Source organism: Capricornis sumatraensis, chromosome 13 (genome assembly GCF_032405125.1).
Source record: "Capricornis sumatraensis isolate serow.1 chromosome 13, serow.2, whole genome shotgun sequence".
Taxonomy (NCBI): Eukaryota; Metazoa; Chordata; class Mammalia; order Artiodactyla; family Bovidae; genus Capricornis; species Capricornis sumatraensis.
The window spans coordinates 61,682,795-61,804,690 of NC_091081.1; the positions used below are offsets into that span (position 1 = coordinate 61,682,795).

The following is a 121,896-nucleotide window of genomic DNA, read 5'->3' on the forward strand; positions in this document are numbered from 1 at the left end:
GTAAACCTTTGCAAGGCTCAAGGCTCAATGCCTGGAGATTGGGAGGGCACAGGCCACCCAAAAAGATCAGCTGAAAATTGAGAAAACCAGGCAGTTAGAATGATATGCTTCCAATTACTGAGGGTCAAATTGAATCCATAGTCTCACAAAAGAGTCACAAAGTCAACCTAAGGAAATAGGAACAAAATTAATCTAGTTTTTAAAAATCTGAAGGGAATATGCAAATATTAAAATAGATATATTGGAACACTGAAATTATTGACAATTTTTTTCCCAATTGCCCTTAATATTGTTATGTTTTGTTTACAATTAAACTGATTCCTTCACCTGAAAAGGGGGAGAGGGGTGTTGTTATAAAAAGCAGAACCCAGGAAGAATCCAGAGCAGAGAAAGCTACAGAATTGCTGGGGAGGGCGAAGGGCAGCAGTATCAACAGAAATACAATCTCAGCCTCCTTGGATCTAATGCTGTATCTGGTTGGAAATTCTGCAGATGCGATTCAAAGGAAATAGACCCTGACCCAAATCCTAATCCCGGGACCCAGTTTGTTAAACTCTGGTTAGAAAGGAATTTGCCAGGCACCTGTTAAAGACATTTTCAGCCCCCAGAGAAAAGCACTCACATTGTTAAGCACACAACCTGGATTTGCAAGACAGACTTGATTTCGGAGATTCTATTCTCTTGTTGTCATGAGAACACACTTATTTTGTCAGATCATATGTCCTGATTTTCAGCTCAGGAAAATGTGGTTACCATAGATACCTGTTTTTAAAATGGGATGAGGATTGAGTGCATAGGAAAATCCCATGGATGCTACACCAGCACACCAGTAATAAAGAGAAAGAGTAATTATAAAACAACCCTCAGCAGATAAATCTGTGTCCATTCCACATCTCCTAGCTCGGTAGGTTCAAGGTTGGGAAGTGTGGTGTGCAGGGGCATATCAGGCTAAACTAGAAAAACCCAGATAGATGAACAGAGTCTAATGGGAGCTGTGGGCTCCAGCCTCCCAAACAAATATTTTTCCAGTGGGTGTGAATAATGCAGGTAGTTCCTCTGTCCTGATGCCCTTGGGACTGAAAATGTCCTCTCTTTTTCTTTTCCCAATTCACAATGAGGATTTTCTGAGTGCCATCTCAGGCTTCGATCTGATTCTCTTTTTAAGTAATTCATATTTAAAGTGAAACAAGGATTTAATATCCACCCCTCACCCACCTTCTTCCCCACTCCCATCAAAATCTGCCTTTCAAAATGAAGGTGCTAAATCAAATGAATCTCCAATTGGTGAAACCTATAGGAATATGGGCTTCCCTGCTGTTTCCAAGTGTAAAGAATCTGCCTGCAAGGAGGGAGGCCTGGGTCAATCCCTGGGTCAAAAAGATCCCCTGGAGAAGGAAATGGCAACCCATTCCAGTATTCTTGCCTCAGAAATCCCATGGACAGAGATGCCTGGAGGGTTGTAGTCCATGGGGTCACAAAGAGTCAGACCCAACTGAGTGACTAACACTTTCACTTTCATAGAAAGAAAAGGAGATAGGAATTCCCTGGCAGTCAAGTCATTAGGACTCGTCAGTCTCACTGCCTGGGGCCCAGGTTCAATCCCTGGTTGGGGAATTAAGATTTTGTAAGCATTTAAAAACAAAAAAAGCTAGAAAGATGAAGAAAAAGAGGCTTTCTTTAATCCTTATTAACTCTGAGGCCATCATTTCTCCCCTCCCCCACCTGTACCCCTTCAGGAGGACAATGTCCCCGCAAAGTCAAGCTCTACATCACTTAGTAGAAGAGGGTGAATGTGAACGTGTTAGTCGCTCAGTCGTGTCCAACTCTTTGCAGTCCCATGGACTGTAGCCTACCAAGCTCCTCTGTCCATGGGATTCTCCAGGCAAGAATACTGGAGTGGGTCGTCATTTCCTTCTCCAGGGGCTCTTCCCAACCCAGGGATCAAACCTGGGTTTCCCGCATTGCAGGCAGATTCTTTACCATCTGAGTCAGTTTGCACAAATACAGTGGAACCTGTGGGACAGCCTCGAATTTAATCATGCAGAAGCTTTGCTTCATGAGAAAAACTGCCTCATGGTGTCTATTCAGACTTCAAAATCACTCTCCTATATCCTATGAGAGGTCTTTATATCTAATGAGTAGAAATATAGAGATGCAACTCCAGAATAATTTCAGGAAAAAAATGAGCTGAAGTTTTAAGTACTGGATTTTTGAGTGTGGGATTTGTAACTTTTTAATACTTAGGGTAAACCTGGTAAATATTCACACCTTAAACTTCAGAATAGTATAACAATATTGCAGGCTATCTTTTTAGACATATAATATCTAATATCTCTTAAGATGCAAGATATTCAAAATTAGATATGGAGGCAGTCTAGAATAGCAAGCAAGAATATTCTAAAATGAAATCTTAATTGTCTGGCTCCTTACATAACCTTATCAAAATGTACACAGTAAGTCGCTAGCTTAACTTTTTGCTCCTTAGAGTCAGTTTATCTAACATCATCTTATAATATTTAAATCATATTTCACATCTAATAAGAGAATGCAGACACATATACTAACATTTAGAATCAGCATATCCTTTTCTCATCTCCAGAGCATCCTCAAAAGCTAAATATCGGCTGTTTGTCCAATAAAAAAAAATCCAGTCAAGTCTTATAATTTGCATGCCTATAAACATACAGGGATAGTTGTCAGAAGATTTCATTATGCTGAAAAACCTTGCCTCTCCGCATACCACAGAAGTCCCCTTCTCCCAATACCAACATTTCAAGGGAAATACAATAAAACCTAAATATATCCAAGTTTGTGATGAATCCAATAATTCCAACCTAGACTGGAAATTACCTTTGCTTTAATAAATCATGCTTAATTTGGAAAGCACATTAACAGTGAGACGTGATTAGAAAGTTTAAGCTAAAATAATTAAGAGAACAGACATGCTGACAAAGAAGTCTCATATCAACCCATCTTATCTCATCATTCAAGCAGAACTTTTATGCAGGTAAAAATCTGTTTTGAAGATGAATGAACTTTTATTATCTACACCTGGTTGCTTAATATAATTGAAAGTAAGACAAAAATGTGAAACAATAATCCTGAAGAAATATCTTCAGGGTAAATGTATGAATGAACTCTTCAGATGGTCTGAATCAACAATGTGTGGCTTCCTGGTGTCACTTTCCCTTCCCCCCCCTCAGCCACCTTCCTTAGTTCTAGCTCATTTCTTTTTTAACTTTTTTCCTTATATGTCTTTATCCTTCTTCAAATGAAAGTGAAAGTGGCTCAGTCATGTCGACTCTTTGCAACCCCATGGACTATACAGTCCAGGAGTTCTCTAGGCCAGAATACTAGAGCAGGTAGCCTTTCCCTTCTCCAGAGGACCTTCCCAACCCAAGGATCAAACTCCGGTCTCCCACATTAAAGGCAGATTCTTTACCAGCTGAGCCACAAGGGAAGCCCAAGAATACTGGAGTGGGTAGCCTATCGCTTCTCCAGGGGATCTTCTTCAAATAGTAAAAGCCAACATTTATTGAGTGTTTGCTATGTGCCAGGAACTTTCTAAGCATTTCACAGGTGTTATTTCATTGTCCTAACAACTCTATGGGTTTGGTACCCTTCTTAACTCCTCTTTACAAATGCAAAAACGGAGGCATAGAGAGATTAAATGCCAAGCCTAAGGTGACTTACCTTATGCTCCTAGGCTGAGGGCAGGGACCACATCTTTCAGGCCTCCATACCCCTGGAGCCAAGTACATCATGAGCCCAATCGTGTGTGAGGGAAGAAGAAGTGGTCTGACTGCCCTACTGGTGATGACGTTGACCTTGCCTGTTCCAGGTTTCATGACCTACATCGTGGAGCCCCTCTTCCGGGAATGGGCCCACTTCACGGGACACAGCGCCCTGTCTGAGAGCATGCTGAGCCATCTCGCGCACAACAAAGCCCAGTGGAAGAGCCTGTTGCCCAAACAGCACAGAAGCAGTGGTGATGGCAGCCCGGACCACAGAGGCCCAGGGACTGAGGATGAGGAGCAGACTGTGACGGAAGGCGACACCCCGTAGGGCCCACCAAGGCCTGCACCATGCTCTGCACGCTGAGATTGACAGCCTCCTTGCGCAGAGGCCTCTGGGAGGGCGGATGCTTCGGGGGGCTCTTGCCGATCAAGCCGGCCCCTCTCTGGACATCATCCGGGAGCTCTTCAGAGTCCACCCTCCTCCCACTCACCTGCCTCCCTCCTTTTCCCACGTGTACAGAAGCCATCCGTCACCTCAGCATTAGCTGCCGAAATGAGCAACTCTGTTCCACGACGAGGGAGCCGATTCCAGGGACCGGCTTGGCCCTGGAGGAGAAGACTGGGGAGTAAGAAAGAGGTGCTCTTGCCACGGCCCTTCTGGCCCTGGGTCACACTGTGACGGGTGGCATTCCTGAGTCCAGAGCATTTTAGCCTTGGCCATCGGACTGCTGATCTGCATGACACAAACACCAGCATATTTGGAACTCCAAGGATATTGGTCTTAAGTGCAAGAGCACAAACGAGAGTGTTAGAGAAAGTACCTTCTATTTTAATAATAATTATTATTATAAAATAATAATAAATCTTTTTAACTTTTCTATTTTGTGCACTAGACAACGGATCTAAAACTCTGGACAAAGATTATTCAACGTGATAATCACGTACCCAAACGTGAACAGGGGGTTCATTGTTTTGTTACGGACTCCATGCCACTTTGGGTCAGAGATTTGGCATCTTCTCAATTTAAGAAACCACGTTTCCTATCCTATGCGAGGGGAAGGGGCTGTACAGTTCATTCCTTTGCACCATTAGTCAATCTGTCTTTTATCAATAACTCAGATTCAGTGACATGTTTCTTTTCACACCTGTACATCTTCTGTAAATATCAAGCGCTACTGATTCCCATGCCAAAATACATGAGTATTATGGGATTGCTACCTGTATAAACAATGGCACTGTGAACAGAATACTGTTAGTTTTAATACAAGAGAATGCATTTGTAAATATGGTATAGAGTTTATTAATATACTATTGTTTGCAGATAAAGGCCTTAACTTTAAACACCTTTTCATCTTCTGAAAGCTCCCCAGCTGAAATCCTCACAGATGTCCTTCTGAACTGCCTGCCCATGTCCATCTTGATGCCTTCCAGCTAAGGTCACAAACCAAAACTGAATAAAGTCTTTGAGGAAATAATCTGGAAACTTCACATGCATTCCGCTTGAGACCATAGTGTCTAATCTATGGCACCAAGCATGGTTTCCTCAGATGAACAAGACCCTTCAGCAAGCCTGAAGTCACTTTCAGCACAGCGATGTTGCACTCTGTTTTAACAAGCCAGCTGATTAGCGTGTGTTTCTACAGCTCCCGTCATGGTGTGTCAGCCTCACGGGACACATGGCAGGTCTCACCAACCTTCCATAACCCTGTCAGCTAACCATCAGGGACTTCCCTGCTCCCCTATAACCCCGTCATCTGTTCTGGCTGTAGTACCAAAGCACGTTTGGTTTATGGTTGGCATGAATTTCTCTGGTGTTAATAGTAACTGGATTTTTCTTTTTCTTTCATTTCATATGAACTACCCAACTGTTTAGCAGACATTAACATCATTTAAGGAAAGAAAATATTTCCATTGTCTGGTAGAGTTTACCTTCCTCCCAGGTTACTGTGGTTAATTACGACTCTACTAGCAGAGTCACCTTGGTATTTTGTTGCCATTTTTTCTGCAGACACTTGCCTGGAAAGTCAATTTGTTACAGCATTCTTCTCTAGTCAGCTAAACTCCACTCACTGAACCTTTTCTTTAGAAGTTCCAGCATAACTAATGTTACATGAAAATTGGCAATGCCCCCTTTCTTTTTATCTTCAACTGTGTGGTAGTGGGGAGAATAATATGATTGTTTCTGCTACTATCAAGCTGTTTCACAAGCTGATAGAACCTCAGCTAACTCTCATTTCCTAAGTGCAACTCTTTTTCTCCTCCTAACATACAGATGAAATGTGAGAAACTTGACTGGGTTGTATTAAGTTCCTGCAGAAAGACCGAGGCTTGCAGAGTTAAGGTTTAGGGTGAACTGGAAAGTTGGTTGTAGTTTCATTAAAGTAGGAGAGATGGTCAGAAGGTCCTAAAGAAAGTGTGAAAACCTCATGAAATGGGTGGATAATAAGTTGAAATTATTGATATGGGTAAGAAGGGAAGTTGTGAAAAATTAACACTAACTTTGGGTTTGTTTTTTGGGTTTGTTTTTTGCTTGTAATAACTATGAACTGACATGATTCTTTATGGCTTTAATACTCTGAAGCTCTTAGCTTGGTGAGTCCTCAAAAGAGAACTCATTGAATGTATTTCTGCTTCCAAATTCGCTTATTTTGGGTTGGTGATGCAGAGGACTTTTGAGTAGTCTATTTCTAATTTTCATGAGATCAAATCAAAGAAAGCAATTACTGGGGAAGACACAGGAAAGGTAAGGAAGAAGACACTGTTTTAGCTAATGGAGCCTCTCCTTTGAGTTTGGGAAATGAACCTTGTTTAAACAATATTTATATCATAATTTAAATAAATAAGACTGGAGGCATTTTTCACAGTTTCAAATCTATAGGACACAAGTATTTTAGGTCTTAAAGAAGAACTCACAGAGAAAACTACCAAATATCTAACAGTTAAGCCTATGAAGCAGCTACTAGTACAATAAAAATCTGAAGCAAAATGAGATGTGATGCATAAACTAGTTACATTTGTCTCCTTCCTTCAACCATATGAGTTCCTAGATCCATTTTTTTGTTTAAAAAAAAATGTGAAAACGTTTGTTTTCTTTTTTCCTGCCTACTGGTGGCTGTCTTGCAATATTTCAATAGAAGGAGTCCAATTACTAGTTAAGACACAGCTGTTGGATCATCTGGGGACTTTATCTTCACATTTTTTTTTCCTCTTAGTCCCTGGATCGTCACTTGCTGACTTCCCAAGTTTAATTCCTTCAATGCTTGAGAAGAAAGGAATCAAAGGGTTCAGGTAAAGTTAAAATCAAAAGAGAGAATAGATATCACTGCCAGGCCTGATGGACAAAGCCTGCTTTTCCTTTTGAAAGCACCCGCAAACAGTCAGACCCTTTTTCCTGAAACACTGACCTCCCCATCACTCCCTGATAGGCCGAGTGAACATCCTGCTCTGTTTCTACCTGTCTAAGGCTTCCCGCAATGGGACGTGGATCATGTCCTGCAACACTGTCACCAGATAGTGCTTCCTACAAACCACAGACTTGTCTTATAAACTTTTCTCATATTGAATCAGATCTGCTCACTGATTTGAACATTGGTTATGAGCTTGTATCTCACTATATTTCTTATGCTTTGTTCTTATATGCAAACCCTTAAAATTGTGTTGTTTGTGTACACACGTGAAGTTTGGAAAACAAACAAACAAACACCTTGTGAGTTTTTGCTCAAAATGTGGCCTAAATATTCATTGGCATGTCTAGGTAAACAATGAAAAATAAAGATAATTTCTTAAAAATATCACAATATGAAAAATACTCTGATTTTCACCAGGTAGCATGTTATCAGCCAACCAGTCACATTCAAGGTCAAGGTCAAGAACACTGCTAATTGGCAACTTGCCAACTAGGGGGAAAAGGCCATCATTCAATTCTGCCTTTTCTCTGAGTCCTGATAGTTTTCTGATCCACATTTGTCAAATTCATATATGAATGAGAATAATGTGCAATGTTTTAGGTTGTGGAACCATAGCAGACTTACTGGTGAAAAATATAGTCTTGTGTTTCAGGATTGGAAGCCACCAAGAACAACAGAACAGTTCAGGCAGGACAACTGAGTGTCTAAATCTATCTGGAAATAGAGCAGGAATGAAAAAAAAAAAAAAACCACAAAAACTATCCACGTTTCCCAGAAACAGTGTTGTATCTTTATTTATCCCTCTCATATCTATTTTGTTAAGATTTGTATTCAGAATCTCACTGATTCTTTAATGCTTCCCCATGTCTGAATGTAATGTCACTTTTTTCATTTGCCAACACTCAGGGTCATCCAACTCAAAATCAAAAGTAAGATCACCGTGGTTTTCCAAGTAAAGGTCAGACATAACTTTCAAATGTACCCAGGAACCTAGCAGAAACATTATCAAATAGACCAAGCCTATACGAGCAACTGAATTTAATTCAACAAACATTGATTGAGGATCTACTATGTGCCAGAGGTTGGGCTAGACACTTGGGATATAAAAAGACCCAATCTGGGACTTCCCTGGTGGTCCAGTAGTTAAGACACCAGGCTTCCACTGCAGGGGGCATGGGTTTGATCCCTGGTCGGGAAACTAAGATCCCACATGCCACGCAGTGAAGACAAAAAAAAGAAAGAAAGAAAGAAAGAAAAAAAACCCAATCCTTTCAGGAGCATTCAGACTCGTGTCAAAGATTTGCATTACCAGTGAACTCTCCTGAGATTTTGTGCAAACATCCGTGAGGTCTCAGCTTCTAGAGAACAACATAAGATCATGCAGATGAGCTTGGAAGGCAAAAAGTGGTCCCAATCTTGATTCTCTCACTAACCTCTTCTGTGACTTCAGGCAAGTTACTCTCTACAAAATTATTTCCAGAAAATAATGGTTTTGTTATGGTCCAGGAAGATTCCAAATGCGGCAGGGCAGCTAAGCCCATGCATCACAACGACTGAAGCCCACACGTCTAAAGCCTGTGCTCCACAATAAGAGAAGCCACTGCAATGAGAAGCCTGTGCACAGCAACGAAGAGGAGTTCCCACTTATCTCAGCTAGGGAAAGCTCATGTGCAGCAGCAAAGACTCAGTGCAGCCAAAAATAAACTAATTTTTTTAAACCTTTAAAAAAATAAAAGGGATTGCATACAAAAAGCACCCAGCACTCTGTCTGGTACATGGTAGGCTTTTAATACAAGTTCTCTCCTCTGAAATTATCAGACACTTCACAAATAGCCATTTATACATGGGTAAGAATGTGGATAGCATATGGGGAATAATGTAGTAAAGAATGCTAGTGCTCTTACACTGGGAAGTTAGACTCACTCCTGTATTTTTTTATCTGTTTATTGGCAAAATTGTTATAAAAAAAAAAAAAAAGACTCTATCTGATGAAACCTCTTGCCTTAGCTACAGCCTGCTTTTCTGTTTAGTCCTCTATATTCAAGAATAGAAGTTAATGTATCTTTTGTTAGCAGTTTCATCAGAAATTTCTGAGAAAGAAACAGCTCCAAAGAACAAAAATGAGAGTCATTTATATATATTACATCGATGCCACTCAAGTCCCGCATCCAGCTGGTGATGGCTCTGGTCCTCTGTGTCAGTCCCTGAAAGTTTGCATAGGCTTTGCAGGAGCAGCCATGGACTGGTGCCTCCAGGCACACTTGGTTCACTCACTCACACCCCTCCAAACATGTTCTCAGCTAAAGCTTACTGTCTGTCCCAGAGCAGAGGCATTTCCTAATAACATGTCGAAGAAGGGAGAAGGCTCCGTCCTGCCTCCATAGGAATGTAATGGACAAACATCAGAATAATGACTAAACAAGGAGCTTTTAGCTATGAACCAGTATATGATGGTCTTTTTTTTCAGAGAGATTATTAGAAAAAAATTTTTAAGTTTTAGCTGATATGGTTTGACAATGCATGATTCCCTTGCTTAGTCATCTAAGGAATGGTGTGTATCTTTGATTTAATTCCCTGAAATACTTTAAATTCTAATATTGCAAGTGCTGATTTAATCTCCAGTAATTTTTTCCTTTTAAGGAGGTGGTCCAATGGAGTTTCAAAAGTGTGGGCTTTGGAGGCAAACCAGAATTCAAACTCCTTGATCACTTACTATTTAACCCCAGGCAGACGGCTTCATGTCTCCGTGCCGCCATTTCCTCCTGTGTAAAATGGAAGTACCACCTTCCTCCCAGGGCAGCGTGAGGTCAAACTGAGAAGACATACATAAACATATAGCACGATTTCTAGCAGAAAGAGGACACTCAACAGATAGAAATTCTTACATCGTTTAAAGAACAAAAATTTACAAAGTGAGAGCTGGAGTATGACTTTCGATTTCTCTGCTTGTACTTTCTTGTGCCAAAGAAATCACAGGTCCGTTAATAGACATTGAGCCTGATTATATTTACAGGTGACCGGTTTGATTATAAAATAATGCTTATAATATGGACAAAATGTTGTAAAAAATGACTATAGAAGAAGACAGTGTCCTTAGGGTACTAATGATAGAAGACCAGGGACATTTAAGTAAGTGTTAGTTGCTAAGTCGTGTCCAACTCTTTGCGACCTTGTGGACTGTAGCCTGTCAGGCTCCTCTGTCCATGGGATCCTCCAGGCAAGAATACTGGAGTGGGTTGCCATTTCCTTCTCCAGGGGAATCTTCCTGACCCAGGGATGGAATTAGGGTCTCCTGCATTGTAGGTAGATTCTTTACTGTCTGAACCACTGGAAAGTAGACCTATCTTTTCTGTATGTAAATTAAAATGTTCCTCAGCCTAGCCAGAGAGCACCAATCTATCAAGGCTTTCCTAGAGGTAGTGATAATACAACCCCAGTTATTTAGTTAACAAACAAAACTTGATATCCCTTCAAGTTTTCATGAATTCCATTCATACCCTATAAATTCTATCCACAGACATTTCCAGTGACCCTTCCGCCCTGTAATATTAGATCCTTTCTGGCCACTGACAGCAAATGTGGAGAATCCAGGGGAGTCTTTGTAAATAGATGATCCTAAAATAGATTCTGTTCTCCCAAATTATGCTTGACAATGCATATGCTAAAATGTGTTTATTAAGTATTCCTGGGGGCGGGCGTTGGGAGTGGCTTCTGGGGCTTCCCTGGCAGTCCAGTGGTTAAGATACCAGGCTTCCACTGCAGGGGGCACTGGTTCAATCCCTGCTCAGGAAATAAGAGCTCATAAGGGCTTCCCTGGTGGTTCAGATGGTAAAAAATCTGCTACAAGGCAGAAGACTCCGGGTTTGATCCCTGAATGGGGAAGATCCTTTGGAGAAGGGAATGGCTACCCATTCTTGCCTGGAGAACACGACTGAGTAACTAACACACAAGCTGAGCCAAGTGGTCAAAATTTTAAAAATTCTTAAATGGCTTCATAGCCAAAGAAGTTTGAGAAGCAATGAATTAAACAACCAAGTTCCTCTCCTGTATGCTTCTCAGAACCTCCCATATACTAAGGCACAGCTCCATGATGACAATATAAATGATACTGTTCAGATCTAATTTTGGTCTCATATCATCAAGGATTCCTTGATCATATCAACCCAGAATGATCTCCCCATTTATCATTTAGTTTTGTTAGTGATTATTAGTTATGTATTATTATTGATATGTGTATGTCTTTTCTGTCCAACTTGAGATATAATATAACATTGTGGTTAACTTATCTGAGCTTGTGGCTTGAATTTACCACTTACTAGGTGTCTGACAACAAAGGCCCAACAAAGTTTCGTCTATTCAAAGCTGTGGTTTTTCCAGTGGTCATGTATGGCTGTGAGAGTTGGATCATAAACAAAGCTGAGCACCGAAGAATTGATGCTTTTGAACTGTGGTGTTGGAGAAGACTCTTGAGAGTCCCTTGGACCGCAAGGAGAGCAAACCAGTCAATCCTAAAGGAGATCAGTCCTGAATGTTCATTGCAAGGACAGATGCTGAAGCCGAAACTCTAATACTTTGGCTACCTGATTCGAAGAACTGACTCATTTGAAAAGACCCTGATGCTGGGAAAGATTGAAGGCAGGAGGAGACAGAGGATGAGATGTTTGGATGGCGTCACTGGCTCGATGGACACGAGTTTGAGCAGACTCCAGAGTTGGTGATGCACAGGGAAGGCTGGTGTGCTGCAGTCCATGGAGTTGCAAAGAGTCGAACACGACTGAGCGACTGAACTGACTGAGATGTCTGACCTCAGGCAAGTTTCTAAACTTTTTGTGCCTCGGTTTCTTCATTGGTAAAATAATGATTAAAAAAGTATTACCGATTTCATAGAGCTTTTGAAGATGGAAAGAGTTCATACATATAAAGCACTTGAAAGCAGGGCACACAGAAAGCACTTGCTAAATATTAGCAAGAACCAACATGTCCCTCACCCCTTCACCCATAAGCTCCTTGATAACAGGAGTAGCTATCCTTTCTAGTATATTCTCCAAAGTATAGTACAGAAAGCACAAAACAAATACTTCTTAAATGAAAGAACATAATTTTGATTAATAACTTGAAAATCATATCAGAACAATAATGTTACCATTTAAATCTGAACAAACATGTTCCAACTGGAACAATAAATGTCCTATAATTTGAATACTGATGTTGCTTTTCAGTTTTGCTGAATTTCTATCCGGTAGACTTACATTGCCTGTAAGTCTAAATAAGAAAAAGATTTAGGAAGACATGTTTTCTCCTCCCAGTTTATGAGCCTACTCTTTTGAGTGGTGACAGCAAAGATAATTCCCCTGAAAAAGTTGATGCTCAAAGATTTCTAGTTTTTTTCTTTCATCCAAATAGAAGAGAAACCTACAGGGCCACTAAATTGCTTCCTTTGCAGAGCTAATAAAAGTTGCCTGTTGTAACAGACAATCCAAGAAAAGGCAGACATAAATCCCAACACTCATCTTTAAAAAGGAACACGGGAGCAGAAGATGAATCTCCTATTTTATCTTTGTTTCAAGCACTTGCAACGCCATATTACCAACTCCTGCTTTCTCTTCCCGGGAAGCAATTACATGTGCACTTTTTTAAGTTGTCAGCAAAGTAAAGCCTAAGGGATCAAAATGAAGGGTCATTTCTTAGGGTTATTTATCCCTTCCCACTTCCCGCTGTTATATTTTTGTTTGGACCTTTCTAAGCAAAGAGTCAGACTTGACATATCAATGGACTTTCATCCACACTTGAAGAAAAATAACTTACAAATGAAAATAAAATGCCAAGTGTCATATATTAGCATAAGTGAGAAATGTGTTCTAGAATTACAGATGACTTTTCAAGTGTTAACCTGACTGATTTGGGGAAGAACAAACAGTTCAGATGTATCTTTCAATCCCTGGGTTATGTAACATGCTGTGAAATAGTTCTTAGATGCTTCTACTAACTTTCTTTTTTCCTTTTCTTTTTTTAAATTGGAGTATAATTGCTTTAGGCTTCCCAGGTGTCTCATTGGTAAAGAATCCACCTGCCTATGCAGGAGACACAGGAGATGTGGGTTCGATCCTTGGGTCAGAAAGACCCAAGGAGAAGAAAATGGAAACTTACTCCAGTATTCTTGTCTGGGAAATCCAAGGACAGAGGAGCCTGGCACACAGACAACTGAGCACACACACGCACGTAATTGCTTCCCAGTGTTGTGTTAGTTTCTGCTGCACTACAAAGTGAGTCAGCTATATGTATACATATGTCCCCTCCCTCTTGGACCTTCCACCCCAAAGCCCTCGTCCCACCCACCTAACTCATCACAGACCACCGAGTTGAGCTTTCTTTGCTTTATATCAGGTTCCTGCCAGCTATTTTACACACAGTAGTGTATATATGTCAATCCTAACCTCCCAGTTTGTCCCATCCTCCTCTTACCACTTGTAGAAAGTGATCTCTGATGGGGAACACGTGTACACCCATGGTAGATTCATGTTGATGTATGGCAAAACCAATACAATATTGTAAAGTAATTAGCCTCCAATTAAAATAAATAAATTTAAATTTTAAAAAATAATTAAAAAATAAAACACAAAAAAAGAAAGTGATCTCTGAGGCTTAATTTTGTTTCAGAAACAGTAATAATAGAGCCTATTTTGTAACTTTGGAGTGAGGCTTAGAACCAATATACTCGCAGTGCTTTGTACAGTATTTTGAATAGTATTGACACTTAATAGTTGTGTCCAACTCTTGGCGACCAGTCCATGGGATTTTCTGGGCAAGAATACTAGAGCGGGTTGCCATTTCCTTCTCCAGGCAATCTTCCCAACCCAGGGGTCGAACTTGGGTCTCCTGCATCACAGGCTGATTCTTTTTTTTTTAATATAAATTTATTTATTTTAATTGGAGGTTAATTACTTTACAATATTGTATTGGTTTTGCCATACATCAGTATGAATCTGCCACAGGTATACACGTGTTCCCCATCCTGAACCCCCCTCCCTCCTCCCTCCCCATACCATCCCTCTGGGTCATCCCAGTGCACCAGCCCCAAACATCCTGTATCCTGCATCAAACCTGGACTGGCCATTCATTTCATATATGATATTATACATGTTTCAGTGCCATTCTCCCAAATCATCCCACCTTCTCCCTCTCCCAGAGTCCAAAAGCCTGTTCTATACATCTGTGTCTCTTTTGCTGTCTTGCATACAGGGTTATCAATTCCCTGGTTCTAAATTCCACCTGCAGCTTAATTCCAGGAAAATAAATGACCCAATCAAAAAATGGGCCAAAGAACTAAATAGACATTTCTCCACAGGTGGATTCTTTACCACTGAGCCACCAGGAAAGCCCCCTTTTAAATTCTTCTTCTAACTCAAATGAGGCAGGAGGAGACAGGAGGCCAGGAGGAGAAGTGGTGAGGGAAGTGAGCTTGTATTGTTTTCCTTTAACATTCGAAGTAAAATAAGCTTTTAAGGAAGAATAACCAGGCTGAAACCAAGGTACTCCTCCCCTGCTGTGTCAGTGTCCTGAGGCTGCTCTAACAGGTCACCACAAACTGAGTGGCTTCACACCACAAAACTCTATTCTCTCCCAGATACGGAGGCTGAAGTCTGAAACCAAGGTGCCACCAGAGCCACGCTCCCTCCAAAGGCTCCAGGGAAGAAGCATTTCTTGCCTCTTCTAGTGTCTAGGAGTTTCCAGGTGTTCCTTGGGAAACCAGTCATGGGATCAGGATCCACGCAAATTTAGTCTGACCCCATGTTAACGAGTTACATCTACAAGAATTATTTCCAAGGAAAGTCACATTCTTGTGGACAAGAATACTGCGAGGATGGGAGTTCTATTCAGTTCAGTACAGCCTGACACTGTGCACCAATGCACTCTGTGCATTACCTCCCATGGCATCAGCCCCATCACTCACACACACACACACACAGTAGAGACACATCTTCCGGATTCCCCCTGAGTGAGGCTACTGGGACAGAATGCTTTAGGTTTGAGATAGGGTTGTTTTGCATATTTGGAGGGAAAATCTTGGAGAAAAATCTTACAGGAAGGAAGATCGAAAGCACATCTTTGTGTCTTTCTTCTATCTTCTTCACTTACTAATTCAGATCAGTCTCAGAAGAAAAAAAAATATTCTTGAAAATCTCTCTGGCATCTGCCATCTGGAGATGACAATGTGTGTCTTATTCCACATTTCAGCTTCTTCACTTTCTCATCATCACTAATGTTCCAGACACTCCAATCCATTTATTCACTAGTATTTTGGAAGCAAAGCAACAGATCCAGGGGGGTTGGCCACAGGGGTGAGGAGGTTCAGGATGTGGAGGAGAAGGTTAGTGTAGATGAAGAACAAAAAGGACCTGGTGGCAGATGAGTTCTCAACTTCATGCTGTAGTCGTGACCTGCAGAATGAAGGCAGGACTTGGGGTGAGAAGCCCAGGGCCTCTCCGGTAACTGAAACAGAGACTGTGGAACATCAAATGATGGCAGAGACAAGGAGGCGGGGCTGCTACATGGCAGGAACTCCAGGAAAAACAGTTTCAGCGTTTTGGATATCTTGGTGAATGTAGAGGACTACTGGTCTAGAAGTGGCAGTAAGATGTAAGAGGACACCAATCCTATTTCCCAGTCCTGACATGAAGGACAGTTGGTGATAAATGGCCTCCATTTGGGAGGCATCTTGAAAGCAGGGTCTTGCCAGGGGGCGGGGGCGGGGAGGCGGGAGCAGTTTTCTCTTGAAGCATGAAGAATGGAGGAATGTCAGTTGCGGAGCTAGGGGGTGTAACTGTGTGTCTATCCTGTTCCAGAAGCTCCAGAGAACGTGACACAGGGGTCAGAAAGGAGGACTCTAGTGAAAGGTTAGATCAGAATAACATGGAGTATGAGGCTATAGAAGAAGACAATGAATGGACGAAGCATTATTCTTAGTGGTAAACCAGGTGGGGGATGGTGGGTTACGCTGGGCGTTTGATTGCCCAGAAAACTAGTCCCAACATTCCCTCTGTGGCTAGAAGGAGACGTTCAGGGATTTACAAAGTTCTCCTAGATCCACTTTCAAGCCACAGGGAAAAGAGGAACCCTGAGCTCTTGAAAGAAGTGACTTATGGCTTGGATTGACTGTGATGGGCCCAAGGAGGGCCCAGTAACTGGACATCAGTAACTTGCACTGGCCCCTAGAGAGTGGTTAGGGGCTCTCAACCCAGACAGCCTTGGCTGGGAGGAGTGGTGGGAGTAGGCTCTTTGAGAAGCAGCAATACCCAGAAGAATTCAGCATACACCAGCTCAGCTTCTCCTTTGGGGACTCCAAGTCCAGCAATACTACTGTTCTAGATTCTGTGTGCAGTCTAGAGGCAGAGATACGGCCTGTAGCTAACACTGTTTAAGTGTCCTTTGTACTGTGTCTGCAGAGGTCAACTGTGAGCCCAGGCAGCTAGCTGTAACAGGAAGGCTCATCAAATATACCAGTTTTATGGATGAAATGGAGATATAATAAGTCTGAAAAATGGAAAGAAATTTACCCCTGACCAACCAAATGGGCCACTCTTTAATCATGGGGAACATTATGTAACAAACAGCAAAGACTAAAAATGGATACTAAAAGGTAAATGATTTTTTATAACTATTTCTAATTACACATTGGAAATGCAAGCAATCTCTTTGTAAAGTATAAATCAAACAACATCCAGAATTTAATCTCAATTCTAACTCAGTTCATGGAGAAAAAGAGGCCCAGAAATCAGCAAGAAAAAAAGACTTTACTCAAGCCCTCTTTTATCTAATCAGATTTGGCTCTCAAAAAGCAACGGAGAACACGGACAGAAAGAGATCACTTAGACACCGTTGTGTAGTGATTTCTTATTAACATTGAAGTTAAGAAAGAGACCATTCTTAGAATTTGAGAACTTGCTAGAAAATAAAATATCTCTTTTTCCCTGAAACTGACCTTGCTGCCCAGAAGCCTCCAAGCCTTCCTGGAATTTTTATTTAGAATTCCAGAGAGTTCAGTAGAGATTTATAAAGGTAACCCCATCTTCTGCTAACATGATGTGCAGAGGCCCTCTTCCTCCTAGAATTACAGGATCTATAATCCAATATTCTTTAGAAATGAAGAGGTTATATGGCAATTCTACTATCAACAAGCACCAATTTCAACTGGAACGTAATTTTGAAATCAAGACCCAAGTCAGGAAACATTACACTGAAACACGATGTATTTAAGTTATACTAGGACATTGGTTAGTCCAAGAAAGCATTGGTAGAAAAATAGAAGATGGCTTGGTTTAAGTGGTCACTACAACTTCTCAGAGACTCACCCAAAGAATGCAATATTTGGGATGTTACTCCCCTCTTCCCCTCAAACTTCCACCTCTACTATGATTAACCATCAGTTGTCTGCTAAGCCACTGATTTCTAGTGGTGATCAGTGGAGAAACAGCATAGAAGAGTGGTTACAGGAAGATGGCCTGAACTAGAATTCTGGCTCGGCCACTTAGTAGCTGTTTATCCCTTGGAGGGTTTCTCAGTCTCTTTGTGTCCCTGTTACATCAATGAGGTAATAATAGCACCGCTCATGGGGTTCTTAAAGGATCAAATGAGTTGGAACAGTGTGGCCACATAGTAGCAGCTTAATAAGTTTTTAAATTGCTAAATGGTCATATGAACAGGAAACATGAAAACACACTCTCCTGACTTTTCTCACCTTGCTCAGAATTCAAGGAGGGTTACTCTAGGCAATATTGTCCGTATATATTTGTAGCTGTTGCAAGATTGCTGTCATAACTTTGGAGGTCATGTTCCCAGACACAGTGCTCCCTGAAACTGTCTCATTCACCAGTTCAAGCCCAGAATATATCCACACTTCTGGCAGATAATAGGTCCTCCAAGAATGATTGTTCAACAAAATTAACCTTAGATGAAATAGTTATAGAAGACTTAAGGCTATCAAAAGGAGAGAGAATGCAAAAAAAGGAAATATCCAGGAGCAGCCAAATCAAAGAGTGGGCAGAATGGCCTGTAAACCAACACTTGGAAAGTGGAACTCCAGTTCATCTTTCCAATATCTTCTACCCAATCATGGTCCCTCCACCATCATTTGTCCATGCTGGTAACGAATAATAACTAAGCTGCCTAAAATAGAGGCATGGAAGTTACTAGGGGGCTTCTCTGGCAGTCTACTGATAAAGACTCCATGCTCGGCACTAGGGGTAAAGAACCTGCCTGCCAGTGCAAAAGACGTAAGGGATATGGGTTCAATCCCTAGGTCGGGAAGATTCCCTGGAGGACATGGCATGGCATGGCAACCCACTCCAATATTCTTGCCTGGAGATTCCCATAGACTGAGGAGCCTGGCAAGCTACAGTCTACAGGGTCAAAAAGAGTCATACACAACTGAAGCAACTTAGCATGCACACACTTTTCCACTACAAGGGGTGCAGTTTGGTCCCTGGCTGGGGATCTAAGATCTCAGATGCTGAGCAGCATAGCCAAAAGATTTTTTTTTTTTTTAAGTTACTAGGAATAAATGAGACAAACTTCCAACATCTTCATGAGATGGAAGCAAAAGCACATTTGGAAGAGTCCCAAACAAGGCAGACAGCAACTGCTAAGGGGAACGACGCTCTCTCTGTCTTAATGAGGACTCTCTGCTTTCATTGGCAGAGGTACTCTTCACAAAGCTCCAGGAAGAATTCCTTCATCTATTCTCCAGTTCTAGCCTCGTGCTCTTCCCTGATTTCTTCTCCACTTCCTAAAATTTTCCTGTGTGTGGTCATATTTCAGACCTTTTAAAATTGAAGTGTAGTTGATTTACAATGTTTTCTTAGTTTCAGGTGTATTCTAATTTGTTTAAATGCCTTTTTTTCATCTTAAGAACTTTGCATCTCAATACTGCAAGTATTCATTTCCCAATCATGTAGAAAATACATAAAGGCAGAATAACCATCAGAGGCTTGTACAACTTATGGAAAAGAAAATGACAAAGAATTACTTCCTAAACCAGATTCAATGGGACTCCAGAGGTTGTTCACCATCTTGGGTTAAATAAACTATGTTGACTTAGGGAATCATAAGAGCTTATCAAAACATAATCAGAAATAACAATTTAGGCATAGGAAGAGTAGAAAACTTACCTTTTCCTCATCCAGGAAACTGAGATCTTTTTCTCTTCTTATATCTATTTTATGATAGCTGGCACAGATCAGTTAAGGTTGCAGTAAAACTAGAATCTCATTATTTAAAAACTGCTTCAGGGGGACTTCCCTGGCAGTCCAGTGATTAAGACTTTGCCTTCCAATACAGGGGTGAGGGTTCGATCTCTGGTTGGAGAGCTAAGACCCCACGTGCCTCATGGCCGAAAAAAAAACAAAACATAAAAAAAAATGAAACAGTATTATAACAAATTCAATAAAGACTTTAATAATGGTCCACATCAAAAGGAAAACAACTTTAAAAACAAAACCAAAACCTCTTCAGGGACCTCCCCGGTGGTCCAGTGGTTAAGACTGGACTCCATGCTCCCAGTGCAGGGGGCCTGGGTTCAGTCCTGGTCAGGGAACTAGATCCTGCATGCTACAACTAAGAGTGCATATGCCACAACTGAGATCCAAGGCAGCCAGGGGAAAAAAAAAAAAAACAACCTCCCCAAAAGATCCTAAAGCTCTGTCTACACTTTTCATGAACTTAAAAATCACTGTAGTCCAACTGCTATCTTAAAGGTGCTCATGAAACTTCTCATCTTTCCAAATTCAGATGGCATAGTTATTCTTATCTCACATGTCATTATTATTTGCAACTCACTATTTCTTCCTTTGAACACTTTTTTTTGCATCATGTTCTCTTGATTTCGCTCCCTGTGTCTACTAACCATTCCTTTGTAGAGTGACCGTCCCTATTTGTTCAGGAGTCTCCTAACTTTAAGGGGCTTCCCTGATAGCTCAGTTGGTAAAGAATGTGGGAGACCCTGGTTTGATTCCTGGGTCAGGGAGATCCTGGAGGTCCTGGAGAAGGGAAAGGCTACCCACTCCAGTATTCTGGGCTGGAGAATTCCATGGACTGTATAGTCCATGGGATCACAAGAGTTGGACACTTTCACTTTCTCCTAGTTTTAGCACTGAAAATGCCACATATCAAAAAGCCCCTCACACCAGAGCAAACTGGGATGGTTGATCAGCCCAGTCTTAAGTCTCCTTTGAAGTCTTCAAGTCTTCCACTCACTACTAAAATACCAGTGTCCCAAGGGTGCCATCCTTGGCCTTCTGACCCTTTCACCTATAAAGCCTCACTGGTGACCTCATTCAACTCAAGGCTTTAAAAACTATTGATACATTTGGATGGTGGTTACAAAATCCATACCTCCTCCAAACCCAAACTGCCAATATAGCCTAATGTATCAAAACAGAACACATCTTCTCCATAAAGTTGGCTTCTTATTTGCCATCTTGGTAAATGACCAAGGTGTCCATCTACCTAGTCATCCAAAGCAAAACAAATCTGGAAGCCTCTGATAATTCCTCTTTCTCTCTCACCCCTACTGATTTTACCTTCTAGATATTTATCCCCTGTCCTTCTCCTTTTCCCATATACAGCTTTTGTTCAGGCTTCCTAATTCCCCATCTGAAATATTACAATCCAGTCTGTCAATACAATAGTCTTTCTAAAATACTAAGCTAACTAACCTTTTTGCAGTCATTTAATGGTCTCCCCTGTGACTTTTCAAAGAAAAATCCAACTCTTTTTTTTTTTTAATATTTATGTTTTTGGCTGTGCCAGGTCTTAGCTGCAGCATGTGGGATCTAGTTCCTGACCAGGGATTAAAACCCAGGCCCTCTCCATTTGGAGAATGGAGTTTAGCCACTGAGCCACCAGGGAAGTCCCAAAATCTCAACTCTTTAGAACACTGAGGTCTTCATACTGTGAACTCTGCTAATCTCTACAGTCTTCTCACAATTACTGTCCCATTCTCCCTCTTGCCTCCCCCTCACACAGCCTTGAGTGACGCTTGCTGGTTTCTGAAGACAGCGTGTCATTTCTCACCTATGAGCCCTCCCACCTACATTTTCCTCCAGTAGGAATGCTCATTCTCCACCTCACCCTTTTTGGACCAACTGAAACAATTCTGTTTGATTGGCTGCCCTCCATCAGCCAACTATCGCACCCTCTACCATAGCTCTTACAATTCAATATTCTCACCATTGGCAATGTGTTTGTTTCACTGACTGGACTTTGAGCAATTTAGGAATATAGTCTCCATGTTATTTGCTGTTATAAAACCCAACACCTAAAACAACTGTGCTCAATAAAAGTTTATCAATGAATAAGCAAATGATTTAATACCCAGAAACAAGATGACCTGCCTTTAATGGCTTCATGAGCTTTATTCCTTTAATTCGGTGCTTCCATATTTGCCCACATTTCAGAAGTCAAAGAACTTTCTGGAATTATAAGAAGGAGACCAAGTTTCCCACCAATGAGAAATGGTAAGTGCCAGAACTTAGTTGAAAATACCTATGAATTTATAAATGGGTTATGAGGATTTTTACAAGAGCTTAGTCAGTAAATAGTAAAACAATAAAGCAATCACTGTATGACTGTGTGTGCTTACTCACTCAGTCGTGTCTTACTCTTTGCGACCCCATGGCCTATAGTCCACCAGGCTCCTCTGTCCATGGGATTCTCCGGGCAAGAATACTGGAGTGGGTAGCCATTCCCTTCTCCAGGGGAGCTTCCCGACCCGGGATCGAATCCGGGTATCCTGCATTGTGGGTAGATTCTTTACCATCTGAGCCACAAGGGAAGCCCCATATGATAGTAGGGCCTGCCAAAAAGCCACAACAAGCCCAACTTGAAAGTCTAACCATGTTCAAAGGGCAATGGTCTCACTGGAGTGCGCAAGACATTGTATGATTATACTTAGGGCACCCGGCTACACTTTCTAGTTTTGTCTCTCTCTCTCTCTCTCTGCCTTTTCACCTCTCAGGCCTCTCCCAGTTGTCAGATACCCTGAAAACTAGTTTTGCCCACTGTCTGTTAATTCTGGTCGTGGCTGTGATGCAGTCTTTAGTTCTATTTGGGAAGCTCAGCTCTGCAAACTCTCCCTCCACCTGGAAACTTCTGTAGATTCTATATGTGTGTGTGCACACTAAATCGCTTCAGTCGTGTCTGACTCTTTGCGACGCTATGGACTATAGCCCGCAAGTCTCCTCTGTCCATGGGATTCTCCGGGCAAGAGTACTAGCATGGGTTGCCCTGCCTTCCTCCAGGGGGTCTTCCCAACCCAGGGATCAAACCCACATCTCCTGCATTGGCAGACGGACTCTTTAACACTACCACTACCTGGCAAGTCTTACTACCAACTGGGCCTAGTGTTCATGATTATATGATAGTGCATTATCTCTTTTACAAAATGTGTTTCATAAATACAGATTTTCCTCACAGAGAATTTCTTGTATATTTTCTCTGCTTTGCTGCCCTCTGGTCTGTTTTGGATTCTCAGATTGGTAGCTTGACTAAACCTTATCCCATGGCCACCCTCCTTCTATCAACTGCTGAGAGCTCCAAGTAATGAAGCCTTATAGCAGATGAAGCATTCCAATTTCCCCTTGTCAGTTCTTACGTTCCTATGGTAACAGAAATATCTTGATTTCTTTCTCTTTGTTTTATCTTTTAGGAGGTTTGGGGGTGAATCACAATCAACATGAGTTCACTCTTTTTCCTTTAACAGGGCATCTTATTGATTTAAGCTTTGCTCCAGAAAAATAGAGATTAAGAGCTGGTAGGGATTGGGAGGCAGGCCTGGCAAGGACCCCTGTATAAGAAGATGGGGTCAGGAAGGGCAGTGTGATGGATGGAGAGCCCTGGAGAAGACTGGCCATCTTGGTCCCAGTTGTCTATTGGGGTATGCAGGGAGTGGCAGGGTGATCAACACCTCCTGCTTCACCCAGATCTGTCTTCATTTCAAAATGGAAAGTCACACATTCTGGGAATCCCCTCAGTGTCAAGAAGACCGAGATGATTCATAGCTACCTTTTCTGTTTACTTGAGCCTTTTGAAATTGCCTTCTTGGAGGAAGTGGAGTCGAAAAGGGGGTAGAATGACATATAATTATTATGGTTCTACCTCATACTGCAGAGCTTCCCTGGTGGCTCAGGGGTAAAGAATCCGCCTAAAATGCCAGAGACGCAGGTTCGATCCCCTGTGTTGCGAAGATCCCCTGGAGAAGGAAGTGGCAGCCCACTCCAGTGTTCTTGCCTAGGAAATCCCATGGACAGAGGAGCCTGGCGGGCTATAGTCCATAGAGTCGCAAGAGTTGGACACGACTTAGCAACTAAACAACAGCATCACCTCATGCTTCATATTGCAATTTGTAGGACAAATACAACTGTGACCATGAGAATACTTGGTAAACAGTAGAGAGCTTATAAATAGAATCATCATCATTATTATTACAAATGACCCTTTATTGTCCTTCCCTTGTGGCTCAGCTGGTAAAGAATCTGCCCTCAATGCAGGAAACCTGGGTTCAGTCCCTGGGTTGGGAAGATTCCCTAGAGAAGGGCAAGGCTACCCACTCCAGTATTCTGGCCAAGAGAATTCCATGGACTGTATAGTCCATGGGGTCACAAAGAGTTGGACACAACTGAGCAACTTTCACTCACTTCACATTGTCAATAGCAAAGTAGACACAGGGTTAGAGTGACCGAAGTCCTCACTCAGCTTGGAACTCTGGTTTTGTAATATTTTTTAAACTTCCAAGGAAACGACTACTCTTTTAAATTCTCTCATGTAAAATCCTGCCCGGGATTAATAATCCTTCTGACATCTACCAAAGAGTCAGATAGCAAACCAACAAAACCAAACAGCTTTGACATCTAGTTTGCTCTTAGGACAAGAACACATTTCTAGAATCATAATTTAGGTACATATCACAATGGAAATAAATAAACACATTCAGCAAAAGACTAGTGAAACCAGAAACCAACCACAGAAATGACCCTACTGAAGTCACTGGGAAATATTTGGGGGACATAGAAAGAAATGAGGCCATATTAGCTTGGTGCCCACTCAGAAATACTTGTGTAATTAATTGGGTGGGAAATGTAATGATATGCTTCAGTCCCATTCACACCTCGGAGACAGGCAGAAACATGGAGGACAGAGCTCCATTCCTTAAAAGAACACGGGAGGAGTAAGAAACGAAGGCACTACAGAAAGGACACAATCTGTCTTCGGGGCCAGACATGAGCTCAGACGGCGAGAGCAATTTAGAGCTATTGAAACAGGCCCCTTTGGCCAAAAGCAGCTCTGTGAACCTTCTCTGACTTTACAGAACACTCACAGGCAATCTGTAACAAGTACACAGCCTCTAGGAAACCTGAGTGCTTCAAACACCCACACTGATTTTACAAAAATGACATAAACAAAAATTACCAACAGAAGCCCAGGCCCCGGGGGATTATTGCCAGCCACACCGTAATGAGAAGGTAACCTACACACCCACCGTCTCTATGTGGAGAAAAGGACTGACCCTGCTCCTGGGCCTTGTTTTGGCTATTTGAATTACATTTACGTGGACTGATGTGTTAATTTGCAAATAATGCCTTTGTTCCCTTTGCAACACTGAAAATTGTCATCACCTTTAGGAAGAGCAACTTTTCTCAACCTCTGACAGAGCAGCAAACTGTTTCATACACACGCAGCCTTCAGCGAACTTTGGGAGTTGGTACTGCTGCCAAAACCCTTTCAGAACATGGAAAATGAGGTCAAGAGCCAGGCCAATGAGTCACTGAGTGGGGACACCTGCTCCTCCCTCTCCACCACTTGTATGCCTGTGGCAGTACCCTGGCAAGGCCCCTGTAACTGGATCTGGGCTAAGGACTGTCCAGAGAGTGAGGCAGACAATTGCAATCACCCTATGCCCCAACCTCACACGGGCACATGCACGCAAACACACACCACCAGAAGTGTCCACACTGCTGGGGTCTAACTAGGAGGCAGAGAAGGACTTCACCTGGGAGCTAGGACACAGCATCAGCCCAACGGATTGACAGCTAATCCAGTGGCAAGTTATACAGAGAAGCAGAGTGAGAATTCATCACAAAATTGACCCTCACTGAAATCCAGTGACCTGCGTGTGTTTGTGTGTGATCAGTCACTTTAGTCATTAGTTAGTTCTTAGTTCAGTCGCTCAGTTGTGTCCAACTCTTTGTGACCCATGAATCGCAGCACGCCAGGCCTCCCTGTCCATCACCATCTCCTGGAGTTCACTCAGACTCACGTCCATCGAGTCTGTGATGCCATCCAGCCATCTCATCCTCTGTCGTCCCCTTCTCCTCCTGCACCCAATCCCTCCCAGCATCAGAGTATTTTTCAATGAGTCAACTCTTTGCCTGAGGTGGCCAAAGTAATCATATCTGATGGAATTCCAGTTGAGCTATTTCAGATCCTAAAAGATGATGCTGTGAAAGTGCTGCACTCAATATGCCAGCAAATTTGGAAAACTCAGCGGTGGCCACAGGACTGGAAAAGGTCAGTTTTCATTCCAATCCCAAAGAAAGGCATTGCCAAAGAATGCTCAAACTACCACACAATTGCACTCATCTCACATGCTAGTAAAGTAATGCTCAAAATTCTTTAAGCCAGGCTTCAACAATACGTGAACCATGAACTTCCAGACGTTCAAGCTGGTTTTAGAAAAGGCAGAGGAACCAGAGATCAAATTGCCAACATCCGCTGGATCATGGAAAAAGCAAGAGAGTTCCAGAAAAAACATCTATTTCTGCTTTATTGACTATGCCAAAGCCTTTAACTGTGTGGGTCATGATAAATTGTGGAAAATTCTGAAAGAGATGGGAATACCAGACCACCTGACTTGCCTCTTGAGAAATCTGTATGCAGGTCAAGAAGCAACAGTTAGAACTGGACATGGAACAACAGACTGGTTCCAAATAGGAAAAGGAGGGCGTCAAGGCTGTATATTGTCACCCTGCTTATTTAACTTATATGCAGAGTACATCATGAGAAACGCTGGGCTGGATGAAACACAAGCTGGAATCAAGATTGCCGGGAGAAATATCAATAACCTCAGCTATACACCACCCTTATGGCAGAAAGTGAAGAACTAAAGAGCCTCCTGATGAAAGTGAAAGAGGAGAGGGAAAAAGTTGGCTTAAAGCTCAACATTCAGAAAACAAAGATCATGGCATCAGGTCCCATCACTTCATGGCAAATAGATGGGGAAACAATGGAAACAGTGGCAGACTTTATTTTGGGGGGCTCCAAAATCACTGCAGATGGTGACTGCAGCCATGAAATTCAAGACACTTACTCCTTGGAAGGAAAGTCATGACCAACCTAGACAGCATATTAAAAAGCAGAAACATTACTTTGCTAACAAAGGTCCGTCTTGTCAAGGCTATGGTTTTTCCAGTAGTCATGAATGGATGTGAGAGTTGAATTATAAAGAAAGCTGAGTGCCAAAGAATTGATGCTTTTGAACCGTGGTGTTGGAAAAGATTCTTGAGAGTCCCTTGGACTGCAAGGAGATCCAACCAGTCCATCCTAAAGGAAATCAGCCCTGGATATTCTTTAGAAGGACTGATGTTGAAGCTGAAACTCCAATGCTTTGGCCACCTGATGCAAAGAACTGACTCATTTGAAAAGACCCTGATGCTGGGAAAGATCGAAGGCAGGAGGAGAAGAGGCCGACAGAGAATGAGATGGTTGGATGGCATCACCGACTCAATGGACATGAATTCAGGTAAACCCTGGGAGTTGGTGATGGACAGGGAGGCCTGGTGTGCTGCAGTCCATAGGGTTGCAAAGAGTCGGATACGACAGAGCGACTGAACTGAACTAACTCTTTGCGACCCTACGGACTATAGCCTGCCAGGCTCCTAGCTACTTAAATCGAAAGGACCTAAAGTATGAAAGTGTCTCAGGCCTTACTGAGGTTCTCAGAGAGCTTGCCCAGAATTGTAGGAACAGCATGATGATGGCAATGATGATAGCAGCTAGCATTTGTTAAGCACTTCTCAACATACTGTTTTAAGAGCTCTGAATGAATTCATTCACAACAGCCCTGTGTGAATTGAGTGCTATTGTTTCTTCTAGTGTGAGAAAACCAAAGATGAACCAAAGGGTTAAATCCTTGTCAGGGGCAGTGAAATAAGGCCAGCTGGCTCCAGAGCCTGACAGTGTTGGACGGCCCTTCAGAAGCTCCCTGAAGAGTCCCCTTGCTTGAAGTCTCCAAAGCAGGCAAGTCTTTACATCGCCAGCCAGCTCTGGTCATGAACTTCCTCAGTGTGAATGGGGGTACTGTTACATATGCTTTTTTTGTCAGCAATTGTACTTCCAAAAACTAAATCTGCAGATGTGCATATAGACATTTTTTGGTGCAAGGTTGTAGTCTGTACAGGAAATAACTCAAATTTCCATCAAGAGATAACTAGCTAAATACAGGATTAACCACTCAGGTCTCTAGTCTATAAAACTGGCTCCTCTGCTCTGCCCCTCTGCCCCCTGCAGGCTTAGACAGGGGCAGTACCTTGGTAGGAGTATACTGTGCCCTTTTCTCTAAGTGAAAGCAGCCTTAGGGTAGGGTCCTTGCACAAACCACACACTGTATGCAGCAGCCCTAAGGCCAGGATGCAGTGAAATAGAAAGAGGTGCATTTACATCCATGCATAGAGTATGTGTAGAGTACCTCTGGAAGGATCTGATGACCATTGCTTCTGAATAGAGGGCCTGGAGAGCTGGGGGCTGGGGAATGTGCTTTTCACTTGTAAATCTTTTGATCAGGTTTACATTTTTACATATACATGTGAACCAAGCATACTTTTAAAAAGCTGAAATTTAAATTTAAAATTTAAACAACCCAGTGAAAATTAAATATTCATTATTGGTTAATCAGAAATGAAAGAAAAACAATCTAAGTGTCCAACAACTAGAGCAATGAATAAGTGTATGAGAGGATACATCTTTATGGATATATTGTACAATCATTAAAAGCCGGGGACATAGAAGGCAGGTAGAGAAAGGGAAAATATTTAGATGATAATGTTAATGAAAGACAAAATACCATATGTGCAGTATGATTGCAAATCACAATAGTGTAAAAAAAATTGTCTTCTCTTAGAAGCAAGCATGAGGATTTCTTCTGAAGGTGGGATGAGGAACTTATCTTTGTTGAGAAAATTGTTCAATAAGTCCTTTGGTGCAGAAGCTAGACTCATAGAGCTTCTCTTCCAAATCCCCAGGGAAGGTGTCAGTAATTTCTACTTTGCTCCCAACAGCACTAAACTAAACAGATTCTTTTCACAAAGACCACATAGAAAGACAGGAGACAGCCAACCCTAGGTTATCCCATAACACAAAAAAAAGGAAAGAAGGGTCAAACTAAATTATGGTAAATTGCTAAGTAGTCATATTACCAAGGGCTTCCCAAATTTGTTTTATTTCCTGAATATAATATGATTTTGTTACCTCTATACTTTTTTTAAAAGTCAATGTTTAACTGTCCGTGTAAAGCAGAGACATTACTTTGCCAACAAAGGTCCATCTAGTCAAGGCTATGGTTTTTCCAGTGGTCATGTATGGATGTGAGAGATGGACAGTGAAAAAAGCTGAGCGCCGAAGAATTGATGTTTTTGAACTGTGGTGTTGGAGAACACTCTTGAGAGTCCCTTGGATTGCAAGGAGACCCAACCAGTCCATTCTAAAGGAGATCAGTCCTGGGTGTTCATTGGAAGGACTGATGCTGAGGCTGAAACTCCAATACTTTGGCCACCTCATGGGACGAGTTGACTCGTTGGAAAAGACCCTGATGCTGGGAGGGATTGGGGGCAGGAGGAGAAGGGGACGACAGAGGATGAGATGGCTGGATGGCATCACTGACTCGATGCACATGAGTCTGGGTAAACTCCAGGAGTTGGTGATGGACAGGGAGGCCTGGCGTGCTGCGATTCATGGGGTCACAAAGAGTTGGACACGACTGAGCGACTGAACTGAACTGAAAGAAGCAATGAGAAAAGCAACTCTGTTCCAGCTATGGAAGTCAGTTGGAAATCTTGCAGAAGAGATTCAGAGGAAGGCTTAGTAATGAGCCCTCTGTCTTTCTCAGATCCTCAGGCTTTTGGTTCTTGCTGCCTTCATGTTCAAAAGGAAGTCTGAGCTGTGGAGAGAGGAGAAAAGTTTGGGAAGTAGGAGAGGGAAAAAGGACCTTAGAAGCAGAAACAACTGATGTTTTTCTCTAAGTTTTTGAAAACATCTAAACAGAGAACTGCATCTCAGATGGATAACCAATGCTCATAGAGAAACTGAGGATCAGTCCACGGAAAACAAGAGGATTCCCTGATTATAATCTGTTTAGTAACGTTTATAATCAGATAGTCTTGAGGCTGATGTCTATACTAAGCACAAGGTATGGTCACAGTTGACGTTTAAGTAGATGGGTATTATTTTAGAAACTTCCTTTTTCATCCTTTTTCCCCTGGTATTCTGTTCAGCCCACAGAATATGGGATTTGCAGTCAACAATCCAGCCCCTAAAAGGGATAGTTAGGGAGTCTGAGATCGCCATGTCCATGCTATTGCATTTAAAATGGATAATCAACAAGGCTATCCATAGCAGGGAACTCTGCTCAATGTTATGTGGCAGCCTGGATGGGAGGGGCGTTTGGGGGGGAATGGATACGTGTGTATATATGGCTGAGTCTCTTTGCTGTGCACTTGAAACTATCATAACATTGTTTATATATTATTGGCTATCCTCCAATATAAAATAAAAAGTTTTTTAAGAATCCAGCTCCCAGCCTCCTACTGGAACATATGACTTCCCACATTACTTAAGCCTTCAAGCCTCAGAATTGCCATCAATAAAATGGGAATGATAACGATAACTATCCTTTCAAAGAGTAATTCAGACTACCTAATTCAAAGTCATTTCGAACTTTAAAAGAGATAATAGATATGAAAAGTGCTCCATGACATTACATTATCCCACATGAGCAAGGCTTATGCTCTTTCTGAAAATACAGAGAACTTCCCCCAAGTAATACAAATGACTAAAAGACTCAATTTTGAGATATCACATAATTTAAGGCATTAGCAATTTACATATTTGTTAATAAACTTGAAACTATATATTGCCTTCTCATTTTTATTTTTATATGTATTCATAAATAGAACCTAGTTTAAAGGAAAATGGGCTTCTTCTACATAAATTTACTTGCATGCTAAGTCGCTTCAATCATGTCTGACTCTTTGTGACCTCTTGGACTTTGCCTGCCAGGCTCTTCTGTCCAAGGGATTCTCCAGGCAAGAATACTGGAGTGGGTTGCCATTCTCTTTTCCAGGGGGTCTTCCCATCCCAAGGATCGAACCCAGGTCCCCTGCATTGCAGGCAGATTCTTTACCATCTGAACCACCAGGAAAGTCCCTCAAGTTTCCTTAAAGAGTGAAAAATAAAATTAATAGAACTTTGAAAGGAAGATTGTCTAAAGAAGAGGATAATGTTACTTTCTTGAAGTCACTTTTCAACGGCACCAGTTCCATAAGCTGCAGACTGCCTTTAATGAAAAAATTAATGATATGTCCCTGAAAATTCCACATAGCTTAATCAGAATATTTCATCTTGTTCTTAAACTTAATTTTCTAAGTAAAAATTTTTTCACCTTTCTTTTTCATTATACCGAATGTAAATTCATTCATTATATTAAATGAGAAAGTGCTGTGTCATTATCAAGACTATTATTACTATAAATAAACTCATGAATCAATTGGAAATGGATACTCTAAATGAAATATAACTCAGTGTTCAAATCACGTCACAGAGCCATCAGGTATGGTCACAGTTGACATTTAAGTAGATGGGTATTATTTTAGAAACTGCCTTTTTCGTCCTTTTACCTCTGGTATTCTGTTCAGCCCACAGAATATGGGATTTGCAGTCAACAATCCAGCCCCTAAAAGGGATAGCTAGGGAGTTTGAGATCGCCATGTCCATGCTGTTGTATTTAAAATGGATAATCAACAAGGCTATCCATAGCAGGGAACTCTGCTCAATGTTATGTGGCAGTCCGGATGGGAGGGCCCTATTAAGGGAGGTTCTGACCCAGATCCCACAGCCTCACAGTTTTTGACTCCAGGTAAAACAACTCTCAGGGTTAGAAGCCTCTTCGTAACTCAGAGCCTCCATCTGCGTTCCTTTAACTGCCGCTTGTGAGCTTGGCGCTTCCATCTGGAACAACACATAAGATGGGCCCCTCTCCATAAGGGGCTTCCCTGGTGGCTCAGATGGTAAAGAATCTATCTACCTGCAATGCAAAAGACACAAGTTCGATCCTTGGTCAGGAAGATCTCCTAGAGAAAAGAATGGCTACCCACTCCAGTAGTCTTGCCTGGAGAATCCTAAGGACAGAGAAGCCTGACAGGCTACAGTCCATGCGTTTGCAGAGTCCCAACATGACTGAGCGACTAACACTTTCACTTTCACTGTCCACATGAAGACATCTATCATGCTCTCTATCAATCTCCCCTTCCAAATTAAGTGCATCAGATTGGATAAACTCCTCCTTATAAAATAGGGCATCTGTTCACTAACCACCCTGGTCCAACTTCTCTGGATGGACTAATGGCAACAACAGTCTCTAATGGATATGTTATTCCAAGTATCCCCTAAAATGTTCAATACACAGTAGAATCAGTAGATATTACTTCTACTACTGTAACTTAAATGTACATACAGTTTGTTTATTTATTTGTTTGGGAGGAAATATTTGTTTAGGGATATTCATTTCATTCCAGGTACATTTTGAGTTTGTTCCCCTTATAGTTGGAAATGTTATGATTATGTGAATAAATTTCGCTTTAATTTTCTTCAGAAAACATCTTAGCATTTTATTAAAATTCACCATCCCTAACATCCCTTTATGTCAAAGAGAAAAGAATTACATGTAGCTAACTTCTAAGTGATCTCAAAAACTAAATTACAAATGTCTACAAAGAGCAGTATATTTCTGGAAAATGCTGTGCAGTCAAAGCTAGAATGTTTTTTGATCTTCAAAACATATTAGCTAAGTATCTTGAAAACAGATTAACTGGGTCCTGTACCAATCAGATAGATCTTAGTAACTGTTTTAGGTAAACTTTCAATAAGTATAAGTTAGGTTAAATAAGAGTTCCAGTTAGGATGATCTTTAAAGTGTTTTATTACATCTCAAGGACCTAGCATGGTACCTGGAAAATCAGACCTTGTTCTTTTTTTTTTTTTTTTTTAATAAAAATAAGACACAGTCAGTGTCCTTCTCAGCTGTCCTAGCAACAGGCCTGTGGGAAACTGAGCTCCCGGAGGGGAAGGGACTGGCCTGGGGGCTCACACCCAGCAGGACTAAAAGCAGACCTTTTCCAGACCTTGTTCTATTTGCCAAGGATACACCTGTGAATAAAGCAATGCCTTACTGACATGCCACTTACATCTGCACACACACTTGTAAGTATGTGTATGGTGGTAGTATATATTCATGAATTATTAAAACCAAAAATACAGAAATCAATGCCCCCCGCCACTTACCACCAAAAGAATAAACCAGTATGGTACAGGTATAACTAGGAAATAGAAATGTTTCATGGTTCACTGTCCTTAAGGGACCATTGGTGTTCTATGAATTAATTGGGCAAGAGAAAATATTTCAGGCTTTTGAATAGAATAAGTACAAGCAAATAAGTGTCATCTTGGACTTGTCTAGTGAACCAAAGACTGTCAACATACTTAGACATTTGTTCTTCTATGATAAGGGATAATATATTAGTGATATAACCTTTAAAATAAAAAACATTTTTGTTTTAGAGTTTTTCCGAAGTCTTCATTCATGGAAGAGGAATTTGAGGCCAAACGATGTTAAAAGACTTGGCTAACATTTTTTTAACTTGCTTTATAGAAGTATAGTTGATGTACAAACTTGTGTTAGCTTCTGCTGTACAGCAAAATGATTCAGATTATACATTCATATACGTTCTTTCTCATACTCTTTTCTATTATGATTTATCACAGGATATATATTAGGATTTCCCTGATAGCTCAGCTGGTAAAGAATCCGCCTGCAGTGCGGGAGACCTGGGTTCCATCCCTGGGTTGGGAAGATCCCCTGGAGAAGGGAAAGGCTACTCACTCCAGTATTCTGGCCTGAAGAACTCCATGGACTATTGTCCATGGGGTTGAAAACCGTTGGACACGACTGAGCGACTTTCACTTTCACAGGATATAAAATATAGTTCCCTGTGCTATATACAGTAGGACCTTCTTGTTTATCCAGTCTACATGTAATAGTTTGCAACTGCTAATCCCAAACTCCCAATCCACCCTTCCCTTATCTCCCTTCCCCACCACCCACCCCGCCCCGCAAACACAAGTCTGTTCTCTATGTCTGCAAGTCTGTTTCTGTTTCGTAGACAAGTTTCTTGTTTAGATTCCATGTATAAGTGATATGATATGGTATTTAAGATTTGGCTAACATGAACTGATACGCTGGAGTCACTGCAGTGACTAGCTCTCCAGCCTCCCAGTGTCCAGCCTGTGCTGTTTCTATTCATCACAACTGCCCCTGTCGTATCAAGACGGAGGAAAGGGAGAAGGAAAGAGGACCACTGTAACAGAATGCACAGTCCATTTTAATATGCTTTCCTCAAACTCTAGTTCTGAAATTAAGTTGAAAAAGGCTAAAGTTGGAATTCTTACAAAACAAAGCTTGTAGTAAAAACTATGAAACTGGGAATTCCTTGGTGGTCCAGTGGTTAGGATTCCAAGCTTCCACTGCAGGGAGCCTAGGTTCTACCCCTGGTAGCACAGCTAAGATCCCACAATCTGAGTGGCCAAAATAAATTTAAAAATAAAAACTATGAAACTAATACTCAACACAGCATATAGTACGTGAAATGCTCAAAGACTGGTTGACTTGGACAAAATAATGTTTTTTTTTTTCACGTCCAGCTGACTATCATCGATGTCAGCAATTTAGGAGACGAAGGATTCCTGGTCACAGACAGATTTCATTAAAGGAAAAGAAATCAATTTTTGTGATATCTTACCCTCCATCTACTCTTTTAATGACTCAATTTGGTCAGAATATGCAGTTTGAGTTGAAAATAACAGATAAGTATAAAATTCCCATGTATATCTTAAAGAAATAAAGGTAAATAGATGTATTTATGATGTAACACTCCAGTTATTGTTAATTAGTCACTCAGTCATGTCTGACGCTTTGTGACCCCACAGCCACCTGGCTCCTCTATCCATGGGATTCTCCAGGTAAGAATACTGGAATGGGTTGCCATTTCCTTCTTCATGATATCTTCCTGACCCACAGATTGAACCGGTGTCTCCTGCATTGGCAAGCAATTCTTTACCACTGAGCTGCAGAGGAAGCCCATAACACTTCAGTAGCTTTTGTCAAATCTAACCTGCATTTGACATAAGGAGACAAGAATATATTATCTTCACCCAAAATTTTACTCTATCATTTGCTAAAACTAACATTTTAAATCTTAGATCCAAATAGCTATTCAGGCAATACCAATCACAAAACACATGGATGACTGGTAAGCCCTATGGTGGATATACTGACACTTCTATCAGAAATTCTGTACTGAAAACATATTAAGTGAGTTTTTTGCTTCCAAATTCATCCCCGATAATGCAGCTGATGTAGCCACTGCTCAGAAATATTTTTGGAGCCAGTCTTCAGGAAATGCCTTCAGAAGCAGATTACAACAATCCTTACAAGAAAATCACTTGAATTACCTGCAAGTTGGACGTCATTTGTGACTCACTGTGATATCATTCAGCTTGATCAACCATTCATTCATCAGACTTAGCACTTGTCTATTTCCGGAAATCAGATTCATCCTCAGAGGAGAAATAGATACTCCTGCTGGAAGTGGTTTTCCAAAGACTCTGAAGCAATTCTTAGGCAGGCTCTTCTGTGGTACATCATGGGACACAGAGCCAGCGGAAAGTGGGAGGGAATCTGGGTGAGGCAGGGATCTGCTCACCAAGGTCCACGCATGGTCAATTAGAACTGCAACAAATATGACAGCAAAGAGGAAAGCCCAGTTGGTGGGAAGTGGTCACGTCTGCTGGAGGGTTTAGGGGACAGGGAGAACCAGATAAGGCTTCTGAGAAAAACGTTCCCTAAACTGGGTCTTAAAGGATGAGTGGAAATCCTCATGTGGCAGAAACAGCAAACGCCACAGCACAGAGTGATGCTAACTTGGCACTTTGGGGACCAGATGTTACCTATTGCCTTTGGAGGTCAGATGAGGCAGCAGTGGTATCCACTGGGAGGGGCTGGTTGGTCAGGAAAGAACTCAGACTCTGAAATCCAGAGTTTGGACTCAAGCAGTTTACTTGTAGCATGAATGTGGGTAAAGTACCTAACTTCTCTGCTCCTTAGTTTCCTCATCTGTAAAAAAAAGAATATGACTTAACAGGTTAATACTTGTAAAATGGCTAGTCCAGAGACCAGAACAAACTAAGTTTTTGAGTTTAGCTATCATGATTGATTATCATCATCTCTGACCACAGGCAGCAGGACCTTGGAGGACAGAAACTATGGTCTAGTTCTCAGGGAAGAAGGGTTGGTGTGAGCAGACCCAGCACAGGCTCCCTGGCTACCAGCTGTTTAGGCCAAGGCTGAAAGCCTGACCGTGAAGCAGGGAACTCAAGGTCCTTAGTCGGGAGGACCAGACAGAGACCTAGTCAAAGGCTGAAACCACTTGGGACAGAGTGCCGTCCTACTCAGGGGACCTTCCGGTGCCACATCATACTTCCATGCCCCAGCAGATAGACCTGAAATCGCTGATACTCCTCTCCAGATTAGCCTCTGACAAGGCTTCTCTCAACTGCAGGATGACACTGGGCTAATACAAAAGCAGGGGTTGGGGGTGGTGGGGGTAGAAGGGGAGGGCAATCATTTAAACAATTACAATGTCTTTGGAAACATATATTTTCAAGTATAAATTATGGTATGAAGTGAAATGTTAGTCACTCGGTGGGACTGTAGACCTCTAGGCACCTCTATCCATGGGATTCTTCAGGCAAGAATTTTGGAGTGAGTTGTCATACCCTTCTCCAGGGGATCTTCCCAACCCAGGGGAAAAAAAAAATTCCACCACTTTTTTTTTCTGGTGCCATCATGTGGGATCTTAGTTCCCTAACCAGGGATGGAACCCATGCCCCCTGCACTGGAAGCTCAGAGTCTTAACCACTGGACAGCCAGGCAAGTCCAAAATTCCACCACTTTAATGTACCAATCTTTACTGGAATAAAAACAAAAGCTATAATCCTATTATTCATAATTAGCCTTATGCTTCTCTCTAGTAGTCAAATAATAGCTGTACTTACATTGAAGAACTTATAATAATCTCACTGAAATCTTAAAGTTTAGCAATACTGTCTTCTGTTCTTATCCTTGAATTATATAGAAAATTTATTTTGTTGGGAAAAGAGCTGAATTACAAAAAGATACAAGCATCCAATGTTCATAGCAGCATTATTTATAAGTGTTTAAGTGTTAGTTACTCCATTGTGTCTGACTCTTTACAACTCCATAGACTGTAGCCTGCCAGGCTCCTCTGTCCATGGAATTCTCCAGGCAAGAATACTGGAGTGAGTTGCCATTCCCTTTTCCAAGGGATATTCCCAACTCATGGACCAAACCCCGGGTCTCTAGCATTGCAGGCAGATTCTTTACCATCTGAGCCACCAGGGAAGCACACAGTCTAGACATGGAAGCAACCTAAATATTTATCAATAGAGGAATGGATAAAGAAAATGTGGTACACATATACAATGAAATATTACTCAGCCGTTAAAAAGAATGAAATAGTGCCACTTGCAGCAACATGGATGGACCTAGAGATTATATTAAGTGAAGTCAAAGAAAGACAAATATCATATGATGTCACTTATATGTGGAATCCTAAAGGAAAATACAAATGAAATTATTTACAAAATAGAAATAGACTCACAGACATAGAAAACAAGTTTATGGTCACCAAAGGGGAAAGGAGAGGGGAGGAATAAGTTGGGTATTAGGGATTAACAGATACACACTACTGTATATTATATAGATAAGCTAGAAGGATCTACCGTATAGCACAGGGAACGATATTCAACATATGCTAATAACCTATAATGGAAAAGAAACTGAAAAAGAATCTGATTCAGTTAACTGAATCACTTGCTGCTGCTGCTGCTGCTGCTAAGTCGCTTCAGTCGTGTCCGACTCTGTGCGACCCCAGAGAAGGCAGCCCACCAGGCTCCCGTCCCTGGGATTCTCCAGGCAAGAACACTGGAGTGGGTTGCCATTTCCTTCTCCAGTGCATGAAAGTGAAAAGTGAAAGTGAAGTCGCTCAGTCGTGTCCGACTCTTCGCGACTCCATAGACTGTAGCCTACCAGGCTCCTCCGTCCTACACCTGAAACTTTGTAAATCAACTATACTTCAATTAAGAAAAAAAGTTGAATTAGTTTGATGATAAATCTCAGGTTGATAAAAGCCATGGTCATTTGTAATTCATGATTATGCTTTAAAGTAAGCTGTTTTTGCAAGTTATGAAAATCTGACCCTACTTTGTGACTTCTAAAGATCTGACCTTCAAGTGGTATAACTAGTTAGCAGCTTCCCAGGAGGCTCGAGTGGTAAAGAATCCCCCTGCCAATGCAAGAGACACAAGACATGTGGGTTCGATCCCTGGGTGGGGAAAATCCCCTGGGAAAGGGCATGGCAACCCATTCCAGTATTCTTGCCTGGAGAATCCCATGGACAGAGGAGCCTGGTGGGCTACAGTTCCTAGGGTCGCCAAGAGTTGGATATAACTGAAGCGACTTAGCTCGCACGCGGGTGCTCTCTAATGCTATACTTCCCTCTTGTGGCAAACATAGAAAACTGCGGTCTGAACTTTTCCCTTTCAAGTTTTTCTGCCAAGTTTTATACATCCTTGTAAACTGCCTTAAATACTTTCAGGAAAAAGGCAAAGTGTAAACAAATAAGTAAACAAATTTGCAAGATGGACAATGTTTCCCAGGGGTTAAAAATATGTATTTTATAAAAGCATATGTATATGTGTATGTGTGTGTGTGTGTGTGTGTGTGTGCAAACCCATCTGCCTGTGTTCAAATCCCATTCAGCCACTTACCAGCAATGGAAATCTGGGGGAGTTCATTCGGCTCCCCATGTCTAGGTCGCCATCTGTGAAATGAGGAAAAAAATAGTACCTTGTCTTGTTATAAGGATTAGAGTCAATATATGTTAATCACTAAGAACAGGAGCTGATATATCAATGCCATTCAAAATGAGAGCTATTTGCTCTTATCTGAATGGTAAATTACAGCCCACTCCCAAGTGCAGTGTAACAGAAGTTCTCAGGGACCCACAGACCATTTCCCCCTAGTGTCCGGTCCAAAACCACATCTCCTTGCTAGGAATATTTGGCACAGAGTACAGAAAACCTGATGCAAAGAAGTGACTCACTGGAAAAGACCCTGGGGCTGGGAAAGATTGAAGGCTGGAGGAGGAGGGGCCGACAGAGGATGAGATGGTTGATGGCATCACCGACTCAATGGACATGAATTTGAGTAAACTCCAGGAGTTGGTGATGGACAGGGAGGCCTGGCATGCTGCAGTCCATGGGGTCGCAAAGAGTCGGACACTCCTGCGTGGCTGAACTGAACAGAAACTGAAATGGCAACCAAATTGAGTTGTAAAAGTAAAAGAAGTCACTCAGTCGTGTCCAACTCTTTGCAACCCCGTGGACTATACAGTCCTGGAATTCTCCAGGCAAGAATACTGGAGTGGGTGGCCATTCCCTTCTCCAGGGGATCTTCCCAACCCAGCGGATTGAACCCAGGTCTCCCACATTGCAGGCGTATTCTTTACCAGCTGAGCCACAAGAGAAATCCAAGAATACTGGAGTGGATAGCCTAGTCCTTCTCCAGGGGATCCTCCCAACCCAGGAATTGAACTGAGGTCTTCTGCACTGCAGGCGGATTCTTTACCAACTGAGCTATCAGGGAAGCCCAATTGAGTTATGATTAACCAAACTGAGCCAAGTAAGTCAGAGGATGTTAATATCGTACACAGACTCCAGGGCATGTCCCGCTCCATTTTACAGTCAAGGAGCTTGGGGCCCGAGAGGTAATAACTCAGTTCTCCCAGCACATTTCCAGCACTTCTTCCACTGGTTCCCAAAGCCACACAATGAAATAACTGTTTAATGTTTCTGAGTCCTTGAAAACGAGTTATTTCCATGAAAAAAGGGCAAAGCTGTGAAAGACCAACCAAAGGTTACCCACAAAGAAACCAAGGGGAGCAGCATAGGTTTGAAGGGGGATATTTGGAGACAGAAAAGCATTCTCAACACCAATTTTTAAAATGCAAACATACAGGGTAATCGGTACTGGGAATTCTGGGCAGTCAGTACTACTCAAGGCTAATGGCAGTGGAAGATAGGCTGGACCCTGCAACATTTTTGGAGCCCATGTCTGCTGTGGATGACTAGTCTGCTAATGGACTGTGATGCACCACTATGACAAACCTCTGTGGAAATGTCCTTGGTTGAAGAAGGATGCTTTGCTCAAGATCATGCCACACTCATCAATGTAGGGTCAATGTGAAGACAAAAAGACCTGGCACCCTCAGAGCAATGGCAGACTACATGCACGTGTGCTAAGTCGCTTCAGTCGTGTCTGATTCTTTGTGACCCGATGGACTGTAGACCACCAGGCTCCTCTGTCCATGGGATTCTCCAGGCAAGAATACTGGAGTGACTAGCCATGCCCTCCTCCAGGGGATCGTCCCAACACAACCTGGGGACTGAACCCACATCTCTTGTGTCTCCTGCACTGGCAGGCAGGTTCTTTACCTCCACCTAGGGAGACTACTCCATAGGGCTACTCCAGCTTCAGAGCTCCCTCTAGAGTGCTCTGAGGCCCTTGCTGAGGCTACATTTCAGCCCAGCTTCTCCCTCACCCAATCCTGCTTCCTTCCCTAGTAGGGGTATGATCCTGAGAACACAGTCAGATAAATTTCCTCACATTAATCCCTCTCTCACAGTCTGCCTCCCAGATGACCCAACCTGCAATAGCCCTTTTTTGGTTTTGTTTTTGATTTATTGTTATTATGAATTTATTTTTTGTATGTTTCGGCTTCACCATGCAGCCTGTGTTATCTTAGTCCCCTGACCAGGCCTTGAACTGGAGCCTCCTGCAATGAAAGAGCAATTATTAACCACTGAACCACCAGGGAAGTCCCAATAGCCCTCTTTTCTGTTTAATATTTATTTGACTGCATTGGGTCTTAGCTGTGGCACAAGAGATCGATCTTTGTTGCAATGCAGTATCTTTTGTTGCAGCGCAGGGACTCTCTAGCTATGTCACATGAGCTCTAGAGCTCTCAAGCCCAGCAGCTGCAGTGTGTGGGTTTAGTTGCCCCTCAGCACGTGGGCAACTTAGTTCCCTGACCAGGGATCAAACCTGCGTCTCCTGCACTGCAAGGCAGATTCTCAGCCACTGGACCAACAGCGAAGTCCCCCAATAGCCCTCTTTTGATATAAAAATCTCACACTTGCATGATTGGCTTGTCTCCCAACCAAATTTTTATATAAATTTCATAATTAAAGCACAAATGCATTCTCATTGTAAAAGCAAGGGTTTGGGTAACCCCTATCCATAACAGTTCCATGCCACTATTTGCAACTCCAGTGCCTCCTCCAGTTGCTGATGTATCCTCCTGGGAAGTCCTATCTCCTCTCCCTGCCTTGACAATCTGCTATCATCTGCATGTCTCAGCCAGTCAAGATTTTGAACAGCATTAACTTCCTGCAATCTATATTATAAAACCAATATTTTTCCCAAATATAAAATAGTATTAGAATGCCTTGTCAAATGATTTGTCAAATGCCTTAATTCTTCCCTACAGATTAACTACCAGCCAATCAAGAAAGAGAATACAACTTAGTTTAAAGGCATATGAGGAAAACGGGAGAGGAGGGACCCTTCAAGACCAAGTGGGAGGATTCATGTCTTAGAGTCAGGAAAATAAGCTGTTGTTTATATAACTTGCAAGAAGATAAAGTTTCCACATTCACAATATGTTTAGACAAGTTTAAAATGTTATAAACAACACGTAGGTATTAATTTATGTATAGATTCATGATGAAAGCCTAAACCCTCACAAACTCTACAGTCAACATTAAGTCACAAGGAGCCCAAGTATAGGCCACTCAAAAGGCCTCCCAAAGGGGAATTTCATGGCATGGTCTTGTGTTGTCCAGGACACTGCAAGTCACCCTTCTAAATAGAGGTGTTAGTCATTTGGTCCAACTCTTTCCGACCCCACGGTGCAGCCCACCAGGCTCCTCTGTCCATGGAATTCTCCAGGCAAGAATACCGGAGTGGGTTGCCATTCGCTTCTCCAAGGGATCTTCCAGACACAGGGATCAAATCTGGATCTCCTGTATTGCGGGCAAGTCTGAGCCACCAGGGAAGCTAATAGAGGTAAGCCCAAGGTCAACTCAATTCTGATGCATCCTAGTGCTGACATGTGCTTTAGGCAAGCAGGAAATCCATTCTGAAGTAGAAAAGAAAAGCTCCCCTCCCCCAATAAACCAACTTGAGATTTCTTAGGAAATAGATCTCACTTGGCAGAAAATAGTATCTTCAAAATGTTCCTGCAATGCAAAACTGCCCTATGGGATAAAAACTAGTGATTTCAGAGGAAGAGGGACTCTAATTCCAAGTACAAGATGAGAAGAGGCAGAATGGGGACAGTGTCTAGGAGGGGCGGGAACAACAGCAGGAACACTCTACTGAGAAGTGTCAGAAGGCTACACAGAGGGAATAACAGGCAGGTACGAAAGCCACATTGGTGTACTTGCTGTACCACTATGAGTGCTTTTGGCTGCAAATAACAGAAAACCCACTCAGCATATTTTTTAATCTTTCTCATGTAATAAGTCTAGAGATGGCTTTTGCTGGTGTTAGTCAACAGCTCGGTGATGTCTTTGAATCACATTTCTCTGATTCAAAGCCTATCCCTCGTGGTCATAAGATGAATGCGGCATAGCCAGGCCTAACTAGAAGGTGCTGGGTGAAAGGGGCTGGACATGGAGATAACCAGGCAGCCAATTCTCGACACCATGACATGAAAACGGTAAGCAAACGGGCTTTTTCAAAAGGAGAGAGCTTCCAAAATGGGTGGGTGCTGAGTCCATCCAAATGGAACCTAAGCTCCATTTCTAGGGAAACATGGAAATTCCCACACACATTAGTGTAATGGCAGAGAAAAAAACACCTATTCCAAACTTACGTGTTTCATCATATTGACCAAGAAACTAACTACACAATTCTCTTTCCCCCCAAAAGTTTAGACTTCTTAAATGTAGTGAGAAGAAAACATGAATGTGAAGCGCTATAAAACACAAACAAGTTCAAAAAGGTGTATTTATTTACAAAGGAACAGAGCATAATAAAGAACAAAGGAAATAAAATGATAGGTGTACATATTTACATAGCAAGTGAGGGCAAAACTTATCAAGAAGATTCTTTAAATACTTCTACAATCGAGCATTTAATAGTCAAAATCAGCTTCTAAGAATAATTCTTTATCACCTCAAGTGTTTTATGGGGTTCAATCTATGATTCACAGTATGACTCTCTTAGTGAAAAAAATTATAATTTTATATTCTTTGAAAATCTCCAAGTTGCTGGAGGCCAGGTAAACCATATCACTACCAATCTTTAAAAGACCGAAAGACTCTTAAATAAGCAAGTCATAACTGATTTAAGAAATTAAAAAAAACCCAAATGTACTATCATCGGCTGGGTAGTACAATATAGACTTAGTTTATATTACTTTCTTAATCCACTAAATGGTTTCTGTTACCTTATAATGAGATCTTACCTTTCTCAAATGAGAAACATTAAATTGCTTACGATTTAGCTCTTAGGAAAATCATTCAAAATATTTATTCAGCTTTAATAAACTTAACATATGTGGGAAAAAATGAAAAAGATCCATGCACCTGACTATCATCAGTGGCCCGTTAACTGGTGGATCTTATAAGACCAGACACAGGTCAAGATCCTTCAGACCTCTGCACTAACATACCCCATTATATGGACTGCATTTAGATTCATTGACAGGAGATGCGATCCTTTCGCAGGCAGGGAGAGGCATGTAGGCATCCTTCTGCAGTCCTGCCTTCCAGGTGTAGACACGGCCCCTGGTGCTCACGGCTTGGTCTACACCTGCTGGGTTTATTGGCTCTTCCTTTAATTCAACATACTTCTGATTTGAGATACGGTGTCCAAACTGAAACAAAGCAAATGTGTAATACATTATTCTGATGTAAAAAAACAGAATAGCAACACAAGCACCAAATGACCCTATCAGGCTTAATTCATTCAACAGTAAGTAGTTGTTTGAGAGCGGGCTATGTGTCACGCCGAGTGCTCAGGGCTGGGGTCACAGAAAGTGAGACCTCAGTTCTGCCGGAACTGACAGAGTAGAACAGTTCTCCTCTGCTCTGCTGTGCTCTGTGAGTTGTCATCTGCTTTTTAGCTTCCACCCCTCCTCCTTTGCCACTCCAGTGCCACCCACCGGACTTTAGACTCTGTCCCTCTTTCACTCTCCCCTTGTTCCCATGGCTTAATCTTCTTTACTTCCTCAACTAAACTGTAAGATGGGAAACCACCCCCCAAATTAGGATTATATCTGAAGTAAAGCAAAGAGGCTTCAAATAAGGAGCAATCTTCAGGGCTAAGAGTTGAAATACATTGTGAATTTTTTTAAGTGTCCAGGGAGCATGGTCATCGAAGGTAATTATGACCTCACTTGCTTTGTTAAGCACAATTATAAATATTCTATTTATCTAGATAATCCAGTCTTTTCATGTGACGAGGAAAAATACTGGGAGTATTCACATTTAAATATGGTTAGGTTGAATCTATTACATCATTCCTCTCTGGTCCTCTCAAAGTTAGACGCCCAGCTCATACTGGGCGGCAACAGTGACAGACAGCAATGTCAAGTTAGCACGTATCCAGAATAAACCATTACAAACTTATGCACAAGTATTTTTCAAATCAAATGTTTTATCTCAAAAAATGTCATAGTATGCTAAAAGCTAAAATGAGCATGGAAGTGAAAGTCAGTACAAACAACCAGAACATTAGCAGCACACAGTATCAACAATTTTATGGTCCAGTCCACATAATTACTTCAAGAGAATTTGAAGGTAAAGATACATCATGAACAGTATGCATGAGAAAAACCGAAAATTTAACCTTACATTATAAGTGCACCCTTGAAGTTTCTGGACTAGAAAATGGAGAAGACCCCCAACAATTATCTTCTTTCTCAAAGGAATCTTCTTCTTGGAATGCAAATTTCTGCCTAAGTGCATGGGATATTAGAGACACTGGATCCCAAGGTGAGTCTTCTTTTTTCCTTTTATGAATAGGTCTGCCTCCAGGGGACCTTTAAAAAAATGGAATAACTTAAAACTTTGTGTATTAAGTTCCTTATTGAAGAGCTTCCCAGGTGGCACTAGTGGTAAAGAACCCGCCTGCCTGTGCAGGAGATGTGAGAGACACAGATTGGATCCCTGGGTCAGGAAGACTCCCTGGGGAGGGCATGGCAACCCACTCTGATTGAATTCTGGAGAATCTTGTGGACAGAGGAGACCAGCAGGTCCCAGTCCATGGGGTCACAAACAGTTGGACACAACTGAAGCAACTGAGCACATAAGCTTTGACAAGCTTAGCAAAAATATAAGCATTATATGGCAGAAAGAGAAGCATAATATATCATAATCTACTTCATCTTCAAAAGATTGGAATGTTTTGGCTTAGGATAACAAATATAAGGGTGCAATGGATTAGGAATCAGAAAGCTGAGAAACCATATGGGGCTCTACCACAATCCATTATAACCTGTGATTTATCAAATATCATCTTTGTTTTTTCATTTTCTAATTCTCCAGTGGGTAGAAAAGTTTAAAGAAAAATTTAATAACTTTTAAAAGGACTATGGAGTTCATGAAAAGAAAAACATCAGGCTCTTTGTTCACTCACTCAGTCTTAATGCTGACTATTTTGCCAGGCTCCATTTTTACATTTTGGGGGTAAAGAGGTAATCCTGCTCCCGTGAACACTCTAGCGGCAGGAGTTCATCAGTGAACAAGTAAGCAAGAATATTTGGGGCAGCAATTAGTGCTGTTAATAAAATAAAAGCGGGAGGGACTTTCCTGGCGGTCCAGTAGCTAAGACTCCCCACTGCCAATGTAGGGGCCCCAGGTTTGAGCTCCAGTCAGGGAACTAGATCCCACTGCCACAACTAAGAGTTTGCATGCTGCAACTAAGACTCAGCACAGCCAAATATGTATTTTTTAAAATAAAAAATAAATAAAAGAGGGAAGTGTGATAGTGGCTAGGATAAAGCGCTTTCGATGAGATGCTGAGGGGATAAGTCTCTTAAAGGATTCGGCATTCTTCTTAAGAAAACGACAAGCAGTCAGTTTTATTGTTAACATCCAATGGATGCATCAGAAAGGAGGCTGGCATCTGTTAGAAAGGGAAAACAGGTGCAACTGGAGCGCAGTGAAGTAAGATGGGAAGCAGGATGGGGCGTCAGAGGCACGAGGGCTGAATCCAGGCCACAGCAAGGGGTCAAGGTTTCATTCTAAGCACAGCGAAAACCACTAAAGGATTTTCAGCAGGGGAATGGCATGATCTGACTTCTGTTTTTAAAGATCACTCTGGTTATGATTCACATACGGAGAACAGACAAGCAGGCAAGAATGAAAAGAGACTGACCAGTTAAGAGGTCACTGCCAAAGTCCAAATTTTATAAAATGGTGGCTTAAAATGAAAGGTGGCAGTGGGGACCATTGAGGGTACATAGATTTGAGTGTGGCCTCCCCCCTCAAAAACTGATAACAGGAAAAACACATAGAAGAATTGAAAAGGATTTTTTTTTTAAGTACAATAAAAAAGCAAAGAGAAAGAAATCAGTAGGGGAAAGATATGAAGATAAGACAAATAACTCTGGCATTCGAATTTCTAATAGGAGCTTTAAGAAAAGACGGAAAAAATAGGAGACGTATCAGAAAAATATTATAAGAAATCTTCAAAAATAAAGGACAACTGATTGAGTCCATAAGTGATCAGCATGAGAAATTTTAAAAGAACACTCCAGGGCTCATCATCATGAATTTTGAGAATATCAGGATCTCAAATGCTTCAAGAATAAGGGAAACAGGGTTCATACGTAGTATCAGGAATTAAAATGACATTAACCTTGCAACAGGAACACTGACAGCTAGAAACCAATGAAATAATGTCTTCAAAATTCTGAGGAAAAACGATTTTCTGCCAATTATATATCAACCAAACTAGCAAGTGTGAGAAATTTTTTTTAAAGTTTCAGATATGCAAGGTCTTAAAATAACTTAGCTTTTATTCATTCCTCAGGAAGCTACAGAAGATGGAACACCCAGGACATGGATGATGCAACACTGGACAAACAGAATGCCTATGATGACAAAGGAAACCCTTAGGATAACAATGCAGCGGGTTTAGAGCAACAAGTAAGATTAGGGAAGGGCAGAGGGCTCCAAGAGGGGATTTCCAGGGGTTTGGGGGGGATTCAAAGAGGTAATAGTTAACTGCTATAAAATATAAAATTAGTTAACAAATAAAATGTAATTGTAGTATATGAAATAGCTTTCCTGTGAATGTTTATTATAATAAGGATATAAATTCTGAACATGGATTTAAGACTGTGACTTAACCATAATGGGAAGATGTGATAAGAAGTGTATGTGTGCATGTGTGTTAGGAGGTAGACTGTCTAAGAGAATGTATTTCAGATTTTTAACAATTCCAGTAAATATAACTAAAATATCAAAAAATAGCAAAAGTATAATGTTGTTTCAAAAGTATTAAGGTAAGACACTAGAAGAGTCACAAAAATTTGAAAATGATTCTCTCTAGGAGCACTGTTTGGGGTGAAGAAGAATCAAAGAGAAGACATATATGTTTGAAAGTGAAAGTGAAAGTGAACTTGCTCAGTCGTGTCCGACTCTTTGCGACCCCGTGGACTGTAGCCCACCAGGCTCCTCCATCCATGGGATTCTCCAGGCAAGAATACTGGAGTGGGGTGCCATTTCCTTCTCCAGGAGATCTTCCTGACCCAGGGATCAAACCCAGGTCCCCCGCAATGCAGGCAGATACTTTAACCTCTGAGGGAAGCCCTTATATAGGTTTACTTTGATAAAATAATTTATTTAAACACCACTGATAAAATTTTGGTTCATTTTGCAAATTATGACAACATACCTTTCAATAGCACGTAGTTTAACCTTATTCATATCCTTTAGAACATCCAACATGTTTGGAACAGCTTCATTTTTCTGGTTTTTTGAATGATGACTATAATTGGTGTTCCTAGCATCTGGGTGCTGTTTTTTCACTTCAGTTATTGAATTATCTGATGCACAAATATTATTAGATGCTGTTTTCAAGAGAGGAGAACATGGAGGCTGTACAGAAGAAATCTGAGGCGGCGGTGGTGGAGGAGGAGGAGAGGAAAGCACTGAACTTGAAAACGAATCTTGTTTGACATTGAGTTGAGTAGCCCCTGATGATGGCTTTTGTCCAAAACCACTAGGCCTGTCATTCAAGTCCAGGAAACCTAGAGAAAATTTAGTCTGTTGAAAAATCATACAGAACTGTCTCTGATATAACATGTAACACTAATTAGAATCAAAATAGGAACAATTTCTGTAATGCTATCAAAACAAATGACACGGTGGCCAAGGAGAATCAACCCCATCTGCTTAGTAATTTTTGGAAGAGTCAAGCAAGTAGTAAATTTCTTTTTAATCCAATTAGGATTCTCTGTGTAGGGGGAAGGGAGAGGATGTATTTTAAAGAGAAAATAAAAAAGATTTTCAGTTACAATCTAAATTTCATCCTCAGTTTACAAAAGCTAAAACATGATCAACAGCTTGTGGCTAGAAACACATGAACTGATATATTCACTCTATGATGACACTGTAGAAACACCTAGACACATATTTTCTAGGCAAGAGCCTAAGATGGATACCAAATACTTAAATTTTTTACAATAGATTTGCTCCTAAAATCATACGTAACATGACTACTTTTTAAAAAGTGTATATATAATCTCATTTTTTATTCTATAGTAACATATACTATATAATATTTCATATAAATTGTAAATATATAAATATGGGTTATAAACAAATCATATATGTGTTCATATAGGTGTTTCTACATACATACAGATACCATGTGTTTGTATATTTTATTTAAAGCAAGTCACATCTCTAAAAATTTGAATCATCTAGAAAACAGTATTCACCTACATTTGATGGAAGCATAGCAGCAATAACTTCAAACAGCAAATATATGAACCTCAAACCTATACTCTTCTCTCAAATTAATGCATCCCTCTGCTTAAATTTCTAACGATTTTCTAAAGACTCAGTAAAGCTTATAGTCGTCCATCCATATCCTCACCCATATCCTCTACATCTGCAGATTCAAAAAACTGCCAATTGAAAATATCTTTTTTTTAAATATCATATGTGAAACGAAACGCCAGTCCAGGTTCGACACATGATACAGGATGCTCGGGGCTGGTGCACTGGGACGACCCAGAGGGATGGTATGGGGAGGGAGGTGGGAGGGGGGTTCAGGATGGGGAACACGTGTACACCCGTGGCGGATTCATGTTGATGTATGGCAAAACCAATACAATATTGTAAAGTAATTAGCCTCCAATTAAAATAAATTTATATTAAATAAATAAAATAATATGATAATTAAAAAAAAATTCCAGGATAGTTTCAAAAAGTCAAACTTGATCTGCCACACACTAACAACCGTTTACATAGCAATTCCATTGTATTTACAATGATTTGCATTTTATTAGGTATTATAAGTAATGAGAGATGATTTAAAGTATACAGGAAGATGGAGGATGTGACAGGTTATATATAAATATGCCATCTTATATAAGGGACGTAAGTAGCCTTGGATTTTGGTGGCCACAGGGGTCCTAGAACCAAAATGCTGAGGGACAACTGTACTTAGAAAATAGGCTTTTAAATATAAAACTACAATCTTTGGCAGCATAGCTAGCTCTTCTTTAAACCAAAGCCATTCTGGTCACTACAAATGCATATTCTTAATAAACATCAGCAGTAATATATATATATATATATATATATACACACATACACGCATACACACATGCAACATCCTTTCATATTCCATGTCATTCAGAGGATACGTCAGCAGCAAACATTCTTTTCTTACTTAGAACTGCGCTGACTTAAAATACTAGAGGAGTATCATCCAACCAAAACAAAAACCCAGTGTTACTTACCAGCTTTTGTACTGTTTCCCAGTTCTTGCCGTCCCACAATTGCAGCAATCTGAGAGCGAAGAAAAGCTAGCTCATCTTCAAGGGCAGCTATCTTTTTAATTGCAGTTTCACTTTCAGGCCAATCATTTTTTCTTGGTTTGTTATGCCTTACAGCAGGTGTCAATGGACCTTCAACTAGTTGCAAAGGATGAAAAGATGCAATTTTCTCCTCTTCTTCATTTTTCCATGTACTATTTCTATGGGTGGAATGAAGGAAAAAACAGATAGATGGGGGAAGGAAATTTTTCTAAGAGAAATAATTTCTTTCAGTCAAAGAACAAAAACACCAAAACAAAATCAGAATAGCTCTCTTTACTCTATAACTATCTGTAGACTCACTGAGGACAAACAGTATCTTACACAACTTTGTATCCTCAATACCCAGAACAGAATGTTGCCTTTAGCAGGTGACCAAAAGTAATCAGTGAATAAAGGGACACATCTTGCTTTCAAACTGTAAACCAGAAATAATTATCCTATAACTGTTCTGTTAATATCAAACCATACAAATGGATTTATTTAGAAATAATTTATTTAGAAATTCTACATATTTGGAATATAAGGCTTGAAAGGATTCCATGTTATACTGGGGTAAGTACTCTAATTTTTTTTGAAAATTTATAAACCAGCTTTACATAGAATAAATTTAAGCAGAAATTTTGAATAATTGACCTTTATTGTACTAACAGGTACAGGTATTGCCTGTATCTGAATACACCAACACCTAAGTTAGTATTCCCAACCAGTAAAACATCCAAATGATGAAATATATTTAACATCATTGCCTAGTATACAGTAAACACTGTATAAATTTTGGTTAAATATATAAAACAAAATAGATCTAATTTTGGACGTCCCTGGTGGTCCAGTGGTTAAGAATTCACCTGCGAATGCAGGGAACACGAGTTTGATCCCTGGTCAGGAAGATTCCCCTTGCCGAGGGGCAAAGTGGACTGTGCACCACAACTGCGGAGCCTGTGCTCCAGAGCCCACAAGATGCAATCTACCGAGCCCACACTCTACAACAAGAGGCTACCACAGTTAGAAGCCCCTGCACTACAACTTGAGAGGAGGCCCCACTCTTGACCACTAGAGAAAGCCCACAGAAAGCAACAAAGACCTAGAATAGCCAGAACTAAGTAATTTAAAAGAAAAATAGATCCAGTATTTAGTATACAGGAAAGAGCTTTCTCCTAAAAATGAATGCAGTGATCTTCAAACCCTTTTAATATCATTCCTTCGTAGGCTAGGGTTAGGTTTAAACATGCGTTAAGAAAAGCCAAAAATGAAAAAAAAAACACCAGTCATCCTTATCATGAAGACATTAGTAGGACTCAGTGTACTACTGCTGCTGCTAAGTCGCTTCAGTCGTGTCCGACCCCATAGACAGCAGCCCATCAGGCTCCCCTAACCCTGGGATTCTCTAGGCAAGAACACTGGTGTGGGTTGCCATTTCCTTCTCCAATGCATGAAAGTGAAAAGTCAAAGTGAAGTCGCTCAGTCGTGTCCGACTCTTTGTGACCCCATGGACTGCAGCCAACCAGGCCCCTCCATCCATGGGATTTTCCAGGCAAGAGTACTGAAGTGGGGTGCCACTGCCTTCTCCAAGTGTACTACAGAGCTAGACAAAATAAATGAAAAGCCTCACTTAGTCTGAACACACTTCAACACGGGCAAGAATTCAGATTGTAGCCCACACCCCACTTTTTCAAGATACGTAGAAAAATTACCGAAATCTGAGATAACTGGCTTCTTCATCATTTGCCACACACCAAACGTCAGCAAAAGACGGAACTACAGAGCCACAGTTAGCCGGGTCCACAGAGTTCAAGAGCGGAACCAGCTAAAGGGAAAAAGGGAAAAGAAAGTCAGAGCTCTGCAAGCAGTCACGGGGAGACATATGCCTGTGGAAACCACTTACACAAGTGTGAAAAGGAGAAAGGATATGCAAGAGGAAAACATACACCTGTTAGCAAGAAAAAAGGCTTAGGAAAACACAGTTCTAAAGTCTATGCATACAGCACTATTCTCTCCCCTAGGAATGTCATCCAACATAAAACACAGACTAAAAGAATCAAAGAAACGACTCAGGGGTTTCTTCACATCTGCCAATCTTTGGATATAATTAAAGTAATAAAGACAAAAACACAGATGAAATGACTTGTTTCCAAGATAAGCTACAGGTTTTTGGTTTGCAGGAAACATTTCTTCTTCTATTCCTGTCTATGTCCCTATTTCCCTATAGAAATTTTTATACATGGTACTTAAATAATACACGTTGACTGACTTACCTCAAAATTAGGCCTGGGACAAGGTTCTAAAGGAAGAAGTTTCCCAATGATACGAACAATACTCCGAGCTGATCCATAGTCTTTATTTTCCCAAATGCGTAAAACCTATTTAAACATAAATCATTATTTAAAAAGTAGTGCTCTGTTGAGCATGTTTATATTGTTTATGAAAAGAACAAATGTTAAAGATAGAATAGCATTTATTTTTAAAAAAAAATATAGCATTGCATGCTTTTAAATTATTTTCTTCAAAGAATCAAACTATTCACATGTATTTTTTAAAAGGTGGGGGTACAGGGGAGTGCAGCTGAGGCAGGCAGTTAACATAAGCATATTCCAGGAAGAAGATCTTTTGAGAAAGCACCACAAATTCATTTCCTTTTATTTCTGGTAATGACCAAATACCCTGGGGAACTTTATTAAAAACTGACAATGTCAATTTCTCAAGCAATGAAGTAATACAGAGTATACTCATGTAATTTCCTTTAAAGGGGTGAATAAATGAATCATGCTCTAAACAATTTAAGAATGCTTTCAGTTCAGTTCAGTTCAGTCGCTCAGTCGTGTCCGACTCTTTGCAACCCCATGAATCACAGCACGCCAGGCCTCCCTGTTCATCACCAACTCCCAGAGTTCACTCAGACTCATGTCCATCGAGTCTGTGATGCCATCCAGCCATCTCATCCTCGGTCATCCCTTTCTCCTACTGCCCCCAATCCTTCCCAGCATCAGAGTCTTTTCCAATGAGTCAACTCTTCGCATGAGGTGGCCAAAGTACTGGAGTTTCAGCTTTAGCATCATTCCCTCCAAAGAAATCCCAGGGTTGATCTCCTTCAGAATGGACTGGTTGGATCTCCTTGCAGTCCAAGGGACTCTCAAGAGTCTTCTCCAACACCACAGTTCAAAAGCATCAATTCTTCGGCGCTCAGCCTTCTTCACAGTCCAACTCTCACATCCATACATGACCACAGGAAAAACCATAGCCTTGACTAGACAGACCTTAGTCAGCAAAGTAATGTCTCTGCCTTTGAATATGCTATCTAGTTTGGTCATAACTTTTCTTCCAAGGAGTAAGCGTCTTTTAATTTCATGGCTGCAGTCACCATCTGCGGTGATTTTGGAGCCCAAAAAAATAAAGTCTGACACTGTTTCCACTGTTTCCCCATCTATTTCCCATGAAGTGATGGGACCGGATGCCATGATCTTCGTTTTCTGAATGTTGAGCTTTAAGCCAACTTTTTCACTCTTACTTATGTAGTATTGGCACAAAAACAGACATGTAGATCAAAAGAATAGAACAGAGAGCCCAGAAATAAACCCACCCATGCACGATCAATTAATCTATGATATAGGAGGCAAGAATATACAATGGAGAAAAGACAGTCTCTTCAGCAAGTGGTGCTGGAAAGATGCACAGCTACATGCAAATCAATGAAATTAGAACACTCCCTCACAACACGCATAACAATAAACTCAAAATGATTTAAAGACCTAAACATAAGATATGATACCATAAAACTCTCAGAACACAACATAGGCAAAATACTCTGACATAAATTCTAGCAATATTTTCTCAGATTGGTCTCCTAAGGCAAAAGAAATAAAAGCAAAAACAAACGGGATCTAATCAAACTCAGAAGCTTTTGCACCACATGAAAACCGTAAACAAAACAAAAAGACAACCTACAGAATGGAGGAAAACATCTGCAACCAACAACTGGATAATATTCAAAACATACCAACAGCTTATACAACTTTCTAGTAGCTACATTTGAAGACTAGAAAGAAACAAGTGAAATTAATTTCCTTAATGTATTTAATTCATATGTGCATATTATGTCAATGTGAAATTAATATTTTTTAAAAACAATGCCATTATTTTATAATACATTCTTTTTTCAGACTGAATCTTCAAAATCCATTGTATATTTTATACCTATAACAGATCTCAACTTAGACATTTCAAGTATTTTAAAGTGACATCCACACTGATCAGCACAGCCTGTGGTACAGAAGCCCGACTTAATTAACATAATTATCTCTGTGGCTCGGCAGATCACTCACAGGTGCACCCTTGCTAAGAACCACAGGCCTAGAGGCTCCACTACAGTGAGGGCCACTATTGTCACACACAGTCACGTAACTCCAGGATAATGTGAATGTCTTGCTCTACAATTCCCGTTCTGCCAAACTTCTGTCCTTCTCTCTCATTCCTTATTGCCACTAACCATCTTCACCACTCTTATGATTTCACCTCCCTCTTCTATTTCTGCTCTGGCACCCTCCTACTGACTTCACTGACTTTCCTACTAAGTAGAGATTTTCCAGTTGTTTCAGTGATATGTTCAGTTCATTTCAGCCACTCAGTCATGTCCAACTCTTTGCGACTGCCAGGCCTCCCTGTCCATCACCAACTCCTGGAGTCCACCCAAACCCATGTCCATTGTGCCAGTGATGCCATCCAACCATCTCATCCTCTGTTGTCCCCTTCTTCTCCTGCCCTCAATCTTTCCCAGCATCAGGGTCTTTTCAAATGAGTCAGCTCTTCGCATCAGGTGCCCAAAGTATTGGAGTTTCAGCTTCAACATCAGTCCTCCCAGTGAACACTCAAGACTGATTTCCTTTAGGATGAACTGGTTGGGTCTCCTTGCAGTCCAAGGGACTCTCAAGCGTCTTCTCCAACACCACAGTTCAAAAGCATCGATTCTTTGGCACTCAGCTTTCCTTATAGTCCAACTCTCACATCCACACATGACCAACGGAAAACCCATAGCCTTGACTAGACGGACCTTTGTTGACAAAGTAAATGTCTCTGCTTTTCAATATCCTGTCTAGGTTGGTCATAACTTTCCTTCCAAGGAGTAAGCGTCTTTTAATTTCATGGCTGCAATCACCATCTGTGGTGATTTGGGAGCCCAGAAAAATAAAGTCAGCCACTGTTTCCCCATCTTTTTGCCATGAAGTGATGGGACCAGATGCCATGATCTTCGTTTTCTGAATGTTGAGCTTTAAGCCAACTTTTACACTCTCCTCTTTCACTTTCATCAAGAGGCTCTTTAGTTCTTCATCTTCTGCCATAAGGCTGGTGTCATCCGCATATCTGAGGTTACTGATATTTCTCCCGGCAATCCTGATTCCAGCTTGTGCTTCCTCCAGCCCAGCATTTCTCATGTACTCTGCATAGAAGTTAAATAAGAAGGTTGACAATATACAGCCTTGACGTACTCCTTTTCCTATTTGGAACCAGTCTGTTATTCCATGTCCAGTTCGAACTGTTGCTTCCTGACCTGCATACAGATTTCTCAAGAGGCAGGTTAGGTGGTCTGGTATTCCCATCTCTTTCAGAATTTTCCACAGTTTATTGTGATTCACACAGTCAAAGGCTTTGGCATAGTCAATAAAGCAGAAATAGATGTTTTTCTAGAACTCTCTTGCTTTTTCCATGATCCAGCAGATGTTGGCAATTTGATCTCTGGTTCCTCTGCCTTTTCTAAAACCAGCTTGAACATATAGAAGTTCACAGTTCACATATTGCTGAAGCCTGGCTTGGAGAATTTTGAATGTTACTTTACTATTGTGTGAGATGAGTGCAATTGTGCGGTACTTTGAGCATTTTTGGCATTGTCTTTCTTTGGAATTGGAATGAAAACTGACCTTTTCCAGTCCTGTGGCCACTGCTGAGTTTTCCAAATTTGCTGGCATATTGAGTGCAGCACTTTCACAGCATCATCTTTCAGGCTTTGAAACAGCTCCACTGGAATTCCATCACCTCCACCAGCTTTGTTTATAGTGATGCTTTCCAAGGCCCACTTGACTTCACATTCCAGGATGTCTGGCTCTAGGTGAGTGATCACACCATCATGATTATCTTGGTCGTGAAGATCTTTTTTGTACAGTTCTTCTGTGTATTCTTGTCACCTCTTCTTAATATCTTCTGCTTCTGTTAGGTCCATACCATTTCTGCCCATTATCAAGCTCATCTTTGCATGAAATGTTCCCTTGGTATCTTTAATTTCCTGAAGAGATCTCTAGTCTTTCCCATTCTGTTGTTTTCCTCTATTTCTTTGCAATGATAGCTGAGGAAGGCTTTCTTATTTCTTGTTGCTATTCTTTGGAACTCTGCATTCAGATGCTTATATCATTCCTTTTCTCCTTTGCTTTTTGCTTCTCTTCTTTTCACAGCTACTTGTAAGGCCTCCTCAGACAGCCATTTTGCTTTTTTGCATTTTGTTTCCATGGGGATGGTCTTGATCCCTGTCTCCTGTACAATGTCACGAACCTCCGTCCACAGTTCATCAGGCACTCAATCTATCAGATCTATTTCTCTCCTTAAATCTATTTCTCACTTCCACTGTATAACCATAAGGGATTTGATTTAGGTCATACCTGAATGGTCTAGTGGTTTTCCCTACTTTCTTCAATTTAAGTCTGAATTTGGCAATAAGGGTTCATGATCTGAGCCACAGTCAACTCCCAGTCTTGTTTTTGCTGACTATAGAGCTTCTCCATCTTTGGCTGCAAAGAATATAATCAATCTGATTTCAGTGTTGACCATCTGGTGATGTCCACATGTAGAGTCTTCTCTTGTGTTGCTGGAAGAGGGTGTTTGCTATGACCAGTGTGTTCTCTTGGCAAAACTCTATTAGCCTTTGCCCTGCTTCATTCTGTATTCCAAGGCCAAATTTGCCTGTTACCCCAAGTGTTTCTTGACTTCCTACTTTTGCATTCCAGTCCCCTATAATGAAAAGGACATATTTTTTGGGGTGTTAGTTCTAAAAGGTCTTGTAGGTCTTCACTGAACCATTCAACTTCAGCTTCTTCAGTGTTACTGGTTGGGGCATAGACTTGGATTACTGTGATATTGAATGGTTTGCCTTGGATACGAACAGAGATCATTCTGTCGTTTTCGAGATTGCATCCAAGTACTGCATTTCAGACTCTTTGGTTGACCATGATGGCTACTCCATTTCTTCTGAGGGATTCCTGCCCACAGTAGTACATATAATGGTCATCTGAGTTAAATTCACCCATTCCAGTCCATTTTAGTTCACTGATTCCTAGAATGTCGACGTTCACTCTTGCCATCTCCTGTTTGACCACTTCCAATTTGCCTTGATTCATGGACCTGACATTCCAGGTTCCTACGCAATATTGCTCTTTACAGCATTGGACCTTGCTTCTATCACCACAGCTGGGTATTGTTTTTGCTTTGGCTCCATCCCTTCCTTCTTTCTGGAGTTATTTCTCCACTGATCTCCAGTAGCATATTGGGCACCTACTGACCTGGGGAGTTCCTCTTTCACTATCCTATCATTTTGCCTTTTCATACTGTTCATGGGGTTCTCAAGGCAAGAATACTGAAGCACATCTTCAACTATCCCTCGGTCTTTGTTGTTTTTAACTTCCTCAATTCTGAAATTCAAAATGCTTCATTATGGACATCCTCTATCATCAAAGTCAAATAACAAAAGTATATAGAAAACGCCAAATCTGAATCTCTTTTCTTTCCTACACCCAGAACCATATATCTAATTACCTGCAAGATATTTGTATTTATATATTCCAACAGATTTAACTTATCTCCCTAGAAGAAAGTAGTTCCTCATACTGAGCTGTCTATTTTTTATTAATGGCTCCATCATTCTTCAACTTACTTTTGTTCAAAATCCTTTACTTATCCTTGACTATTCTAATTCACCATACCAAATAGCAACAATTTGCCCATTTTGTGTATGCCCCTCTTTATTTTTGTGTCTGTCTTATATGTACTCTTGTAGCTGTATGTATATATTTCTCATATCTCACACTATATTTTGAGAATCATGAATACAAGAAAGATGTGCTGCCACCCTGCATCACTTACAGAACAATTGCACATTGTCTTAGATCTTAGATGTCATAGCTACTCAGTAAGTAGACAAAATCTGATTTATGATTCTCACACCTAAGTCAACCTCTCTCCTGAATTTGCTGAACTACAAAACTCATCATTCTATAACAAATGTCAAGCATTTTTTTTCAACTTTTTATTTTATATTGTAGTATAGTTTATTGACTATGTTGTGTTAGTTTCAGTTCAAATAAATTACCTTAAATAAAACCACTAGAATTTTTAAAATATTTTATCTATGAGGGTCATGTCTATCTTTTGCTTGGTTTCAATCTTTCATCAGCTTTTGACCCTTCAAGTAAATAGCTTCCTAATAATCACATTCTTTTTCTTTTAACTCAAATTATCAAAGCTACACTACTGCAAACTTGCCTTTGTTACACCTTATACAGAAGTAACAATTTTGCCTTGAATGTTGACATATAAATCATTTCCAAAATAAGACCCCAAATACAACAGGTCCATTCAAATCCATTAAAAACATTTACCTGGTTTATGGGAACACCAAAATATTCCAGCATTTCTCTTAAGATACTCAATATGAACGACATTGATGAGGCAAATACAGAAGCAAATTCAAAGAAACATTGTTTCTTGATACCTTGAGGGGATAAAAATAAAACATTACTCTTGATAAATAACTGCTGCACACACAAACAAAAAAGCGTTCCTTACACATTACACCATCAACTAAACTAATCTCTCTGGCCAGCATTATTTTGAGGTGAGGAGAGACAAAGAGGAATGGGAGAATGGGGAAGGGCTGGTTAAAAAAAACAAAAACAAAAAAAACCTTCAGTTTATCAGTTAAGTTGTATTAAAAATTCGTAAGATTTTTTTTTTTTGAACCTCTTAAGGGACGCAGTGCTAGTGTGCTCAGCTGTTCAGTCGTGTCCAACTCTTTGAGATCCCGTGGACTGTAGCCCACCAGGCTCCTCTGTCCATGGAATTTCCCAGGTAAGATTCCTGGAGTGGGTTGCCACAGGCTCCTTCAGGGGATCTTCCCAACCCAGGGCTCGAACTCACATCTACATCAGCAAGCGGATTCTTTACCAACGCACCACTTCGTTAATAAATATCAATCAAGGATAGACTGGAAACTTAGCAGGAAGCCTTCAAGTTAGTTGCAATAGCGAAAGCCAAAAGCTTCGCCTCCCTCGGAAAGCTCCGGCTGAGACTAAGCCGGGATGAGTTCAGCCCTTCCTTGAGCGCAGGCAGGCGGCCGACCAGAGACTTTGACCAAACAAAAGGAATGATAACACTTCCTTACTGACGTATCGGAGTACCACCCATCCCTCCTAGCTCATTCTAAAGATAAGGATTGTGCAGCCCAGATAGGTGACGTGACTTAGTCACCCAACTACTAAATAACAGACCGAGACTAGCTCCGACTTACGTCACTCCCTTTGGCCCCAAGCGGCCTCGGGGTCTCTCCCGCTCGGTGATCACAGTCGCCTGGCTCACCTTCCTCCAAAGCCCAGCCTCCCGGCAACCACGGGAACTTCAAGCTACAGTCATTAAAGAACCTCGCGGCAGAATCCACAGAAGACGAGGCCAGGCGTGCTCTCGCCCTGGTCCAGGAGCGCTTAGAGGTCCACACGTGCCCGCCCTCGCACCCCGGCTTTCCTGCCACCGGCGGAAACACCACCTCCACTGACCCCGGAATTGGCCCTGAAGGTCCTCACCCAGCCGGGGTATCCGGGATGAAGATTCGGCCTTCCTCCAGTGCGACACTCTACCTGCGGCTTAGACCTGATCGCTACTTCCGCGTCGCCGGACAAAAATTAAACTCCGCGGGCCTTGACCGAAGCCCGTTGTCATTGGACAAACCTTTAGGTCGTTGCTTGTGATTGGTTACGGAAGGTTATTTAGCCACTGAATGTCCTTTTCCTTCAAGAGGGCGGGCCTTTAGCGGGCCAGCCAATGGAAGCTTAGAGCCAACGGGTAGGCGTGGCAGATCGCGCAAACATGGCGACGCATGCTCAGAAGGTGTCTCTAGGTTTCCCCAGCGCTGTCAAATACCTGCCTAGGAAGCCTGGAGTTGTGGAGTCTTATGGCCTTTGGCTCAGGCTCACTATCCCGAGTTCGTGCCCCGTACAGATCATCGCAGGGAAAGTGTATCGTCCTCTACATACAGACCCGAAGTGGGACCCCTCTCTCAAGTACGCCTGTCGTGGAGTGTCGCGATTTATTGTTAAATCATTCATCCATTCAGCGAACATCTGTTGTTTATGGGATAAGTGAACCAATGAAGTTGCTTAGTCATGTCCGACTCTTTGCGATCCCATGGACTGTGCCCTACCAGGCTCCTCCATCCGTGGAATTTTCCAGGCAATTCCAGTATTGGTGTGGGTTGCCATTTCCTTCTCCAGGGGATCTTCCCGACCCAGGGGTCGAACCAGGTCTCCCGCATTGAAGGCAGACGCTTTACCGTCTGAGCCACCAGGAAAGCCCTGTTTAAGGAACTGCTGCTGCTGCTGCTAAGTCGCTTCAGTCGTGTCCGACTCTGTGCGACCCCATAGACGGCAGCCCAACAGGCTCCCCCGTCCCTGAGATTCTCCAGACAAGAACACTGGAGTGGGTTGCTATTTCCTTCTCCAATGCATGAAAGTGAAAAGTGAAAGTGAAGTCGCTCAGTCGTGTCCGACTCCCAGCCACCCCATGGACTGCAGCCCACCAGGCTCCTCCGTCCATGGGATTTTCCAGGCAAGAGTACTGGATTGAGGTGCCATTGCCTTCTTTGGTTTAAGGGACTAGCAGGTGCTAAACACTGTCATCGAGAAATCTGCAGTATTCATGAAATTCTCCAGGTTATCTAGGCTATCAAATATGAGCGGGATGCTGACCTGGCCTAGCGGACAACGGTTAAGCAATTACGAAGTCCTGGCAGTTGATATCTCAATTTTGAGTTCTGATCTGAAGTTACTGGGCTTCATAAGAAACTACAGCTCCTGCTTTTCATATTTCAGCAAGAAATGCACGAGGGTGACATAATAATTTATGATCAACTGTGTCTCCTGCTGACCAACACAATTTTTAAGTGGGAGAATTTTTCAACAAATTTCTCTGTGTCCACAGCATGTATTCATTCATCTAACACTGGATGTCTACTATGTGCAAGGAATCATTCTGACAACGAGAATGCAATTAGCAAGGCAGCTAAGATCCTTACCCTCCTGGAACTTACATTCTAGTGGAGACCTGAGGTTTCGCTGAACACCATATAAATAGCATGTCTCCACTCTCTTTCCATGATTTATTTTTCTTTACAGTACTCAGATCATGTAGTATTTATGCTCCACCTACTGCCAAACTAAACTCCAGAACAGGAACTCTGTCTTGACCCATGCTGTATCTCCATCATTTTAGAGGAATACCTGGTATATTTGATGAGCATTCAATTAAGAGTTTGTTGAATAAAATAATTCTATATACCTAAGAGAAAACAGACACCAAGAATGATTTGACACTAAGAAACTGGCAGAACAATAGTGCTTATAGTCACAGGCCCAGTAGTATAAGCTAGATAAGGATGAAAGGAGCAGGAAAGGGCTGCTGGACAAATGTAAAAGAACACAAATGGATCAGTGACCCTACATTAGACTTTTTTCAGCTTCCTTATCCTTCCCTTTTGCCTTTGCAAATACATCATGATCTTATAACTTCCTCTTTTCAATCTGATATCAAAACAGCAGACAATAGGGTCAAAAGGCAAAATATCCCTTGAAAGCAGTAGTACTAACACACCTCCTTCAGGCTGCACTAATAGAATTCAACTGATCCAAGTGCAAGATGGGCCCAGGTCAAATGCTACATCTTCCATGAATGCCTTGCTGACAACTTTCCTCTAACTTTTCAGAGATCTTTCCTCCATTTTATGTGCACTAAAACAGTCGAAGAATTGATACTTTTGAACTGTGATGTTGGAGAAGACTCTTGAGAGTCCCTTGGACTGCAAGGAGATCCAACCAGTCCATTCTGAAGATCAGCCCTGGGATTTCTTGGAAGGAATGATGCTAAAGCTGAAACTCCAGTACTTTGGCCACCTCATGCGAAGAGCTGACTCATTGGAAAAGACTCTGATGCTGGGAGAGATCGGGGGCAGGAGAAGGGGACAACAGAGGATGAGATGGCTGGATGGCATCACTGACTCGATAATCGCTGAGTCTGAGTGAACTCCGGGAGTTGGTGATGGACAGGGAGGCCTGGCGTGCTGCGATTCATGGGGTCGCAAAGAGTCGGACACAACTGAGCGACTGAACTGAAAAAGCCATACATACCACATCTTGATAACCTTTTATGCGATATGACATTATTTTCCTATTACCTTTAAGTGAAATTACTGTCCTGAACTTTGAGAATGATGCAGAATTCAGTAAATCTTTTCTACCTTTTCTGTCATTTTTTAGTGGTGTTCGAAAATATGGTGGCATACTTTCTAAGCTCTTCCTGGCTGTGTTCCCCTCTCCCAGTTGCATCTAGGCCCTTTTCATCTCCTCTCTCTGCTCTGCTCATTAAAATTCCTTTTAGTCCTTTCTTCACTGTGGGGTCCTGTCCTTAAAAGGGAGTCTTGTCTTGACAGGTCTACTTGAAGAGCTCACTGAGGTCAAGTGCTCCAGTCTCTCCATACTTACTGTGGGTACCTTGTGCTCACTACTGGAGAGGACAAGGCCCCAGTTTTAGTAGGTTCATTTGAGAATCTCCTTTTCCAGCCTGTCAAATGCTACCCAACTCTTACTTTTACTCACACAGGAATCAGTACCAGGCAGGTTGGTGATGTGTCCCTATCCTGCTGCTAAGTCACTTCAGTCATATCCAACTCTGTGTGACCCCATAGACGGCAGCCCACCAGGCTCCTCTGTCCCTGGGATTCTCCAGGCAAGAATTCTGGAGTGGGTTGCCATTTCCTTCTCCAACGCATGAAAGTGAAAAGTGAAAGGGAAGTCAGTCAGTAGTGCCTGACTCTTCGCGACCCCATGGACTGCAGCCCACCAGGCTTCTCCATTCATGGGATTTTCCAGGCAAGAGTACTGGAGTGGGGTGCCATCGCCTTCTCCCGCTACTTGCAGGTTAATGGGAAAAGCTTATCACCTTTGGCTTTATTATCTAGATATATTTTTTCAGAATCATTAATAATACAGTATTGTTAATCATCACACTAGGTACTATATTCTCAAGAGCAAGAAATTTTGATTCAACTTTAAACCCAATGTTAAGAATACTTTCCCAGTGAACAAATGGAGGTTGAGGGCTAGTTTAAACAAAGGCTAGAAAGCTAGGTACTTAATCTTGTGACAGCCCAGTTAGAAACCCCATTAGTCTTCTGACACAAACCTCAATTTTAGGTGATTAGGAGAACTCCAATTATTGTAATTACCTTAAGTAATGTGGCAGGGTACAATGTTAACATTCTACCAAGTAGGTAATTGCCTGTCCATAGTATGTATGTCCTATACAACACATAATACTAATTGCTAAATGTTTATTCTAGCAAAGCATGACACATAAGCAGAATGAGTTGCCAGCCTGAAAAAGAGGACAAGAGGAATTTTCTGATTTTTTGCTAAGATGTAAGATTTTAAGATAGGTAAATGAACAAGGAGTAGGATAAGGCAAAGGATTAAACACACACACACACACAGCTCAGAGGAAATTCCTGTAGTTCATCCTAAGATTTAGGCAACAAGAAATCAAAGAAATTTTAAGTTAAAAAATTTTTTTCAACTGAAAAACATTTCACTGATGGCAATTAAAAGATGAAATTTAAAGGTCAAGATTTCCAAATTAGAAGACTGCTGCAGTAACTGAGGTTTATGAGCATCTTTACCAGTTATCACAGGGGTGAAAGGAGCCACACGTTGACTTTTGAAGTTATCACCAAATGTATACATAAAATCACTGTATACTGACATTAACCAGTGAAATTGTTTTTAAAATATTGTTTGGTTGCCTCAGGTATTAGTTGCATCATACAAGATCTTTCATTGTGGTGAGGGGACACTCTAGTTGTGGGCCCTAGATTCATTTAGGCACGTGGGCTCAGTTGCTCTGTGGCATGTGGAATCTTGGTTCCCCAACTAGGTATCAAATCTGTGTCCCTGAATTGCAAGGCGGATTCTTAACCACTGGACCACTAAGGACGTCTCTAAATTACGTATTAAATTAAGTATTGTTTTATGACTCCATTTGGTGGTGATATTCAATTGCTTTCAAAAAAACTCCAAGTGCATTTAACATTTCCCTCATAGCAGCCTCAGGAGTACCCTGGAAACTACGTTTCTACAGAATTCCCCGTGTCCAGTGGTTAGGATTTGACGCTTTCATTGTCAGGGCCCAGACTCAATCCCTGCTTAGGGAACTAAGACTCTGCAAGCTGTGTGGCACAGCCAAAAATTTTCCTTTTCTGGTACAAATAAGCCAGAAAAATTATGGCCTCCCACAATCAAGGACTAAGTAAGATTCCAAGTAAACCAACATCTGGAGGGTGAGAGTGGTAATTTTACGTGGCTTTTCACAAGCCATGGAATTTGCAATTACTATGACATTACCAAGAAGTTATCATTGTCAAATACAGACTTCATACTGTGAATGTACATCCTTTCTTCACCTAAGTTTATGGTGTACTATCATTTTGCTTGTCCCCCAATTTATTTTATGGGGTAGCATTTGTGGGGTTGTTTATATTGGACTACAGTTGATGTACAATGTCGTGTTAGTTTCAGGTATACATAGCCAAGTGGGCTCAGTTTTATATATATCTTTTACAAATCTTTTCCTATTTAAGCTATTACAGAATATTGAGCACAGTTCTTCCCTATGCTATACAGTAGGTTTTTGTTGGTTGCATATTTTAAACATGTATCATCTACTTTTGGGGCTTGTTATTATTCAATCAAGAAGCTGGGCAACCCTAAGAGATTCCTAGGAAAAATCTGATTCCAATTCTTAGGAGAATAGTATTAAAACCACTTAGCATTTTCTACTTTCAAGAATGATCTTATCTTCTGCACTTTAAAAGCACTGCAAATCAGTTCACTGTTGTCAAACACCTAAAACGTCCTTCAGAAAAATATCTTACACACAGATCATTATAATTAAGACACATTATTTGGAAATTTTTCTCCTAGTAGTTGCACGAAAGTGCCATCCTAATGCCTGTTCTTTTTAACCACTGGGATCCATTTTTGAAAAAACTAACATGTGAGGAGGTAACAACAATAAAGAGAACTAGCACACTTAATGTACAACTTTGGATTCATTTGCATAACTGACACTAATCATTACTGAATGATTCTGAAACTTGAGTCCAGTTCATAAATTTACACAATCTCTACTAAAGCTCCCAAGTCAAACAATGGAATACAGTAATTTCTATATATTCCTGGATTTCAAAATAAAATTTTCACTTTAAACTTCATTAACATAGACTTCAAATTTTTAACATCTACCTCAATAAACTGAACAATTTAGACCCTTGATACTCGTATTTATAAATAATGATTTCAACCATGTTTTGAGAACCCAAGATGTTATATAACAGGTAATATTCTAAAATTTTGTCAAAGTATCTATCACAATCTACTACTTATAGAGACTGAAACCAATCAAATACAATCCGAGGGTGAAGTTAGTTTCTCCATGTTCCTTCCCTATTTAAGCAAGTTACAAATTCAGACAGGTCTCTGTACTTCTTGTTCTGAATGTGAAAGGACTATCATTCCACATGGAACAAAGTATATCCCAGAGATTCCAGCTGAAAAGTCAAAGAGAAGAATTTCCTGGCCATCCAGTGGGTAGGGCTCCTCTGCCCCACTGCAGGGAGCACAGGTTCAATCCCTGGTCAGGGAACTAAGATTCCCTCATGCTGCAGTCAAAAAAGAAAAAAAGCAACTATCTTATGAAAATAAGTCCTTAATAAATAAGATGGCATACTTTTATGTAGCTAGCTGAAACATGTTCAAATTATCCAGTGTAGTTAATAAACATACAGAGAAAGGAGTAACATTTGTATTAATCAAAATGTTACCTTAGCACACAAATTTCTGTGAAAATTCTTGTAAAGTTACAGAATGGTCACTTTATATTTCAAGTAACTTACAAAAGGGTTAAGTGAAGTTAAGAATTACACCAGTTCTAACTCAAGTGAACAAAGACAAAAAAAAAAAAAACCCTTTTTAGTTAAAAACTACTACATTTTTAGAAACCGAAGTAATGCTGCTGTCTCCATCATAATTTATAGCTGGCAGTTCCTGTATGAACACATGAACAGGAGGGCTAGACTAGAATCTGGAATTCCTGTGTTAACAAATGGCTTACAATCGCCACTGTAACATTTCCCATGTTTCCAGACGAAAAAAGAAAAAAATAGATGTGAATTTGAAGTTTTATAGAATACTTACTGATCTCCCCAAAAGCCCCATCATACTAGTAACTTTACTAACAGATGAGCTGTTAGACATAAATTAGACATAAACCACTGACATTAGCTGTATAGCACAGACACAGACATAGTCTCAAAATCAGGTAAACAAACAACAGCTATTACCACTTATGACATTTTATTGGCATATGACAATTTACAAGGGTCCCTGTTGCATTATACATCACACTGAGTAAGAATCGTTTAGCCATCTACATTCATTCTTATTGGGTATATTTTTACTCAAATTGTAATTGAATTCCCAACACTTGATTTTAACTGTGTCAAAAGGGAAAAACAGTAATTCCCAAAAGTAGGCTGCAATAGGAAAAACAAATTTTGCTTTTTATATTAAAATTTCTAAGATGTTGAAAAGTGTACACAGCTAAGGAATGAGTCATGGCCTTCTTAAACAGCTTTCTTAATCCTTTCTAGAAATATCCTTTGGTTATTTTTATTTTCCTTCGCTAGGCAAAAGAAAATCTATTAATGCAGGTTATCAAACAGCTACTATTTTCTGGCACTTGTAAACAAATATCCTTACCAAGAGCAACCATTCAGCTTTTATAACATGTCATGAAGTGTAGAGTTGAATTGTGGTTTAAAGACAGGCTTCTTTATATGTTTGGCTCTAAAACAAAGATAACAGCCGCAACGGCTTTCTATTGAAGTGTTTTCACAATCCCCTTTCCCACTATATTCTAATAGGATACTCTTCCCCTCAATTTTAATACAAGTAACCAAACATGAGTACATGTGGGTTAAAGCAATGCACGTGAACTTGTAACCTGCTGACAGGATTTAAGTAGCTTTATTCCTACTTCCTATTAAATAATTTCTCAGTAAATTCCCCTTTCCACTTCTCTTATGTGGAAAAGCAAAACTGCACATTTATAGTCATGTATAGAGATTCAGTATCTAACCGAATAATAATTGTTAAAATAAAAGCTAAATTTATTTGTATAAAATAAAATGGCCGTGAAAATTTTCCTGTGTTGGAGATCAAATCCATGTTACTTTAGCATGTAATTATGTGCTATGCTGACTAGGAGAATATTAGTTATGTCCTGATTAATGCAACATATTTGTTTTTACAGTGTTTCCTTTCTGCTCAATTTCAGAAAAACAAACTAAGAGAAATCATGCAATGCTTAAGGATCTTAGGGCCATGAACATCACATTTGTTGAGTTTTGTTTTTCTATTTTTCCCCTCATATAGCTGTTAGGTAAATGCCTCTGACTGCAATCAAGGTGCCAGAAGCATCCCAAATCATCAGTGAGCATGAACGAGCCATACACTTAAAATGCTTGTTTACACTAACACAACAATCATTATCTTTTAATGCAAACAAATACAACTAATTCAGTTGCTGAATTAACAAAATGAAATTTGACTACTTTTACATTATGCTCACAGAGCAGACTTAGCACTCAAAATTTTACTATTTCCGATTTTCATTCCTTCTAAGAGATATCATCATAAACATAAAGGCAATTCACATTTGAAAGATTATCTTCCTGAAGAACAGAACCCTTGGGAAGAAAAAGAAAAACCCATTTTACAAACTGAAAGAGAAATACTGAAAAAAATAAAAAACAAGGTAGATCAATGCTGTGACAAACTTCCTGTCAAATCTTTTTATTGGTGACATTTGGAAAACAAGTTTCTTAAAATACTACTAACGAGCAGTATATTCTGTTTGCCTATTATTCGTTATAGTTAGACTATGAACTAGTGATTCAGCTGTCTAAAAGCTCAAATAAGTATGTGAGATATGACGTCAGGTACACATCTTTTCAATGTTATCAAGTTATTCTGCAGAATAATCCTCTTCCATACCAATATCAGAATTACAGGCTTTGTTCTGTTTTTCTTTTTTAAGCAAGACGTTCAGTAGGAATGGGGGTTTTGTTTGTATTATTACAAACCAGATTCCTCTCTCAAAGAACTGATATCTAAGACCATGACTCAAACATTCAAATAAAACAGAGAACACTGAATTTTGAATGCAAATAGTAAAGACTCCTAAAAATGTTTTTTTATAGCCCATTGCTTGCTTTCAGTTTAAGAAAAAATTTTTTTCATACTTTTCAATTTAACTTTTAACAGCTAGTACTTTTGAGCTATTGGCAAAGCTTTTTTCCATCTTAAACATTTGATGAGATGTTAAATTAGTTTAGTTTACCAAAATAACAACTTTTTCCATGGTACACTTCAAAAATTAGTCACCCTACAATGTAGTGTGTTTGAATTAAGGAGAATGTTAAACAGATGTATACAGTTAAAATAATTAGTGTGGTCTCTATAGACAATTCCTCTTCAGGGATTTGTATGTAGAGCTAACGTTTACTTCAGAATAAACATTAACACAAACAGGGAGGGAAGAGAATCAGAACTTTCACAGAGCTGTACTTGACCATATCTTATAGACAAAGCAGAATTACAATGCATGTAACAAAAACAGTAAAAGTATATATTTTTTTAAAAGTTGATAGTTACAAATATGGTACGTAACAATTTTCTACTTTATTTCAGTACAATTTTCAACATACAGTCTACTATTTTTCAAGATATTTGAAGATTCAAAACAAAATTTCTCTAGACTACTTGCAAACAGTAAAATTTAAGTAAAATGCTTACATTCTTATTTGAAAACAAAAATCATATAAAAAAAATGGTGGGTGCAAGTTCTGTTCTCTGTTGCAGTCTTACTTCAGATTTCCTATTCCTAAACAAAAAAAAAGAAAGGAAATAAAGATTAGAGAGTAAAGAAAAGATATGAAGAGTGGAAATAATTCAAAATAATCACTGTATCTAAAAATCAAATAACTAATTGGCCCAAGAAACTCACACAAAAGAACATATCAGAACCACTAACAAGCTGAAAATGTCTACCTTTTCTTCTTTGCGTCTGTCCTTCTTTTCTTCATTATTTTCCATGGTCTCTTCTTCATCTTCAACAATACCGTCCCCTTGGTATTTGTCATGAGTCCACTTTGGACTGCTACCTGACTTTTTGAAGTTAAAGCGCCCTCTGCCACGTTGAAAAGTACCACGACCTCTTCCTCTTTTGGCCCAATAATCCACACCATCATCTCTGTCATCATGCTACAGAAAGGTTAAACAAAGAAAGAAATGTCTTTCTTGTAAGGAATATGATTACATCCCCAATCATGTTACTGTATAAATCTTCTGAAAATTGGGTATATGAGGTGGGTATTGTTCTAAAATACACAAAATCAATAAAACTGAACTTTTCATCAAAAACATGTGTGCCTCATGAAAGTAAATAATTACATGCTTAGTAACCCAAGCATTTGAAAGCTGCCCAGACAGTTTTCTGAAGAATCTCAACTGCTAAATTACTGCCAATTATCAAAATTTTTTATTGTTCTGCTTTTCATTATTTCAATCTACTATGCATAAATGAGATAATGTAACTGATATTTTCCCCCCAAAATTACCTGTCACAAATACATAACAAAGTATAAAAATGTCATTACAACATTATCAATAACATTTACTAAATAAAATAGGTGGTAAGAAGTATCTCTTACATATAGCTACAGACTTTTAAAAATCCTATTGAGATAAATCTAAATTAATGTGTATTACATATTAATCTTCTTGGCAAGGGCACAAGCCAAATCAGGATGGCATGATCCCTAGGGTAATACCTCAACTTATTTCTTGTTCACTAACCTAAAATTCTGCAGCTATTACATCTCAACTTAAATTTTTTATTAACTGCATCCAAATAGATTGTTCCCCAAATTACAAATTATTCCACTAACCAAAACAATCTGAAAAAGTGAAAAGTACTTGACTTTGTTTATGAGTAGATGAGTATTACATCCCAAAGAACAAAACAAAAAATGAAAAGTTCTCCTTAACTGCTGCCCATCTCAAACAAACTTTTTAAGTTTGTACCTACAAAAAATGGGAATGATGCCCCTTCATGAGACAACAGGTATAATACAAACATAGCTGCATAACTTATGGAGTACTGATACTGACCAACTGTCCCAAAGTCACTAAACTTTTAAAAAATACATAACTAAGCACCTTTTCAAAACAAAGCATGTGCCTTTGTGTATATTCACATAATATAGCTCACCCTCCTACCTGACTTAAAAAGTTCACACATGTAATTAACAGACAGTGTGAAAGAGCCCTCACCAATTTATTTTCTAATAATCTAGCTTTATCAAACCAGTGAGATGACCAAAGAATGAACTTAGGAGCTATCAAAAATGCACCATTTCAGTACATCAAAGTTTAACTGTAAATCCAAAATAAACTATTTTAAAATAGTCTGCCACTCAAAATAATACATACATAGAATGATGTAATTTCAAGCTCCTTTTTGTTATCATCACAACTCTGTAAGAGTTTATGCTTTCTGTTTGTGGTGTTTACGCAGTATTCCATGAATTTGTAGGAAGAAGCAAATGGGTTTTCAAGCCAGAGGTATGGATTTAAATCTCAACAGAAACTGAGTGAACTTTAGTTCCTCATTAATAAAACCAAAGATAGTCTTAAAGGAACACAAATGATTTGTAAAAAGTGCCCAGCCCAGTGCTTGACAGGCAGGCACTCAATCAAAGGTGGTGATAATAATGCTTACATGGTACTTATTTCTAAGGATGAGGCATTGGTCTCAGCATTTTCTATATACTTACTCATCTAATCCTCACAACAACTGTAAAATACTGTTACTAACTCCACTTTAGGAATAAAGAAATTGGGGACAGAGAAACTGAGTAAACTTGCCCAAAGCCACAGAGCCAGTCTTTTCCAATGCCCTTTATGCTCATCATCCTCAGAATAAGCTTCCCAGGAATCATGGTAACAATAAATGACTACTAAATTGAGGTAGCCAAGAGCTAAAACAGGAAAAGCAGTAACAAAGCTAGACACTAGAGTTAGACTAGCCATTACTTTTAAATATACAATCATCTTACACAATAATCTGAAACTAAACAACAGCTACATCATCACACTGTGTTTCTCAAAGGATATCCCAGCAGCTACCGAAGTGACATTTTAATGCTAAGCGTACTAGTTCTTTTTCTTTTTTGGCCAAGTGGCATGCAGAATACTGGTTCCCCGATCAGGGATGGAACCCATGCCCTCTACAGTGGAGGCACGGAGTCTTAACCAACGGACCACCATGAAGGCCCTAAAGCATACTGAGTCTTAATCCTCAAATTCTTACAAGATTTCAGTCTTACTGTACATTAATTAACATTAACTACTTTACAGAAGATAAAGGGGATATGAGATATTTATAATATATAATCAAAAATATGTTAACGGAGGCCTTCCTTGGTGGCTCAATGGTAAAGAATCCACCTGCCAATGCAGGAGACACAGGTTTGATTCCCGATCCAGGATGATCCCAAGTGTCATGGCCAACTAAGCCCGTGCATCACAACTAGTAAGGCTGTACAGTAGAGCCCAGAAACCACATCTACTGAACTCACAGGCCCTAGAAACCGTGGTCTCCAACAAGAGAAGCCACTGAAATGAAAAGTCTGAACATCACAACTAGAGAAAAAGCATGAGCAGCAGTGAAGACACAGAATAGTCAAAAATAAGTACAATTATTAAAGGAAAATTCCAGTTTAAAAAAAAATGTTAACAAAGGAGGCCACAGCAGAACCAAAATCTTCTGAATCGTCTTCTCTTCTCTACAGAATGATCAAGTTTCAAAAGAGTTAATTTACTAAAGCTCCAATCCAAATCTCTGTTCCCATAAGGAATTTTCTCTTCCTCAGATGACATTAACATGGGGAACTTACCCATTTCAGTACTTTCCCATCTGGTCCAACTCTTTACAAATACTCTCAATCCCTCCAGAGAATCTCAGGTTCTAAAGACTATCTTTCCTGAAATATTTATTATTGAAAACATTATCTTATCTTTGTATAACTCAAAGTTTAGAGAAGGGAAATTTCAGATAAGAATGCAGTAACTGTTACCAAGTACTGGAGGAAAAATGATACATGCTGTTAAGAACCTTTGAACCCTAAAGCATGGGTTCAAATCCTAACCCCACTCCTTCTGGCTGAGTACCTTTGGTCAAGCTGCTCAATCTCTGTACCTCTGTGTTTTTCATCTATATAAACTGAATAATGGTCCTACCTCAAAATGACTTTACAAGCATGAAAACAAACTGAGCGACTTTCACTTTCAGTTCAAAACACTAAGAATGGCGCCGAGCAAAATGCTCAGTAAATGTTATCCATTATTATTACTAAGCATTAAATGTTTCATTACTATGGACAGAATGTCCATGCTTATTAATTATTCTGAAAAAAACCTAGAGGAATCTATAGCTTTCAACTTCACTCATTCTGAATTTTTTAAAAATTTTGTATTTCTAGTCTCATCACTGAAAAATACCTTTAGACTATCCATAAATACACATGTAGAACCCAAAGCTGGCATTCCAATGGCTCATTAATTAACAACCAAAACAATTAACTTGGGGAACTGATTTATATATAAGAAGAAATGTGACATTAGTTTCACTTCTAGTGAGCACTAGCCTGTGACAAATGCACATGATGTCTCATACAGAAACGAGGACTTTAATATATAGTCCAGAACAGCAACATGTGGAACCCTAAGTAACATTCCTCTTGATTAGTATAACTAAAGCCTGCTGCTGCTCCTGCTAAGTCGCTTCAGTCACGTGCGACTCTGTGCGACCCCGTAGATGGCAGCCCACCAGGCTCCCCTGTCCCTGGGATTCTCCAGGCAAGAACACTGGAGTGGGCTGCCACTGCCTTCTCCAATACATGAAAGTGAAAAGTGAATGTGAAGTCGCTCAGTCGTGTCCAACTCCTAGCGACCCCATGGACTGCAGCCCACCAGGCTTCTCCATCCATGGGATTTTCCAGGAAAGAGTACTGGAGTGGGGTGCCATCGCCTTCTCCAAACTAAAGCCTAATTATATGCTAATCAAAAATAATTATGTCCCAATTTAAGACAAAAACTATAATACTAGAAAGAATGTCATAGAAAAGTGAAAGTGTTAGTCACTCAGTTCTGTCTTTGCAATCTCATGGACTGTATCCCACCAGGCTTCTTCGTCCATGGGATTCTTCAGGCAAGAATACTGAGTGGGTAGTCATTCCCTTCTCCAGGAAATCTTCCCAACCCAGGGATCAAACCTGGGTCTCATGCACTGCAGGCAGATTCTTGACCCTCTGAGCCACCAAATTAAATATTTGTAAAATGTTTGAAGTGTTAAACAATTATTTAACTTGTTCACCTCTCATTTCCTTAAGTTTTTGTGCTTTTATACTTGTTTTACCATCTGGCATTTTTATAAGCACTTGCTCCTCATTCACACCTTTGAAAAGTTGGCCTTTTAATCTCTTCTCTTCTGACTGGGTGATATTACTGTGGTTCTGTGACCGTATAATGGAACCTAGATTTTCTTTTCTCTCTAGATCTGTGTTAGCAACTACCTACTGCACACTTCCACTTATTATATCTTGGGCACTTCCATACCAGAACTTAACCTTCACGTCAAATGAGCTGCTTTCCTCTGTATTCCCTGTGCTTGTAATATCCTTTCTTCTCACTTCCAACACCAAACTAGAGGGTCCCTGAATAAGCCTTCATAAATGTGGCTTTAACATTTTTCAAAACTAGTCCCTTAGACACTCAATTATTTCTCAGGTCTGTTTGTCACAGCCATGTTTTTCCAAACTCTGCTTAACATCCAAATTTACTCAAGTATTATTATCTTCCACAATTTGGCCCCTGCTTCTTAATTTTCCCAAACTTACACCAATCATCTAGCCACTTGTGTACTGGAACTCTCTAGATTAGGATGTTTCACTCCTGCTTTTTTACAGCACACCTGCTCATCTTTTAAGCTTAAGATTCAATCCAAACTTGTCTCTCTTAATCAGTATCTCCTTCGCAATAATCCACTCTTCCTCAGGAGGACATCCACAGTATGTATTCAGAATGTTCTCTATTACCAGTCTCTTAAACCAAAAATTGGAATCCTACGTATCTTTCCATCCATAGCATAAACAGCAATGTATCAATTCATAAATTCCTATATTAAAAATGAAATATATCTTTTAAACTTCCTGTAACTGAATAAAACACCTTTCACTTTCCAGAGATTGTCAAGTCAAGCATAAATTTTTCCTCAAAGGAGCACAGATTGTGGAAACATGCATAATGCACTCTGTAAAAATTTAACTTTTCCAGACTCTTGGTCATTAAAGTACTCCAAAAAAGAGATAAATGGAAATTAATTTTTGAAACAACTACAATGCCCATTCTTCAACCAAAATATATATCTAGTTCAGAATACAGCTATATAGTCCACCTTGGCAGAAGGATGGGACATTCAGCTTTAGTCAAATATACTCATAAAAAGTCAAATGAAAGACACATTTCTAAAAACTCAGCACTATTTTCCTCCTTGGTTCAACAAAACAACTAGTCTTCAGAAATAATCTCTAAAACATGACTTCCCTGAAAAGCTATGACAAAAATGAATATTCTGTTAATAGTTTTGGTATTTCCTTAAGTTTCTATAATGGAAGGTAAACCCTCTTCTTCCGTGCCAAAATGGAAAAAAATTTCCATCATTACTTAGAGAATCTTTCAGGACCCACCTCCTCTAGCTTCATCCCTTACAAACTAATTCAGAGAGAAGAGCATCACAAGAAGTGTCAAATTAATGTGTATCTAGCAATTTTTCCATAATGTAATTTTTCCTCTTCCTTTTACTCCAATAAAAGTTAACAACCTCCTGAAAACCTTAATTACATGCACTGTGGAAGAATTCTTCTCCTTGTCTTTCAATTAAACAAACAGCTGTGGTGATTAAAGGGAAATCTTCATGATTTACCTTCTTAACTTTACCGTCTTATAGACAGATATGAAACAGTTTAATGTTCTTCTCTGAATGTGACTATCAAATCAGGGAAATTTTTACTTTACACTGACCAGTCCATAGATAATTATCAATAAGGTGTAAAAAGGACTTACAGGGACCCACATGTTCAAAACTTCAAATCATCTGGGTAATTATTTATTTTAAAAGTTTCCTATATTATAGTAAAAACTTCTCATAGTAGTGGATGCCTGTACTCCAATGTATTCACCCAGTATGCTTTGAAAATTAATGCAAACCAAATAAACAGAGATTTCTAACACCCACCAAGAAGTACTTCTTGCTCTTTGGGGTATATTCTGGATCCCATTCCTCTTCCTTCGGTCTCTTTTGAAAAGTAGTATTTGAGTTGTTTGGACCAGTATTTGTCCCAGCAAAAACTCCTCTGGCTCTTCCTCTGCCTCTAATTCGAAACTGATTAACAAAGTTGTTTAGTAATGAAATCAAAAGGTATTAAGTTACATGCAAACTCTAATTTTACTGCAGTAACAAAAAACATTCCCTAATTTCTTCCCTAAATCTCAACTTCACAGCCACTGAGGATGAAAAGGGTGGCCATTTTATACTAGTAAGGACAGAAAAAATTCTGCCTATTGAAAGCTGAATAGGTTAAGAAAAAATGCACAGTCAACCTAAGTTGTCAGAACACTGCACTTTCTTTCATGACCTGAACTAAAATTTTTAGTTTAAATTTTAAGAAGTTGTTTCTTTTCCCTTTTACTAGCCAAAAGAGTTGTCTAATTTCTTTGAATTACACAGGAGTCCTAAATGTTAACTACACCTTTCACCATATGGGCAAAGCTCTTCTCTTTCCCAAATGATCTAATTAATAAACCCTACTAACAACTAACTGGATACTAGCTTAAGTTAGAAATCTGAACCTAGAAATTAAGGAGTCAAGAAGATGCACTACTATGAAATCATTAAATTTACAATTGTAAGAATTTATGGAAACGTGGGAATAATAATATATATACTAGGTAGGATAAAAAGTCTTGTAATTTCTATGACTGACACACATATAAAAAAGAATTTGAATAGGCAAAAATGAAAATAGTTGTTAATACAAACATGGATTTGTTTCAAAACATGTTCTTATTAATAAAAAAGTGATTAAAGAAATGGATCTAAATTATTAACTTTCCTTGACTCTTGGGTCTCTAAGCACTATGTACAGTTATTGAATCCACAGTTAATAAGTTATACAGATGCTTCTAAATCTCAATGGAATCTAAATGGAATATTTTCAAAATCAGGCAAAAACATGGATTTTTTACTTTCTATACAAAGGAGGTTATCATCCCAGCTCCAGCTCCTCCTCACTCTCCCAAATGGCATTTCTTAATAAAGATATATCAAATACCATTTTAAAGACTACAGGAGTAATGACTCATACAACAATGACTAAATCATCATATATCTTACTTTCCTTATGTACAGTGCGCTAAAGTTCTATCAAAGACAGAAAATAATTTTATTACTTACAAAGGTTCCTCGTGGTCGGCTAACTCCTGCAAAGCCTGAGTATTCTTTCAGCTCATGGTGAGTTTTAAATTCTTCTTCTCTTTCCTTCTTACTCTCCTTTTCTTCTCGAGAACTAGGAGAAGAAGGTGATGCTGAAGAGGATGAAGATCGAGAATGATCTTGCTCTCTACTTTTATGTTTACTGAAAAATAAAATAAACAAGAAAAATGTGCTATTTAAAAAAAAGATTATGAAAGACCCTGCTGTATCTTACAATAAGAGGGATATTTTTCAAGTCAAAGAAACTATCCCCTATTAAAATTAGCATGAAACTAAAATGATTGGGTGTTCAACTTTGACATAGTCTGTTTCCATTCTCCTCCAATATTTGTTTTATATCACTACTGGAAAACATGCTATGACCTGCCAGTTAGAAACTAGCAGTCTGGAAACTTCAAGAATATAAAGCTCAGTTCAACATTTTTAACATTTTTTTTTTTTTAAGGAAAGGAAGGGAAGAGTAGGAAAAAGTATGAATGTCCTTAAGGCCATGTTTCAAAATGACTGCAGTTTGTACAACCCCTAGGTGAAAACAGTTGATACAGATTGGGCCATAACTCCGTTATTGAAATAAAAGGCATAAGACATTATAAATACCAGTAAATTAAAATTAATTATAAATTTAAAAACACCAGTAAAATTACCACCATTCACCTAATGAACAGCAAGAAAAACGATTATCTATGATACTTAGTATTCCTAATATTTACGTGACTCTATCATGATCAATACATGATTCTACTGCAATACCCGAAAAGGTCATACCTGCGATAACTCTTACCACTTCTAACAGTATCCATGGAAACATTACTTTGAAAGCCTAATACACATTGCTATTTCAAAAAAACTAGTCCTTCCTCCCCCCCAACTCTCCCATGTTAAACCACTAGACATCAGTTTAAAATTCTTGTACTCTGGGTGTTATGAGTTGAAAAAGTGCGGAATCAAGCATAACGAACCAAAGTTCTTACACAAACTGTTTCTAGAAATGCACTGCATTGAAGTCCAACCTCCTGATGTAGCCTGGATAATAGGACACATTAATTTGTCATTTTTTTTTCAGTGTTAGCTTGCTATTCCAAAGTTTTTGTCCTCATCCACCATAAGCCGTGTAAAAGACAAATACATTTTTGCTGTAAAACAAATAATTTTAATTGTTTAAATTTAAACATTTGATTACACAGTCAAAATTGAAAGCAATTAAGCTGACAATTATTAAAGGCTAATTAGAAGCTAAAACCTAACTCCGACAGTTTCAACAATTACCTGTCATCTTTGTAAGATTTGTATTCCTTGTAATCTTTTGGAGTTTTTTCCTGCTTTCTTGATCCACTGGATTCCCTGGAGCCCTTGGAATCCCCCCGTTCTTTACTTCTTTCTTTTCTTCGACGGTCTATGTCATGCCGAAGATCAGCAGAATCACATCTTAATTTTTTATCTCCCTAGAAAAGACAGATGTAAAATGCAGATTTCAGGGAAACTATAGGGGAAAAAAAAGAAATATATATATAAAATACCAATCTTTTTTTTTGGCCAGTTTCTAAGCTGGCATTTTTAGTAGCAGAAAAGAATGAATATAACATAGTACTTCCATACTTAAGTTTTTGTTTAAAAACGTACTTGCTGTTTTCATTAAACACTTGTGAACACAAGTACAACAGGACTGGAGAAGTAATTAAAAGCTAATTGTCTTCAAAATGTCATAGGTTTCTGTTCAAAGCAATCCATAATAAACTTTCATACAGTAAAATGATATAATTATTCTTCCACTCGGTACATCCTCATTAATTATCCCTCATCTTTTGAAACAGCTTTTTATATACTTTAACAATGATAGAGATTATACTCAGTTGTGGGTATAGCCATCTGACAGTAAAGTTAAGGGATCCTAAAGTAAATGGTTCTCATTATTTAAGCCTCATTATCATCAAGTTCTTCCCAAATTAGTTGACCAACCCGATAAAAATCACTTTACAAGTTAAATATTCTGTATTTTCCATAACATGCAAACATAATATGATTAATGAAACCAACTGAGGTTGAACAAGGGTAGAAACAAAGCCAGAAAGAGTCATTCCCAATCCTGTACTCAGTATCTGGGCCATATACTGCCCTTTCTCAATTCAGGTATTGCAACGGACATTAGTTTAACTGGGTCACAATTCACCTCCTTCTTGTTCCATTGCTTTTTCAAATACTATATAATTTAGGAAGATGGAAAGAGGCATCTAGGAATGAAGAAAAATTATACATCAGTAAGATGCTAAGCAATGTGGACATCCTTGCTAGTATTCAACAATAAGAAGTACTTACTCTGGGAAGTCTAGCTACAATGTTCATAAACATTCCTAAAACTGGAAGTATATGTCCAAATGGTATCAGCTACTCACCTATTTGCTCCCATAGTTATAAGAAAATCTAATCAAGAGCAAAAACTTTCCTATTCACCTAGTAATATGCTACTGGCAAGCCCTTGGGTAACAGTATAGGTGGAAGTACTTTGTAAACACCAAACTATATATGTAAACTACACACTACTACATGTATGTTAATTGTTCATTCAGATAGGAAGATAAAGGATAAAAAGCAATGTCTTTTCCTCTTATCCTTCCATTAGTTATCACTATCTTCTCTCCTCTAGATCAAAACCTGGTCTGAATAATGAAGAGAGAAGACAGACACTCACTGTGTCAGAGTACAAGAATAGACTAAATTGTGGGCAAAACAAAATTAATCAACACTGAACCCAACATATTGAAAATAAAAGCCAAAATTAGCATTCAATTCTCAGAATCTGCTTTACCAAAACCAATTTCCCCCACGCAAAGACACCACTTTCTAAGCTCTAAATTTCTTATTTAATAAATTAATAGCATGCCTAATTAAAAAGCTTATAAATGAAAGCCTTAGTAACAACTTCTAGTAATAAAGTGCCAATTTATCGTAACAGCCCAGTTATTCAACTCTGCAAAACAGATGTATTCTCATTTTTCTTATCAGGAAACCGACATCCAAAAAGCTAATCACATTCCTATTATCAAGACAGTACTCAGTAATGGCCACGACTGGAACCAAGTAATACCGTTACAAGTCCCTAACCTTCTCATTACAACAGACAGCTGCTCCCTTTTAACCTTGCTCCACATTTCAACTAGAATGTTATGGCCTGTCACATAGACTAATCTACCTAGGAAATATCAAATTATCAATTAAACAGAGTCCCCTTAATGACTGAATTCCATTCTTAAAAGTCCCCCGACCCCAATGCCAGTCATTCAGACTCCTTTCTCAAGTTTAAAGGCATTCTTCCCCAAAATCTACAATATTCCAATAGTAACACAGTTTTTATTCCAAGTGTTCATTTGTAAACCACTTCTTAGAATGCTCATTTCTTAGTCCAGATCAAAAATACCCAGTAGCATGGCAATTACTTCTTGTTCTCTCTTTGAAGAACCTAAAGATATTAATTTAGGCACCCATAAATCAAGGAATATTTATTCTGGATTACCCATTTCACCTCTAACAAAAACCTTTATATAATGTGTATCTTTCCTATTATAATTTTTCTGTCTACTCACTGATTCTTTGCCTTTTTCTTAGAAATACTTTTTTCCTTTCATTAGCATTTAAATTAATTATTCTTGGTTTAACATATAGTAAAAGGTGAGCTTAATTTTTTTCTAGGAAGAAACACCACATACACGCTACTACAGATATAGATATATATATAAATATATATATTTACAAGTTATAAATCAATGATGTCTATAAACATTTTGCCTAGACAAACTGCTTATCAGAACAGTATCATTAACTAACCAGAAGTTGACATGGAAAAGAAAAAGTGCATTCAAAACATACCTTTTGATTTTCTTCTTTAAAAACTCTCTCTTCCCCTGCTAAACGGGTATGCTTCCTCAGGGCACTTGGAGAGATGTCAATTCTCCTTAATGTAAAATAAAGTCTATTTGTAGTCACATTAATTTTATGATTCCACAAATTCCTAAAATCTGTCCATTTTTGGAAAGGGAATACCAGACAGTTGTTTCTCTCCCAGGTGACTAAATTTAGTATAGCAAGATTATTAATCTAATTCCTAATAGATAATTAAGAAAAACTGTACTTATTAAAAATAAATTAAAATGCCTCCAATTATTTATGTACAAATGAAGCCTGATCATTTAAGATATCAAGCTTACTTTAATAATCAAAAAAGAAAAAACTGTTTTGATTAAAATTATCATTTAAGTATCAGCATATAATTATATCAGTATCAACGAATACACAAATAGGATTATTTGTTCTTAAGTTATCTCCCATATTTTTACATATTCAGTATCTTTAGTTTTATTCTGTGCCTCTCCTTGCGTTCTTAAGCTACTGTCAGTTGAATCTTCTCAGTGCCTCTTTCAGCAGTGACCACCAAAACCATACCCACTATGTATTAAGCACTGAATTAGTTACTTTACAATTAATACTGTCACCATCATCCTGCAAAACAGGACATTTTATTTGTTATTCTTATTTGTAGATGAAAAAAAAAACATTCAGAGATTAAATAACTTTTTTATCACAATGCAATTAAGTGAGAGCAAGGAACTGAAAATAACTATCTAACTTCAAATTCACGATCTTTCCACAAGGAACAATTCTATCTCACCGAGCATTTTTATTTTACAAACTTACTTGAAGTGAATAAAATTCAAGGGTTACTTACTCTAGGCATCCAACCCCCTCCCAAAAGAAAAATTGCTACCTATTTAATTCCATACTGGGAAGTGATAAGAGTATTTTAAGTTCTAACAACCAGTTTTAACCAAATAAACTGAAAATTAAAAAGAAATGGTAAATTACAAATTTTCATTTGAGTCATGATACCCATATAGTTTCATGTATCTTATTTATAGCTTCAACATGAACTTATTTAACAGTGTCTTCCTATCAAAACAACATTTTTACATGCCCAGTATACATACCTGTGTATCTCAGGGCTCTTTTGCCTGGCACTATGTTCTTCAGTGGCTTTCTGATACGAAGTGAACCTCTCGTTTAGGGTCATTGAAGATGATTTGAAGTATTGCTCTGTTGATTTAGGAGAAACACTGCCCAATTAGTTACCTTTACCTTAAGAGGAATTTTCAATTGTGACAGAAGGGCATGTAGCAGGTGAAAAGAAAATAAAAATACTCAAGAAACCTAGTAGAAGAGAATCAAGTGTTACAAAGAACTCCTACCCTGTCCCATGTAACTTCTTGTCCCTTAACAGGTAACTGATGCAAAGTTCCTCACAGGTCTCTGTCAATATTACATATAATCCAAGAACAATAAATATACTAAATCAAGAGTCTCTCTCTAATTCCATTTCAGTAACGCACTACACTTCCTCAAATTAAACAAAAAGCAACAATAACACGTCAATGTCCTTAAGCCTTGCCAATATGAACCAATGAAGTTAACTTCAAGTAATCATTTGCAGAAAACAAAAATACTAAAATAACTTGCAAAGCTTGTTTTAATAAACTAATAAAATTATTTTGGCAAGAACTAAGTTGTTAACAAAAACCGCATTTAAGAAAAAACTGAATACTGGCACTTCAATTGGAAAAATATTTTTTACATCAATTAACACTAATTACTCCAAAAATCTGGCATCTTGGCAAACCTGACAGTACATTTGATATTACTGTCTTGTCTTTTAACAATTTAAAAATTAGTAATATCAACACCAATTCTTTTTTAAACCATTTCAAGATATGCTGTTGATGTAATATAGAAAGACGTATAAAGTCATAAAATGTTACATTATGAAGCAAGCTATCTGCTTAACAGGTCAACATACATCTGTGTCAACTTACCGCCCAATATCCAGCACATGTCTCATAACCAATCATTAAAACTTGAAATGGCCACTACCAGGGTAGTGCCTCAATCATAATTCCATGAAACCCAGGAATTTGAGCTAGCAACTCAGTTTTTATGCCATTTTTGCCAGGAAGACAGAAGATTCAACTTTGCCTGTATCTTTCAACAGCTATTTTACTTTGAAACATGGATTTGCCATTTCAAAACATATTCCAGGACCTAGTTACAATGAAAAAGAAAACATCACTGGGCATTTTCAGCTCTATACGAAGTAAGAGCTGTTCAGATCGGTTGCACAATACCAATAATGAAACATAACTACAGTTCTTTTCTTCAAAAAAAAAAAAAGGAAAAAGGAAAAATTTATCAAAACCTGATCTCAAAATTCAGCAATAAATTGTAAAATGTAGAGACAGGTTAAAAAAAATGAAAAAAGAAAAAATGTTACTGTTTCATATTCTATGCACCAGAGTAATATGGTCATAAATTGGTCCATAAACCTAGTTATAGCCAAATAGCAAAACTCTTTTGTTACTACGTTTAAATAATTACAGTAAAAAAGAAATTTACTAACTCTTCACTATTTTGAAATATCAAGTGCATTAAGAATTCCTGAGTGATAAGTTTCACCTATGAGTTGTTCTCAGGTCCAAAGACAAACTTTTCAAAAATGGCTTTTCAGAGCAAAAGCCACGGAGATTCCTGGGTAAGAAACCTACTTCAAGGTAAACTCCCTTTCAAACACAAAAAGTCGCAAGCTAAAATCTTTGAAAATTATTAGTAACTCTGGAACTAAAATTAGACACTGGTGAAAAGAGAACATCACTACTTCAGTTGAAAAGAACATCCTTCATCATCCCCAGGACCTCAAGAAATATCATCATTTTTATCCTTAGTCATTCACTACTCACAGTATCACTACTTACCTAACATACTTTTAAATTTCTTGAACTTTTTCCCCTTTTAAAAATCCTAATAAAGTTTTCTGATTTATCATATAAAAAAGTAAAATACTGTAACAAATTAAGTAATACAAAATTAACAGAGAAATACTGTTTTCCCCTCCCCACTGGTTTCAAGTTTCTTTAAAGGTTAAAAAGAAATTCTTCATAATAGTAACAACATTGCACCACTCTGTTAGAAATCTATACCAAGAGTATATTAATACAAGTCTTATGAATGCAATCAAAGATAATCTGCAAGCACTCTGAACTTCAAAGACAGTATTACAGCACATTTCAAAAAGACTTTCAGCACTGTATAAATCTGTATCATTTTTTATCATGATACAGATTTTCAGGGTATGTTTTAATTTTACTTACATTTCACTTATTAAATATTAAAAATCACTTTATTAAATAGGTGTGTTAATGTTAACAAGACTGGTATCTCATTTATGAAGTGCTATTTATACAAAATTTTAATAGTCTACATAGAGCCCTAGGGTACATTATTATTATGCATAGCTGTTAATTTTTTTCTTACTTGCAAGAAAAATATAATTCACAATACTAAACATACCTTTAACATGATGAACCAAGGACACAATGTGTTGAATAAATGACTCAGATGTGCTTTTGCTGGCCTGTGGCAACTTAATGTGGTCAAAGATGGATCGGAATTCTTGCTCCTTCTTGACAGAATGGACAAGTGTACTAGCAAGCAGTCTGTCTTTAGTCAAGGAAGCAGGTCTGGAGCATATCGGTAACAGACAGACACATACAAACAAAATAGACCATTGGTTTGAATATGAAAATGGAAGTATGGTCAGAAAATAAGATAATTAACTGGATTATTAACCACCCACAGATTATTTATTGGGGAGCAATGTGGATTACCTGTTAGAATCATCAAGAGGAACAGGTGCCATTTTGAGTTTGACTTCAGGACGATGAGAATCACTGGCTATCATTTTGATCCTAAGTGGGCTCTCTTCTCTGAAGGTAGACTTTTCTCGAGCATCCAGATTCTTGTGTAGAGGGGGACTGTAATCAAAGAGGTCTTTGAGCTTTTCAGACTTTACCTGCTCGGGTGACTGAGTTTCTTTCTTTACTGTTATTCTCTCAGAATTTTTGTCGTCTTCCTTGTGCTTATCTTTTGCAGTGCTAGGCCTTTCCACTACATATCCAGTCTCTTTAAGTTTGTAATTTTTTTCTTCTCTAAATCCATCACTTTCTCTATTGCCTTTCAATGAAACTTTGGACTTGTACTTGGGTCCTTCCTCCTCAGTATTCCGATGAGACGTAGTAGCAAAATTTTTACCCTGATCTGCAAGAACTGACTTCCTGAACTGTCTATAATCCTCTGTCTCCTCTGTGTCATCCCCTTCTGAATCATTAAACTTTTGTTTTCCAGATTCTTTATCACTGAAGTAATCTAGAACTTCCTGATCTTCCCATTCTCCCTCTGCCCTCCCTTTCTCTGATCCTTTCTCCTTTGGAGCCTCTTTATCCCTGGTATTACCCCTATCAAGCAGGAATACTCTAGACTCTTCATCTGTGAACCTGTGAATAAGCAAAGAAGAGGATGGTAACTCTGGATTGCATTCATTCTGGACCACTTACATACTTAACTGTGCTTCCCAATATCACAGGGCCAGTAATAAGAGGAAAAACTCCTACTGAAAATTGCTTTTTTCAGATTCCACTTATAGAAAGCCTTAAAAGCATCCATAAAGCTTATGTGCTGAGGTTTTAAATAAATGCACACATTAAGACTTCTGAAGTTAAAAAAAGTAAAGCCATTCTCAAAAACTTGTTCTATTTCCTCACAGTTCACAATTCTGCACTAACAAATCCAAATTTTCACATAGCTTAAGTTTTATTTTTGAGACTAAGAACCACTAAAAACTTATCTGTAATACACTTATCTATTTGATACTTAAAATATACTTATCTATTTAATATATTTATCTATTTGAATTCTACTTATGATTATACTCAAAATTTCACTCTTTAACATATCTACTAATATAAATAAGAGTTCAAAAAAGTGGACTTCAGTATAGTTAATATTAGATGTTACTATTCTATCTAAATCACAAAATAATTCATGTATATACTTTTCAGTAGAAAATGATTTCTGGCAATATTAAGTAGAAACTATGTATCAATTCAATAAAAAATTAATTTTAGGTTGGGAAGCACTAAAAAAATAAATAGCAAGCTCACTGTATTTCCTTACTTAAAACCAACCATATTACCTCAGCAATCCATTTTCATTAAGGAACCTTTAGCAATGCTTAAAATTAGCATTTAGACCAAGCATCTCTCTGAAATGTTACTAGAGTCAATAAGAAATACCATTTATTATCTTTTCTACAGTCAGGAGGATTTACTAAAAATTGGCAGCTGGACTATTTATACAGAAGAATATATAACTGCATTATTTTATGTAGGTCACATTACAGTGATGAAGAAGACAAAATAACCTTTCAATGCTTTAACACTTTCAACTTCTCATTTATGTTCTTAATTCTGGACTTAAAAAATGGATGAAATGAAAAAGAAGAGTATGAATTATCTTCATAAACATTAAAACACTTTATAATCAACTTTGAATTATTTTATAAAGAGAATAAAGTCACAATTAAAAATACTTAAATACACATCACAATGCCATTTCAAAACATAAATCCAAACAGAATTCAGAGAAATATTACTATTATGATCTAAATTCTCAACTCTTACCTTTTTAAGAATTTTCCTGTCTTTGCAGTTTCCTGATCTCCACCATCAGGATAAAATGAGGAACGTCCCCTAGCCTCATCTCTTGGAGCATTCTGTGGTGTGATTGTCTTTGCAGGGCTTCTTCGTGAAGGGATGTGATGAATTGGACTATTCTGAGAAGGGCTGTATCTACTTGATCCATTTCCAACAGAACCAGACCCAGATCTTTCAGGACTATGCTGAATGGAATGTGAATGCTGAGAGGGTGTGTTTTTCGCAGAGTGTACTGTACTGAGCATGGGGGCATCAGAGCAAGATGAACTCTGACTAGGTGGTGTAGCAATTGGTGAAGGACTATGGGGCGATCTGGGGCTATTATCATAAGCTGAAAGGCCAGGCCAAATATCACCAGATGTGGCCGATGATTTATTAAACTCATCAATAGATTCAGACGGGTCGTGTTCAAATGTATCTTTCGGTTCCTCCTGTGATTTATTTTTCAAAGGACTCTCTTCTTGAGGTTCCCCTTCAGCTTTTTTGGTTTGTTTTTCCTGAGACCCTCGTCTTTTAGAGACAGGAGACTTGCTATAAGGGGACGAAGAACGAGAAGATGATGATCTTGGAGACCTAGAGGATCTGTATGATCGGCGAGATCTGCTTCGGGATCTTTGAGAAGAAACGGATCTTCTTTTTGGACTCCTGGAACGTGAACGACCTCGTCGAGGACTCCTAGAATGTCTTCTATTCCAAACAGGTCTATATCCACCTCGATGATATCTACCTCCTCCTCCTTGATAATACCCTCTACCCCTTCCTCTGTACCCATAAGGTCGTCTCATTCCTCTATTATTTCTGTAATCTCGACGATAATCTCTAGAATAAATTCGATCTCTACTACGAGATCTTGAATACGTCCTGGAACGAGACCTAGAACTAAAAATGAAATAAATATCAATGAAAGAAAAATAAACTATTCCATTGTACCATTCTGATCAAATATGCAAATAAGTTGTCAAAGCTAAAAATGTATTAAAAAAAAAACCCTCATTTATATATAAAAGTAAAAGGTAACTATTTTCAATGACGAGCATCTCAATTCTAAGGTATATATCAAGAAAACGGGGAAAAACTGACATCCAAAAATAGGACACACTAACACATTACATTCATGCAGGCACTTAAAGTGGTAATGTTAAAAGAATATGTAATGCCACGGAAGAATATTCATTAGTGAAATACCACTGGCTAAATGTATATGTAATAAAAATTTAGGCCAAGAAAAATACTAAAGAAAAATCAGAAACTAACATTAATTCATAACAAGACCATGGTCATTTATTTTTAACTTGTAGTTTCTATTTTCCATGCTAAGTATGTATTACCATTTAAAGAAAAACCACCAGAGTCAATCATTTTTATATAAAACAATAAACCTATTGAGACCTCAGAATCAGAAACAAGAAACTATGAAATAGTATGCAAAGATTGTTTACTGCCAAATAATTCTTACATTATCCAATTCATCTCTTAACATTACAACAGTTCCCCTTTATCTGTAGGAAATTCATTCAAAGTTTCCCCAGTGGACTAATTCTAAACAACAGATCCACTCACTGGGTTCTTGGAGACTAAAACATGTTAATGAATTTAGCACTTTGCCTGTGTAAGCAATCCGTAACTGTTAGCTGGTATGGTTATTATAATTTAGAAAGGTAAAAAAGCACAGTAATTCACCTGTATCTCTTCTTCCTTGAGTGTGATCTTGATCTTGATCGAGAACTAGACTGTGATCTAGACTTTGATCTTGAAGAATGTGATCTAGAATTGGAGCGACCCATTTCTTTTCTCCTAGGCAAATGAGAGGGCAAAAAAGGTTAAAATCACAATGCAAGAGAAGTCATTTCTATTATTTAACTTATCTTCAGATACAAATTAAATTTATAAAACATTAAGTTTCTCAAAGGATATTACCCATCATTATTCAAGTGAGTACTAAGTCAATTATCCCTAACTAAAACTTTATTTGCACCTGCATGGCAGGTATGGTAAAGACACAACAGAAGATTTCTATGGACTTTTCCACTTATGTGCCTCAATCCAAAAAAAGGCAGCAGCTGCAGAAGTCAGAAAGAGCAACATCAGACTGCAGCAGTACGTTAGATGTTATTCCATGCCCAATACAAATGCCTACCTCTCCTGTAAAAAAGATAAATAATATCAGAGTATTACAGATAACAAACCTGAAAAGAAAACACAAATGACATAATATTAAAAACAGAGTAAACCCACCCATCATAAGTGCTTTATGGCTTTGAAATGGGACTAAATCGACCACTCCATCTATGCAATACTGCTTGGAATGGTGATGGATAAGTCTCCTAGGAGAATAAAGGTCACTAAGTCTCTGAACAGCTGGAGCCCACAGCTCTGCTTTTAACAGTCATGACTGTAGAAATAAAAACGGACTTATGTGACAATGCCTAGTTCACCCTGTAGCTTTCTGGTGAAAAGATGAAAAAGGATAAAAGAAACTAAAGAGATTGCTGCAAGAAGAGATTGGGACTGAAAGAAAAAGAGAACTTGTACACCAACATTCTAACTTTTCTAAATACTAGCTAGTATCTAATGCAACAATCAGACCTCACGGAAATCAGTAACAGGACTAACTGATTTATAAGATTTACTCTTTACAAAATTAAGCCTACATGTCTCCCAAATTTATTCCTGCTACAACTATTTTCAAATTTTCACTAACTTACACAAAATAAGTATTTTTTCCCAAAAAATCAACTCAGTAAACTTTCCTAATAGCCTGAAACTGCCATGTATTTAAAACCTTTTGACCTAATTAGACTTTGCTCAATATTCTGAAACAGTTTTTGAAAAGTACTGAGATGAACTAGAGGAGGCAATGATGTCTGCATACTTCCTCACCAAAAAAGCCACATAAATGATAAATTCAAAGGGTTTCAAATATTTATAACAAAATAAAACACAACTGTCTTCAAAGAGACAAACACCAGCTTCACCTTCTCTCACTCTTAATTCCAAGTGAGTTAAGATATAAAGACAGTACCTTCCTCAGAGATGTAGTGATTAAATGAGTTGATACATATAATATCCTTAAAACAATTTTAGCACACAATAAGCAATCAAACCTAACTTTAACACCCATGTAACGGGGGAAAAGTTAAGTTATGGAATTCCCTTGTATGCATAAAAGATAAGTTAAATAAGCAGAGCTATTTTATCCTGATTATTTTTGAACAACTGTGTGTTCTCAGTCTTTAAGTAGATGTGTTTATAGAAGTAAAAGCAGATACACAACCTAGAAATAGAAGAGAATCTTTCCCCTAAAACTTTAAAAATCTGGCTTACTTCATACAAGTCACCATAACAAAAGTTTCAGACCATATCACTTTCAATTGGTCTAAATCATTAAGTTCAGAAGTCACATTTTCTTTAAAAAGTCCAAACTGCAGACTAGAAAAACTAATCATCTACCTTGGGTTTTATGCAGGATCAAGCAGTCAACTGAAGTCTTTGAGAAACTGTAAGATTCTTCCAGGAGAGAATGTTCTGAGAAATTAAATTCCTAGCAAAGATAAAAAAAAATTCTTGAATTATGATTAAAAAAACCCACTATTTACAACATATTACCACTCAGCACTGCAATAAACTCTTAATAAAAAGGCACTAAATATTTCAGGAACAGGATACTGAATCAGGAAATGTTTTTAACCATAAAAGCTTAAAGAAATTCAACTTCTGTTTTAATCAGAATGCAGCAGTGCATTATGAAACTGCAGAACCTTTAATTCAAACACTTGAGTTCTAATTTTAGCAATCTGGGATTTAGAAAACAGAAGCTATACTGTCATCCTATCAGAAAATTCCAAAGTGGTTAGTTTAGCATAAGTGGCCATCTTGGTATATCAAAACATGTTATGTATCTATAGTAGGGGTTTCCCACACAGCTCAGTCGGTAAAGAATCTGCCTGCAATGCAGGAGACCTGGGTTCAATCCCTGGGTCAGGAAGATTCCCTGGAGAAGGAAACTGCAAACCACTCCAGTATTCTTGCCTGGAGAATCCCATGGACAGAAGAGCCGGGGAGTCTACAGTCCATGGGGTCGCAAGAATCGGACACAACTTAGCGACTAAACTACTACCACCTACAGTTAGTATTCATAATGCTACAGTTTATAACAACTACAGTATGAGTTTACTTTAATGCTATTTCTTATTTTCTCCTGACCACTTCCTTTCATATAGTGCAGTTTCATATAAAGCTGATTTTTAAAATTAATATAACCACCATTATAGTAACTTTAGTAATTTTGTGCCTAAAAGGATTTTGATATATATACAGATGTTCAAAAAAAAACCCCAGCCAGTAGATGAAACAAGTATCAATTGGAAGCTAGAGCTCTTCCTAAACTAATTTATATTACTATACAAATAAGTTTAAGTTATACACAAAGTATTAAGCAGTTTCAGTATTTACTGAAATACTTAGCTTAGCCTTATGAATAAAATTCAGTTATTATCAATTATGGGGCTTCCCAAGTGGCGCAAGTAGTAAAGAACCTGCCTGCAATGCAGGAGACACAGGAGACGTGGGTTTGTTCCCTGGGTCAGGAAGATCCCCTGAAGGACAGCATAGCAACCTACTCTAGTATTCTTGCCTGGAGAATCCCATGGACAGAGGAGCCTAGAGGGCTACAGTCCATGGGATCACAAAGAGTCAGACATGACTGAAATGACTCAGCACACATTATCAGCTATGTACAAAACATAGTCAAAACTACGAGGGGATCAGAAACTAAACAATACAAAATTGTATGTGACTATACTCAAAGAATTCATAAATCAGTTTAAATGGGAAAAAACCCCACATTAATATGAAAATCTGTCTTATCGAATTATTGATCCAATGGAAAACAGGTAATAAAAATGAAAACACAAAGTAGAAGAAATAAGATGAAACTGGTAAAACAAGAACATGTCCCCTAAATATTTATACATGGCCTTACAGCTAAGGGAATTATTTTATTTTTAAGATAGGAAGAAGGAATAGGAACCTAGCAAGTATGGGAAATATAGCAAAATAGAAATTAGCAAAAACAAAAGAACATGGATACATTCTAAAGTAGTCCTATGTTTAGTTTTAAAAAATATTAGATCCCCCAAGTGAGCAGAGAAAAACTCTCATCTTTTAAACTGATAGGTTGTTATGAAACTTTATTCTGACTGAGAAGTCCAATACTACTGATTCACTGCTGGAAGTGATACAAGGCTCATTTTAGCCAACACTTACCCCTAAACAATTCTAAAAGGCTTATTTTAGTTTCTGTATATCCAAAGAAGAACCAATTGCCAAATCTCTCTTTACTCCAAGTCATGATTTTCTGAAGTACCAAGAAAATACATGCTAGAAATAGCAAAGTGAGGGAAAAGGGGCTGTAGGCTGTTAGCCTAGCAGATATACCTTCTTATTCACGATCTATGAATATATTCAAGCATCCATACCAAAAACTCAATGATCATATATAAAATATGACACATAATACATTAATAATATATAATATACATTACAAATTAACATTTAATATTATGTTAATATTTAAGATAGTACAAAGATCATAATCAGCTTGCCTTTTTTCTTTTTTAAATGGAAGTCTATATACAAAGTACTGTGTTATATATTATGGGAGACACGACAGGTCCCTGCTAAGTCACTTCAGTCGTGTCTGTGCAACCCCACAGACGGCAGCCCACCAGGCACCCCCATCCCTGGGATTCTCCAGGCAAGAACACTGGAGTGGGCTGCCATTGCCTTCTCCAATGCATGAAAGTAAAAAGTGAAAGTGAAGTTGCTCAGTCATATCCGACTCTTTGCGACCCCATGGACTGCAGCCTACCAGGCTCCTCCATCCATCGGATTTTCCAGGCAAGAGTACTGGAGTGGGTTGCCATTGCCTTCTCCGAAGAACTATGCTAGGTGACTTTAAACAAAATTATCTTATTTAATCCTCATAATCTCATAACCTACATATTTAACCCCACCTTTCAGATTAAGCTTTCATAATTAATATGAATTTAAACAAAGACTATCAGAAGCCAGACGCTACTACTGTAGGAAATACAGCACTTTAAGCGAGACATTAAGTTCCCTTCTCTGTTGGAGCTTACGTTCAAGCTAGGGGAATAAAGAAACCAAAGAACACAAACTGATGTCAAGAGATGGAGAGGAGGACTACTACAGTGGGTCCTTGAACCATCTTTAAAGAGCTAACAATCAAGTTAAACAGAAGGAATACTGCAAAGATCCAAGAAAAGCATTCTAAGCAAAAGACACAAACTTAACCAATTCAAGACAAACTTGTAAGAAGGCTGAGGTACTGTGATCAATGAGAGGGTGCAAGATAAGGCAGGAAACAGGAAGGACTAAATCAAATAGCATTCTAATAAGGAGGCCAGAGTAGAGTCGAGATTTTACTCTAACTGTAATGGGAAGGTCCTAGAAGGTCTGATTAGGGAAGTGTCACCATCTTATTTATTTACATTTTAAGATGGCTGCTGTATAGAGCATGAACCACATGGAGAAAAGAAAAGGGAGACAAATTAGAAGGTTGAAGTAGCAGTAAGTACTTGAGCCGAGTCTTAATTTTAGCATATTCAGGATGTGGGCTCCAAATTTTTGGAAACTATTGCTATTCATATCTTTAATAATCCTAAAAATACCTCCCATGACTATTGCTCCAATTGACTAGGTTCAAAATTCTGGTCTGACAATTAACCAGCTACCCAACTTTGGACAAAGGCTTCACTTTCCACAGATACAAAATAAAGCTAGTAACAGCTTAAGATTAAATGTACTAAACTAAAAAATGGAAATGACTTATCTGGCATATGGTCTGTATTCAAATGTTAACTGGTCTGAAACAGTCTTAACTGCAGTTTATTAATTTCACTTCAAATGATTAATATTTAATATTTTTGGCATAGCATTAATCAGCATTATTTAAAAAGTCAAGAAATGCTTAACAGGGTGTGAGGATGGCCAAGTGGTCTAAGGCTCCAGACTGAAGAAATGCTTAATGAGTAGAATTTTGCTTTAAAATACTCCGGAAAAATGGAATTTGAAAAAGAACAGATTTCACATGTATAACTGAATCACTTTACTGTACGCCTGAAACTAACACAACAATGTTAATCACCTATACTCCAATATAAAATAATTTTTAAGCACTCTCAAAAAAAAAGCAAATAATGTTAAAGTTGGTAAATGCTGATAATTATTAAGGTTAAGTAACAGTTCAATATTCTACTTTTGTGCTTGAATATTTCCTTAAGAAAAAACTTAAAAAAAAAAAAAAAAAAAAGGCTTAGTCACAAATTTTTAGTCCTGTGTCCAGTTCCTTGTCAGCCTGCTTTAGAAAAAATCATGCAGAACTGAGAAAAAGAATACCTGGATTCCAGAACAGACTGTGCCAATCCCTGGTTCATGTGGCCCTAAAAAGTCTTCTACCTTTTTTGGCCTCCTCCTACTATATGCTTGCTCCTTGAAAGAAAAGCTATGATTAACCTAGACAGCATATTAAAAAGCAGAGATATTACTTTGCCAACAAAGGTCCGTCTAGTCAAAGCTATGGTTTTTCCAGTAGTCATGTACGGATCTGAGTGCTGGACTGTAAAGAAAGCTGAGAGCCAAAGAATTGATGCTTTGGCATCAATGAAGACTCTTGGAATGCAAGGAGATCTAATCAGTCTATCCTAAAAGAAATCAGCCCTGAATATTCATTGCAAGGACTGATGCTGAAGCTGAAAACTCCAATACTTTGGCCACCTGACGTGAAGAATGGACTCATTGGAAAAGACCCTGATGCTGGGAAAGATTGAAGGCAGGAGAAGGGGGTAACAGAGGATGAGATGGTTGGATGGCATCACCAACTCGATGAACATGAGTATGAGTAAGCTCCAGGAGTTGGTGGTGGACTGGGAAGCCTGGGGTGCTGCAGTCCATGGGGTTGCAAAGAGTCAGACACAACTGAGCGACTGAATGACTGAACTAGTGTAGGGAGAAATACTAGATCAAGTTGAAGGTTTGAAAATTCCAAAATAACACACAAATGTCAATCTGTATTATTTTTACATTAATGTTTGTAGACTTTTTTTTCAGCTCGGGGCAAAGAAAATATTAAATACTTAGTATCGAACACTGGACTGGTTCTAAATTGGGAAAGGAATACTACATCAAGACTGTATATTGTCACCCTGCTTATTTAACTTCTATGCAGAGTACATTATGCAAAATGCCAGGATGGATGAAACACAAGGTGGAATCAAGATTGCACGGAGAAGTATCAATAACCTCAGATATGCAGATGAGACCACCCTTATGCAGAAAGCAAAGAAGAACTAAAGATCCTCTTGATGAAAGTGAGAGAGTGAAAAAGTGGCATAAAACTCAACATTGAAAAACCGAAGATCACGGCATCCAATCCACTTCATGGCAAATAGATGGGGAAACCACGGAAACAGACTTTATTTTCTTGGGCTCTGAAACCACTGCAGCCATGAAATTAAAAGATGCCTGCTCCTTAGAAGAAAAGCTATGACCAACCTGGACTGTGTTATTAAAAAGCAGAGGACATTATTTTGCCAACAAAGGTCCATCTATTCAAAGCTATGGTTTTTCCGGTAGTCATGAATGGATGTGAGAATTGGACCATAAAGAAGGCTGAGCATGGAAGAACTGATGCTTTTGAACTGTGGTGTTGGAGAAGACTTGGGGGACCTTGGACTGCAAGGAGATCCAACCAGTCAATCCTAAAGGAAATTCGTCCTGAATATTCATGGGAAGGACTGAAGGAAACTCCAACACTTTGGCCACCTGATGCAAAAGAGGTGATTTCATTAGAAAAGACCCTGATGCTGGGAAAGTGATGAAGGCAGGAGGAGAAGGGTTATGACAGAGGACGAGATGGTTCAATGGCATCACCCATTCAATGTATATGGGTTTGAGCAAGCTCTGGGAGATGGTGAGGACAGGCAAGCCTGGTGTGATGCAGTCCATGGGGGTCACAAATAGTTGGACACGACTGAGCAACTGAACGTTTATAGACTTTCCAGCTGGGGGCAAAGAAAATATTAAACACTTAACATTCTGAGGCTAACACTGACCACCACTGTTTAACAAACTTGAACTGAAAAATGAACAAATTCATAATCTACAGCTATAACCTAAACATTTACACTTATCAGTCAGAGACAGCTGGACTTCCCAATTCCCTTATCCACTTCTTTGTCACTTAATAAATCACTGTAAATTACACAGCTGTGGTTGTTGTTCAGTTGCTAAGTCATGTCTGACTCTTTGCCACCCCATGAACTGCAGCATGCCAGGCTTCCCTGTCCTTCACCAATGATTCTGAATGTAGCTTCTGGAAAACCCTAATACAAAGTTCTATATATAATAGAAGTGAAAAGACTTTCCATTTCTATTAAGGCAAGTTGTCACTCACATAGATAATCTAGTATAGGTAGCCGCCCATATTCAATACACTGAACTAAACCTGAGCCTACCCAAGCCACAAGTTTTTAGAGATCTATCTCCAAGTCCTGAAACACTACTTACTGCTCTTCCAACTCAAGAAATCAGCTCTAGGCAACAAATTTCCTTTGCCACAATTATCTGAATCAAGGGGGATTCCCATGACTACCACAATGTGACAATCAAAGTGTGGTATTCTAAAAACAAGATGCTAACTGACATCAGTAAACAGGCTTTAGTTTACTCACCTAAAGTGAGTTATTTCGGACACACAATCCTTCCATTCAATTAGTTCTCCAAAATTGTCTAGGATCACATAAAACTGCAAATAAACTGGTAGCGTTTCCTTCCATGTAAAGGTTCTTTGTCTAAACTGTAGCCCAACCATTCCCACTATAGTCCAATCTGAATGAGAATTCTCAGTGAGAAATAAACTGTTTTGCCTTTTAATATCCCCAAAATTTAAGAGGCGCTGCTGCACAAAAAAATAAAAGACTGAAGGAGCTAATCTCTGTACGTCATTTTTGGTCTTATCCACCTCCAAATTTAATTTCAATTGTTTTCACTTCTAAAATTCTCTCTCTATATATATACATAAAATACATTAAAAAGTTTGACTTAGAAAAGTAGTTGCCAGTACTGTTGGATTCTGACAAGATACACCTTAAAATTTAAATAAAGTCAACCAAGGCTTTATTGATGGCAAAGTCCCTAACCTCAACTCACCACTCACATCCATCCATTTATACCACTAATCGCGGATCCAACTTTTCTAACAAGGTACAGTGGCTAAATCTGCATGAAGGACGTGGCTTAGCGGGTACTGCAGAACTGCTCTTAGCCCCGGAGGTGGCAAGGCCGTCCTTACATCCATCGGCTGAGACCTTTGCTCAAGCTAGTAACTAGGCACCAAATCCTAGAGTCAAAAGTGCACTCTCGCTTCAAATCAATTACCAGGGGAACCCGAAGAAAAATTTCCCGCAACCCAGAAAGCCGGAGGCGGATGCCGGGGACAGAGAGCACGGAACGAGATCCTAGGACAAACTAGAGTAACAAAAACAAGGCGTAAACCGATCGGGAGCGTGAAGCCGGAGAAAAAACTCCGGAGTTAAAAGACGGCGCGAAAAGGGGTTAACCTACCCAAAGCACTTTGTTGCAGGTTAGTTATTTTGTCCAAGCCTCTCAGGCCGGAAAAGAAGGTGGCGATTCCAGCCAATGAGAAGCGAACACAAGTTGCACCTCGGACCGCCTGAGGAGCCGTAGGCGGGGAAGGGAGAGAAGAGGAAGCGCGCGTGCGCCGGGGCGAGCTTTCAGTCGGCAACGCGCAGAGATCAGGGCTGAGGAAAATGGGGGAAGGGTTGAAAAGGCAGATCTGCGCAAGCGCACGGAAGGCCGCGCGGTCTGAGGGTCTCGAGCCAGGCTCGCAGGCGCGCGCGCGCGCACGGTTCTCGCTGCTCACCCCACCCCCCACCTTTTCGGCCCGTAGTGCCTCGAAAGCCTGAGGGAAACTGGCTGGGAAACGCATAAATAACGGCGCAACGTTTCCTGGGCTCTCCTGTCACCGCCAACCCGCCACTACCAACAAAAGATTCAGTAATATTCATTCCTTCTCGATATTCACTGCCTTTTGAGTTATCTGGACGCAACACAAGGCCTACCTGACACGCCGAAGGACGGTTCCCGGGACTTATCTCACCGGTAACTACACAGCGGCCATTTCCCCACTCAAGAACGGGAGGAAAACCATAGAGGTATCTTCGACGCGCTAGCTCCTCTCCGTCACTTCCGATTTGGGGCGTGGCCTCCGGTGCCGCTAAATATCTGACCAAGCCCCACCCACCCCACCGCCCTAAAGCCGCTCTCCGGCCGCGGTATAGATGTTGCCTGAGGCTTTCTGGGAAGTCGCGTGGCTGGTCTCGCGCGATGATCTGGCGGCTCCGCCTTCCGGTCTTCATCAGCCGCCTCCGCCAGGGTGGCGGTAGAAAGTGGGCGGGGTGTTTTGGTGATGTGAGGTGGTGGTTCCACACCGGGGGACTCGCTGGTCTCTGGTTTGCATTGAGCGAACCCTCCGGACCTCGCTTGCCCCCACCTTTGCTCGTCTGGTCTGTTTTTTCTGTGGGACCAACTCTGACCAGGCCAGAAACAAAAGGATAATTTCACACTGAGGAAAAGACACGGACTGTATTAGCACACTGCGTTTCTCTGTGCCAGGAAGCGCCGAGTTTTTTCTCAGACGCCAACTGGAAACTAGGAAGTGTCGCTTTTTGTTTGATAGAAAATATGCCAGACGCACTTAGAAAGTAGAAAAATGGCCACGATCTGCGTCCGTTTCTAGAGTGGCGTCACACCACCTCTCCTACCGGTAGCGGAGTCCACGCTGCAGTACTCCGAAGTGGCTTACGCTGTCTTGGCGGTTTGCGTCAGAGGATGCTTCCTGTCCTCGGACGTGGTTAAAGCACTACCACTTAGACGCCTCGAGCGTCTAAGGTTTGAGCATAAAAATAAAGCAGAACGCGAAGCTTAACGATCAGTTGTGCTGGTCCAGCAACAACCTAATCTGCCAAAAATATAAACCAGATTATGAATGGGAAAGCCACATTTTTTGATTTGGATAAAATTTCAAATAAGAATCATAGCACATTTTTTATTAAGACTTAGCTGCGCGTAATTCCTTAGGGCCTAAAATGGTTATTACTTTGTTGTTTAGGGACCTGAACTGCCTGAAAGGATTTAAAAGTTCTAATTAGCAACCAGTCTTCTATCAGTAAATGCAGTCCAGTATTGGGCCCTAGCCGTGGATTTAATACTGTGCTTAGGGCGTTCTCTCATCACAATCCAATTTACGAGCTCAACTAGAAAAAATACCTCATTTGTATGAGATGTATTCTCGGTTATTTCTTGTACAGCCTGCCCCTCAACCCCTCACCACTATCAGAATATGGAAGCAGGAATCTTTGGCCTATGTCGTGCACTGATAAGTCCCAAGCAGTCAGTAGGTGCTCAGTAAATATTTGTTGAATGGATAAACTATATTAAAAGAAAAAAAGGAAAAGCCGTTGATGGCTCAATACAACTTCTATTCTGCAAGTAAGGAAGGGGGGTGATTTAAAGCTAAAAGCCCTTACCCATACAGGATAAACCACAATCTGACAAGAGTGCTTTATAAGCTAGGATATTATCTTAAGCTTTTCTCTGCAATTCTGTTGCGAATGCATTGAAAACGAAGTTATGTTGCTACCTGAGGCAGTATGCTGCTGCTGCTGCTAAGTCGCTTCAGTCGGGTCCGACCCTGTGCGACCCCATAGACGGCAGCCCACCAGGCTCCCCCGTCCCTGGGATTCTCCAGGCAGGAACACTGGAGTGGGTTGCCATTTCCTTCTCCAATGCATGAAAGTGAAAAATGAAAGTGAACTTGCTCAGTCGTGTCCGACTCCTAGCGACCCCATGGACTGCAGCCAACCATGCTCCTCCATCCATGGGATTTTCCAGGCAAGAGTACTGGAGTGGGGTGCCATTGCCTTCTCTGCTGAGGCAGTATAACTGCTTTTAAATTCCACCATTATAGTTCCATTCTTTGTAATGGAACTTTTTACACTGTTGAAAATACAAAGAAGGTGGAGAGGAACATGAGAAAATCAAGAGCCCATTTAACAAAAGGACATTATATAAAAATAGAAATTTTCCGAAGAAGAAATAGTAATTGTAAACAACCTTATTAATAAGATAAATGCCTATGAAAAGAATAATAAATCAGTAAGCTAAATTTAACTTAATGGTCATTGGCAGTTTACTCTATGTTTATAAAACTTAGCGTTTTGGTTTGTTTCATTGAAGGTAACTTGAAAGAGAGAACAAGAAAGAACTTGCTGTCTAAAAATGGTGTTGGAAGATTAGACTTGGAAGGCAGACTCCCTCCTTCTACTGGTTTTGTTTGTCTTTTTAGGCTGAACAACATTGGAACTGTTTTCTCATTTGGGGAAATTAAAGTTGAAGGGGAATTTGGAGAGTGTCTTCCCACTCCCTGAGAAGAGTAACTGTTGCTAACCCATTAGTAGTGGGAAGCAGGCAAAACAAAGTGGGACCAAAAGAGTTTAGGCTATGTAGGCTGGAGAAGGCAATGGCACCCCACTCCAGTACTCTTGCCTGGAAAATCCCATGGACAGAGGAGCCTGGTGGGCTGCAGTCTATGGGGTCGCTGAGAGTCAGACACAACTGAGCGACTTCACTTTCACTTTTCACTTTCATGCACTGGAAAAGGAAATGGCAAGCCACTCCAGTGTTCTTGCCTGGAGAATCCCAGGGACGGGAGAGCCTGGTGGGCTGCCGTCTATGGGGTCGCACGGAGTCGGACAGGACTGAAGCGACTTAGCAGCAGCAGGCTGGGAGGCTGGGAGTGGTTGGCTATTGTTTCTGCTACCTCCTCAGTTCCTATCCTTCCCAAGGCTTTGTGTTGATTCCTTTTTGTGTGTGTGTGATAAAATGTATGCTGATACTTGGAGCTAGCTGATATCTTTCAGTAAATTTCTGAGTGAGCTAACCAGAGTTGGTTTCTGTTGCTCACAAACAAGAACCTTCAACTGCATGCTCTGTTTTGGGTAGAGACATTTTCTATTTATGAGGACATGTTCTCAAATGGTCTGGCATTTTTCCGTATCTGTACAATTGAAATAAATGGTTCCCCTTGCCAAATCTATTTCACTTCCTACTGGTGAGCACAAGTTGATTGGGATCCCCACCTCACCTCCGTCGCTCTTTCTATCCTCTTTTTGCCTGCTACGAACATGGAAGTTGTTTTTTCCCCAAGATTTAAAATTAGCAAAATTATATATTCAAGAATTATGTATTACACTATTGTTCCTTAATATTCATTTCAAAAAATTGAAATATCAAAATATGACTGTTAAGCATTGTTCTTAAGTCCCACCAAGATTAATGTGCATATTTCTCACAAGATTATTGCAATAAATGTAATACTTTCTAAGTTTTCATAAGAAATCTTTGCCCACAGATCATGCCAGCTGGCTATTTAATCTAGCTATTAAAGAGCAGAGAGGAAAGGCCACCTAAAGTGAGGTAATTGAATTATGATTAGATTTATCACCAAAAACCATTTCTTCCTTGAGAGAGGTTATAGGAGGAGCAGAATGTTCTTTGTTGAAATTCTTTGGGGTTCAGTCCTGAGTCATCTCTTGTCTCTCTATATCTGTCATCCTGTGATTTGAAGTATCATCTTTGTACTTTATCTCAAAGCTGGAATTCTCCTTTGAACCACAGACCCGCACATATTTGACTTCATACCTTGTCTTTCTTCTTGGAGGTTTCACGCACATCTCAAACCTAATATTAAGAATGGAATTCCTGGGATTTCCCTGGTGATCTAGTGGCTAAAACTCCATGCTCCCAATGCAAGAGGTCTGGATTTGTCCCTGGTGGGGGAACTAGATCCTGCATGCTGAAACTAAGACCTGGTGCATCTAAATAAATAAATAAATAAAAAGTTACAAAAAAATGAAATTTCTAATTTCCTTTCTTTCTCCCAATCTGTTTATTCTTTCCTTCCCTATTATTCTCTCCAATCTTCCCAACTATTATAACACTATCAAACTCCAGTGAATTAAGGTCAAAACCTAGGGAGCAACACTATTTCTTCTTTCCCTAAATCTCTAATCCAATAAATCAGCTGAGACCTGTCAATCCGTTTCCAAAACACATTTGCAATTATTTGCATTTTCCTTTTCTCACAATGATCATTGTTAACTCACTTAAACTACTAAAACAGCCTCCTAGCTGGTCTCCCTGCCCACTGTCAATCCATTTCTCAGAGAAAGCTGCTTGAATGATCTCTTTCAAATAAATCATGCTATATCTCTGATTACAATCTTAACCTTCCACTGCAGCCGGATTGAAATCCAAATTACTTATGTAGCTTATCCACTATATATCCATAACCACTTATGTACCACAACCTGCACTTATCTATTTATTCTCACCTTGAACCACCTTCCTCTTGATTAATTATGTTCACTACCGTTCTTTCCATTCCAGAAACAGAAGGAGATTTTTTCTACTCCAGGGAATTTCAACATTTATACATTTATTAAAAGAGGAGGAGGAACCAGTAAGGAGATTGAGAAAAAACAGCCAGGGAGGTAGAAGACAAATGAAATCAAATGTAGTAGTTTCTCTGTTACTGTATAACAAAACATAGCAGCTTTAAACAGTAATTTCACAGTGTCTGTGGGTCAGGAATCTGGAGGGATTATCTGCATGATTCTGGCTCAGGGTCTCTCATGAAGTTGCAGTGAATTTGTCAGCTAAGACTGCAAACATCTGAAGTCTGGAGATTCACTCCACAACTCAGGTGGACGTTGGCAGGAGACCTCAGCTCCCAATGACATGGACCTCTGCACAGAATGCCTCAGAGTCCTCATGCTATAGCTGGCTTCCCCCAGTTAATGATGGGAGAAAGGGGAGCCCAAGAAAGAAGTTGTTACCATTATAAGCTAATCTCAGAAGTGACACCATCACTCTACTGTATTTTATTGGCCATTCAGACCTAACCCTGGTGCAGTGTGAAAGCACACTAAAGAAAGGTGTGAATACCAGGAAGTGGAGATCATTGGAGACCGTCTCGGAGATTGTCTTCCAGGCCAAAAGAAGCATGTGCTTAAGTGTGTGAAGTCAAAAAGACAAGGACAGTGTGCCTCTGTGCCACTTAGTCTTCAAGAAACACTGCTGCTGCTGCTGCTAAGTTGCTTCAGTCATGTCCGACTCTGTGCAGCCCCATAGATGGCAGCCCACCAGGCTCCCCCGTCCCTGGGATTCTCCAGGCAAGAACAGTGGAGTGGCTTGCCATTTCCTTCTCTGATGCATGAAAGTGAAAAGTGAAAGTGAAGTCACTCAGTCACATCCAACTCTTAGTGACCCCATGGACTGCAGCCCATGAGGCTCCTCCGTCTATGGAATATGCCATGCAAGAGTACTGGAGTGGATTGCCATTGCCTTCTCCTCCCTGCTAGCTTTATTGAGATGTAATTGACATATACCTTTGTATAAGTTTAAACCAAGCCATGCCCGCGGGGCAACCCAAGACGGGCGGGTCATGGTGGAGAGGTCTGACAGAATGTGGTCCACTGGAGAAGGAAATGGCAAACCACTTCAGTATTCTTGCCTTGAGAACCCCATGAACAGTATGAAAAGGCAAAATAATAGGATACTGAACGAGGAACTCCCCAGGTCAGTAGGTGCCCAATATGCTACTGGAGATCTCCGGGAGTTGGTGATGGACAGGGAGGCCTGGCGTGCTGCAATTCATGTGGTCGCAAAGAGTTGGACACGACTGAGCGACTGAACCGAACTGAACTGAAGGTATACAATGTGATGATTTGATACATGCATATATTGCAAATGATTGCCACAATAAGGTTAGGCAAGAAACGCTACATGAGTGCAGTAATTAACACCCAGCTGAACTGAACTGAATGGGAATTTTGAAACATAAGCAACTCCAGCACCTACCAGCTATTTCAACTCACATCCATCCTCTGTTCATGTTACAGCTTTCCTTCTGATTTCAGATTACTCTCCTTCTACCTCTTCACAACAGCTCACAACTTTCTTGATACCCATTTCTACAAATAAACTTCAGGTTTAAAATAAAATAGTATTTTAGTATTTATGTGTTTCTTAACCACTTAACATGTATGAAACTCTGCTACCATATTTGCTAGGTTCCTATTTTTTTTCACTTGTAACTGATGAAGTTTCTGAGTATTATATCCTAAGCCTATTTTTGCCAAAAACCCTGTGATTTTTATTGTGATTTTGCCTAGCACATTACTTTTTTTAAAAAAAATTTTATTAAAGTGTAATTGACTTACAAGGTTGTGTTAGTTTCAGATAGACAGCAAAGTAATTCAATCATATATACATATGTGTATATATATGTGGCTACATATATATATATATATATATTCTTTTTCAGATTCTTTTCCATTATAGGTTGTTGTTGATCCATCTCTAAGTCGTGTCCGACTCTTTGCAACCCCGTGAACTGCAGCACACCAGGCTTCCCTGTCCTTCACTGTCTCCAAGACTTTGCTCAAACTCATGTCCATTGAGTCAGTGATGCCATCTATTCATCTCATCCTTGTTACTCTCTTCTCTTGCTTTCACTTCTTTTTGCCTTGGGAGAGTGACCTAAGAAAACAATGTTATGATTTATGTCAGAGTATGTTTTGCCTATATTTTCTTCTAGGAGCTTTATAGTATATCTTTTTTTATTTTTAATATTTATTTACTTGGCTGTACTGAGTCTTAGTTGCAGCATGTAGAATCTTAGTTGTGATGTGTGAAATTTTATTTCCCTTATTTCCCTCTATGCATTGAGAGCATGGAGTCTTAGCCACTCTACCACCAGGCATGTGTCATATGGTGTCATTCATGGCTTGTATTTAAGTCTTTAAGCCATTTTGAGTTTATTTTTGTGTATAATGTGAGGGAGTGTTCTAACCTCATTGATTTACCTGCAGCTGTCCAACTTTCCCAGCATTGCTTGGTCTTTTCTCAACTGTATATTCTTACCTCTTGAGCTTCCCTGGTGGCTCAGAGGTTAAAGCATCTGCCTGCAATGCAGGAGACCCGGGTTCGATCCCTGGGTCGGGAAGATCCCCTGGAAAAGGAAATGGCAACCCACTGCAATATTCTTGCCTAGGAAATCCCATGGATGCAGGAGTCTGGTGGCCCACAGTCCACAGGGTTGCAGAGTTGGACATGACTGAGCGACCTCATTTCACTTCACCTCTTTTGTCACAGATTAACTGACTACATGTGTATGTTTATTTCTGGGCCCTAGCACATGAATTTTTATGAACACACATGTTTCACTATAGCAGAACTGACTATATAACATTCAATAAATATTCCCAGTTTTAACAATAAGGAAATTGAACCTTGCAGAAGTATCTTGCCAAAGTCACATGTCAACTAAATTTATCAAATGTCCATCTGGCTCTAAAGACTACCATCTTTTCACAGCAGTTTTAACCATGTAAATACTTTTAGTAGAGGTAATATTAGATCAACCTGACCTTATGCTCTTCCTCTTATATGCAAGTTGGTTAATAGTTCCCATATATCTGATTCTAAGTAATAAGATACATACAAAGTTTAGCATGTGTACACAAGCATATATATTTATCTGAATAGTTCTCTTATTACCCTAAAGTAAACAAATTTAGAAATTTAAGGGACTTTTCTGGTGGTCCAGTGCCTAAGACTCTGCATTCCCAATGCAGGAAGCCAAGATCTGATCCTTAGTCAAAGAACTAGACCCCACATGCCACAAATAAAAGTTTGTATGCCACAACTAAAGATCCTGCATGCTGCAATGAAGACCTGATGCACCCAAATAAAAAAAATAAATTTTTAAAGAAATTTCAGTGTCCAATTAATGATTAAATGGTCTTGATAGAGAAATAATGCATAATATATTTCTATCTTATGTAGAACTGTAATTTTAAGTATTAATGTTTTATGTCTTTTCAAATTTCCTTTTGTATTTATGCATTTAAAGCACAAGATAAGTAATAACATTACCCTGCCCTGCTGTACTTTCTCAGCAATGACATTGTTGGAATTATCTAGCTCTAACTCTAACATGGACCACACATCATATGTACCACAAAACTATTTGCATTAGGGGAGGCTAAGTAGTTCCCAGATCTGGGCCACAGTTATATGCTGCACCAGGCTGTTCAAAAGGATAAATGTGAAATGAAAATCTATTTGAGGGTTTCAGGCTGGTATATTTATTAGTGCCTTAAGAAAAGCCAAGAGGGGACGGGTAACAAAATGCACAGAAATTGTGAATTCATTGTGTCAAGGGGACTATAGGGTAATGATATCTGCATTCAAGCCTAGACAGCTCAAAGATGAATTTAAGGTGCATATTAACTGGAAATTAAATGTTTAAAGCATTAGAAAAATGAGACACTAAGGGTGTATACAATGAGATGACAGGTGTGGAAGAGGAAGCAGAATTAAATAATCTCTCTGAGAAGATGGCTCAGTTATAAATATATAAATTGCCTGCAGGGAAGGCATATGCCCTCCAACTTTTCAGAGATAAATGATTGTGTCAATGTCAAAAAAATGATTGAATTTTAAAAAGTAGATAAAGTCAACTGGATGAATTGTGATGCCATATTTTATTCTGTTTTTCAGCACATTTTTTCATCAAGACAGAAAATAAATTATCAGTGCCACACCTGAATCTTACCTTCCTCCAAACCTTAGGCTATGCTTTGTTTATGAAAATACCTGATTTTTGCCCCATGAAACTGAAAGGAAGTAAAGAGTAAATGTAAGGGGAATAAATATTCATCTAGGTTTTAAAGTTACTGAGAGTTGTGAGATAAATCCAAGTCATAAGAAAAGTTCTGGCCATCTTTGCAGATGGCTTGCTCTTTCCAATATAAGTTATATAATCTTATACAGGGTCATAATAATTTTACCCTAAGTGTTACTTTAGATGTTCTACAAACATTATCAGAGACCCAACAGTTTAACTCCATCCTATAGCTTTTCATAAAGAAAACTGCATTAGAATTTTATAATAAACTAATAAAATTATGAGAATATATATATATAATCATTCTGTAACTAATTTCAATGTAGCACGACATTTTTTCTTTTTAAAATTTATTTTATTTATGTATTTTTGGCTGCACTGGGTCTTCGTTGCTGTGCATGGGCTTTCTGTAGTTGCAGCAAGCTTTTCTGTATATTCTAAAACTTTTACAATAAGCACTGCTATTACAATACAAATTTATCTTCAATTTAGACCATTTAGTTTTACTTAAGTTGCATAAGATAAGGAGGAGCTAAGGACTAACTAAGAAAAGATTTTTTGTATGTGGTTCTTATAAATCATGGTCAAAATTGTACTTTAATAGAGGAAAATGAAATATTCATTAGTAAACCACCATTATGATCAATCTAGTTCTAAATTACTGCAAGGGGGATATTTGCTTCCAGAGAGAATTGTTGTTTCTTTTTTTTTTTTTTTTTTCTGGAGTGCCCTATAGTGCTGTTTTTGCTTAATGAATCTTCTCTTAAACAGTGAAGGGGAGTACTATATAGTTCAGTAACAAAACTATAAATGTTACATGGTTTGCTTCCATTTAAAAGGAATCTTTATACTGAATTCCAACCAGCCATGATATATATGCCTAAAAATGGCTTGAGCTTTTGCAAGACGATTATTTTCAAAATTCACTTTGTCATACTAGGATCTGGCTAGTTAGGTTGAAATTAACACCACTGGCTCATTTTTAAAATTCAATTTTAGAAAGAATTGTAAAATCACAGACCTGACTTTGTTTTCTTAGTGGTTGTAGCATTTTTTTAAATGTCTATGACAATAAAACCCCTTCAACCTTGTACTGCTGCTGCTGCTGCTGCTGCTGCTGCTGCCAAGTCGCTTCAGTCATGTCCAACCCTGTGCGACCCCATAGATGGCAGCCCACCAGGCTCCCCCGTCCCTGGGATTCTCCAGACAAGAACACTGAAGTGGGTTGCCATTTCCTTCTCCAGTGCAGGAAAGTGAAGGCGCTCAGTCGTGTCCGACTCTTAGCGACCCCATGGACTGCAGCCTACCAGGCTCCTCCATCCATGGGATTTTCCAGGCAAGAGTACTGGTGTGGGTTGCCATTGCCTTCTCCCAACCTTGTAATATAACTAGGTTAATCTCTTTTAACACAAACCCATCCAGCAGCTTTACCAAGATACATTCAGTCTTTCAGTCTCCATTATTTGTCCCAGGGAGATATTTCTGCCAATGGTATATGGGATGATCTGTTGTCCCTGTGATGAGATGCTCATTGTTTGAAAACAAGTTCATTAACATGCTTAAATATCTTTTAGGAGCATGAGTCATAAAAATATTGATTATTATTGATTATTTACAATTTATTCATAGGGATCCAGCTGGCAACCATCTGGTGTATAAAACTGAAAGCTGGAGGAAAAAATAAAAGTCACTGAAATAATATAATTTAGTCTCTACATGTCTTTATTACATGTACATATTAAGTTAGTGAATTAGATGATAGTGGAATGAGATGAATGCTCTACAATAGCAGATAAATTTATGGAATTTAACACAAAGGTAAGTTAAAATTTTACTCAAAAGTGTATGTTGAAGGACAAAATAAAGTAGAAATAATATTGTAATTAATTGGAAAATGTATTAAGGAGTATAGGATAAGCTATAGTAACAAATGGACTTCCCTAATGGCTCACTGGGGCTTCCCTCATAGCTTAGTGGGTAAAGAATCTACCTGCAATGCAGAAGACTCAGGTTTGATTCCTGTGTCGGGAAGATCCCCTGTAGAAGGAAGTGGCAACCCACCCCAGTATTCTTACCTGGAGGATCCTATGGACAGAGGAGTCTGGCGGGCTATAGCCCACAGCAAAGAGTCGGACTCGACTGAACGACTAAAGAGAGAGAGAGAATGGCTCATTGGTAAAGAATCCGCCTGTCAATGCAGGAGACACAGGTTTGATCCCTGGGTTGGGAAGATCCCCTGGAGAAGGAAATGGCAACCACTCCAGATTCTTGCCCGGGAAACCCTGTGACAGAGGCCCCTGGTGGGCTACAGTCCACAAGGTCGCAAAAGAGTTGGACAAAACTTAGGGACTGAACAACAAATAGTATTAGTAACAAATAGACTCTAAAATATATAATGGCTCACTCACAGTAGGGGCTTTCTCTCAACAGATCAAGGCAATTGTAATGGTTTGATAACTATTTCCTCAAGTAGTGATTTGGGGTATTAAGCTATCTGTGTCTCTCCAATCTCATAGGGTCGTTGGCTAGAATTCAAGAGTCTGCTAACCTCCAAAGGATTCATGGATAGAATTCAGGGCTGCCCATATATTTGCAAGGGAAAAGTTACATCACTGTTAACTTCAAACCAAAATTTGTCCTTTCCTTTAATTATGAACATAGGCAAGAACCACAGAAAGTATTAGCAGTACTTGCATCTTTGTAACAGATAAATCACAGATTTTTTTTTAATCATCACTGTTGTTGCCAAACTTTCAAAGAATCACTTATACTCAGCACACTTTCAAAATTACAGGGGTTATTAGACTTTCCTCTAGATTTTGTATTTCAAAACAAAAACAAAAAATTCACTGTGGCATGCAGGCTTTTGCATGGCCCCCAGTTTCCTGGCATTCGTACCTTTGTGTAATACTCGTCTAGTGAATAGAGTCTGGTAAAAGTGATTCTATGTCATTTATGAGATTAGGCTATAACATTTCAATGGATTCTATGCCCTTTCTTTGAGCACTTGTTCCTGGGGAGGTCATGCTGCCATGACATGGGAACTCCGTGGAGGGATGGATGTGACAAAGGACTGAAACCTGCCAACAGCCGTTTGAACAAGCTTAGCAGTGGATCTTTTCCCCACTCAAGCTTCCAGATGATTGCATTCCTAATTGTCACCTTGAATGTAGCCTTTTGAAAGACTCTGGACCAGAACTGCCCAGTTAAGCTGCTCCTGACTCACAGAAACCATGAAAAAAAATTTGTTTTGGGGGGCTCCAAAATCACTGCAGATGGTGATTGCAGCCATGAAATTAAAAGACGCTTGCTCCTTGGAAGAAAAGTTATGACCAACCTAGATAGCATATTCAAAAGCAGAGACATTACTTTGCTGACTAAGGTCCGTCTAGTCAAGGCTATGGTTTTTCCTGTGGTCATGTATGGATGTGAGAGTTGGACTGTGAAGAAGGCTGAGAGCCGAAGAATTGATGCTTTTGAACCGTGGTGTTGGAGAAGACTCTTGAGAGTCCCTTGGACTGCAAGGAGATTCAACCAGTCCATTCTGAAGGAGATCAGCCCTGGGATTTCTTTGGAAGGAATCATGCTAAAGCTGAAGCTCCAGTACTTTGGCCACCTCATGCGAAGAGTTGACTCATTGGAAAAGACTCTGATGCTGGGAAGGACTGGGGGCAGAAGGAGAAGGGGACGACAGAGGATGAGATGGCTGGATGGCATCACCGACTGGATGGACGCGACTCTGAGTGAACTCTGGGAGTTGGTGATGGGCAGGGACGCCTGGCATGCTGCGATTCATGGGTTCGCAGAGTCGGACACGACTGAGCGACTGAACTGAACTGAATTTGTTACATAGTGGTAGATAATGAATATACTCAGATATTTATGTATTACTGATTTTCTAAATAGTCTAATAATTTTATTTAGTTAGTTTCCTTTATAATTCTAGATTTGTATACATTTAACAAACATTCTGCAAAGGGATTCAGAGGCTTTCAATGTGTGCCAAAGGAATCCATAGTACAGTAAAGATTACAAGGCTCATTATTGCTCTATGACAACCAGCAAAAGGAGAAAGGAGTATGGAGGAAATATACTTTTTTATATTGGCCTAGAAGAAGACATCGGAGAAGGAAATGGCAACCCACTCCAATACTCTTGCCTGGAAAATCCCATGGGCTGAGGAGCCTGGTAGGCTGCAGTCCATGGGGTCGCTAGGAGTTGGACACGACTGAGTCAGTCACTTTGACTTTTCACTTTCATGCATTGGAGAAGGAAATGGCAACCCACTCCAGTGTTCTTGCCTGGAGAATTCCAGGGACAGGGGAGCCTGGTGGGCTGCCGTCTATGGGGTCACGCAGAGTTGGACACGACTGAAGCGAGTTAGCAGCAGCAGAGGCAGAAGACATCATTTCTGATCACATTTTATTGTTGTGGACTAGTCATATGACCACAACTTGACCCAGTGGGGGCTGGGAAATGTAGTTCTTGGTGAACAGCCATTTGCTAGCCATTGCTCCATGTAAGAGGAGGATATGCTCTAATGGATAGTGCCAGAGCAAATGCCCAAAATATGAAGAAAAGCAATGAAAATAATATGGACTAGAGGAGAATCTTAAAGCTCATTTGAAAATTTAACACAGAGTCAAATGAAAGAAGCAGATGGTAATGACAAACCATTTTCTGTGAAGTGATTTTTATTCCAAATGATAAGATATCTGTAAATCTAAAGATGCGAAGAACTAATTTGGGTTTACCATCTAGATTAGAAAATAAGAAATCAAAATCTTCTTTAGTGTACCTTAAAAATAAATTTTTGAGGTTATGAACACAGAATCTTAATTTTTCTGAATAAACTGAACAAGGATGTGATAGGATTGGTGGTGATTCATTTATTCAGTAAACATCTGCTGAGGGCCTACTCTGTAACAGAGACTGTAGGTAGTACTGGGGAAAATGAGATGACCAAAACTGAGACAAGACCCAGAGAGCCTAGGATAAGGGAAATGGCTCAGGCAAGTAAATCCATAATGTCTTCTGCTCAGTACTGTGACATACATAACCACAGGGTGCTAAAAGCAATATACTGACAGCAGAATAATTCTTAATTACTTGTTTCATTTAAACATGCCTTGAGCTAAGATGATCAAATTAAATTGGAATGTCAAGCTCTAGTTGTTAAATAGGGTAAGATTCCTCTGGGGATCATTTATCAGGCCTTCCCAGAATCCCTAAATCCACAAAGTAAAGCTGTCCATCAGTATTCATAGAAAAGAGTCCAATCCTCTGCTGATGGGGGCATGGCAAGAAAGAATTCTTGGAGGTCCACCATGGGGTTCCATGCATGAAGTGTTCATGTGAAACAATTAGTAATGCTGTGTACCCGCCAACATTTTCAAGATGGCGAATGACTAAATAATAACTGCTGGAGAAAAATCCAGACACAGGGAAACTGGGCTGCCAACAGTTAATCGGTATCAGGGGCTTCCCTGATGGGTCAGTGGGTAACGAATCTGCCTACAATGCTGAAGACACAGGAGACTCAGATTCAATCCCTGGGTCGAGAAGCTCTCCTGGAGGAGGAAATGGTAACCCACTCCAGTATTCTTGCCTGGAAAATCGCATGGACAGAGGAGCCTGATGGGCTGTTGTCCAAAGTGTAACAGCAATTCAGGCATGGCTGAGCAACTAAGCATGCGTCTTTGAGATTAGGCAAACCTACTCTTTCCTTGGATGGTGGCAGCCACATGCTCAGGAACATGGCTTGATGAGCAGATAAACAGAATGCAGGCTGGGTTCCAGGCCCATGTCACCCCCAGCTGCACATTCTGGTGCAGACAGTATCTACATAATCTACTGTGTGGGCAGAGGCTCTTGCATGAAAGTTCCTTGGTAAAACAACATGTCTCCCCACTACATTTTTCTTCTGAACATCTTTCCCTTTGTGACCCTCACCTTAACAACTTGAGTTTTTAGCACCATGTCTATTATCCTTACACAGCCAACAGGACAACACAAGAATTATACTCAGTTTTATGATATTGAATATTCATTCAACAAATATTTATTGATCAATTGTTCCTTGGGTGAAGAAATTGAGTATTATGCATATGACAAGGATAAGAAACGAATTATCTCATCAAACACAAGTAACTTGATGTCAAATAACTTATAAAATCATATCTCATTACAACAGGCTTTGCCATTGAATCGATCAGAAGAAAATACAGGAATGAGTGAGTGCATGTCATCAGTTCAGTTCAGTTCAGTTCAGTCGTTCAGTTCAGTTCAGTAGCTCAGTCATGTCCGACTCTTTGCGACCCCATGAATCACAGCACGTCAGGCCTCCCTGTCCATTACCAACCCCCGGAGTTCACTCAGACCACATCCATCGAGTCAATGATGCCATCCAGCCATCTCATCCTCTGTCGTCCCCTTCTCCTCCTGCCCCCAACGCCTCCCAGCATCAGAATCTTTTCCAATGAGTCAACTCTTCACGTGAGGTGGCCAAAGTATTGGAGTTTCAGCTTTAGCATCAGTCCTTCCAAAGAAATCCCAGGGCTGATCTCCTTCAGAATGGACTGGTTGGATATCCTTGCAGTCCAAGGGACTCTCAAGAGTCTTCTCCAACACCACAGTTCAAAAGCATCAATTCTTTGGCACTCAGCCTTCTTCACAGTCCAACTCTCACATCCATACATGACCACAGGAAAAACCATAGCCTTGACTAGATGGACCTTAGTCGGCAAAGTAATGTCTCTGCTTTTGAATATGCTATCTAGGTTGATCATAACTTTTCTTCCAAGGAGCAAGCGTCTTTTAATTTCATGGCTGCAGTCACCATCTGCAGTGATTTTGGAGCCCCAAAAAATAAAGTCTGACACTGTTTCCACTGTTTCCCCATCTATTTCCCATGAAGTGATGGGACCGGATGCCATGATCTTCGTTTTCTGAATGTTGAGCTTTAAGCCAACTTTTTCACTCTCCTCTTTCACTTTCATCAAGAGGCTTTTTAGTTCCTCTTCACTTTCTGCCATAAGGGTGGTGTCATCTGCATATCTGAGGTTATTGATATTTCTCCCGGCAATCTTGATTCCAGCTTGTGCTTCCTCCAGCCCAGCGTTTCTCATGATGTACTCTGCATAGAAGTTAAATAAGCAGGGTGACAATATACAGCCTTGATGCACTCCTTTTCCTATTTGGAACCAGTCTGTTGTTCCATGTCCAGTTCTAACTGTTGCTTCCTGACCTGCATACAGATTTCTCAAGAGGCAGGTCAGGTGGTCTGGTATTCCCATCTCTCTCAGAATTTTCCACAGTTTATTGTGATCCACACAATCAAAGGCTTTGGCATAGTCAATAAAGCAGAAATAGATGTTTTTCTGGAACTCTCTTGCTTTTCCCATGATCCAGCAGATGTTGGCAATTTGATCTCTGGTTCCTCTGCCTTTTCTAAAACCAGCTTGAACATCAGGAAGTTCTCGGTTCACGTATTGCTGAAGCCTGGCTTGGAGAATTTTGAGCGTGACTTTACTAGCATGTGAGATGAGTGCAATTGTGCGGTAGTTTGAGCATTTTTTGGCATTGCCTTTCTTTGGGATTGGAATGAAAACTGACCTTTTCCAGTCCTGTGGCCACTGCTGAGTTTTCCAAATTTGCTGGCATATTGAGTGGAGCACTTTCACAGCATCATCTTTCAGGCTTTGAAAGAGCTCAACTGGAATTCCATCACCTTCACTAGCTTTGTTCATAGTGATGCTTTCCAAGGCCCACTTGACTTCACATTCCAGGATATCTGGCTCTAGATGAGTGATCACATTATCGTGATTATCTTGGTTGTGAAGATCTTTTTTGTGCAGTTCTTCCGTGTATTCTTGCCACCTCTTCTTAATATCTTCTGCTTCTGTTAGGTCCATACCATTTCTGTCCTTGATCGAGCCCATCTTTGCATGAAATGTTCCCTTGGTATCTCTAATTTTCTTGAAGAGATCTCTAGTCTTTCCCATTCTGTTGTTTTCCTCTATTTCTTTGCACTGATTACTGAAGAAGGCTTTCTTATCTCTTCTTGCTATTCTCTGGAACTCTGCATTCAGATGCTTATATCATTCCTTTTCTCCTTTGCTTTTCGCTTCTCTTCTTTTCACAGCTGTTTGTAAGGCCTCCCCAGACAGCCATTTTGCTTTTTTGCATTTTGTTTCCATGGGGATGGTCTTGATCCCTGTCTCCTGTACAATGTCATGAACCTCATTCCATAGTTCATCAGGCACCCTATCTATCAGATCTAGGCCCTTAAATCTATTTCTCACTTCCACTGTATAATCATAAGGGATTTGATTTAGGTCATACCTGAATGGTCTGGCGGTTTTCCCTGCCTTCTTCAATTTAAGTCTGAATTTGGTAATAAGGAGTTCATGATCTGAGCCACAGTCAGCTCCTGGTATTGTTTTTGTTGACTGTATAGACTTCTCCATCTTTGGCTGCGAAGAATATAATCAATCTGATTTCGGTGTTGACCATCTGGCGATGTCCATGTGTAGAGTCTTCTCTTGTGTTGTTGGAAGAGGGTGTTTGCTATGACCAGTGCATTTTCTTGGCAAAACTCTATTAGTCTTTGCCCTGCTTCATTCCGCATTCCAAGGCCAAATTTGCCTGTTACTCCAGGTGTTTCTTGACTTCCTACTTTTGCACTCCAGTCCCCTATAATGAAAAGGACATCTTTTTTGGGTGTTAGTTCTAAAAGGTCTTGTAGGTCTTCATAGAACCATTCAACTTGAGCTTCTTTAGCATTACTGGTTGGGGCATAGACTTGGATTACCGTGATATTGAATGATTTCCCTTGGATACGAACAGAGATCATTCTGTCGTTTTTGAGATTGCATCCAAGTACTGCATTTCGGACTCTTTGGTTGACCATGATGGCTACTTCATTTCTTTTGAGGGATTCCTGCCCACAGTAGTACATATAATGGTCATCTGAGTTAAATTCACCCATTCCAGTCCATTTTAGTTCACTGATTCCTAGAATGTCAACATTCACTCTTGCCATCTCCTGTTTGACCACTTCCAATTTGTCTTGATTCATGGATCTGACATTCCAGGTTCCTATGCAATATTGCTCTTTACAGCATCAGACCTTGCTTCTATCACCAGTCACATCCACAGCTGGTTATTGTTTTTGCTTTGGCTCCATCCCTTCATTCTTTCTGGAGTTATTTCTCCACTGATCTCCAGTAGCATATTGGTCACCTACTGACCTGGGGAGTTTCTCTTTCAGTATCCTATCATTTTGCCTTTTCATACTGTTCATGGGGTTCTCAAGGCAAGAATACTGAAGTGGCTTGCCATTTCCTTCTCCAGTGGACCACATTCTTTCAGACCTCTCCACCATGACCTGCCTGTCTTGGGTTGCCCCATGGGCATGGCTTAGTTTCATTGAGTTAGACAAGGCTGTGGTCCTAGTGTGATTAGATTGACTACTTTTCTGTGAGTATGGTTTCATTGTGTCTGCCCTCTGATGCCCTCTTGCAACACCTACCATCTTACTTGGGTTTCTCTTACCTTGGGCGTGGGGTATCTCTCCACGGCTGCTCCAGCAAAGCGCAGCCGCTGCTCCTTACATTGGTTGAGGTGCTTGTCATAGTTCTATTTAAAGAAACATTTAATTTTCAAGAAGTCCTGTTCAAAAGGATCTAGCTGACTCTTAGAAAGATACTAATCCTGGCATTCTGCCCAGCTGAGAGCATTTTGCCTCTGTAAGTAATCCAGACCCTTCCTTTGGTCAATAGTTTAATGTTGTTCTCAAGCCTAGTGTCAGCACACTGGTGAGTTGCAATCAGTTGTACAACATTTTGAATGTAACGTTTTTTTGTCAATGTGAACTGAGATGCTCTTTCCTTTTCCTTTTATCAAAGAGAAGCATGATGGTGGGGGAACAGCTGGAATGATCATTCATCCCAGGTGACTATAACAGAGCAAATGATTCTGGAAACAGCAGCAGCCTCACCCGTGGACTTATTAGACATGCAAATTCTGTTCTTTCCACAGAAGCACTGGATTAGAAATTCTGGGATGAGGTCCAGCAAGCTTTAACAAACCTTCCAGGTGACGGTAATGTACACTCGAGTTTGAGAACTACTGTAATAGACCCATTCCTGGTTGATTAAATTGTCCTTATATTGTAAATAAGATCAGGAAAGAATCAAATGCTGCTTTACATGGTAGACTCAGGCTATTATTTCACAGATTGCCTGGAGTAGGAAACGGCAACCCACACTAATATTCTTGCCTGGGAAATTCTCATGGACTGAGGAGCCAAGCGGGCTACAGTCCACAGGGTCGCAAAGAGTCAGACATGACTGAGTGACTGAGCACAATTTCACCGGATAAAAGTCATGCTAATAGAAACATGGTGAATCTGGATAATGGAGAAAGATTAGTATTTGCGGAGGCAGTTGTATGTGCACCTAGGTAATTTGAGGCAGAGAGGGAAGATTGGTTGTAGCCATCTCTGGTGGAAAGATTGAACTGAAATCTGACTACCTGCCATCTCCTCTCCACTCTGACTCTTGAGTCTTAGAAGTCATCAAAACCCTCCACTCTCCAGGGTTCTCTGTCAGTGCAAGGACAGCCAGCAGTGCAGGGTCCTTAGTTATATACTGTATAGTCAGACCACTCAAGATGGCTGTTCTCTTGTTCTTTGAGCCCTTGCTTTACCTATACCCTACTCACATGAATGTGCTTGCCCCCTGCCTCTTAAGTCAGAATTGCTCCACCTGCTAGCTTATTAAAGGAAAACATCTTCTGATGCTCTTTAACCCAAGGAACAATGAGGGAAGTGCCTCAGTTGCTGGTTTCCCTGGTTGCTGATGAGCCAATAGCTGATGTCAGTTCCCCCTATAAATGGTAGGCTCCTCCCCCACGCCCACTGTGGCAAAGATGGCTGCCGTGTCCTGCTTACTGTCTGGTGCACATGGTAGTGGGTCACTCCAGGACCTTGCTTCAGATGGGTAAGATTCCAGACCTATGAAGCCATTTAGATCTTGGTCACTATCTCTGAGCTCTTTCTTCAGTCTTGAGGTTGGGCAACTACAAGGCTTGCAGGCCTGAGGGGTGTAGCCCAACAATTGCCGAGCCAGCCAAGAGGCTGAGGAAACTCCTGGGGAACGCCAAGGCACCAGGACATAAGGACCAGGAACAGAAAGCTGCGGGAGTGATGCCAAGGTGGCCGTCCACTAGCATGTGGGGACCTCTGACAAGTGCCTACTGGGAGAGGTAGCTTTCTCTTCCATTATATTGATGATATTCTGTTAACCTCAGTCTTTTCCCAGCTTAAAAGTAGCAGCCCCATCCTCATGGTTCATCTCATTGTATGGGGTAGGCTTCACATAGACAAAATACAAGGACCTGGGTTAGCTACAAAAGACAAGCATACACCGAACCCATCACCCCTAAACAATTACAGACACAGGCTTTAGGGACATGGACTTAGGAGCAGGTTTGTGAATTGGACTTGTTCAGTTACCCAGGAGGGCTTGGCTGGGACCTGTGGCAATGGTAAAATAGTAAGAGTACCTTGGGCTTCTGACTTTAGCTATAGAAAGGGGGCAAAGCAGTGATATAGTGTGATGACAGCCATTGTTCCCTGTGTCTGCAATGAGTTACAACAGGGGGAAGATATTACAAATGGCCTGCCTGAGTCCTCAGGCAATGCATAAAAAACAGTGAATGGAGTCTAGAACAGCTGTGTGTGTCATCAGAACCCCCACAGGACCCCTATGACTGTAAGGGTCATTCAGGGTAGGTAGGGAAGGAGTATATGATCGGGCCACGCAAGATGGCTGTTCTCTTGCTCTTTGAGCCCCCTGCTTAACCAGTCCCTGCTTCACCTGTGCCCTGTTCTCATAAACGTGCTTGCCCCTTAGGCCAGAAGGGCTCCACCTGCTAATTTATCAAAGGGCAATATCCACTCTTGTGATGGTCATTAACCCAAGGGGCGATGAGGGACGTGCCTCAGCTGCTGGTTTCCCTGGTAGCTGATGAGCCAACCTGATGTCAATTCTTTGTATAAATAGTAGCCTTCTTTTCCCTCCAGGTAGCAAAGACTGCTCCCATGTCTTGCCCACTGTCTGTTGCATGTGGATTCTCCAGGACCTGCTTGAGGTATGTAAGACCTCCCATCTATTAAGCCTTTGATGTCTCTGTCACTATCTCTGGGTTCTTTTTCAGTCTCAAGGCTGGGCAACTACAAAACTTGCAGAGCTGTGGGGTCTAGCCCAACATACATAATGCTATATCCACTAGTTGATCTCTACGTTTTTACCAAATTTTAGCATCTATCTCTCCTTGCCGTTTGTAACTCTTAGTGTCTACTTACTTTCCAAAAAGCTTTTTCTGCCCCTTTGCCTTCTTGCAACAATGGCTCTTCCTTGTTTGCCACCTTTTCCTTCAGCTGATCATATCTCACTACTCATGCTGGGTGCACATCTTTGTGTCCATCTCCAGTGCCTCCCCCACTTTCCTCATCCCAAGCCACTGGCGAGCAAAACATTTTAAAAAGCAGTGGCCTATGCGAGACTTCCCTGGTGGTCCAGTGGCTGAGATTCCACATTCCCAGTGCAGGGGCCCCGGGTTTGCTTCCTGGTCAGGGAACTAGATCCCACATGCCACAGCTAAGAGAGTTCACATGCTGCAACTAAGACCTGGCTCAGCCAAAAAATAAAAATATTTTAAAAAGCAGTGTCCTGCAGCACCAACTAGCTGTAGTATAGATGCGTAAGTCCTCCCCACATGTGTGCATGCTAAATTGCTCAGTCGTGTGTCTTTATGACCCTATGGACTGTAGCCTACCAGGCTCCTCTGTCCATGGGATTCTCCAGGCAGGAATACGGGAGTGGGTTGCCTTGCCCTCCTCCAGGGGATCTTCCCAACCCAGGGAAGATCCATGTCTCTTACATCTCCTGCATTGGCAGATGGGTTCTTTACCACTAGTGCCACCTGGGAAGCCGTCTTCCCCACCCCCACCTTTAAATCAAGTCTTGTGGACCAGCCTATCTGAGGTACCCAATAAGCATAATTCCACAAACGTGTGCATATACGATTTGAATAGTCTGCTTTCTTTTTCTCTGAGGCCAACCTTTTTCAGTCAGTATGATGTCTGTTTTATTACCTTGCATTTGTTTAGGACTTGAATTCTTCCTAGCTGGAAAATGCTAGAAGTTCTTAAAAACAAACAAACAAACAACTTGGTGTTCTTTAAAATGCTGTATTATAGGGCCCAGTGGAGCACCAACTTGAGCTGGGCCGCCCCTCCGCCCCAACTCGGGCCTCCTGGCCACTGCCTCGCAGCTGTGCCTGGGCTGGTCAGATGGCCCCGGGTACTGACATATTTCACCATCTGTGAAAACTTCCCTGTAATTCAGTTTTCCTCACTCCAGTATTATGAATTACACCAAATTAAAAAGATATGAATGAATATCCTAAAAAAGGAAAAAGGAAAACTTTACATCCTTCTCATTATTCAGATTCCTCTGGAATAAGCAGAATTGCAGATGGATTGAATGGAATTTTTTCTGATCATTGTTACAGCGTTTGTTCTGTGAGATAACCAGACTTAAATTGACAGCAAAATCTTTGATTCTGATACAGAGATGTCAAATGAATTACCAAAATTTACAGATGGAATCTAGGCCAGAAACAGAAATTAAAACTACCTGGTTCCTACTCCTGTACGTAGACTTCTAGACCACACTGCCTTTCCTACAGAAAAATCTGCTGATATTGAAATTTGTGATGAAAGACTGTGCTCCCCTGAACCAGTCCACCAGCAAACCCAAGAGGAGAGCTCCACAGAAGTTCAGACTGCTGAAGGTGTTCCAGTTGCCGCAGAAGTGCATGCAATTTCTGAAGACTATGATACAGAGACAGGAAACAATTCCTCTGAGAGATTCCAAGACCAAACTGATGAAGAGCCACCAGCTAAACTTTGCAAAATTGTTGACAAGAGCCAAGCTTTGAATGTGACTGCACAGCAGAAATGGCCTTTACTGAGAGCCAGCAACGGTGGCCTCTATAAATGTGAACTTGGTGAGTTCAACAGCAAATATTTTTCTGATTTAAAGCAGGCATATGATCTTGAAGCACAAGTGTACTGATTCAAACATGTGTCGAGTATGCAAAGAGTTTCTCTACCAACATGCTTCTGATCGAACATGCCAAACTGCATGAAGAGGATCCCTACATTTATAAATACTGTGATTATAAGACAGTAATTTTTGAGAACCTCAGCCAGCACGTTGCAGACACCCGTTTTAGTGATCACCTTTATTGGTGTGAGCAATGTGACATACAGTTCTCCTCAAGCAGTGAACTCTACCTACATTTCCAGGAGCAGCTGTGATGAACAGTACTTGTGTCAGTTCTGTGAACATGAAACGAATGATCCAGAAGACTTGCATAGCCTTGTGGTAAACGAGCATGCATGTACATTGATAGAGTTAAGTGATAAGTATAACAATGGAGAACATGGACAGTATAGCCTCTTAAGCAAAATCACATTTGACAAATGTAAAAATTTTGTTAAGTGTGTGGGTTTTGGAGTAGACTTCATACAAATGTTAACAGACATGTTGCTACTGAACACAGTAAAAATTTTCCTCATGTTTGTGATGACTGTGGGAAAGGCTTCTCAAGTATGCTAGAATATTACAAATGTTTAAATTCACATTTACCTGAAGGGATTTATTTATGTCAATACTGTGAATATTCAACAGGAGAGATTGAACATCTTAAAATTCATCTAGATTTCAAGTATTTGGCTGATTTACCTCACAAATGTAGTGACTGATGAGGTTTGGAAATGAAAGGGAATTAATAAGTCACCTTCCAGTCCATGAAACAACTTGATTGTTCTCTTTAATTTCTATAATGTTGATGTGAAATAATAAATTCTACTTTTTTGGAGAAAAAAATACTGTATTATAGCCTTTTGGGTTTCCCCTATTAACATGTGAGCCAGCAGGGCAAGTGGACTGCATACCTACTGTGTGCTTTTCACATACCTTTTTGATGTGCAACCTATGTGTTACTCAAAACACTTGGTAAATAACTTATGCATGCCTTTTTAGAATGACAGGTAGGATGACTATTTTATGTTGATAAAGAAAATTCCAGATCACTGACTTCTTAAAGTATTTCAGATCTGGTAGATCTATTTCTATACTTGTGTTCTTGGAATAAGCCTACAGCTCTCCTCTGAAAATGTGAAAATACTGCTAAAATCTAGCATAATAGATTCTGCAGAGGCCATTTTTTGCCTTTAGTCAAATTGCTGCTTAAATGAGAGTCATTAAGAAATGGCAGATTCTCTCATCTTTTCTACATCAAGTTCTGCAGTACCAAAAAACCTAAATGGTTATATAAGAAAATGTCCTTTTGCATAATAAACGCGTTCTGAAGGGGTAGGCCATCTGCAGCTCACTCATATGAATAGACGTTGTTGTTTTAGTTGATCAGTCATGTCATACTCTTTGCAACCCCATGGACTGTAGCCCACCAGGCTCCTCTGTCTATGGGATTTCCCAGGCAAGAATACTGGAGTGCGTTGCCATTTCCTTCCCTCAAGGATCTTCCAGACCCAGGGGTTGAACCCGTGTCTCCTGCATTGCAGGTGGATTCTTTACCACTGAGCCACCAGGGAAGCCCATAAGTAGAATAGCTCTG

At 39.8% G+C, this 121,896-nt stretch overlaps 3 protein-coding genes and 1 pseudogene across 8 annotated transcripts in view; 2 read left to right on the forward strand and 2 right to left on the reverse strand.

The window, feature by feature from the left end:
- The window catches only part of PDE7B (phosphodiesterase 7B), a 247,656-nt gene extending 243,180 nt beyond the window's left edge, over positions 1-4,476 (forward strand). For all 3 annotated transcript variants that reach the window (XM_068985151.1, XM_068985149.1, XM_068985152.1), the window contains one exon: positions 3,842-4,476. In XM_068985151.1, coding sequence (XP_068841252.1) covers positions 3,842-4,065 — 224 coding nt within the window. In that variant the 3' untranslated portion in view covers positions 4,066-4,476. The remainder of the gene's footprint in view (positions 1-3,841) is intronic.
- Positions 4,477-42,816: 38,340 nt separating this feature from the next.
- On the reverse strand, positions 42,817-58,415 carry MTFR2 (mitochondrial fission regulator 2). Its single transcript, XM_068985465.1, has 7 exons — positions 58,353-58,415; positions 51,975-52,079; positions 51,414-51,526; positions 49,645-49,880; positions 47,568-47,922; positions 44,519-44,706; positions 42,817-43,539 (listed from the first exon to the last, which is right to left on the reverse strand). The coding sequence occupies exons 1-6, from the start codon at positions 58,413-58,415 to the stop codon at positions 44,520-44,522; spliced, it is 1,059 nt and encodes a 352-aa protein (XP_068841566.1). The 3' UTR covers positions 42,817-43,539; position 44,519.
- An 8,026-nt stretch (positions 58,416-66,441) lies between these two features.
- Positions 66,442-97,558, reverse strand: BCLAF1 (BCL2 associated transcription factor 1). Of its 4 annotated transcripts, XR_011145819.1 has the most exons (14): positions 97,490-97,558; positions 89,778-89,868; positions 88,008-88,121; positions 86,295-87,206; positions 84,444-85,109; positions 84,127-84,296; positions 81,720-81,825; positions 80,605-80,689; positions 78,010-78,185; positions 76,705-76,885; positions 75,487-75,633; positions 69,180-69,392; positions 68,925-69,012; positions 66,442-67,816 (listed from the first exon to the last, which is right to left on the reverse strand). XR_011145819.1 is itself a non-coding variant. In XM_068984866.1 (13 exons), the coding sequence occupies exons 3-13, from the start codon at positions 88,109-88,111 to the stop codon at positions 69,007-69,009; spliced, it is 2,766 nt and encodes a 921-aa protein (XP_068840967.1). In that variant the 5' UTR covers positions 88,112-88,121; positions 89,778-89,868; positions 97,490-97,558; the 3' UTR covers positions 66,442-69,006. The 4 variants fall into 4 exon arrangements, 2 of the variants coding, with proteins under 2 accessions (XP_068840967.1, XP_068840968.1); XM_068984866.1 differs by having other exon boundaries at positions 66,442-69,012; XM_068984867.1 differs by lacking the exon at positions 75,487-75,633 and having other exon boundaries at positions 66,442-69,012.
- Positions 97,559-119,641: 22,083 nt separating this feature from the next.
- Positions 119,642-121,080, forward strand: LOC138089989 (zinc finger protein 639-like; annotated as a pseudogene).
- Positions 121,081-121,896: the final 816 nt, after the last annotated feature.

Bases quoted from the DNA above. Each gene is read 5' to 3' on its own strand.
- BCLAF1 (XM_068984866.1), bottom strand. From the start codon at position 88,111: ATGGGTCGCTCCAATTCTAGATCACATTCTTCAAGATCAAAGTCTAGA. The intron at 87,207-88,007 runs GTGAATTACTGT...TTTCATTTTTAG, and splicing joins TCAAGGAAGAAGAGATACAG to TTCTAGGTCTCGTTCCAGGA. The intron at 78,186-80,604 runs GTATGTTTTGAA...TGTCTTTTCTAG, and splicing joins TTAAAGAAGAAAATCAAAAG to GGAGATAAAAAATTAAGATG.
- MTFR2 (XM_068985465.1), bottom strand. From the start codon at position 58,415: ATGTCGTTCATATTGAGTATCTTAAGAGAAATGCTGGAATATTTTGGT. The intron at 52,080-58,352 runs GTAAATGTTTTT...ATGTTTAAATAG, and splicing joins TTGGTGTTCCCATAAACCAG to GTTTTACGCATTTGGGAAAA. The intron at 49,881-51,413 runs GTAATTTTTCTA...TTCCACCCATAG, and splicing joins GCCAGTTATCTCAGATTTCG to AAATAGTACATGGAAAAATG.